The 121,896-nt window shown below is 35.1% G+C and overlaps 3 protein-coding genes and 1 long non-coding RNA gene across 5 annotated transcripts; 1 reads left to right on the top strand and 3 right to left on the bottom strand.

The window, feature by feature from the left end:
- Positions 1 to 3,215: 3,215 nt before the first annotated feature.
- LOC102806848 (uncharacterized) lies at positions 3,216 to 61,766 on the bottom strand. 2 transcript variants are annotated; one of them, XM_085494549.1, is made up of 29 exons: positions 61,253 to 61,766; positions 57,752 to 58,270; positions 54,458 to 54,634; positions 53,884 to 53,960; positions 52,006 to 52,103; positions 49,526 to 49,745; positions 46,533 to 46,655; positions 45,579 to 45,720; positions 44,036 to 44,164; positions 43,198 to 43,409; positions 40,686 to 40,764; positions 37,233 to 37,387; positions 35,971 to 36,111; positions 35,191 to 35,313; positions 34,477 to 34,663; positions 31,272 to 31,490; positions 27,951 to 28,209; positions 27,150 to 27,206; positions 25,832 to 25,951; positions 24,055 to 24,154; positions 23,192 to 23,356; positions 21,680 to 21,797; positions 21,415 to 21,568; positions 11,791 to 11,873; positions 10,680 to 10,819; positions 10,178 to 10,234; positions 9,877 to 9,993; positions 8,324 to 8,510; positions 3,216 to 7,818 (listed from the first exon to the last, which is right to left on the bottom strand). In XM_085494549.1, exons 2-29 carry the CDS (start codon positions 58,259 to 58,261, stop codon positions 7,585 to 7,587), a joined length of 4,383 nt encoding a protein of 1,460 aa, XP_085350675.1. In that variant the 5' UTR covers positions 58,262 to 58,270; positions 61,253 to 61,766; the 3' UTR covers positions 3,216 to 7,584. The 2 variants fall into 2 exon arrangements, with proteins under 2 accessions (XP_085350675.1, XP_085350676.1); XM_085494550.1 differs by having other exon boundaries at positions 21,680 to 21,794.
- A 1,302-nt stretch (positions 61,767 to 63,068) lies between these two features.
- On the top strand, positions 63,069 to 63,638 carry LOC102806734 (transmembrane protein 79-like). Its single transcript, XM_006824576.3, has one exon. The coding sequence runs from the start codon at positions 63,069 to 63,071 to the stop codon at positions 63,636 to 63,638; it is 570 nt and encodes a 189-aa protein (XP_006824639.1).
- Positions 63,639 to 73,166: 9,528 nt separating this feature from the next.
- On the bottom strand, positions 73,167 to 78,384 carry LOC102806511 (heme transporter HRG1-like). Its single transcript, XM_006824574.3, has 3 exons — positions 78,240 to 78,384; positions 76,362 to 76,529; positions 73,167 to 74,314 (listed from the first exon to the last, which is right to left on the bottom strand). Exons 1-3 carry the CDS (start codon positions 78,373 to 78,375, stop codon positions 74,163 to 74,165), a joined length of 456 nt encoding a protein of 151 aa, XP_006824637.2. The 5' UTR covers positions 78,376 to 78,384; the 3' UTR covers positions 73,167 to 74,162.
- A 26,415-nt stretch (positions 78,385 to 104,799) lies between these two features.
- On the bottom strand, positions 104,800 to 106,863 carry LOC146730156 (uncharacterized). Its single transcript, XR_014927766.1, has 5 exons — positions 106,793 to 106,863; positions 106,419 to 106,533; positions 105,863 to 105,931; positions 105,491 to 105,604; positions 104,800 to 104,866 (listed from the first exon to the last, which is right to left on the bottom strand). It is a non-coding gene; the product is annotated as an uncharacterized LOC146730156 (long non-coding RNA).
- Positions 106,864 to 121,896: the final 15,033 nt, after the last annotated feature.

Here is a 121,896-nt window from a genome sequence, read left to right as displayed (position 1 = left end):
AACAACAGTGGGAAAGCAGTTTACCGAATATCCTTGATAGATGTAAATATCTTACAAAAACATTGGTGCCTAATTTGTTTAATTATTTTAAGGGACATAATTTCCAGCTTTATTCAAAGTAATTCAGATTTTTTAGTATAAAAACAAATGCCGCATCTCAGAAAAGAAGTGCATTTAGATGTGAATAGATTCATAAAACATGCAAGATAACAGAAAATCTTAGCTGGCTTTTGCCCAAGTATTTTGTACAGTTGTCCGTCAAAAACTAATGATTCACTGAGACAAATATGAACTGCCTTATTATATTCATTATGTGACTACTGTATTATTTGAAAAGTTAAAAAAAAACATCATGTTGCAAGCTCTGCATTTGTAATGCAAATCAACTTAAATAGTTAGTTGGTGTCCAGCGGAGAGAGAAGTCAACAGTACTTTTGCCTCCTAAGGATCTACATCTTCAAACACTGCAATCTTTGTTTTTAAAGTGCGTTTTTAAATTATTATTATAAAAACTCTGTCATTCTGCGCTAATAGCTGAAACAAATTCCTGTGAATTTTCATTTGTAGAATGAACTGTTTGTCAAATACAGAATACCTGTTTTTGAGTACAATTTTCTTTTCAAAATGTGGATGCAACATTTTGCTTTTTATGTATTTTTTATGTTTTGTTTTTGATTTGATAACTTTTGACTAAACAGATTTTCTATTAGCTTCAGATCTTGATCAAAGTTTGGCACCCAGTTCATAGTAGTGCTTATATTGATTTTCTGACATCTAGTTTACAAATGTGTATCAGACTGTGCAAAAACTCTCTCCATGAGTTGGTTTTGAAACCCAGTATGGATACATTACCAAGGATATAATTACAAGATAAATGATTTGCTTCATTGAACACAGAATGTGTATCACCAGTGATCAGTCAAGTAGAAACAGTCAAAATATTTTATCAGATTTTCTCAATTTTTCCATGATACTTTCATACAGGACATCTGTTGTTCAAACTCAGGGAAGACTTTATACTGATGAATAAGGTGACCAAGTTTGATAAAATTTGGAATAGAATTAGTAAAGTTATTGTGCGCACAATAACAATTATTAACGATGACGATGGCGGCAACGCCTGACAGAAATCTTTCCCTTAATATACCTTTCCCTTCCATCTTTGATGTTACGGGCAAGGTAAAAACGCAGAGGCTCATGGGTAAATGCTTGTTTGTAAACAATGACATACTATGACCATCTGACGCATGCGCAGGTGACGACTCCCTCGCTTTAATATCACATGACCACATTGACAATTTAGGCAGAAATGCATGAGATTGTGTATTTATCATTGAATAACTAACTATTATAAATGTTGATGTTCTGTATACATGGCTGCACATCATCTGACCCCCTGTTCCAGTTCAAATGCTGGGGGTGACGAATGAAACTATGCATACTGCCGTTTTGTTCCGTCAATAATGACAACCATGAAAACAAAGTGGCCGCTAGATGTATTTTCTGTCAAGACACTGAAAATAGTGATAGGGAACAAGAATAATGACAACCATGGAAACAAAGATGGCCACTAGACGTATTTTCTGTCAAGACACTGAAAATAGCGATGGAGAACAAGATTAATGACAACCATCCTCCTCCAATCATCAAATGAGTATTCTTCAGTGACTTGTCCGCGAAGTCATAAATTTCTGTATTTTACATCACATTTTATTACGTGATTTTTTTTTCAAATGTATTATCCTTAATTTAGAATTTTGACTACACAAAATTTCGGTTATTTTCAAGTCTATTCAGGTTGACTGCAATTAGCGACAGTTATGGGTATTTTTATTTACGAGTATGATTCTATTTTAACAAAAAAAATAATCATTCCTTTTTGCAAACATTCGCCGAATATATAAATCAGCATTTTGTAAATAAAACTAACACTATGAAATTATTGGTTACGAATGTATCTACCGAAACATATATCCACACAATTTTGTATATTTTTCTATTTAAAAGACAATTCTATAAATAAACTGATTTCAATAAATTTGGCTGTGTTTTTATTAATTTGTTCGATACAGGTAGAGATCCAAAAGACCCAGCGATACCAAATTGGTGTTCATTCATACCCTCGGGCGGAGCTACATCACAGAACGTTCTATGTTGCCAAGATGTGCACCACTGTACCACGTATTTCTATGGGCTCTGTTCGAGCTGCCGTGAAACGCAGTCGAAGAGCTGGTGAAAACAGCTAAAGTTGAGAAAACTCAACTTTAAAGTAATTCTGAGCAACTAATGTATATATGTTGCACATGTAGGGGTGATCTTGTTACACTGTTCAGTAGAGTCTCAACAACTGTCTTAAAGTACAGTTTTCTGTGAGTTTTCGGTCTTTGTTTTCACTGTGATGGGTGCCAAACGGTGAAAATGCCTGGATGTCCGCCCCGTGGATACATTTTGTAAAAAACAACAGCAATACACCATACCAATGAATCACGCCCTCTATGACTTACATCTAAGTGACACGAAGACAATTCAAAGAATTGATATCGTTATTATCGATGGCTGCACATCAATAAAGATTGTGTAATTAGAGGTTTTACTGTATTCGGGATGACAAACGGAGTACAGTCACAGTCGTCGACACAAGCGTTGCATCGCTAAGGATGAAAGAATAAATGTAAACACTAAGCATCATAGCATATTACTACTTGTCTGCTACCAACTAGGTAACATCGTCTGCTAACAGACAAGTGACATCATCTAGCTGCTATCAGCGGCTAGGTCACATCGTCTGCTACGAGCAGCTAGGTCACATCACGACAAACAAAACACTTAGGCCAGACTTTTTTTATTCCTTGTTTCTAAAGTTTTTATAAGGCAATATTTTTGAGGGCGAAAAAAACATTTTATTCCATTTATAACCTTGTTTCTCATCTGCACCAGACTTCGGTACTTTGATCATGATACTCCCACGAAAATGCAACTTGGATTTGGTATGAGGCGGGCGGTAAAAAATATGAAGATAAAAATAAGTTTTTTTAGCAATTTTTTGCACTTACAAGTCGGCGGATGCGAGAAATTACGCTGAAATAAAATTTTATTTTTATTTCCTTTTCGGCTTCTGTTAATTCGGCGAGTTCGCGAAACAAGGGATAATAAAAGTCTGGCCTTAGCCAGCGTTATCATTTCTCAATCCTGAAGCAATATAATAACTACACACATTTACGAAATTTACAATTTTATTGATATATTGTGTATAGCCTCTGAATAGATGCATTTCATTCAAAATAATGTTCATTTAAATTTACATAAAAACATATTTACAACACATTTAAAAAAAACATTGGTCACACTTTGTTGAAAAGTGTTGACAAAATCTCCCCAAAATATTGTGTACATATTATCAGATTAATATATATAAATACCAGTAAGAAGGTACACACTGAAAAACAAACAAACTGGGTGTGATGCAGTGGTCAGTATATTTGCCTCATAATAATAAAAATAGTTATGACAGTCCACAGGTAAAGTTTTATGCTACTGAATGCCTTATAACAGAAAACAAAATGGCATACAGCTTTACTCTCTCATGGATATACAATCCCTTCTATTTATTTCCCTTCAAAAAACAAGATGGCTGCCAGTCGGCCATTTTGAATCAAATCGCTAAACCACTGCATGTGCATATATGTTCCACATAAAGTACTAGGCACATGCAAAGAATGAACGGAATCGGTCTATAGGATTCTCAAATATGACTCCGGACGCATGGACGAAGACCAAATTATAAGTCCCTGTTTTTGAACTTCATTAGAATTGGGACTAAAAAGCTGCCAGGTCTATGTGTAGTCTTGTCCCTATGCACAGTAAAGAACTAGATCAAAGCATTCTCTGAGTAAAGGCTTCCCATGGAATGATCAACTTTTTTCTCACCTCGGACCTGTCCAGATCTGTGAGTGGGCTTTGCCTGCACATTTGGGTAATGAATTAATAAATGTAGGTAAAATTTCTGAGCTACAGAAATTTTTGACTTTTAAACTTTATTTATTCATCTGCAATCTTTGAAGCAAAAAGCAATTTTTTTTATTGTTTTTCACATTCTTTAGGATTTTATTTAGCAAATTTCAGAAACAGCAGCAAAAATAGTGTACAAATGTAATTATAACCCAGCAAATAATTAATGAATTCATAGTACCTGTCCATTTTAGGCCCGGCCTTCTAAATTCATGACATTTGTTGCTACTATGTCAAAGATAGTATTCCATGCTTGCTATTAAAGCTAGTTGCACATTTTAAAGCGCGGTGGTCGTCGCGCAGCGCATGTTCAAATTTCATGTAAATAAACAATGTATTTTACACGCGTTGTATACGTCGCTATGAGTATCATATCGAACAGGACGCGGCACGACGACTGTCGCTCTTTAACATAATTATTGCTGACCTTTTGACAAAAATGGGGATGGAAACATTTGTGTTCTTATACAAGTACATACATGCATATTAAAATATACATAGAAAATATACAAACATTGTATAATTATATTCATTTCCATGGCAATAACAATTATCAAAGTATTGTTTACTTGTTACAAATTCTATTCACAGTATAAAATGGCAGGAAATTGTGGACAGCGCCCTCTATTGGAGAACAAAATCAAAGCTACATCATAGCTCTTCAAAATGTCCGAATTTTAGAAAAATATATTCAAGTACCAACAGACTGAATTTGTTCAAACATAAACCGAGGTATCAGTGTTATCCAAAGCTCTTGGCAACCCAGGTGCACCATTATGCTAATTTGAAAAGAAAACTCATGACATGAGGTACTTGATCATGGTGTGTACTTGAACCAGACCTTGGTAACCCAGGTGCACCATTATGCTAATTTGAAAAGAAAACTCATGAAATGAGATACTTGGTCACAGTGTGTACTTGAACCAGACCTTGGTAACCCAGGTGCACTATTATGCTAATTTGAAAAGAAAACTCATGAAATGAGGTACTTGATCATGATGTGTACTTGAACCAGACCTTGGTAACCCAGGTGCACCATTATGCTAATTTGAAAAGAAAACTCATGAAATGAGATACTTGATCATGGTGTGTACTTGAACCAGACCTTGGTAACCCAGGTGCACCATTATGCTAATTTGAAAAGAAAACTCATGAAATGAGATACTTGATCATGGTGTGTACTTGAACCAGACCTTGGTAACCCAGGTGCACCATTATGCTAATTTGAAAAGAAAACTCATGAAATGAGGTACTTGATCATGGTGTGTACTTGAACCAGACCTTGGTAACCCAGGTGCACCATTGTACTAATATGGTAATTTGGAACTCAAATACTGATATTGCACAAAACCAAATTACATCTAACCACTGAATTACGAGACAGATGAACTGTTATATAAATTATAAATGCCAGAAAAAATTACAATTTGGTCATGGAGGGGTTTAGTGAGGACGGAATTTATTACTTCTCAGTCACACCAACTAAATATTTTTCAAAAATCTCCCGCGAAATTCACCTGTAAGCCTCTCATAGAAACATGATGATGGTGTAAATATCACATTGATATGGGACGGAAGATACATCCCAATATTAGGAATGAACATTATTATTCTATACATATTAAAACAGTATGCAGAGAAATACAAATGTCATAATATACAAAGCTCATCACATTAGGCCAAAAAAAAAATTGTTTAGTTGCCCTCAGTGGCCGACCAAAAAATATGAAATATCGGGTCGAGTTTTTTTTTTAATAGGCCCAAATATTAAAAACTCACCATTTTAAGCAGTAAAAAAGTGTTTTCTTCTAAAAATTAACGATCCCGGACCGTTGTTTGATCCAAAGAGTGGCGACTTTGAACCTCTGGTTGATCGGTATTTCTTTGACATGTTCCGAATACTATGAAGTCCATATACCTTGGCTATTTATGATACTCTTAGTTTTCAAAAATTTAAAAAAAAAAAAAATCTGACCGACCGACCGACTCAATTTTTCGACTTGAGGGCAACATAAGTTGTTTTTTTTGGGCCTTATTAAGCTTTGAAGCTTTTTTTGAATCTCATGTGATGTCTTGAAACTACTGCAACACTATGACTTTAGTTTGTCATGTTTTAACACTTAATTTCAAGCATAAGCTGAAAATGTAAAGATGTAATTGCGAATTTCCAATTTCTGAAAAAATCTTGACTGTCGGTGAGTTAGGAAATATCGGTATATTTTTCTGTTATAATGTTATTTCTACAATTTTTAATTACTTCTTTTTGTATTTCTGACTTCTAAGGTCATGGAAAATGAGTTCCTGAGCTGAAAATTTTTTTAAGTAAATTCAAAGAAGGTGGACTGCATGCTACCAGTATTTCATTTCAGGTTTCAAGCATTTTAAAACTTTTTTCAATTCTATATTTTTGAAAATTTACTGTGAAAGAAAAAGCAACCCAACCATCAGTATTGTTAACAAAACAGACGTCTATATTGCAATACTGAGAATCGGGTTGCTTTTCCCTTCACAGTAAAAATTATTTTTGATAAAACATTCAGAAAAATCAATCTCTGTTGTCCAGGCGATAGACAGCATACATATTTACATTCTCTGCATAAAAAAAACATTTTTCAGTTCTTCTCAAGACTCTAAAAATGTTTAAAAAAAAATAAATACATTTTAAGACTTTTTTTCACCATAAGAACCCTGCATTTACGTAATTGATCTTGTTTGAATACTAATATACCTGGGTAAATAAATTTTAAACAAATAATGGAATTAAAAAAAATGTCAGAAAGTGCAGCAATATAATATTTTTGTAACTATATACTTTGCAGTTGTAGCTGTTCATTTACCGGGTAACTCCCATTGTTATTGTTAATGAATGAACCTACATTAGAATGTCGGTAGTATATAATCTGTGATATGTTCATTTGCTGAAATGGTCCATTATATTAACTCATAACTATGACAACGCTTATTTTGAATACACATCACTAAGAAGGGTAATAATGTCATATTGAATTACCATAAATTAGCATATGACTGGTACAGTTATGGGAGATTACACTTTGGTTTAACAATTATAGTTGGTCATGTGATAAAAAAAAAGCTATCACCTGATATTGCTTATAGGTAGAGCTGGTAACGTCATTATCAATGGCTCACGTTTAGTACATAGATAATAAAGCCTATGATGTCATATGCAGCTGAAGTCAGGTGGTAATAACGAAAATGCAATTAATAAGTCACTATAATGTGGCCGCCATCTTGAATCTGGCTAAAATCTAAACAAACGTGCAAGTGAGTTTTTCAGATTAATACAAAGCAGAGAAAAAATACCAAACTTTCACAGCCAAAGGATTTGTCATGATAACTTTAACACATCCAGAATGAAATTTGACATCCCTTGTTTACAAACATCTCATTACGCACTGAACCTTAAAACACTTTCCTGGGATATTTGAAAACAAAATCGTCATTAATGACCTAATAATTGAATATTAATTGCAGTAATGTTACTATGACTTGTATGCCAGCTGACAGTCACCCTACTCAGGAAGTGATATCAGATGATAATCTCATAGTACAACTCTACATCACAATACAGACTTTACTCTGTGGTGCTTGAGAACTGAGTTGTCTGTTTGGCACTGCACTATTGGCACGTTTTTCTCTAGCATTTTGTCTGAGTTGCTCAGACTGTAGCTTTACCAATTGTTCCTGTAATTGCATAACTATATGGTAATTGTCTTGAAGCTTGGAATTCTGGGATTTTAATTCTGATTTCAGGAAATCAATCTCAGCCTCAAGTTTCTTTTCCCTTTCCTGCAATAAACGCAAACACAGAATGACATGTAAAACTTAATCTGTCCACAGACAACCATGTAACACTCAAACCATACCGTATTATAAACCCTGGATATGAGTGTCACTGTTGTCTTTCCTGACTTTTTTTTTAAGTGCTATCACTGACACATAGTGCATTTTGCCACAGAACTCATATTCATGTTTGGGACTACATGACAGGGCTGTGTGGACATCTCTCTATCACATGGCAATTTTAATGCTCTATTCTGGCGTCAACCAGGCTTGGTCGAACACAAGCACCTGCTGACCTTAACCAAGGTTTTTCCAAAGTCGCATTCGTTAGTGAATGAATCTCAGCCAGTGGAATTGGCCTTCCCATTGAATCTGTGGCACACTCACCCAGGGTAGGGGTCGACTCTTTTTGATGTTCAGCTTAAGGTAGGATTTGAACTTGGGTCTACCGATCATGAGTCTGATGCGACAACCACTATACTACCAGTGACCGGTTATAAACTTTTCTCACCTTGGCTATCTTCTCAGCTTCTGCATGGATTTCTCTCTGTTGTAAACTTTGCTCTTGTTGAATTAATTTCAGACGTTCCTCTGCTCTCTGCTTTTCTTCCAGTAATCTCTGCATTTCTAATTTCAAATTATCATCCCTTGTCTTCGCTGGGCGTGGTTCTTTCAGAACACCGTCAATAGTCCAGGAGCTGCAAAGAAGTAAAGTTTGTCACTATATTGACGAAAATTGAGTTTTTTGGGCATGTTCCATGGTTGCCAGGTTACTGAGTGCACTTGTCACTAAAAGGGGGTTCATTTTATAACTGGTCATCCAGGCAGCTTGTTTTTTTCACAAGTTGAATAGACATGATTGGATGTGTTCCCCAAGGAATATCTCCCAAACGTATGTACAAATTAAACACCAAAATTTATGAATTTATTTATGAATGTACACACATTTTCTAAACTTTCAAAGGTAACTTTGGCTATTATATTAAAATGTTATGAGATTTTAGTAATAATAGAATGATGCAATCAATGAACGTGATACAGCATGTGAACTGAAGACAAAATTGCACAGACGATGAAATGATATTTTCAATCTAAACTGTGCTGCTTCACTGTAGTGAATTCTAAGAAAGTTCATTGCCTGAACAAACCCCTGGAGAAATTATTTCAACACAAATACGTCATCATTTTAGTTTTTTTTTACTCATCTGTTTAAAATCAAATGTCTTCAATCATACACTATAATGCTTAGTGATGTCATTTGAAAAGATAAAAAACTTAAGTAGAATACTTTATTTCTGCTTAGAATTTATTTTTGGTATTTTCGCTGAAGGGATGCTTCAGTGAAAATAAAATCCAGTGAATATTCTTTTTTTCCTATGTCTCACATTCAACTCAAAAATCAGTGAAAATAAATTGCATACAAAACACCCAAAAGCCTTTTTCAGCGAGATTTATTCCAGCTAAAATAAAGTATTCCACAGTATTCTCTTGTTAATATGGACTCATAGCGATGTACACAATGCATGTAAAGTTTGTTAACATGGAATTTGAACATGCAACGACCACCATTCTTTTGTCATCTTGTCACCTCAAAAAAATTAAGGTTGTCTCAACTTTCATCCAAAATTTTTACCAAGACCTGTAGCCAAAAGAAAATGATGCCCATTTTGTCCAAAATTATCAAAAATATCGGCTGAGATAGCTCCGCTGTTAGCAATGCACATTTCAATTAAAGAACAGAACATATCATTAGAAAATGAACAATATGTATAGTATCAAAAGAATCAGACTTGCTGTTTTCAACAAGAAGTCGAAAATATCACTTTTTACCAAAAATGACAAAAATATTCACCAAAATTAGAGAATTGAAGATATCATTACAAAATGAACAAGGTACATATACACCAAGTATCAAAGCATTCAGGCTTGTAGTTTTCAAGGAGAAGTTGAAAAAGTAAAACATTGACATGGATGACGACGGACAATCACTCATATGATAAGCTCCGCTGTTGACTTTTTTACTAAAACTACATTGAAATAATTTAATATTGCAAGCTTACAAACCTTGTTCTTGCTCTACCTCTGCCAGCCCTTAGTCTATTTAGTGGTCTCTGTCCAGCCACACCAGTCGGTGTTTTGCCTTTATAGGGGGATGGTGATGACAACCTTGGTCCAGTTGGTCTGAAAAAAGAAAATTGCTTGAATTATGATCGCTGTTTATTACAACTATTTACAGAAAATTCTCTTCCTGTTTATTGTTGTGGGACATTTCAGAATATTCAATCTCACAACATAAATGCAGTTGCATTCTGGGTAACATGTGAGAAATACAGGCGTGCATGATGGGTAAATGTTCGCTACTTACAAAGATGATGGAGACCCATACATTGCTTTCTTCCCTGATTTAGGACTTCGTTGGGAACTAGAAAATAAACAGTTTTAAAAAAATAAAACAACAAGCATGTTATAAGGAAATACATAATCAGGCCTGTGACTTTGATAAGATATGTATATATTCAGGTACCAGGGCCAGTGAATTGAAATTTAGAATTACTTTCATAATACTTACTCAGATGCTGGCATTGGTACATATCAGACATCTGACTGTATGTTACATACATACTCAGATGCCTGGGCCAGCGGTAAATATTTAGTAATAATCAGATGCCTGGGCCAACATTAAATATACTTTAATAATCAGATCTCAGACTAGTAATACATTATTACTAGTCTGAGATCAGATGCTAGGGGTTGTGTTATATACATACTCAGATGCCTGGGCCAGTGGTAGCATTTAATCAGATGCATGGGCCAGCAGTAAATATTTAATCAGATGCATGGGCCAGCAGTAACTATTTATTACTTACTCAGATGCCTGGGCCAGTGCCCTGAGATCATTGGAACTTGAATCTGTGGAATACTCAATAAAGTCTACTCCGCTCTCTGATGACACAGCTCTGGATCGTTGTCTTGACTTCACACTCCCTGCCTTCTCAGATTTGTCACCCTGAACAGAGATTTATATCAAAGTGTTATTAAAACATAAAAAATCAAATAAAGCCAAGTGTTGTGGGTAGGGCTGGATTTAGCTAAAGGCTAATTAACGCTGATAATTCGTTAGCACCAAAAATCTTGGCTTTTAACAGGATTCAAAATTTTTACATTGAGTTTTAAGCTCATCGAAATTCATGTTGCCTATATATTTTCTATAGTCTGTTAATGCAAATGAGTTTAAGTTGTTTGCAAATGATATTAAGTTGTTTGAATACCAATTGTACTTGTCCCTGGCTATAGGACTACCCTCAGCGTCAAGCCTTCAATACCCTTAATTTATCAAAATTTACCATCATCAAATGTGTATCAGGGGTTTTCTAGAAAAAATAAAAGAGAGCACACACAGGCGATCAACCTGGAAACGCCATATCGAAAGTTTTCTGCGCCGTTTTAACAGTGTGTCTATCGCCATTGATGTATTTAGTGTCCAGACGCACTGTCAGCTGGTGTTGGTGATAAGTTTTGCATGGAGAAAAATATATTTGAGAAAGATTTCATGTTGTACGGCAGCACAGAAGTGCGCAGCTCAAGAAATATATTTATGACTTGAAAGTTCAATCAGCAATTCGGTAAGAGGGTGCCAGCCGAGAGTATCAGGGCGCTGCGGCCCTGTTCGCCGATTTAGAAAAACCCCTGTGTATAGCACGTTATTAAGCATGGAAATACCACAAAATTACTTTAATTTGTGTTTGTTGAATCCCAAACGATTTTTTGACGCAAATACAACGCTATGACCTTTGTTTGTATTGTTTTTACATTTGATTTTGTAATAAATAATAAATAAAAACAACATTTATTATTGTTATTTGATAACGTGGGACCTGACAGTGAATGGTAAATGGTCTTTTGTGTGAAGGATAATAACATACAATTATTCAACTGTTTACAATCTATAATACGATACAAAGACTAAAACTACAGTACCTGTTTAGAAGCGCCGACTGGCTGGTTTCTATTTGCATTCTGTTTGCCGACTCCTTTGGAACCATCAATTTTAACTCTGCCAACTGTAAACAATGACAGTTACTAAGCAATGTACACACCGGAATGCTGGCTTGTAAAACTTAGAAAACACATTTATTGTTGCATATCTTTTACTGACCTTAACCAAAGTTTGCAAAAATATGGGTATATAAACAACACAGGTTTCCAATGATATGATTCTTGTGACTTTCAAAATAAAAAATTGTATTTCAAGTACCGCATTTGTAAAAATGCATAAACCAAAGAGTTCATTTATCGTACGTACTGTGGAATACTTTATTTTCACTGAAATTAATTTTCGCTGAAAAGGCTTTTAGGACATTTTTTATGGAATTTATTTTCACTGATTTTAAGATGAGTTTAATGTGAAACACAGAAAAAAAGGTATATTCACTGGATTTTATTTTCACGGAATCATCCTTTCAGCGAAAATAGCGAAAATAAATTCCAAACAAAAATAAAGTATTCTACAGTACAACATATTTTGATCTCTGCCATTTACAAATTAATTTAATGTTTTCTTGCAATTAATATTACACGCAGTTTATATTTAATGAAGTAGAAGGATTCATGTGTCTACAACCACAGAGTTCACACTACAAGAGTTCAATCATTGTCATGGTTATGTATGTATACCCTTATTTGTATCCGCCTTTGATCTTTAAATATTACCACAGTTAACAAATTCTGCATATTAACCCACATTAATACCATGATATTTCCAAATACCAAATAACTAGAAATAACACTGCAAACACTTATAATAATAATCCATTTATTCCCAACTGTTGTATTCACACAGATTTTGAAAGTTAATTAATAATTTGTGTGTAGGTTTGTTTGAAAGCCAGTGTTAGTGTGGGAACCGTAGAGGAAGCAAGGGCCTCCCATAAAATTAGTTTTTAGTTTTGTCTGTGCGTGGTCTCGAACCATCAATGACAGCACTAATTTTTCCAAATCAGAAATCAACTACATCCATTCTGACTTCCTCAGAAAAGAATGTGTGTGTGTTTTCCTTTGCTCTATTATTACTCAGGTTATTACTAGTCTTTGATGGCAGATGACCCCCTAAGCCTGACTTAAAAAGCAATGCACGCAAACAATATATATCACAGGGATAGGCTAATTGGTGCTGTGATCGATGGTTCAAAACTACCAAAAAACAAAAATAATGTGTGTCCTGAATGACAACACTGAAAACGTTTCTAAAAACTCAACACTGAGGGCTCTTTAAAATCAGAACTCAACACTGAGGGCTCTTTAACATCAGAACTCAAAACTGAGAGCTCTTTAACATCAGAACTCAATACAGAGAGCTCTTTAAAATCAGAACTCAACACAGAGGGCTCTTTCAAAACAGAACTCAACACAGATGACACTTACAAATTAGGACCCTGTCCTTCTTAAAAGTTACATGGAATTTATTTTTATTATTACCATAAAAAACAACAGTCTAAACTAAATAATTAATTGTGCAAAGCGCCCTCAGTGCTGGACAATGTAGTATATTGTTTGTTAATATTACCAGATTCAGTGCTACCATGGATGATAGCTGCTTTTCCTGATTCTTCTATTGTATGCATTGTGGGTAAAATGAATAATGCAGTCAGTTATGAGGTATATGCAGGTGAGGGGATTTCTAAATTGGGTATGGTTTAAATGAAATTAGTATACTTGAAAAAATTACCATATTTGCTATGAAGCTGTTCATATCATACACCAAAATTACCTTATTTGGTATGAAGCTGTTCATTTCATACACCAAAATTACCATATTTGGTATGAAGCTGTTCATTTCAAACACCAAAATTACCATATTTGGTATGAAGCTGTTCATTTCATACACCAAAATTACCATATTTGGTATGAAGCTGTTCATCTCATACACCAAAATTACCATATTTGGTATGAAGCTGTTCATTTCATACACCAAAATTACCATATTTGGGATGAAGCTGTTCATTTCATACACCAAAATTACCATATTTGGTATGAAGCTGTTCATTTCATACACCAAAATTACCTTATTTGGTATGAAGCTGTTCATTTCATACACCAAAATTACTTTATTTGGTATGAAGCTGTTCATTTCATACACCAAAATTACCATATTTGGTATGAAGCTGTTCATTTCATACACCAAAATTACCATATTTGGTACAAAGCTGTTCATTTCATACACCAAAATTACCATATTTGGTATGAAGCTGTTCATTTCATACACCAAAATTACCATATTTGGTACAAAGCTGTTCATTTCATACACCAAAATTACCATATTTGGTATGAAGCTGTTCATTTCATATACCAAAATTACCATATTTGGTATGAAGCTGTTCATTTCATACACCAAAATTACCATATTTGGTATGAAGCTGTTCATTTCATACACCAAAATTACCATATTTGGTATGAAGCTGTTCATTTCATACACCAAAATTTGCATATTTGGTATGAAGCTGTTCATTTCATACACCAAAATTACCATATTTGGTATGAAGCTGTTCATTTCATACACCAAAATTTGCATATTTGGTATGAAGCTGTTCATTTCATACACCAAAATTACCATATTTGGTACAAAGCTGTTCATTTCATACACCAAAATTACCATATTTGGTATGAAGCTGTTCATTTCATACACCAAAATTACCATATTTGGTACAAAGCTGTTCATTTCATACACCAAAATTACCATATTTGGTACAAAGCTGTTCATTTCATACATCAAAATTACCATATTTGGAATGAAGCTGTTCATTTCAAACACCAATATTACCATATTTGGTATGAAACTGTTCATTTCATACACCAAAATTTGCATATTTGGAATGAAAATGGTACAGGCGACCAATCACAATATAAAGAAAATTGTCATATAAGTGCTCTATGGTTAACTTTTTCACCGCCAGAGGTGAAAGGAACATTGAATAGAAACAATGTGCATGGAAGTAAAACTTTAATAATATACAGATATCATCGTATTCATTAAAAATTGACAAAATAGTATAATTGTTTATAGTCTGCACTTTCCTTCAGAAGATTGGGACAAAAATAGCCTAATTTTTGAGTAAAAACTGAAAAATGACTCAAATTTTGTCTGTTGACTCTAAAATTAGGGTTCACTTCCAGAAATATTAAAGAATATAAAAAAAAGAGCAGGAAAAATTTGGGTGAGAAAGTCTGGTGGTGAAAACAAAAATGATAAAATTTGCATAACAGACCTAGGTACATGGTAGAACTGACAAAAAAGGCAGCAATATGACATTTGATTTAAACTACCATGTACCGTGTTAGAAACGCATTTCTAATAGAAATGCACGAAACCCCAAAATGCATTTATTGTATGATTGATTATTAAAATAAGTCTCACTTCCACCACAGACATGGTATGTTCATGAAATAGCAAGGCACAGAAAAAAAATCTGCTTAAGGTAGAGATGCACTTTATTTGTGAATTTCAATCAAAAATAGTTTTTTTCGTTTTTTATATAGATTTTTATCTAAAGAACATTCTGTGAAAATTTGACCAATGAATTCTTATTGGAACACCGTTAAAATTGCTGTTTATTTTCTGGTTAAAAATAAAAAACACTCACACGTGGCAATGTTTATGTCCAATTGCCTAATTTGCATGAGTAACCAAATAACAAGACTTTTGATTGACAATATGCAAATCGAGATTGTATGGGTCATAGTTCATTCAATTCACGCGCATGTGCAATTATTCTCAAATCAGTTCTCGCTCGCTAGCAAACCAAACATTATATTTCCTCAGCGTTTTTTCTTAATTTTTATCATTACATTATGCGTGGTGTGAAAAGAAAGAGAGATAGAAAGAAGATTCAGATGATTTCTATGTCGGAAGATGCAAAAGCTACACTGAAGGCATCAGCCCACCGAACGAAAAACAAATCGATGTGAGCGTCCAAACATGACTTTCCCTGAAGGCATGAATCCGAGTTTCTGATTGACTGAGAGATTTTATTTTTAAATAATTGTTCTCAAAAAATAAACTGAGCATGTGAAGAATAATTTAACATTGTTTACAGTGATAACTGCTCATAGTCGAGACGAAGCTTACCCATTCACGCTAGTCACAATAAACATCATACTCTTGAATAGGCGTCAATGACTACGGTAAAACTTAGACTCTATTTTAGGCATTAGGTATGATTGAAATGACGCCAAAATACACCTTAAAAGTCCCATTTTATTTTTTTTTCTAAATCCCATCCCGAATTTACGGCAGAATCTGGTCCCTCAAATAAGGGACACGTGAGCTTTGGATTCTAACCGGATATATTGCACTGGGTCGGGGAGATACAAACTTTTGTGTATCTTTTGTCCAATGGGTACCTGTACTTTGATCATTCGCAAGTTTTGCTCGGTGATGCGAGACAGCTTTGTTTGCAACCGGACGAACTCCGCTTAATTCAATGAAGCAAACAACTGACAATGCTAAAATAAATTGCAGAGGTACGCTAAAATTAATTGAAAACAACCAAATAATTTCAATGAAAATTTAATCACAGAGAGAGGTAACTTGATACATTACGGTAACAACTCTTTTGACGCGCTGACCGCTTCTCCGCGTCTGATGTTTTGCTTTCCTTGTCATAATACTTACTGATTGATGATTTTGTTTTGATTTTTGAGTTTTTTAGCCTGCAACTCGGCCACGACCTTTGCTTTTTCCGTGGAAAATGGGGAAGTTTACGTAAATTTGACGGACATTCCATTTTTTTAAACTACCGAAGCACACTGTTTAGCACTCCTATTTTTTTCATTTGCCGATTTCTATTCAGAAAAATTCGACCGCTCGAAAATGCACCTTAATTTTGCACTCTTAAAACATGTCAGATTTCCAACACTAATTATTTAAAACCGGTCGAAATTTTAAAACTGTTACGTTAGGAGCTGGAGCTCTCTTCTTGCAGGCGACCGTCGCCGGTAGTACAACAGCATGTTTTGTACGTACATCCGTGCGCTGATTGTCTGCGACTGTCTTAGAAAATCCCCGAATAAGGCGTTGCCAAAATCGGAAAAATAAAAAAATGCCTCCTTAAAAAACGAACATAATTCAAATATTTCTTTTAACAAATATGTTGCAGTGGGAAAATGGGATTGGAAACGATGAACAAAACTTCTTTGCCTCGCGTTTCGATTCTAGGATTACGCGATTATTCATTATTGTGCGTTCGCTTCCTGGAGTTGGTTCTCAATACTACATAAAAATCATCAAGGATAAATAATTTAATATCCCACTTTGTACTCTTCACGGTAAACCATAGGCTCTGAAATACTCGTAGATTTTTTATTGAAAATACATCAAAGAGAAGCCATGATGTTTTGATCGTGATAAAAGGTCACCTTCCTAGGACCGCCCCCTGTTTAATAATTCATGAGATGACGTCATATTTACTGGGCATTGCCACATGTTTTTACCGACCCCATCAAAACACTGGTATGAATGACGTGTTTCTGATTTATATATTCAGGAGCAGTTGTTCTGGTCCAACGATTTTACATGAAATGTCTATGTCTATACGTCAACTTTCAATTTCAATAGTCTAGAAAGTATGACAAAGTATGACAAAGCAGTAAATCCCGGTTTAACGCGCAAATATGCAAATTAGCTTTTTTCTCGTCTTCTATTTTTGGTGAATTCTTGGGTTTTAAATTAAAATAGCTGATAGACGCTTTGGCCATTTGCCTCGAAATTTTCACACATTATTGACAAGGTGTTCCCCCTTCAAAATGCGTCCGGACAGTTTATTACGCCGAGTGGAACAAAAATAACAAGTCCGCAATTAACATGGATATATAAATTATGCAAAAATAGAAAAGAGTGAACTTTGAGGTCATGCTGTGCGACTTTGAAAGTCGTTAGAGAGATGAGTGGACGCATTTGAATTAGTAGTATACCAAGGTATCCAGTGATGTAATTTTACCCACAAATGGACTTGAAGTTTTTAAGCTAATTTTTTTTAAACCACTTTTGTCCAAAAAAGCATATTTTTGACCCAAAATCAAAAACACATTCTGGATATTTAAAATAAAGACAAGTTTTACAAAGTTTGTATAATAAGCTTTCAGAAAATATATAACATGTTGGATATATAATACCATCTTCATTGTCCAATTACTCAATTAAAAAGCAAGCCAAATAAACTGCATCTCTACCTTAATTAACAAAATTGATGCATATTTATTTTGTTCTTTATCATAATTTATTCCAAAATACAAGTTTTCATTTTCACACAATTTTTTTCTTCTAAAATTGGGCCAAATAGGCCGTGATGTGTGTATTTTGATGTACAAGACCAGAAATGCAAATATTTTTATTCTGAGCTTTAGTTATTGAAGAGAACAAACAAGTACTAATACCAATATTTGTTTGATTTTCAGAATAAGTCAATTACTATATCAATATACAGATCAATTTGCTTCTCATTGGTACATGGAAGTATTTACCGGTACATTAATTTTGTGCAGAAAATACTTGTTTGAACATTTTTTGTTGAAGAACTTTAATTTCCTGTTCAAATTAATGCATATTCTTCCATATACCAATAATATAGTCTTATTTTTAGAACATTTTGTCAGTCAGGTTACCATGGTTTCTCAGTGAAGTTTGAGAAATATTTTTTGTAATCTTTGAAATGCACTTCATTCAAGGAATTTTTTGAGTTGAAAACACAAATGCCTAACGAAAAATTCTGTCCGAACACAGACTATCAACCTGTATTAATATGAAAAAAGACTTTTTCTGAACACACACATTTACAGAAAGTTTATTTGGATGCTGTTTAATATTAGTGATAGCAGGTTAACAGGTTTCTCATTCCAGGTCACATGACTCTAATGATTATTCTAAGAATTGCACTACATATATAAATAATGATTATTGGGTTAGTTTTGATGGGTACGATTGGAAGCAATGTCAGCAATGGCACAGAGCAAATGTTAGACTGTGAGAATAATGACAGCAGGGATGTTGGATCGCCATGTTGTTCGTATCTTGAGGAGAACACTGTATACATTTATCACAATTCTAATCTGTTACACTTACAATGAATATAATTGTACACAATACGTCAACACAATACGTCACATGGAATTAGAAGTGAAGAATAGATCTTGTTTGAAAATGGCCGCCGAGTTCTCGCTACATTCTATACCGCCCTATCTCATTTACCTTTCCAAATACCATGGTTACATAGGTCAGAGGTGGACGCTATGGCAATAGAGAATCAAGCACTATTTGAGGAGCAAATGACTCTCTAAAATTTGTTTAAGGTAGAGATGCAGGTTGGGAGATTATATTTCTAATTGCCTCTAATTACTGTAATTACATAAGTAAAATATCCTTTTTACCAATCAAGTTATATATCATTTGAAAGAGTTTTATTTAAACTTTTGAGTTTTATGGTTTACAATAATGTACTATGATACCATATTAAGTGGTGTTGATTTTGGGTTAAAATCATGCATTTTAGGTGAAAGTGCACTTAAAACTATTTAACTTTTCAATGCATACCCTGATTTTAATTTAAGAACACTTATTTAAAACTTCTGTTTACTAGGAACATAATGGCTTATTTATTAGTGCTTCCATTGAAAAGTTTTTACACAGTGCTCTTTGAAACATTCACATTTTATAAATCGTCCACAGTTAACAGAGCCGCTAATTGGCAGCTCTATTGTTTCTGTTCCAGTAAAGACAGTGAAACCATACGAAGCCATTTACTTAGGATAGACCTGAATAATGACCCCTGAAAATTTCATCGAAAACAAATGAACCTTCTAGAAGTTAAATAGTTTTAAAGTTGAAATTTGGAGTAAAAAATGAAACTGAGATAATTGCCATTTTGTAAAAAAAAAGTTTTAAAACGAATCATTCACTTCATATGTGTAACAGAAACTCCTAGAAATACACCATACACCGTAATTTGTCGATGTTAAATCATCAGGTAAAAAAAATAAAATAAAAACATTTACAATTGGAGGGAAACGGACAAAAATCGTCCGCGAAGTCTCAACCTAGCGTGAAAACTGTCATGGCGTCGTGTTATCAATTCCACTGAGGGAGGGACACAATGGATTACGTAAAGCCGATGACTTATTCATACAGTTATATAAACATAGCGATCGCCATTGGGTGGGTTGAGTCTAAATTTACCTTCGCTCAAACCTTTAAAAAATACTTTGTATGACGCAGTTTCCGTGGACCGTGCAAAGTTAGACGACCAGGTTGAAAAGGGCCCTAATATTTTACTACACAACGACTATTCGCAAACGCCGGTGAAACAAATTCGAAATAAAGTCACATTGGAAAGGGAACTATTGTAAATCGATGCAGGTTTCATTCAACTACAGACGAGACAGGTCGATGCAAATTAAGCGAACTCTGATCTCTGGAAATACCTCATTCATAGAGTTCCGATCATGACCATACAACGTAGTTTGTGACATCGCTACCGGTGCATGCTAGCTGACAAGGGGGTTTCCGATTAAGGTAACCAAGATGGCATCGCAGAGTGCATGATTTTTCTGCGGTGTTTAAAAACAGCATCTCATTGCCGATTTTTCGGTAATTTCCAGGGTATTTTTTTTTATTTTTAATTAACCGAGCATTTTATGTTTGTGTATTTTGGCACTGAAAAGTTAGTTATCGATGACAGCAACAGCAGTGTTGTTTGTCAATTGCATCACAATTCTATCAGCACGATAATCATTACATCGAAACGAAAAATGTTTACTTCAGTTTTAAAATGCCGTTGGAGTAAAAATTTGTTTAAACATTTTTTAGTTTCGCCCACAATGCGAAAAAGCTTGAAATCTATGCACCAAGAAAACAAAACAAATTGTGGCCTTGTTTTGCGCGAAAATTAAATCGCCCTATCGACGCTACCTCCTACATGAAAATAAATGAAAAACCAATTTATTTAAGGGTGAAAAAGTTTACTTATCAGTTACAAGTGTATGTTTTGTTTCATTCCACTTGCATGCTGGAAGCGTCTACGTCTTGTCTGTTTTTGTAGTTTGCTAGTTGATCGCGCTTGAGGTAAGTAAACAGAGAGCCAGGACAGGAAGTCGCACACCGGCTGCTCCGTAACTGGGGCCAGCAATCATTTGCATATAACATCAATAGTGACTTGTCAATCAAAGAGCAACGCAAACAAACTTTCAGGACTTTTAATCACATACGCGTGCCTCGGTTTCCTATATTTTAAAATTGATTTTTGAGTATGTTCCAACAATGACAATGCTCCGAAATTTTAACACTATCTAGCCAAGACTGTCTGGGTGAGAAAAAGCAAAAAAAAAAAAATTCACGAAAAATGCCCACGAACCTGCATCTCTACCTTAAGTAATGATCAAAAAGTTTTAAAACTGAAAATTTAGTTTGCCATTGCCACAATAGTTCGATACCATACTAAGGTATTGGTTGAGAGAATATAGTCATCACCACTCCTAGTCTTGAATCAGTTCAACACTAGGTGGCGCTATTCAAACACTAGAGGGCGCTAGTAGCCTGTAATGGAGAATCCTGCATACCTTTCAGTATTATAGCTTGTGAAAATCCAGTGTGGATTTTAATATTACCGATATCATCATTACTAGGATCATCAGACGATGCATCGTCATCTTCATCATCACTATCGACAACATCTTCAGATTCTTTAAGTTCTTTCTTTATCCATGTGGGAATCTACAGAGAATAATTTTGATTATTTTATTTTTTCTGGCTTGATGCAGAATGGGGGATGTCTGGGCTCATTAGTACCCCCCAGCTTTGAAATGCACTGTCCCTTATACTTACTGTTCCCATGGTATCAAGCTCTGACGTCTCTGAACTTGTGTACTCATCTCCAGCGTCATGACTTGATGCAGAATGTGGGATTTCTAGACTGCTTGGTACTTGTAATAACCCACCACTTCTATAGTAATAAATATATATCAGAGTTGTTATCCTCTTATAAGTTAAGAACATACATAATGTTTAAGAATAAGTTCAAAGCTGAAAGCTACTGTGTTAACCTTTTCACCACCAGACTTTCTCACCCCAATTTTTTCTTCACTTTTTTCTTAATTTCTTCAATATTTCTGAAAATAAACCTTAATTGTGGAGCCAACAAACAAAATTTGTGTCAGTTCTATCATGTACCTGTTATGCAAATTTTATGCCATCATGTTTTTTATCACAACCAGACTTTCTCACCCAAATTTTTCAGTACTTTTCTTATATTCTTCAATATTTCTGAAAATGAACCCTTATTTTGGAGCCAAACAGACAAAATTTTTACTCAAAAAATTCGGCTATTTTTGTCCCAGTCTTCTGAAAGATAGTGCAGAATATTAACAGGACTATTTTGTGAATTTGTGATGAAAAGAGGGAGCTGGTGGTGAAAAGATTAATATCACTAATGTTCAGTTACGTATGACTTTAACTAGATTTGGAGTTAGTAATCATTGTCTTAAAATTAAAACAAACAGACGTAAACAGATTACAGTTAATTCTATCATACGTGACCAATGTACACAAAACAAAGTTGAAGATGAAAACACTTTGTTATGGATTGCGCAGCATACAAGGCACATAGACTGCATTTATTTAACAAAGCAGAAATTCATAAAAATGATTTTAGAACCAGTAGTGAGAGTGATAATTTATTTCCATTATGAGTAAGGGACAACATCAAAAGTTCAATGTAGGATAAAAAACTGAATTCCTTTAGTCCCCCCCCTGAAACTTAATTGATAAATATTGATCATGGCGTCAGACTACATTCACCATTAAATACAAGTTTATAATCGGACCAAACCATTTTCTCGTCTTAGATGTTGTTTTTTTCATTTTCTGTTATTTTTGTCCATGATTGGATAGAAAAAAACGAACTACTCCAAGATTTTGTTTGACTTCATTAAAAAATAAAATCAATTTTTTAGGATGGACACTTTTTGAGGTCAACCCCCCACCCCCACCCCCAAACTAAAGCAAATAAGTTTTTTATCTGACATTGATCTTTTGACGTCGTCCCTTATATGTTCTAGGATACACAGTAACCGTTCCAAGGCATCTTATCTATTGAGTTAAATTACAATCAAAATGAAACTGTATTACATTCATAGCTGTACCTATTATTTTAGCAGAAAAAATTGTGTGTGAAAACATACTCTCTGTCTAATGTTTCTAAAAATGAGCAAATCCTTCTGGCAAATACAGCCGTAATATCACTTCACATAATTCAGTTCATTAAAACCAGTTTTAATACCAGACAGTGACTGTGTTTTGAATAATTTGTCTGAGGCGTACAGTAATAAATCTACTTACACCCGTTTTAAAAGACTTCTTTTCTTCTTGCGTGATCTCCTACGTGGTGGAGGGGCTGTCGTCTCAACTTGTAAAAATAAATTTTCAACGTGGCAAATAACGTTATTTAGGGTGACAGGGAATAGTTCACAGTCTTCCATGCTTTGTGAACCTGTGGAGTCCATCCTACAAACAAAACCATAGTTAAATTAATTTTCGTTATTTTTGCTGAAGGAATGATTCAGTGAAAATAAAATCCAGCTAAGATACTTTTTTTCCTACATTTTACATTCAACTTGACAAAAATCAGTGAATTCCATACAAAACACCCAAAAAGTCTTTTCAGCGAAAATTAATTCCAGCTAAAATAAAGTAATTTATTTGATACTCAATTCCTATAAATCACACCCTCTAGTGACGGTACACTTCTGTGGCGTAAAATTGGCTTAAATGGTGAAGTAATGTTGTTAAAATCGGCCACTGTGTTCGATTGTGTTGTCATTCTTCATCCAAAATAGTTCAATCTCTCCCAAAAATGTTTTCATTGATAGAGGACTACAGATCAAAATGATATTGACGACTTGAAGGGACTTTGAATGGAATATTTACACGTACGGTAAATGTAACAGCCACACTTACAGTACGGTCCAAGCATGACTTAATATTTAGCTTTAAAACTAGCTTAGCTTGTTTTCATGTAAAAACACCAGATAAATATGTCTATATTATAGTAATATAGGTAATACTACAAAAAATAAGTTGAAATTTTTAATGAATTATAGCTATAGCTTAGATGTTAAGTTACACATGTAGTGATAGTCAGAATCTTGTACATACATGTACATGTTTATGTATCACTTGCGTCCATTAATTACTAGACTCACCTTAATATTGGAATTGGGTTCAGGATACTTTCAGGTTGTCTGTCACTGGTAAGACTATCAACACTGGCAGTACTAGCACTGTTAGGAATCTGTCTTTGACCTGTAAAAAAATAAACACTATCACTTAATATAAAATTGAGTCATAGTTGGTGTGTTCAGTTACTAGCATCCATGTTAATTCTATGTTTTGCTATTACACTCAAAAAAAAAATGGTTGTGGTGTATTTGTTTTTGTTTTTCTGAGAAATATTTTGTACGTATTAGAACTGATGACATGAGTTTTCGCTATGTCACCTTTATGGGATTTGTTTTCATTACACATTAAATTAAAAATACAGCAAACTTCATTGTTGCAGCTTGCAATGTATATATTATATTTTTTATTCATCAAATTTGATACATGATTTTAGTAGAAGTGGAACATCTACATTGTCCAATGTATGAATGCCACGCAAAAAAGCGAAGAGTGAAAATGAAATCTCAACACTGAACAAAAACATCAGCATTTTGCTGCCTCTTTGGATAATTCTCACTTTTAAAATTAATATTACAAAAAAAAGATTTCTAATATGTTGATTTGAACGCCTATCTGCCTTAGCTGTATTCTTCAAATTATAGTTATAATGAGTTCTCCCCAGAAAAATTACATACAGTATTGCATAATTTGCATAATAAATTGAATTAATGACTTCTATTGTGTTTATTGTTGTGCTAAATTTGATCTATTGTTTATTTAAAATTTATAAGTTGGGGACCTTCACTCTATGTTACCTGACAAGTTGGAGTGGGTGAATATCACTTCAGTAGTGAATATTTCAGGATGAAGACATAGAGTTCTCTACTCCATTGTGCGAGTTTACCAACCGAAAAATTACTCCGGTGAAGACAACTTTGGAACTTACTCTGGACTCTACATCGTGTGCAATTTACAGTACCGATGTGTCAAGTCAATCGAAAAACCGAAGACCAATATTTTTCAACACTTGTCATAACATCGTCAGACACGATCTCTGCTTTGAATAGCAATTTTTCCGTTTCCTTGGAAAGAGAAAACCACAGTGGAAGTTTGTGTAAAAAATGTTTTGACAACTTGCGCAGTACAGTCAGACTACGCAATAAGATGGAGAGTCTGGAGAATGAATGACCTGAGAACACGTGGCGTGATCGTGCTGTGTCGATCTTATCAAAGCAGCAGAAATCCCGTAATTTTCACATCGCCGAACTTGGTCTACCATCAGCGATATTAAAGGGGAAATAACCAATATTATCGAGCCAGAACTTTCAGAACAAATGTTGAATGCTTTTGGCACCAGCGAATAAATCAGTGATTTACAAAAGCCAGACGGTAGAATAATCAACGCATCTTCACCCCGATACAGTGACTCAATTCTGCGTTTCCGTTCGACTTCAACAGTTTGACAACAGCCTGTTTGATAGAGTTCATGATAACGACGAATAAAGTGAAGTGGCTGTTTGATTAAGTTGAAAAGTAAACTGGTAAACTGGTGTCCACGGCAATTTGAAATGTGCTGTCAGCAACATCACACATGCACATTACAACGAGTTGGTAAACAGTGGACAGGAAGACGATCAGATGTGATAAGTTATTGTCTCAACAATCGCAACGCTTTGTGAATGGTTAAATTATGACAGATCAACAGTTTCTAAAATTTGATTGGTGCCGACTTAACTATTCTGTCAGGCATGGGTGGGGTTCGCAGCAGTCCAGGGTGCCACCTACGCCAACCTGAGGGAGAACCCTGTAATGTACGCTTACCTTTAAGTTCATTGGACGGAGGTGATTTTAGTCTTTGTTCATTTGGTGATACAAACACATTATCACTGCCATTAGCACCAGATGCAGATGGTGGGGCACTCTTTGATGAACTTATAGAACCTAAACAAAAACATAATAACAAAGTTTTTATTATACCATAATGAAATTACAAATTCATTATTGGCTGAAAGTAAAAAAACAGAACATTAAAATAACATAATATTAGACAGTAAAAAATTAATGCAGTTTGTGTTTTTCAAAACACACTTTCAGATATCGTGATATATACAGGACAATGCATTAAAGGGCGGCAGTCGTCGTGCCGCATCCTGTTCGATATGGGACTCATAGCGACGTATACAATGCATGTAACATACATTGTTTATTTACATGCGCTGCACGACGACCACCATGCTTTGAACATTTGACGCAAAATATTTTTCTTGCAAATAATTCAGCATAAACTTTTACACATTCTACAAAATTTCCTTAAATTTCAACATATTTTTGAATCATGCAAGCAGTATGTGACAATGTCTTTCAGATTTCAATAAAAAGGTACGTCTATTTTTATTTGTTGTTTTTTTATCAACATTTCAACAGTGAGTTCTACTGATCTTCATCAACAGGACAAGAAACTAGTAAAAACGTTAGTTAACATTTTGAGTCGAGTTGCCAACACTTTTGTATCCCAGTAGTTGAATGAGGAAATGGGTTTTAAATGCTTGTGACATGGACATGGTTTGTAAAAAAAAAATCGGCACTGATCACACAAACTCTTTCAATGACAGATTTAATACATGAGGCAAAGATTCATTATTTGTTTTCAAAACTACGTTTAAAAGACAACAGAATTCTTTCTTTTTTTAAATGTTTTTGTACCAGGCGACAGTTGTAGACATTGAGTGTCACTGTTGTCTCTCCTTACTTTTTTTTTGTATGTGTAAATTGCAAGTGCTAGTGCTGACACATAGTGCATTTTTGCCACAGTAGTATTGGCCAAGGTTCTCCCAAAGTCGTATTCGTTAGTGAATGAATCTCAGCCAGTGGAATTGGCCTTCCCATTGAGTCTGTGGCACACTCACCCAGGGTAGGGGTCGACCCTTTGATGTTCAGCCTAAGGTAGGATTTGAACATGGGTCTACCGATCATGAGTCTGATGCGACAACCACTATGCTACCAGTGACTGGTTGACAACAGAATTCTTTGGGAGCCATCCAATATTACCCACAACTTAGCCAATACTACTGCTTACTGAAGAATTGAGATTGTTACAAACATTAATTAATAACTCTGTGAAGAATAAGTTGAACCTTACCTTCCCTCTTGCCCTGTTGATTATTTGGTGGTACACTTTTTACTGAACTTGACGATCCTATGAAAAGTATCAGAAAAGAGTATATACAGTGAATAGAGAGTACTTAGAGTGCACAATGGTATTGCTAGGGGGCCCTAAACAATATACATACATATTGCTAGAGGGCCCTAAACAATATACATACATATTGCTAGAGGGCCCTAAACAAAACGGTTTACCTACATATTGCTAGATGGCCCTAAACAAAACAGTTTACCTACATATTGCTAGAGGGCCCTAAACAAAACAGTTTACCTACACATTGCTAGAGGGCCCTAAACAAAACAGTTTACCTACATATTGCTAGAGGGCCATAAACAAAACAGTTTATTTACATATTGCTAGAAGGCCCTAAACAAAACAGTTTACCTACATATTGCTAGATGGCCCTAAACAAAACAGTTTATCTACATATTGATAGAGGGCCCTAAACAAAATAGTTTACCTACATATTGCTAGAGGGCCCTAAACAATTTACCTACATAATGCCAGAGGGTGCTATACAAGTCAAGTTAATTTGCATAAGAGACTACTTTCCCAGAAGTCGAAGATACAGAGTTTCACATGCGTGCTCATATCGTTTTGAGGTGTAACATAAAGTTGCACGCGTGATATTGTGATTTTAGGTGTACCAATCAATGCCACAAAAATAAAATTCCCTTCTATCGAGCAAAATATGTGAAAAAATTAAATGACAAATACCAAATAAGCAGACACACTTATTTCCATGGAAACCATGATTACTGATGTTCTGATATTTACCTACGCTTCCGTTGCGAGTACGCTCACTTGGGATCGGTTTATCATTAAACACGACCAAACTACTTGCAGAACCGATAGATGCATCACTGGGGTTACGTTGGTGACTCCGAGACCATCCAGCACTCTCCTTAGAATCATTACTAGTGTTTTTACTATTGTCTTCACTGGACGACTGAGATGGTTTGAATCCACGTCCCCACATATACAATGAGTTATCCTCAGTTCCAGCTACGGTAAATCGTTCACCACAAGCCAACATCTGAAATGAAAATATTTAGATGCTTCTTTTCAATATTTATTTACAAATCAATTATTTTGATTCAATAGGTTTAATATGTAGGCCCATGCATGTGTCACACCAACATTGGTGCTTTACTTTATGACAAGAAATATAATTACACATGTATTATATTTATAATATCAAAATTTATTAGAATCTTATATGATTGTATCATAGCATATCTAATTCAGATTCATTTTGGTGAAACTTGGTGCCATGTTAGCACATGAATGAAATTTGATAGATTTAATATGTAGGCCCCACGTACGTTAAAGATTCATAAATTGTTGACACAAAATAAAAAAACATGCCTCACGCTTTACTTTCAACAGATTAAAAGGAATACACAAGACTTATAACAAGAAATATGACTAAAAATGTATTATATTTATAATCGCAACATTTATTGGAATCTTATACGATTGTATCATAGCATCTAATTCAGATTCAGTTCGGTGAAACTTGGCACCTAGTTAGCACCTAAATCAAATTTGATCAGTGATTTATAAGAATTATTTGGATCTTATGACATATTTGAAATGTTTCATAGTTTGAATTCGACTTAAGTGTGTAAAAATTTTAAATTGTTTTTTAACATGTCTGAATTTGTCAATCACTTGATTGTGATTGAATTTCTTTGCTAGAGATTTTTAACGGAGCTCCAACATATGTGGATTTACAATGATTGGTTTCTGGCCTTATCGCATACATAACTTGCATATCACCACAGTGTGAAAAAAACAACACTTTTTTCATTGTATGCGTGGCCTGAATGATGTTTGGAGCTTCCAGGTTTGTATACGGGTTGTTAAAATATGGCAAGCTCATGTGTGTTTTTTTTAGAATTATTATTCAATCCCTCCAAAAATTCGGATGAAAAAAAAGGATCGCCAAACAGTGTCTGCATGAAATAGAACACCTTGGCGTCAACACAATTAGCACATGAGACACGTACAATGATACATTTGTATTCTGTATTATTTCAGCAATAGTTTGTCTGTCAACACTGTTGTTTCACTGTCACATACTGTAAGAATATACTTGTGATATATATATAATTCATAATATTTTCTCTAAGGTTGACATCAACATAAACTTGTGATTACCAACAGAGTAGATATAGAATTGTGTTGAAATCGTAATACTGGAAAGCCTTTAGCCAGTCACCTTTAGACAGACACTCATTTCATTTGACAAGCAAAATCTTTATAAAACTGTTCAATTACAAAATAACCATAAGTATTCAACAACAAATAGATTATAAGTCTATGGATTCAGACTAGCAACTTGCATGTTCAAGTGAAGAATGCATTTTAATAGTCACTTCATGTTTTGGTGGTGAACCTGTTCGTGCCTTTGAGGGATTATGTACAGAAAGTGTCATCTAGTATGTCAATTGTTTCATTTTCCTTCTTTTCTTGTCTGTGTAATTGTTATTTTGAAAAGAAATAAAATTAACTTAAATATAAAAAAAGTAAAAAAAAAAAATGCACTTAGTCTGCAGCTCGGATTGATACAAAACTGCCTGTAATCACTCATGTCTGCTGATGTCAACCTATTAGATTATATATCCTGGGCTTATATACTGTAAAAGGATTAATTATTCACTGGGTTTTAATTTTGCTTATTTCACTGAATGGAAAATGCGCAAAATTTAAACCCAGTGAATATGTAAAATTTAGCATAGAACACATTATCTAATTGAGAAAACTGTGAATTTAAAACCTACTGAATATGCCTGAAATGGTAAATCGGCGAAATTTTATTTCAGTGAAAATTAGTCATTTTACAGTATAAGAATTACTATGGGTCACATCTTCAATTATTTTCTTCTATCTCGTACAAATTTAGACTATCAAATGATCTCAGAGTGTACATTTCAAGACTAAATATAAACTCATATCAAGCTCATATGATCTTCACTGCATGGCATCCAACGAGTAAACCCTACTAAATACACCTTTGGTTGTGCTTATAAATAATAATAACTTTATTACACAACTGCACCATTGGTGGGTGCTGTATGGTAAATACAGATCAGAAAAAACAAACACAAATAAACAAAAAACAACAAAAGTTTCAAAATTACAAACAAAACAAAGGGTATATATAAAATATGTATTACAATTAGGTTTTATAAATTGTGTTTTTTAAGTATTTTGCAAGTGCAGTACTACTATTTATAATGCAGGTGAATATTAAATTTCGGTTAGCTGTATTACACATTTCTAATTTACAGTCTTTTAAGAGGGTATTTCTTTCTTGAGTGAAGAAGCAACAGTCAAGGATGTAATGTTTTTCATCTTCTACAGTACCTGTGTTGCATTTTTTACACAATCTGTAATTTGCCTCAATTCTTGGAAATTTCCTCCTGCCCAATTCTATTTCCAAATTATGGTCACTAAGTCTAAACTTGGTAACCATTCTTCTCAAATTGAAGTCCTGACTATACTGTTATACTGTTTGGTTGAAGCAATAGTTTGATGCAATGTACAACACACAGCCTATCAGAGGTACACTTACAATGTACCAACACACAGCCTATCAGAGGTACACTTACAATGTACCAACACACAGCCTATCAGAGGTACACTTACAATGTACCAACACACAGCCTATCAGAGGTACACTTACAATGTACCAACACACAGCCTATCAGAGGTACACTTACAATGTACCAACACACAGCCTATCAGAGGTACACTTACAATGTACCAACACACAGCCTATCAGAGGTACACTTACAATGTACCAACACACAGCCTATCAGAGGTACACTTACAATGTACCAACACACAGCCTATCAGAGGTACACTTACAATGTACCAACACACAGCCTATCAGAGGTACACTTACAATGTACCAACACACAGCCTATCAGAGGTACACTTACAATGTACCAACACACAGCCTATCAGAGGTACACTTACAATGTACCAACACACAGCCTATCAGAGGTACACTTACAATGTACCAACACACAGCCTATCAGAGGTACACTTACAATGTACCAACACACAGCCTATCAGAGGTACACTTACTGTAACAGTTTTATTTGACAGATCCTTGACCATAACCGGCACTTCTCTTGGTTTGATGTTACCCGCTCCAAGCTGACCCTCGGTATTCTTACCAAATGTATACACATGTCCTGGTTCCACAATCACTGCACTATGTGTTGGACCGAGTATCATGTCTAATACTTTAAATTTAGATAACGCCTTGATAACAGTCGGTACTTTTCTTCCTTCAACTTCAGTCTAGAAAAGAAATAACATTTAGCATAATCACCACTAGATGGCAATATCCATTTAATGGAGGGCAATATTCATTTACAGGAGGGCACTATTCATTTACAGGAGGACACTATTCATTTACAGGAGGACACTATTCATTTACAGGAGGGCACTATTCATCCACTAGAGGGCACTATTTATTTACAGGAGGGCACTACTCATTCACCGGAGAGCACTATTCATTCACTGGAGGGCAGTTAGCAGTAGCACTTTCAAGAAAACAAAATGTGATCACACCAACCACTAGAGGGCAATATTTATGCAAATGAGGGCAGTATATGCTCATTCTTTAACTTTTGCAATCAGACTGGGCATCATTTTTTTTTTAAATTTTGTACTAAGACAAAATGGCCACCAGTCGGCCAAACGTCATCAAAATGCAAACTAAAATCATGTGCCTCTGTATACCACTATGTCTTGTCTTTGTTTTACTTTCATTAAATAAAATTGTCTTGTAACACTAATACGTTAGTGCCATATAACAATTAATGTGAATTGAATACTGTAGAATACTTTATTTTCGCTTGGAATTTATTTTCGCTATTTTCGCTGAAGGGATGATTCTGTGAAAATAAAATCCAGTGAATATACTTTTTTTCCTATATTTCACAATAAATTCATGAAAAATCAGTGAAAATAAATTCCAGGCAAAACCCCCAAAAAGCCTTTTCAGCGAAAATTAATTCCAGCGAAAATAAAGTATTCCACAGTAATATGCACAGAAGATGCATGTCAAAATTACGGCTATTGTAGAACATTTTATAGAACAATATGCCTCAAGGTCTATGATATTCATTGTATAGATCAAGTCTGTATAGATCTTTTTTTTATATGTCAATATGTAATAGACAATCAGTCTACAATATCCAGAGCAGTGGCAATGACAAAATCTCAATGGTTTTCACTGTAACAAAAGACATATAAAAAAATTCCAAAAACACAGAAAAACAAGTCATTGTCAATGACACGTCCCCGTTCCGTTCATATTTGAGTGACATATACATTCAAAGCAGATCATGACCGAAATGCACCTGCATACATGTATGTACAACACATTGTACTAAATCTGAACAAAATCCATTCATGCATGACTGAGATCTGGTTCCGGAATTTTAATGCATTTTCGGTCTTAAAATGGCCATCATTCAGCTATTGTTAAGCGGATCATGAAACAAATGCACATATCTATTTGTGGCATGATGTACCATGTGTGTGTGAAGTTTGAACTTGATCAATCCAGACATGTCTTGGATACGGATCCAGAACTGAATTCTTTAAGAAAATGGCCGCCAGTCGGCCATTTCGAACTTGATCCGTAAAAAAAAAATGACGTGCATCAAGGTCCTATTATGTTTAATGTAAGTACAAATTTGAACGAAATCCGTCCATGCATAACTGAGATCCGGGTTCGGAATGGTGAAAATGTGCGATTTCAATGCATTTTTGGTCTTAAAGCAGCCGCCATTTGGCTATCGTTAATGGGATCATGAAACAAATGCACATACATATTTGTGACATGATGTACCTTGTGTGTGTGAAGTTTGAACTTGATCAATCCAGACATGTCTCGGATACGGATCCAGAACTGAATTCTTTAAAACAAAATGGCCGCCAGTCAGCCATTTCGAACTTGATCCGAAAAAAAAAATGACGTGCATCAAGGTCCTATTATGTTTAATGTATGTACCAAATTTGAACGAAATCCGTCCTTGCATAACTGAGATCCAGGTCCGGAATGTGAAAATGTGCCATTTTGATGCATTTTCGGCCTTAAAATGGCCGCTATTCGGCTATCGTTAATCGGATCATGAAAAAAATGCATGTGCATATGTCCCATATAATGTGTGATGTATGAGTGAAGTTTGAACTTAATCGGTCCATGCATGTTCGAGATACAGGTGATCACGGACGCACGCACGGACGCACACAGGGCAAAACATAAGTCCCCATTTTCGGACTACGTCCGAACAGGGACTAATGAGTGTCAACAATTAACAAAACAATCCACAAGAACAAAAGAACTGAAAAGTAGACTACACAACATAGTCAAGTCAGTAAAAGAAAGATATATATTAAACTCTATAGTTTACATGAAGTGATGTTAAATTTTTCACATCAATAGTTCATTTACTGTTCACAGGAAGACGCCATCAATATAAAAATAGAACAAACAAATATCATAGTGTCCCAGTGATGTCAAACTTTGTTGTAGGTAATTCCACACTTCATAACGTGCTATCCTCGGGGGCGGAGCTACTTCACAGACGTTCCACGTTGCTAAGACGCGCATCACTGTACCGTGCATTTCTATGGGCTCTGTGCACGCTGCTGTGGAACGCCGGTCGAGCCGGTGAAAATTCGAGAAAACAACACAAACTCAACTTTGAAGTAATCCCGAACAATCAAATTTATATATGTTACACACGTAGGGCTAATCTTGTTACACTGTTCAGGGGACTCTCAACAACCATCCCCAAGTACAGTTTTCTGCGAGTTTTTGGCCTTTGTTTTCACCGTGAGGGTTGCCAGGCGGTGAAAATGCCCGGATGTCCACCCCGAGGATATATATGAAAGATTGGTGTTACGACATTGAACTTTAAAAAGAAATCCAAATTCAAACTTAAATCATTCAATTTATGGGGCAGACAGTTGATCTGCATTTTTCGTGTATCACTCAGGATCTCACAGTAAGCAGAGAATCACCCACTGTAAAATACTTTATTTTCGCTGGGAATTAATTTTCACTATTTTTGCTGAAAGAATGATTCAGTGAAAATAAAACCAGCGAATATACCTTTTTTACTATATTTTACATTCAACTTGTCAAAAATCAGTGAAAATAAATTGCATCACAAAACACCCAAAAAAATTTTTCAGCAAAAATTAATTCCAGCTAAAATAAAATATTTTACAGTATTACAGATTAATGTAATTAATAAGTATATATTACCCTTGTAAATATATTCTTCATTGCCATAAGAAATCCTTGTCTATTATTAAGTCCAAGTTTATTGTCTTCATTATTACCACACGCCAACAGACATCCCATATCAGTTAGAAACATAGTACCGTCCATACCACACTTGACCTCACGAATAAATACTGGCTCACTGATGGATACTTCAACAGGCTCACAACTAACAGACAAAGAGACAAAAACAGGTATTAGGATTTACCCAATAAACCTCATCTAAATAGTGAGTTGTTGCATATGCGTAACTCTGAAAGGCACAACTCCTGGTGTCATTTCGGGGCTAATGTTGAGATACTAATTTTCATTATGTCAATTTCTGCCATGTTTGAATGTTTTTGAACTTCAGCGACAATTGTGACCTTCATATAATCACAAAATTAAACTTTAAGTTTAGACAAAACAGAGAATCATTGCTTACAAGTAACAGGTTTTTATCACAAATGATGAATATATTTTCTGTAATTCAATATTTATTTTAAAATCTGACATAGTTTACAGGATTTGATCAAAATCTAGAATATATTTTTTTCTGATTCTCTCTAAATTCTATATTTTTTTTGAAAAGGCAATACCAGCCATTCTTTAAAGGTGTTGATCAAACGTTTCGAATAAATTTCTGTCTCCTTCATTAGCCAATCAAAATCTGACCTTTAAATCAATATGCTAAATATATGCAAATCAGTGACTTACCAGTCTTCTTCATTACCCAATCCCAGTCTACCATCTTGACCTTTGCCCCAGGCAAACACTTCACCATCTGCCCCAACAGCTACAACATGATATGGCCCACAGGACAAAGATGTCACGTCAACACTGCAAATAACAAGAAATTATCAATTTTAAACCAGAATTTTTCAAGATTTTTTCCATCCTGAATTTTTTAGTTTTGAGCAACACGGCTTTGAAGTACCATATTTGCTATATCAGTAACACATGCAATTACGTAAGTGTCTATGGTCAAAATAAATCATATGTGTTTGATCGAGCATACAATGCAATTCTTGGTTCACAACAATTTTGATTACAGATGCACTCCTAATACAACAAATATGATATTACCAATATTTCTATCAGTATATTTAAAAAATATTTTCAAACAATGAAATTGTGATTGTATTTCTCAATTAGACTCTTATGGATCTCAGATTTCTAAATTTCACTTTCAGAATAAAAATGCAAAAAATACAGACTTTTCACCCAAAATCAAACCAACATATTATTGACTACCTTCTAGTAGTAACCTTCTTTGGGTATTTTTTGCATTGACTGTACTTTGAGTAGTCGCTATACACAAGTTTGACTTCTATTAAAATCGAGGTCCTTGTCTAATACTGAGAATCTGTGTCTAATGCCGAGGGTCTATCTCTAACACTAGGGGTCTGAGAAGCAGATTATGGGGTTAACAGAATTCCTAGTCACAGGGTCACAGTCTACACAATAATTCCGCTTTGCATTCAACAGCTGTATTACCTTAGCAGTGGTTCTATTAGTCTAGGTCTTGATGCACTCGACCAATCACCGTGTCCCAGGCATCCATTACTGCCATCACCACAGGTCATCACAATACCATTATCACTACCAAAAACACTGAACCCATCGCCACAACATACCCTGTATAATAATGAATATATGCAATAACTTAGGGGGACTTACTGAGTGATTGGTATGGCATGGAGACTAATGAACATCAACCTAAGGAGACTTACTGAGTGACTGTTCTGGATTAGAGAGGCTTAATGATTGTCTGGTACAGCTTAGGGAGGATTACTAATTAAACATCAACTTAAGGAAGCTTACTAATTAATCAAACATCAATTTAGGTAGGCTTACTATTGTTACAGCTCAGAAAGACTTACTAATGAACATTAATTTAGGTAGGCTTACTATTGTTACAGCTCAGAAAGACTTACTAATGAACATTAATTTAGGTAGGCTTACTATTGTTACAGCTCAGAAAGACTTACTAATGAACATTAATTTAGGTAGGCTTACTATTGTTACAGCTCAGAAAGACTTACTAATGAACATCAATTTAGGTCGGCTTACTATTGTTACAGCTCAGAAAGACTTACTAATGAACATTAATTTAGGTAGGCTTACTATTGTTACAGCTCAGAAAGACTTACTAATGAACATTAATTTAGGTAGGCTTACTATTGTTACAGCTCAGAAAGACTTACTAATGAACATCAATTTAGGTAGGCTTACTATTGTTACAGCTCAGAAAGACTTACTAATGAACATTAATTTAGGTAGGCTTACTATTGTTACAGCTTAGAAAGACTTACTAATGAACATTAATTTAGGTAGGCTTACTATTGTTACAGCTCAGAAAGACTTACTAATGAACATCAATTTAGGTAGGCTTACTATTGTTACAGCTCAGAAAGACTTACTAATGAACATTAATTTAGGTAGGCTTACTATTGTTACAGCTCAGAAAGACTTACTAATGAACATTAATTTAGGTCGGCTTACTATTGTTACAGCTCAGAAAGACTTACTAATGAACATCAATTTAGGTAGGCTTACTATTGTTACAGCTCAGAAAGACTTACTATTGAACATTAATTTAGGTAGGCTTACTATTGTTACAGCTCAGAAAGACTTACTAATGAACATTTAGGAACTTCAAGTGACTATCAATTGCACTGGAAGCCTTGCTAAATGAATGTTAATAGCTGACTCAGGTAGTTTCAAGCTGATCATCTCATTTATTAGTGACTACTTACTGAGTGATTGATTTTCCTTTCAAGGAATCCACAATTTCTGGTTTGTGTCTTGATTGAAGGTCACCGTGACCTAGTTGACCTTTATTGCCTTCACCCCATGTATATACAGTTCTTTCAAATGTCACCACAACCATGTGTTTGGTACTGACAGCAACCTGTATGGTGAGAATATAAATGTACAAACACTGGATGATACATGTATATAAACAGCTAAACTGGTCTGATGAACCAGTCTAATCCAGTGTACTAAATCAGAAACTAGTCTGAACCGATGTAACCCAGAATAAACTGAAACGTAATGCAATGTACTAAATCAGAAACTGGTCTGAACCGGCCTAACCCAGAATAAACCAGAAACGTGTAATGCAGTGTAAATCAGAAACTGGTCTGAATCGAGGTATGTGTGAGGCTCAAAATCGATACTCTGCGCTACCGGAATGCACCGGCGCATTTCCTAAAATAAGCATTGTGCGCCACCTAGTTGTGCCACCAATCTGCGCCATATTCTGCGCCACCAAGAGAATTCATACTGTGTCCCAGTTCAAGCTTTTTAAAAATGTAAAATCATAGACTCATAGACACCAATGATTTTCAAGCCTGTTTATCAACGCAATATGGATGCTTTGCATGAAATATTGTTATATAACATTTCTGGGAAATAAGTACGAAGCTATTGGAAACAAGTAAATTAAAGTAATCAGCTAGCTATAATTAGGCAAATTTCCAAAGGGGTAGTGCTTGGAACTAAACTGATAGCGTAACATATTGGACATATTGATAGGCGAATGAATAATCTGTGAAATAACGCCCGATAAGACGGGCTTTCAATGGTTAAATTCTAAGGTCACGAAACCATGAAAACAAACATTATATTTGGGAGTGGCTGAATTATTAGAACAAAAACAAAAATTATATTTTGAGAGGCCATTATCTTGGATATAATTTGGGTGGTTGAATCATAAAACCGAGAAAGAAACGCCAATTTTGTGACAAAAAGGTGCCGAAGGCCGTTACCTGCACCACACCAGCAACACACAGTGAGAGAGTTTATCGTAGTGTTTTATAAACAATGTCTCGGTTCATTCTCGCTGCCTCGAAAAAAATATACTCGCCCAATCATTCTGTCATGGTACGGTTTATCTTATTCAGGATTTGGTGTCCCTGGTACAATTTCGTATTTATTTCCCAATAGTATAAGCGTCGTCAAATTCGTGGTGCTAAAATGCGTGTTTGCAGATTACAGAACGTTTTTTCTTGCCGAAAAAGTATTTGGCCAAAAGAAAAATCATAATTCACGCATCGATGAGGTAATTAGCATATGACATTTTGACCCCAAAGACACACTTAGAGAATAATTTTTAGACATTACGAAAAACAACTTTCATAAATTAATTTGCCAAACTAAGACATGGCAACTTTCTTAAAAATAGCATAATTCAACAAAAAAAAAAATACGATAATTTCGTCTTTCTAGGCAAGCATTTAACCATTTGCGGTCTCGGGTGATTTTCAGACAGTTCGAAATTTTCGGAAAAACGTTTTTTTTTAAAGATATATGTCGAACTAAAACACTCCAACAATTTTTTAAATAGTATGATACAAGTAAAAATTCCGATAATTTGATCAACAGATGTTTTATTTTCTCGAAAACAGGCAAAACATATTCTCAAAGACAGCTACATCACGATCCCCAAACGTTGCCAGGACCAATCACAAACAAGAAAAAGGACAATGAATTTTCAGATTAACACTTCTGTTTTCCCCCCACGCTAACGAAAAAATCCTTTGTCTTCTACTGGCCCGTCTTTGAGAATGCTGGCGCAAAACAAGTCGGTGCAGTCATTTCCGGTCCCGGGTGATTTTCAGACAGTTCGTAAATTTCGGAACAACAACGTTTGAACACTGATTTGCCCAACTAACAAACATTAATGTTTGAAATTAGTATGATTTTAGTCATCATAAAGAATAATTCCCGTATATACATTAGTTGTCGTTTTCCAAACAGTACAGAAAAAAGTCTGATCTATCACAGTTACTAGTAACCGTGAATCTATACACTGTTTATTGTTCGAATTGTTCGCAGTCATTTAAACAAAAGAGATGCAAATATCAACATTGCTAGTGGTGGTGAATAAACATTGCATTGTCATTGAAACTTTTACGCACAAATTAAACTTGGTTTGTTTAATTTTGTAGGTACTAGTGAGGTTGCACTGCAAAATTAACCAACTTACATGAAATTCGATGTTATTTCGACTTCGGCATTTGAAAGTTAAGAGTACATTCCATAAATAAAGAAATAATTTTTTGAACGCAAATAATACACTCACTATGAAGTGAATGTAAGCATGGACGTCCATGACATATTAGCGGTAGTAGCTACGCCGACTTGAAGTCTGGATGCGTCAGGAATGTTTTTCAAAACAATGTTTATTGTAGCTTCACAAGCAAACCAACATCAATAACTGACAAAGCAATTACATTTACCATCTTGAGAATTTTAATTTTGCTCGTTTTGTTGGGTTGCACTTATCGCGTGGCTATGAAGCCGTGTGAATTACAGTTGTGTGTGTGAAGCTATCAGCACGTCTGTTTTTGTAAAATACTAGACAGTGCAATGACACGCAAGTGTGATAGAGTTGGATTTTGTTGGCATCGGAACTTCATAAAATCCCATGACGAAATACAAAAAACAAGTGGCCATGGAATGAGTACAGCGAAGTGAAACATTGTTTCAACTACGCAACGTTAGACTTAAATTGCGTCAAATAAAACATTACATTGATGGCCCAGAATGACAGCTCAACTAGTGGACTGTAAAATTAATAGATCAAGAATGGAAACATTGTTTAAACTTCGTTACAATTGACCTAGATTGCGTCCTTGAATACAAAAATAGTTTGTACGCAAATGATGAGAGCAGAATGATTTGTTAGTTTCCAATAATTTTGTACTTTTCGATGCCCCTACAAATGTTATAACAGTATTTCACATAAAACCATCCCGATTGCGTTGATAAACAGGATTGAAAATCAATCATTTTGAATCCAGAATGGGGCACAGTATGAATTTTCTCGATGGCGCAGAATGAGTGACGCAGAATGGTGGCACAACTAGGTGGGGCACAATGCTTATTTTGGGAAATGCACCGGCGCAGAGTACCAATTTCGAGCCTCACACATACCTCTTGAACCGGCCTAAACCAGAATAAACTAGAAACAGGTGTAATGCAGTGTAAATCAGTAACTGGTCTGAACCAGTCTAACCCAAAATAAACCAGAAACAGGTGTAATGCAGTGTAAATCAAAAACTGGTCTGAACTGGTCTAACCCTGTATAAACTGTATAAATCTGAGTAAACCAAACCTTGTGAAAAGAGTAAACCAATCAAAACCAGTCCAAACCTTTATTCACTGGAAGTGTAGTTCAATAAACAGATTGTAAGAATACATACCTGTCTAATCTTAATCCTACAAGGAAGATCAATTGGCTGCATTGACATATTCAGTGTCTCAAAATAATACAACACAGACCTAGATGAAAACATACAATTATTCAAATTAGTTAGTTGTGAATTGTAGATTACAGTATTAGTGAGTTAGGACTACTGTGGAATACTTTATTTTCGCTGGAATTAATTTTCGCTGAAAAGGCTTTGTGGGCGTTTTGTATGGAACTTATTTTCACTGATTTTTTATGAGTTTAATGTGAAATATAGGAAAAAAAAGTATATTCGCTGGATTTTATTTTCACGGAATCATCCTTTCAGCGAAAATAGCGAAAATAAACTCCAAGTGAAAATAAAGTATTCTACAGTATGTACATGTAGCCTGTAAAATATATAACAGTGCAAGTATATGAATGAATACATTGTATACAAATACAATATGTAGTGCTGTATTGGTTTTATTAGTAGAACATGACAGAGGTGTGTCTATGGTCAAAATAGATCTTAATATTATCTGAGAGTATTCACATCATAACAATAACAACTCGGACTATCGGAGATTTATATTCAAAGATGTAGAGAAGAAATAAATTTGAGTGAAGCCAATCAAAATAGGGGAACAAAACTGAGAACATACAAATTATTCAAAGTAAGTTATAATATGGAAAATTATTTGCAAAACATTTCAAATTTCAACCTCAGGAAAATGGTTTTAAAATTCTGTCTGAGTGACCACAACTTAGAAATAGAATTAGGTAGAAGAACTAAGCCCAAAATAGAATTAGAAAATAGACACTGTAAAAAATGTAACACTAAAGCATTAGGAGATGAAAAACATTTCCTGATATTTTGTACTGGCTTTATAGAACAAAGAAAAAAATGAGTGTGCAATAAATATTTACACAATGGATGTGAATTCCATATTTAAAAAAGATTATGGAGAATAATATAGCCTTAGCAAAATATTTGAAGAGCCCAATTTTTAAAACAACAGAAAGTAATTAATCTATTTTTTCTTATATTTTACTAACATTTATTTTATCTCTTTTGTATTGTTTGTTTTTTGTATTTCTTTGTATTTATGTTCCTTACCATACAAATACCCTCTGAAGGTTTTTAGTAGTGTAATAAATAAAGTAAAATAAAGTAAAAAAATAATAGCAAGGTCTTAGAGACTCATTATCAGCCAAACTAAGACTAAGCTACTGAAGTTGGAAGACATACACGTCTAAAAACACCAGATGATGAAAGAACTTGCAAAATATGTAAAACAACAGAAGACGAAATACATTTTATATTACACTGTCAAATATACAGAATAGAATAGAATAGAATAGAATAGAATAGAATAGAATAGAATAGAATAGAATAGAATAGAATAGTGCTTTATTAATACCGTAAAGAAGAGTTAACATTTTTTTTTAGGTTTTCAGATTAATAAAGTAAATAATAAATGAAAGAGAGAAACTTTATGAACAATTAAACAGAATGTACAATAACTTCCCAACACAGAATTACAAAGAGAAACACGACAGAGCCATCTCTGCTTAGACATGTTATCAGATACATAAACAATGTTTTTACTAAAGGACTAGAACTAATTTGTAGTTAAGTTAGTGTTTATTTACACCATATCAACATGACAAAGAAAAAATACTTTATTATTTACAAACCAAAAATGATTTGTAATTTCTTCATGGCTCTAATAAAAAGCTAATTATAATTATTAATGTAATAATCCAGAATATAATACTGTACTGCTTGGTCTAACACATGCAAATGTGAATCTTTACACTCAAAGTCACCTGCATTAATATGGTTCTTTCTCAGTCAGTGGCTTTGACCTACGTGATAGTTCCTTTGGCACACTCTCCCATGATAGTGGTGGGTCGACTTAGTTTAAGTGTTCTACTTTACCGTGTTTTTATCTCGCCAGTCATTCTAAAAAAACAAGGCCTATTATGGTTTGATTAAAGTCAGTTTTATGCTTTGTGAGCCAGTTCAAGATGGATTTGGTTTTTGCTTTTTAGATCTCCATCATCAATTGTTTTTTTCACTGACCACATCTTTGCATGTTCTGCAAGCATTATTAGTGGCGTTCACGTTAGAGAACACAGGACATCATATGTGTGTCATTTTCAGGTTTTTTTGGGTATAAATAACAGATTGATGAATGAGGGTGTGATTTCGGCACGAGCCGAGTCAGTCGTAAGTGGGTCCCGACTAACGTGATCAAAACTGCTGTAATCTCTCTGCAAACACAGAGGCTTAAAAATTTCTGCACGTGCCAAAATTCCATAATGTAAACGTAGCAATTGATATGAACAATAACTGTTTCAAAGGTGTTAATCATTTAATCAATCGAAACAAGCACTTTTCAAAGAAAATTTTAAGTCAGTGTGTTTCCAGAAAGGATTTAGTGCTACAGGATGATGTTATCATTTTCTCTGATTTGCATAATTTGCACATTTTACACAATTCTCTTCATGTCATAAAACATATTGATCAAAATTCATACCTTGTACGTTGTTTTCTTCCACTGTCAGCCGAGGTCATCATCTCGTCATCAACGTCCGTGCCTGGGTCTTCATATTTCATCATAAGGTCATGCAAGCGAGCATACATTAATTCGTTAGCCGACGGTCTGTATTCCGGCTCTCGTTGTAACATATCGCGTACTAACGCTTTGAACTCCACCGAATAGCTGCCTTTCACTGGAGTAAATTGACCCTAAAATAAAACAAGACAAATATTTTTCTAAGAATGTCTTCTCTTTACAATTGTCATATTTACATATTACACCCAGAATATGAACATTTTACAGTACAGTCCAAGCATAACTTGAGAGTGAAAACCAGTAAAATTGTGTTATTGATAATCCTCTCGATGTACAGAACAGAACAACTGATTACCAACGTGCTTACAAAATATTGTTGAATACCGATTTGATTAGCAACGCAGGTAACATACACTTCATTGACCACACCATATTCTTGACATTTGCATTGTAAACCATGAATCAAAATTATCATCAAATCTGTAATAGAAGTCACACCCATTCTTTTTGAATAACTGAGAAACAAAAATTCATCATTTCTCATATTGTGTTTTTTTTGTGTATGAATATTGACCATGGTTAATGTATTTCAAATTCATTAATTTGAGTCAAATAAAATATACTATACTATACTATGTGTAGATGCTCTATTAGAAGCCGCATCCCCTCTGTTGCATCGTACTATTTTAATAGAAGCTGTGGTTTCTAATACATATATTACAGTACATGAAAGTGAAGACATTCACTCATACTTAGTGATATTCCCATGTTGAGCTGATAATCACAGCCAGTCACTCACCTTCATAATTTTATTGACCAAGGCAGGTAGATTGGATCCTTCAAATGTTTTCTGTAAACATGCCATTTCATATAGAATACATCCTAGTGCCCAAATATCTGATTTCTCATTGTATGGTTTACCTTCACACTACAAACAAACAAACAAACAAACAAAATGTTATTACATGTAGTCTAAATACTGTAGAATGCTTTATTTTCGATTGGAATTTATTTTCGCTATTTTCGCTGAAGGGATGATTCCGTGAAAATAAAATCCAGCGAATATACATTTTTTTCTATATTTCACATTAAACTCATCAAAAATCAGTAAAAATAAATTCCATACAAAACGCCTGAAAAACCCTTTCAGTGAAAATTAATTCCGACGAAAATAAAGTATTCCACAGTATGCATTTCTTGTCAATTGCTTTCTAAAATATATGATTTTTCTTTAAACAGAATTTATCTTAATTAAATTTTTCTAAATTTTGGAAAAAAAAAAAAAAAAAAAAGGTGTGATACGCATGTTGTTTTTATTTCTTTTCACTCTTACATTACATGCATGTATGAACTGCTTTATGTGTTTCTGATTTTTTACCGCATACCGTGATCGAAGTGAGTATAAATCAAAACATTAAACTACACTCAAAACAAAACATCTCGCCCAGTAAATCCTGCTTTTTGCCTAAATATCAAGGGTAGCAGTCACAGCTTATTTTCGAAAGTATAGCCGTCTGTTATCGTTAAAAATCTATAATGGAGTGTTGTGGGCGGACCTTATGTATGTCTCATGCGTGATACGCATGTTGTTTTTATTTCTTTTTACTCTTACATTACATACATGTATGAACTGCTCCTTGTGTTTCTGATTTTTTACTGCATACCATGATCAAAGTGAGTATAAATCAAAACTAAACTCAAAACAAAACATCTCATCTAGTAAATCCTGCTTTCTGTCTAAATATCAAGAGTAGCCAATCACAGCTTATTTCTAGAGTATAATTGTCTATTATCGTTAAATATCTATGAATACCGGTAATAGTTGTGTTGTGGGCGGACCTTATGCATGTCTCAGTCTGTGCTGATAACGTACATGATAACGTACTGAATCACAGACAGCCAATCAGTAATGACACAGGATTCTCTGACGTCTACGTATTTACATAGCAATTCACCGGACTATTCTTGAGTGCACTAGGAAGGATATTTTGAATGGCTGGATTCCAGACTACTTATTTTCCACTATGGAATGAATGAATAAATGTGCTCAGTGAAATGGAGATTATCTCACCAAATCAAGAGACATAGACACGATCAGGAGGCAACATTTTTTGACAACCAAGGTGCAATTTATGTGGTCTGTGTGAATTTAAAACAGTCCTACATTTATTTTAAAGGTGAGTTAACAATGATCAAAAAAAAAAAAATTTTTACACACAGCAAAAAAAAATAAAAAAATATTCTGAATAAAAAATTTCTCAGCAACTCTAGAAAAAGAAAAGTTTTATAGTCAATTAACTAAAAAATATTAATTCTAGAAAATAGACATTATTAATACTTACAATTTCAGGGGAAATATAATATGGTGTTCCCAGTACAGTGTTGGCACCTTTGTTATTTGTTGTCATAATTTTAGAGATTCCGAAGTCTCCTATTTTGACAATTCCTTCCTTTGTAAGAAAAATATTGGCTGTCTTTAAATCCCTGTAAATAGATGAAAAGATTGTGAGAAAAATAAATCTAACCTTGCTTAGTAACATGTATAAAACCTAAAATCAACAATTACAATGAATGAGATGGCGAGAGCATAGTTTAACACTTTTTCACCATCAGTTCCCCTCTTTTCATCACAAAACAGTCCCGTTTATAGTCTGCACTCTCCATCAGAATATTGGGACAAAAATAGCCAAATTTTTTGAGTAAAAACGGAAAATTGATTAAAATTTTGTCTGTTGGCTCCAAAATTAGGGTTCATTTCCAGAAATTTTAAAGAATATAATCAAAAAGTGCAGAAAAATTTGGACAAGGAAGTCTGGTGGTGAAAAGGTTAAACTTTAGTTTAGCTTGATTTCAAAACCACCACATATCTAAATAGTGTAGAATACTTTATTTTCGCTTGGAATTTATTTTCGCTATTTTCGCTGAAAGGATGATTCAGTGAAAATAAAATCCAGCGAATATACTTTTTTCCCTATATTTCGCATTCAACTCGTCAAAAATCAGTGAAAATAAATTCCATACAAAACACTCAAAATGCCTTTTCAGCGAAAATTAATTCCAGCTAAAATAAAGTATTTCACAGTAGTACAGAGAAATCTGTCTGAATAAGTTTTATATTAGTAACATAGGTAAATACCACAAAGGATAAGTTGAAATTATTGATAACAATGATACTTTTTTATAAAAAGACAAAGCAAGCAAGCAGGCCAGCTTAGAAGTTAAGTTACACGACACTTGTAATTTTTCATTGTAGTAATAATTTACGAAGAAAATACAAAAATATTTGTTATATTTACCTGTGTAGTATGTTATGTTCATGTATATGTCTTATTGCCGCTATCATTTGTTGAAACATCGTAAGTATCTCCTTTTCCTCCAACTCTTTGCCTTGTTTACCTGCCAAGTACTGGTGTAATGTTCTGAATTCAGGTGAAAAAATATTATAATTAAACTTGCTTATTAAAAAAAAAAAGAAAATCATAAAGACAAAGTCACCTGCGCACCTGTGAGAATTGAGTCCCAAGCGACAATAATAACACACGCTAAAAACGCACAGGCTCATCGGTAGACGTTTGTTTGTAAACAATGACACGCTATGGCCATCTGATGCATGTGCAGATGACAACTCCCCTTGCTTTAAACGTTAACAGTTTATTGATAGCCAGCCAATCAAATCATGTCTGTGTATTACCCAAACCAATAGACTTCAAACCTGTGTATAGCAACCAACCAAAGGACTTTGAATCTGTGTATAGCGACCAACCAAAGGACTTTGAATCTGTGTATAGCGACCACTCCAGGAAACCACCACCACCACCAGCATGAAAGTAGTATTTATTTGAAGGTTTGAATCCTTTTTTATGGATCAAAATCTGGTTGACTTAAAAATTGTTTTAAAAACAAAATACTGATTACTATTTCAAATCTGCAAAAAGATTGCTAAAATGAGGGACACATTGGACAGGTGTTTTTTTTATAAAAACGTTGCTATCAAATGCCTTGGGACTGCCTAAAAGTTATCACTATAGACTTGTGGTCACTATACATAGGTTTGACTGTACTTACCCTCCATCAGCATATTCCATTTCTATAGAGGTGTGGTCACTATACATAGGTTTGACTGCACTTACCCTCCATCAGCATATTCCATTTCTATAGAGGTGTGGTCACTATACATAGGTTTGACTGCACTTACCCTCCATCAGCATATTCCATTTCTATAGAGGTGTGGTCACTATACATAGGTTTGACTGCACTTACCCTCCATCAGCATATTCCATTTCTATAGAGGTGTGGTCACTATACATAGGTTTGACTGCACTTACCCTCCATCAGCATATTCCATTTCTATAGAGGTGTGGTCACTATACATAGGTTTGACTGCACTTACCCTCCATCAGCATATTCCATTTCTATAGAGGTGTGGTCACTATACATAGGTTTGACTGCACTTACCCTCCATCAGCATATTCCATTTCTATAGAGGTGTGGTCACTATATACAGGTTTGACTGTACTTACCCTCCATCAGCATATTCCATTTCTATAGAGGTGTGGTCACTATACATAGGTTTGACTGCACTTACCCTCCATCAGCATATTCCATTTCTATAGAGGTGTGGTCACTAAACATAGGTTTGACTATATTTACCCTATGTCAGCATATTCCATTTCTATAGAGGTGTGGTCACTATACATAGGTTTGACTGCACTTACCCTCCATCAGCATATTCCATTTCTATGGAGGTATTGTCACTATATACAGGTTTGACTGTACTTACCCTCCATCAGCATATTCCATTTCTATAGAGGTGTGGTCACTATATACAGGTTTGGCTATACTTACCCTATGTCAGCATATTCCATTTCTATATAGGTGTGGTCACTATATACAGGTTTGGCTATACTTACCCTATGTCAGCATATTCCATTTCTATATAGGTGTGGTCACTATATACAGATTTGACTGTACTTACCAATTGTCAGCATATTCCATTTCTATAGAGGTGTGGTCACTATACACAGGTTTGGCTATACTTACCCTATGTCAGCATATTCCATTTCTATATAGGTGTGGTCACTATATACAGATTTGACTGTACTTACCAATTGTCAGCATATTCCATTTCTATAGAGGTGTGGTCACTATACATAGGTTTGACTGCACTTACCCTCCATCAGCATATTCCATTTCTATAGAGGTGTGGTCACTATACATAGGTTTGACTGCACTTACCCTCCATCAGCATATTCCATTTCTATAGAGGTGTGGTCACTATACATAGGTTTGACTGCACTTACCCTCCATCAGCATATTCCATTTCTATAGAGGTGTGGTCACTATACATAGGTTTGACTGTACTTACCCTCCATCAGCATATTCCATTTCTATAGAGGTGTGGTCACTATACATAGGTTTGACTGCACTTACCCTCCATCAGCATATTCCATTTCTATAGAGGTGTGGTCACTATACATAGGTTTGACTGCACTTACCCTCCATCAGCATATTCCATTTCTATAGAGGTGTGGTCACTATACATAGGTTTGACTGCACTTACCCTCCATCAGCATATTCCATTTCTATAGAGGTGTGGTCACTATACATAGGTTTGACTGCACTTACCCTCCATCAGCATATTCCATTTCTATGGAGGTATTGTCACTATATACAGGTTTGACTGTACTTACCCTCCATCAGCATATTCCATTTCTATAGAGGTGTGGTCACTATATACAGGTTTGGCTATACTTACCCTATGTCAGCATATTCCATTTCTATATAGGTGTGGTCACTATATACAGGTTTGGCTATACTTACCCTATGTCAGCATATTCCATTTCTATATAGGTGTGGTCACTATATACAGATTTGACTGTACTTACCAATTGTCAGCATATTCCATTTCTATAGAGGTGTGGTCACTATATACAGGTTTGACTGTACTTACCCTATGTCAGCATATTCCATTTCTATAGAGGTGTGGTCACTATACATAGGTTTGACTGTACTTACCCTCCATCAGCATATTCCATTTCTATAGAGGTGTGGTCACTATATACAGGTTTGACTGTACTTACCCTATGTCAGCATATTCCATTTCTATAGAGGTGTGGTCACTATACATAGGTTTGACTGTACTTACCCTCCATCAGCATATTCCATTTCTATAGAGGTGTGTTCACTATATACAGATTTGACTGCACTTACTCTCCATCAGCACATTCCATTTCTATAGAGGTGTAGTCACTAACAGTGATTTGACTGTATTCACCCTCCTTGTACTTACCCTCCATCAGCATATTCCATTTCTATCATCAAGGTACCATCTTCTTCAAAGCTGTCATAGTAACTGATAATATTTGGATGGTCTAACATTGCGAGTACATTTACTTCGTTTAGAGCCATTTGTCTCTCAGCCGCTGTCAAATCATGCATATTAATCTCTTTTAATATCACCAGAGAATCGTCATCTTTCTTTCTATACAGCACGGCTGCACCATACGCACCTAAAAATACAAGTCATTTCATGACATGACAGATCCTGCTGTATGATAACACTGCAAAGGTGTATTGTAAAACATTATATTTTTGCTACAATTATTTTCACTGAAAAAACGTTTTTTTTTTTATATATGGAATTTATTTTTACTGATTTATGAAGAGTTGAATGTAAAATACAGGAAAACAGGTATATTCACAGAATTTTATTTTCACTGAATCACTCCTGCAGCGAAAATAGCAAAAATTAATTTCAAGCGAAAATAAAGTATTCTACAGTATATTATATTTATCGGTTCTAACAGAATTATCCATTTTTTGAGTTGAATGTAAAATATAGAAATAAAGGTATATTTAGTGGATTTTATTTTCCCCTCTAGCGAAAATAGTAAAAATATTCTACAATACATAAATACATAAACAACTGTGGAATCTTGCTGACTGGCAAGTTCACAGACAAGCTTTAATATCAAAATGCAATTTTCCAAGTTCCAAGTCCAAGTTCAGCAAACTCAATTACATCAACAAATTACAAAATTCTGATGTGCCATCATTGATAACACAGCAACTGAAATGAAGCCTGCAGATTAGATACTTTTCACCACCAGTTCACTCTTTTCATCAAAAATTCACAAAATAGTCCCATTTATTGCCTGCACTTTCCTTCAGAAAATTAGGACAAAAATAGTCAAATTTTATGAGTAAAAACGGAAAATTATAAGAAAAATATTAAGGTAGAGATGCAGTTTACCTGACAGGTATTTTAATTAGTTAATTAGGAAACCAAGATGACCTCCCTTGTCCACAAAACTATATATTTTCGGAAAGCTTATTGTATGAATTTAAAAAAAAAATTAGTATTTTTTTTTTATGGACACTGTAGTTTGAAATATGCACAAAAATGTGCTTTTTTGGTCAAAAGTGATTTAAAAAAAATAGCTTCTAAACCATGCTTCTGTTTCCTGTCAAAATTGGTTTATGGGTACATCTCAAATGATCTGTTTACTATGAAGAAATCGCCGTCTTGAAAACTGTCTACCAGTTGTCAATTTTGCAGGGCAGCAAGCTCAAATTTCACTACTTCATGTTTATGCATAAATTAAAAAACAGGCTATTTGTATGTACGATTGTTGTAACACTGTTCATTCAAAAACAATGCCCCGACAGCGTTTTGAAGATAAACACATTGTCAATCATTTGTGAAAATTTCAAAACAAAAGGTCAAAGCGTCTAGGAGCTATTTTTTGTTAAAGTTCTGGGATGTGCACTAAAAAGAAGCTGAGATAATTGCTAATTTGCATGACAATTCACTCAGTAAGAAGTTTGCTAATGCTCATAATTAAAATGGCTGTAACAGTTCCAAATTTAAATGTATTATCGTTTTGTTAAAAGTTAAATATAGTGCATAATATGGAGATCTCGTCATTTCTTTTTTTCACCATGTTTCTTTTTTATTATTTATGTACAGCCTTGCTACATCTTGCTAAGCATTCAAAAGAGAGAATGTTTGCATCTGTTATCTATATTTTAAAATCGTTTTTTGAGTATGTTCCACTATTCACAATTCTACAAAATTTTAACAGTCTATAGCCAAGACTGTTTGGATAATAAAAAGCCAAAAAAAAAAAATTCACTCCCAAGTGCCCACAAACATGCATCTCTACCTTAAGTGCAGAAAAATGTGGTCGAGAAAGTCTGATGATGAAAAGGTTATTATAAACAAACTCATCCAGGAGGTCAACATCAATGTCAGCAGATGTTTCCAATCTCTAAACGCCAGATATTGAAAGCAAAATTCTACTGAAAGGTGTAGACAAATAAATAGAAATAAATATCAATAAATAATTGTCAATAAATAGAATAAATATCTACTTGCAACGAAATATGTGCTAGGCTATGTTGCATCACTAAATCTTTGAGGTCAAAAGTCAATTTTAGTCACCATTCATAACATAAAATGTTATATTTTTCACAGATTTTTTTCAAAAATTTTGATGTAGTCCAATAGTTAATAAAGAACAAAATCCCATTTGGTCCAAAATGGTTAAACAAAAAATACTTAAAGGGTGGTGGTCGTGTTTGAATTTCATGTAACAAAACAATGTATTTTACACATATTGTGTACGTCGCTATGGATCAAACAGGACGTGGCATGACAACTGCCGCTCTTTAAAAATAGGCAAAATGTTGCACGAAAATTTTGGTTGAAAAAATTACGGTGCTCAAAGGATTAAATCTCTATAAAATAAATAATTGCAATTTTGTTACCTTTTCCTACCGTCCTTATTTTCTCAAATCCTGCAAGTGACTGTGGCTGTGTCTTCCACTTCTCCAACTTTTCAGATTTAAAATACAACTCACCAACACTGTAAAGTAAATACACAAACCTTAAGATTGTGATCTTTTTTAATGCCATAGATTAAACTTAATGGCGATTCAAAAAACATCTTGGTCACCATTTAGCGAAGAAGCTTTCTGTATCATAAACAACCTGTCACCTCTTAGTGGCGAACTTCTACCCACAATTCAACACTTATTCACAATATTCAATTATTGTTACGGAATGAGGTAGAAATGAGATTGAAAGTGAATGTCATTCAGTTGAATGAATCGGGTGATGATGATACAAGCGACATTGCATCTGGTGGTAAAAATGAAACACAGCCTGCTGGGTGGTGAGAGTCTGCTGTCGAATACAAGCCAAGAAGGTCACAACATACCAAGCAAAATATCGATGGGAATTTGTTTGAAGTGCATTAGTCAAAGATGTTTTCATGTGTAAAATATAATTGCATACTTTGTATCACACATCAAAATAAAGCTAGCAAGACTGATTTAGCTACAGGATAACTGAATGGCCAAACAGTCTGTAATTATACCAATTGTATCATACATACTTGAATTTATTATCTGAATCTCCACATAATTTGTAAAAATATTAATTATGCAACAAATAATTTTATACATGGCTACTAAATTTTCCAATTTAATTTAAACTTGGTTGCCAAATGCCACTAAGAACAAATTCAACATTGACGGCTGTATGTACATATAATGTAATGACTTGCAATTCAGTAGCATATTCCCACCAGCCATTTTTAAAGCGCGATAGTCGTCGCGCATGTGCGACATTTGTATTGATAAACAATGATTTTCCCACAATCCAATGTGCTCTTCAAATGGAAATCATGAAATGAAATGAAATGAAAAGTATGAGGTTTGACAGGCGGGTGACTCCTTTGATACCTTCCAATCACCAAAAAAATGCCTAAGCTTGGGAACGTGTCAGTTTGTACTCATTGATCTGCGCAACAGTCAAAGTCGCCCTCTTTGTTTATATGAGACCCATATATCTCGCGCATCCATGGCGACTACGGTGACTACTGCCCTTTAAAGGACAATTATGATTTACTGTGGAATACTTTATTTTCACTGGAATTAATTTCACTGAAAAAGCTTTTTGGGGTGTTTTGTATGGAATTTATTTTCATTGATTTTTGATGGGTTTAATGTGAAAGATAGGAAAAAAAGTATATTCGCTGGATTTTATTTTCACGGAATCATCCCTTCAGCGAAAAATAGCAAAAATAAATTCCAAGCGAAAATAAAGTATTCTACAGTATATAAAAAAAGTTTTCATTTGACCTGTACATGAATCTTTTCTGGGCCCTGCTGACTTGGATGGGCAATGCATTCTGGGTAAATTCACATCATTTCACCCATCATCTTGACTTGAATATGCAATGCATTCTGGGTAAATTAACATCATTTTACCCATCATCTTGACTTGAATATGCAATGCATTCTGGGTAAATTCACATTTTACCCATCATCTTGACTTGAATATGCAATGCATTCTGGGTAAATTAACATCATTTTACCCATCATCTTGACTTGAATATGCAATGCATTCTGGGTAAATTAACATCATTTTACCCATCATCTTGACTTGAATATGCAATGCATTCTGGGTAAATTAACATCATTTTACCCATCATCTTGACTTGAATATGCAATGCATTCTGGGTAAATTAACATCATTTTACCCATCATCTTGACTTGAATATGCAATGCATTCTGGGTAAATTCATATCATTTTACCCATCATCTTGACTTGAATATGCAATGCATTCTGGGTAAACTCACCTGATTTTACCACCATCTCCTGTCCTATTGATTTGAATATCAGACCCTAGGATTTCTTTGGAGATACCAACAGACACCTGAGAAAATAATGTTAGGTCGGATCGGGTCAGGTGATCTTAGATATGACTAGGTCAGGTCAGTTCAAGGTGTGAAACTGAAAAGAATACGTTAGACGTACTGTCTCTACTGCAAGACTGTGTTTCTTTACTCAGATCATTCTAAATCATAGTTTTTTTACGTTTCATTATTGTTCATACATCAGCCTATTAAAGCATTGGCGCATCACTTGCGCACGTGTCAGATGATCTTAGCGTGTCGCTGTTCACAAATAAGCATCTACCCCTGAGTCTTTGCTCTTCAACAATTTCAGGGCAAGTAAAACTACTCTTACCCCAGTAAGACTTTCCAGTTGTTCTGACGAAGTCATCACTTGCGCATGTGGAAGACGACTATACATGTCATGAGTGTTGACCTAGACCTTTGTGTGTGTATGCAGGACAACAGGTAATTTTTCATTTGTACCAAGAGAATTAAACCTCTTCAACAATTTCAAGGCAAGTAAAACTACTTTTACCCCAGTGAGACTTTCCAGTTGTTCTGCAATGACAGCACCATCTGTATTCTGTGTCGCGTTGCAAGCCAAAAGGTCAATCCTAGCCGACACATCGTCTTTATCAAGATGACTCTTCACCAGTGTACAGAAGAATTCCCTGATGCTGGATTGGTCAGACAGCGATGACAGTGTTACCACCTAAACAGACAAATTATATCACATATCAACAACTAATTGTCCACTGGGTTTTAAATTTGCTATGTTCATTAATAAGTGAAATCTCCCATGAAAATGTAGAGCTTGTTGTTTCACTGGAAATTTGTTAATTTTAATAGCTAATTAAAACAAACTGAATATGATAAAATATTTGAATAGCTTCACATTTTGGAGACAAAAAGTTCACGTAATATTATAACAATCTGGTTACTGGTAGCACAGAGGTTGTCGCATCAGACTCGTGATCGGTAGACCCAAGTTCAAATCCTACCTTAGGATGAACATCAAAAGGTCTTCCCCTACCCTGGGTGAGTGTGCCATAGACTCAATGGGAAGGCCAGTTCCACTGGCCGAGATTCATTCACTAACGAATGCGACTTTGGGGGAATCTTGGTTGCTTGTGTTCAGCCGAGCCTGGTTGACGTCAGGATAGCACATTAAGTTGCCATTTGATAGGGAGACACACAGCCCTGTCATGTAATCCCAAACATGAATATGACTTCTGTCGCAAAAATGCACTATATGTGTCGAAAAAACATCAGGAGAGACAACAGTGACATTGAATGTCCAGAACTGTCGCCTAGCACAAAAAACATATAAAAAAACCCGAAAAACAAACATATATGTGGGCACGGTTACTAAAAAAGACGGTTAGGAAATGAACCATGTTCTTTTCATTGGATGCGTGTCGCAGGCAAACATTTGAAACAAAAGACGTACTAATCTGTGATAAATCATTAACATAAAATGTAGACAGGAAATCACGCAAATATTTCCCAGAGTTCATTGCACTCAACAACTGCACGCCATTTTATTGTGTCTCTGTCGATACTTTCAGTAATACTAAAGTGTAAGTTGTTCCAGTGAATCCTGACAAAACCTGTCGCTCGGTTTAAACTCAATACAAATTTGCCTGTCTTGTATGGCATTTTCGTTTCTAAAGAACAAGGTCGGCCACAATCGGCAGAAAACTTAAATAAAAAACCAACAAAACATGATCAGAAAAAAAGACGTCAAAGAAACCATACAAGTGTTTATATTTCAGCCATGCGAAAGTTTTAATGCGGAGCCATGATACCACATACATTTTGTTGCAAATAAACAAAATACTCGATAAGATAACTGAAATAACCTGCCCATGCTCTACAAAATGCATGTAAGTAGACCAAATATGCAACAACAGGCAGTTCCAATGAAATTAACAACGGTTAAAAAGGGTTCGAAAAATTGATTTGGCGAAGAGACTGCTAGAAAGTTGTACCGACAGTTCAATGTGTTCAAAAATTGTAGTGTGGACTAAAACCATATTTAATGGCACGATGAATATTGCAACGTGAAAAATTTACCAAAAAAATGAAACAAGGACAGAAAAGAACAATTAAACAGGCATTTTATGAAACTGGCGGAAAATGTTGAATACATTTTCAACGATTTCTACGGCGTCTACAAAAAAAGTGTTACGACTTTAAACAAAATGGCTGATACAGTGACGCGAAAGCAAAACGATAAAATTTACTCTAATAAGCCCCCAAATCGCACACAACCTTCATAAGTACGCACAGTAGTATACTAAAAATTCATTTGGTAGTATTTTTTATAATATAATGTATTTTAAAATAGTGACTTATGGGTTAGAATTTTCGTTACTTTTTCTTTCGGGACCCAATCTTACTTTCATGACAACAGTGAAAACGATAAATGACGATTCTCAATTCTGAATGTTATCACAGTCACAAAGAGTACTCATCCGAAATGTACGTGTAGTTTTTCGTAGAGCTTGTGCACTACACGTGGATATTCTATCGAAAACGAGCTTAAAATTTCAAATTCGCGGAACATCAAGTGATCGACACAAAAATGAAAAAAAAATGGTGGGCCTTGAAATCTCAAGCAATAGAGGGCGTACACAGCACGACACGCATCCTTGAGGGATTAGGCAGTTTCACACCTTTTAACAATAGCGTTTCCTAACCGTCTTTTTTAGTAACCGTGATGTGGGGTCAAATGTCAGGGTCTAAATGCTATGTGCATACTAACAGCATCTAGAAATGCTACTGTCACACAGTATGATTAGACTGGCCCAGTTGTGTCAATTTTATATGGTAATTCCATTCAGGAAAGAGTTTGTAGAATTTTTTGCCTAGATGCTAAATTTCTACGACTAGTCTGTTCTCCTTCTATAGCTATCACCATGTTTTTGAGATTATATATATGCTAATGAGTAGAATTAATTGTAAGCTGATAATATGTTCTACATAATATAACATGTGTGACTTGACGTGTCGAATCTTTCGCACAACCGCACACACCGAAGTGTTCCAATCCCAGGTTTCAAAATGGCACTGCATAGTTTGAATAAATAGCAATAAATAAATAAATACGATAAACCTGTCGTGGTAATTTCGCAACAGACTAGATTAAAAAAAAGAATTATAAAATTGTCACAGCTGGGCCAGTCTAGGTCACTTCACAATTAGGTATCTTTAACCCTCATCTGATCAAGTCAATTTAAAAAGTACCGGTACATTAGATAAGGGTTAAGCTGGCTAACAAGCTTGCGTACAATACGGCCTGAGTGTAACTTAACATTTAGCTGGCTTGAAGATAGCTTGGATTGCTTTTTACATACAAAATTGCCACATCCCTAAATTGCAAATGTAATCTGCCTATTAAAATATGTATAAAATTACTGTACTAACATAGGGAAAAGAGGCACTATGATAAATAAGTAAACATTTTATTTACGCGACGCCAAAAAATAGGACACGCAGATCCCTACAATGTCCTAAAATATATGTACGTTCAGAAATATGTATTATGCTAGTTGTCCAATGTTACAGCAATTTATGCTTTTCAATCTGTCCAGTCTACTTGCGAAAACAAAGCACCACACTGAACTTAAATATTCTTGCATAAATTTGCATATAGCTTGAGGCTCTGTGAAAGACAAAGTTGATCCTTACCAAGGATCAACCAAGCTGGAAACTGTTAATTTGATTTTGATCACCTCCCTATAAAGCTAAACCCTAAACTGAATACTGATAACTTTCCCAGGCTCTTTGGTGTTCAGTTAAGATAGGTTTCACTGTATATACTTACTTCTTTACTGTCGCCATTACTACATATCGTAACAGATCCTGGTTGTGAATGAAGTATGCAAGCAATACTCTGCACCGTCTGTTTGTCTAAAGTCTGTGATATCTGATGTAATAATGATTCCAACGTCACGTTATCATATTTATATTGCACTAAAATCACATTTGGCAAAACAGCATTAGCGATCTGTGAGTAATTCCGTATTTTTGTCGACAGCAAGACAAGTCGTTTTTGATCGTCACTGTTATTTCCTTTTTTCCCTCTTGCACCATCGTCTTGCACATTTTGCGAAACTTCCTTGAATTCATCCGAATCAATCAGTTTCCTTTTGTCATTTAGTTTTCGAATCGGTTCTTCCGTTTCAGCAGCTCGAAGATCTGATAATGATTTGCTTTCTTTTCGTTCAAGATGAGGACGGCAATGATTTCTACCGGTGCTTGGTCGTTGACGATCTGTTGGTTTTTCTAGTTTTTTACCATTTTCTGTACTCTTCTCATTCTTGTAGTTAGACATTCTTCATGTCTGCAAAAAAGAATAAGTATTTTTTTTCATATATTATAGCATTTTATTATTGCTGAATCCAGCTCAGAATTAAAAATTTCATCACACGCACCAAGTATTAAATATCATTTTTACTAAAAATGCCAAAAATGTTCATTAAAAATAGAGAATTGAAGATGTTGTCACAAATTGGACAAATCAGATAAAGGTCAACCCAAGGAACCTACATACTAAGTACCCAAAATTTCATCAAAAATTAATTCCAGCTGAAATAAAGTATTTTAATTAATCCTGGCAACAACATGGTTTTGAATCCTGCTTTGAAACATGCTCAACACAACTAGCCTAGAAAATATAAAATGTTCCATGTTTGCTTGGGCGACAACGAATGCTACGAAATTCCATATACATGTAATATGTATAAATTTAGAAAGATAGGGTAAAGACTTGGTTCTTGTGTATTTTCAATAATAAGATAATGAGGTCGCATTAGAGAGACGTTAGTTTCCTGTGCAATTTGGTGGACTTGTTGATACCCTAAGCTGCTGAAAATTGGATCACAACCAAATGTACATGTACATATTTGTGCTGTTTACTACAACTTCTCACCTAGATATCTTGTGAATAAAGTAATTGTTGCATAATTAGTATACAACACATTTTACTTCATGCACCAAATACTACAATATCAGATAATATAGCTCTAAAAATTCACATGAATGAGATTATTAAGCTGAAAATAAATACATACAAGAACCATGACAAACAAAAAAATTGATAGTAACTATGTAATCAATAATACCGGTAATCAATATAAACAATTGCTACGTTTACACGACAGCATACTATAGGAGCCGAACCACTGCTCCTCCCACCGATTAACAGGAAATTATCTCCAATGCATTTACACAGTTGGGCCGACAAGAGCCGAGACCCACTCGAGTTCAATCCAGTTAGTTCAGAACCGAATTACTTATTATGAAAACAACATGGCTGAAAACAATTTTGGTGTTGTGCTTGGGTTGTTGCCAATGCAGAATATACCGGTACTCTCCTTATGAAACAGGTATGATCAAAGAAGACAAGCAAGGATGCAGTGAAGGATTATTAACGACCCCATCGAACAGCTCTTATTTTTTGGTCATGGATGCTACCATTCGTTAAGTGTCCACACAGTTTTGCAACGTACGTGTATAAGTCATTGGTGGGACGAGATAGCAATATGATTTCAGCTTGATGCGTTTAAACAGCCCAAAGCAATGTCGGGCCGAATCCTATCAGAGCTGAACCCCAAGGATTTATAGAGCCGAACTTAGCTCAAGTGGAACATCGTCATGTATACATGGTAATTTTTGCTGGCTCGAGCAACCATATTTATATATATTGCACATGTAGGGGTAATCTTGCTGCACTGTTCAGGGGAGTCTCAACAACTAGCCCAATATTTTTTTAGAGTTTTTGACCGTTGTTTTTTGAAGTTGAGGTCGTCTGGCAGTGAAAATGCCTGGATGTTTTCTTCAGGGAATACTGTTTAATTTTTAGCTGGGTTTACTTATTTAGCTGATTTAAAACTAAACATGCACGTTGCCAAATATAACACAGTGCGACAATCGAGGTGCTCTCCTCAACCCTCAATTTATAATGATCCGTCCCTGGACCAACGGGAAGAACCCATGAAAGATCATATTTCTTTCTTTGTAGTTTATGAAAGATGAACCATTTTTGTTTGTTCCAACAAACATAGTGCAAAAATAGGAACATTAGGAATTATCGCAGTCCTTTTATCTATCTAACAGATAGAGGAACTGTGGAATTATTCTGCAAAAAAAATTTTGTTTGTTGGTTTGACATTTTTTTTTTGGGGGGGGGGGGGGTCCTACAATATGAGGTGTCTACGACTTTCTCAAAATTTTGTACATATAAGAGTACAATCCTCAAATCGTAAAAATCATTTGTAACTAAAATTAAACAGTTAAAGGGGAACCTGCCCAACCCAGGGATTGCACCAAGGAATCATGGGACACTATTGTTTATGTTGTTTACAATGTTAAATCTATCTTTTGTTATCCATTGTAATTTTAAACCAGAAAGCAAATTTGTTGTGAGACGAGGTCTATGATTCGTGACCGTTCTGGTTCATACCCAGTCCTGTGATTGGTGCATATAACAAATTCTATGCCCCCAACTGTAAAACTGTGCTAAGAATTCGTAAATGGGGGTCAATCTGTTTAGTTTTTTTGATGTAAAGGTAAAGCGATATTCTAAAGAGCAACTAATACTGTAAAATGATTAATTTTCACTGGGTTTATATTTCGCTGAAGTGATTTAGCATTTAAGGCATGTTCAGCGGGTTTTAAATTCACGGTTTTATCATTAACATAATGTGTTCTATGCTAAATTTTACATATTCACTGGGTTTTAGTTTAGTGCATTTGCCAGTCTGTGAAATAAGCAAAATTAAAACCCAGTGAATAATTCACCCTTTTACAGTATTCTCCAAATTGGTATTTTTTATAAATTTAATTTGACATTACTTTTGTCTGATTTTCTAGTTTAAAAAATGCTGAATTGAAGCCTTCATCCCTTGTCTATTTTTATACACTAATTACCAGTCACCCCCCTCCACACACACCCCCCCCCCCCCATACAGCCTTGGCGTACAGTTAATTATAGTGACTGGGCTCGCCGTTATTGAATTCACATTCCAAGGGCTTATTGACAGTTCATTTCAGATGTAAACAAACTCGGTCACGTGTCAATGAAAGACGACGAAAAACGCCGAACGTCGCCAGAAAAAAACGTTGATCACGGCGATGAAGGAGTGGAACAAATTGACAGAAACTGTTAATGTATTCAAAATTATCATCGACTTGTGTAATTTCTTGAGCAGTTTTTAGAAATTCACGGCATTCACGTCACGATGCATGTCACCGTGACCCCAAAAACCAGTTGGTCCGGCACTCGCTAAAACATACATTTACAGATTCCCAGTAAAATACGCACCTTCAAAATAAAATGTATTGCTACTGTATACTTCTCTGCACCAGTTACATGATTGATACCTTTTTAAATGTATTGGCGTCGATCCGCCACTCGTTGCTACACCGCCATTTTTGATTTCCGCCAAACTGCTTCCGGTTTCGAAATCCCAGAAAAAAACTCTTAAAATCTCGTTAGGATAGCCGTCATATAATTTCCAACAGCGCTGATTGTCTTTGCATACGATTCCGCTCGTTTTATGTTGCTTAACGACCGATGACAACCATCCTGTATGTCAAAATTATCGATAATTTAAAAAGTAAACATGTTGGCTTCTGCGCCCACTGTGTAGACTTCTTAATTGGCTCATTACGTATGCATGACGTGAAGTCCCAGAATCCTTTGCTCATGTCTCCATACTCCCGACGTTGTTAATTGGTTAGTTGGTTGAGTTGTTTTTAACGATTGATCGTTGTCAGATGTTCATGTATACCGGCTATCCTTTGATAAACAAATGCCGATTTTTATGTTTCTTTGGTTCATATGCGATTCTTTTCAAAATAAAAAAAAATATGACTGAATATGTAAATATATTTTGCTATAAAAGGCAGAATGGAATGCTACATAGAAGTAAAAATATTGTCATTTTCTTCATTTTCACATATTGGATATTTCATGTCACGAAGATGAACAAAATGGAATAAAAGTATCTGGGTCACCGTAATCAGTTCGGAGAAAATCGATGTACAAAATGTAGTGATAATAGCATGTTTTGTCTGTTTACCATTGTTTTCTATGAGGGTCGGCAAGGGGTATTTTCGTAAGCTGTAATCAATTATTTTTATTTTCGTAATAATGTAATTTAAAAAAATGGAAAACGTAAATTCGTAGACATGACCAAGATGTAAAATGTAATCAGTTATTTTATTCTTCCATAATTTGTACAAAGATCTTATTTTTTTGTAAGCATTTCCCACACTAAATGTCGTAATTCTTACGCAATTCAAATTTCGATTCTTAAACACAAATTATCAAGTATTTGTAAAATGTAATTAGGAATTTGCTTCATCTGTAAAGTGTAAAACCCGATTTTTTAATGTAAATGGGACTTTCCATTTTATTTCCCGTAAAAACATATGGCTTTTTTTAGTTCCTGTTCAATGGGAACGAATATATATTGAGATATCTAAAAATCTCAAAATTTTGCTGCGTAATACATGGTGAAAAAAAGATATATAATGTCTTACAAGGCACGTTTCGATGTATCATTGTAAGTATTGGAACACTGACAATGGTTTTAGTAGGTTTTTTATAGCGGAAATCGCGAGTAGCATCTACCTCAAACCTCAGTCAGTTTAGTGGTCTGTGGTTAAACAGCCTGAGGTAACCTAGGTGATACAAATAAAATTCAATGTACGTATGTCCGGGACGTATGTATGGCGGCTGTTGAACGGAGTTGCACGTACACATACGTGGGTGGTGAACACTGAAATAATTGATGTATTCTTGGCGTGGAATACATATTTGTTCATAAAATTGTCACATGTACGGCAACCGAGGTGGCTCACAAGATGGCATTTTATAAAACCATTTTTACAATTCATTTTTATTTTATAATCCCTTTCTGTTCAGAACAGCTAGTCCAATGCGCAGTTTAATTTTTTAGTTTTCGACCGTTCTTTTAACCGGTTGTGGTTGCTAGGCGGTGAAAATGCCCGGATGATCGCTCCCGAGAATAAATTTACAACACCAACACCTTGTTCACACCTAAGTGGTAGCTGAGCTAAGACATGCGCAGAAAGTGTGCAGGGTCAAAGGTTAACTGATAGTAACAACAAAAATGGCGTCTCGTTCCGAAGATCGACTGGAAGTGGTTAGAAATACTGTTGCTGGCGGGTTAGTTGTCGGCGGAACAATCGCGATTGGATACTTCATCATACCGATACCAATGCCGTCATTGCCCACGGTCACCGATCGCCTTATATTCGCACTGAGATGTCAGATTTTCAACGCTGTATTATTGTACGCAGGAATACAGGTTATCTCTTTGAAAAGATTGTTTACCCAAGCAATGGACCCTGTATCAGGTCGCGGTCAACACCATGTCGAAGTTCATTGTCGTTATGCACAAAACACTCTGGAAAGTCTGGTACTAAGTACGTTTGCAAACCTCGTCATAAGTACGTACATTGAGGAAACCAGCATGAAAATAATACCAATTCTTGTGTTTCTCTTCGTTGTTGGAAGGATTACTTTCTGGATGGGGTATTTGCAGCACCCCATTGGGAGGGCGTTCGGGATGGGCGTGACAATGTTTGGTACTTGGTTATCGCTATATTATGCGGTGTTTTGCGTTGTGTGGAGCGGACTGGGGTTCAGATTACCGATCGATGGTCAAATCGTCGAATGAATCAATGGATACAACCTGAAAACTGGTAAATGAAGCGTGCCATATGGACGATGAACAATGCATGTCAACACACGCATGGAGTGTGAATCGATTTTGTAGTCGCGAACCGAGCAGTGCCGCCAACGGTATAAACGCCACCGTGTCATACCATAAAATGACTGCGATCTGCACGTCTGACAATATGAAGTCGCCGAGTAAAATCAGGAATGATATAAATGAAAAATTTGCTATAGTGTGGAAAACGTTCTTTCTGTTCTAGCACAGTATGCCGATGCCACAGCGGACTGTAAACGGAGCACTAAACGAATACACGTGTGTAGAGACACCGTCCCTCCACGGTGGTACTAGTGGTAGAGAGTTGTCAAATCAATGCAATAGGTGTGGACCTAGAAACTCTGGGCGGGGCAATGACAGGAAAACTGCAAAATATTTGTTCCCTTTACTTAGTTTTATGCTTTTATATTTCCTTCATGGATTTACTGAAATGTTCTGTTTTCACTCTGTGCAATATGTTAGAAATCAATGTCCGGAATTTTTTTCTGTTATTTATTCCTGCGGGATTTTTTTCTATGATTTTTTCTTCCTCAATTTTGTTCTCCATTCTGCCACACTCCAGAATTTCTACTGGCCAACCACTTGCATAAAATTGAAAGCAAAAACTTGTTTTCCAACTATAATTTAATGAAAAGGTACCATTCTAATTCCCGAATTACCGCCAGATGCATTGTAATTCTATTTGCGCATGCGTAACCTATCAGTACCTAGCAACGGCCGAGGGTAGGACAAAAATATAAAAAGTCAAAAGAGCACCGATAGACATTTTTATTTTAAACTGTTTTTCAAAAACAGCAGAGTAAGTGTGTGTGCGTGTACAAGCAAGGGCAGCTAGAAGAACTTTTTAAGATAGCTGGGAAATGAGGATTTCCAGTTGAAAAAGATGATTTTTTAAAGAAAATGGACTAAAATAGAGATGGAATGTGAGTGTTTTACAAAGTAAAATATGACCGTGACATAGTATTTCAAAATACCTGCAGAAAATATGAAAATATTACGCTATAGCCAAAGATAATTTGCATGCGCATCATTCCTGCTTAGGCAGAATAGTGTGCAAATTTTCAGAGGCTGGTACGAGTTGAAAGATGATGGCAGTTTTATTTCAGAGGAATTTTTACGTTGCTAGTTGGAATCTGTAATGTTCGGTGCACTACGACTCACTGCGCATTCGGAACCTTCAAAATCTGCTCTACCTTCCAGTTTGTTGACCCCAGGTCACAAGATATGCGCAAGCGCACAAATGATGAATGTGCAAATGCTATCAATTTGGAAACCTCCAATTCTAATCAATTATATTAGCATATTTTTAGTGTACATTGATTAACAGATAACTGGTATAACCTTCCACATTGTTTTGTATAATTGCAATTGTTTGTTTGCATATTCATATACCTTTTCACCACCAGACTTTCTTACCCATTTGTCTGCACTTTTTTCTCATATTCTATCAATATTTCTGGAAATGAACCCTAATTTTGAAGCCGACTGATTAAATTTAAGTCAATTTGCATTTTTTTACTAAAAAAATTTGTCTATTTTTGTTTCAGTCTTTTGAAGGAAAGTGCAGACTATAAACGGGACTATTTTCTGAATTTGTGATGAAAAGAAGGAACTGGTGGTGAAAAAGTTATTGCTGTATTTTCAGTTGAATAATCGCTTGAGGGGGCAGATGTAATCTGCCTAAATATGTCTCATATTTAGTAACGACGAATAAAATGAAATTATAAATGACAATTAAAGCTAGGTAAATGTTAAGTTACGCTTGGAGCGTAGTGTTTCTATTGTAATCCTTTGAGGCCAATGTTAACTTTTTTTACAATTCACAAAATAAATTTACATATTTTTTTTCTATATTTTTACAAAATTTGTAACCGATAGAAAATTATGTCCATTTTGGGACAAAATTAACAGAAATTGTAGAAAATAAAATAAATTTGTCAACATTTGGCGAGAAAATTATGGCGATTAAAGGATTACACGGCAGCGAGCAATCTTACAATTGTGTCTGCATTTTCTATAAATTTTGTAACTTGCTAAGTTTACATTAAAGAAAAAAGCCTGTGGTTACTGGTTAATTTGCTGGATTCTGATCAAAAACGTGTCTCAAAAAACACTTTTACTCAAATTTTTCGATTATTTTTTCAGCTCGTACTGATAGAATTAGTTAATATGGAACTACCGTGTTGGCTACCATGAAGCATTTTGGCATTTTTTTATAGAAAAGATGAGTTTTTCATATTTATTTATGCAAATTAGATAATTTTTTCAGCCAATCGTGTTATTCAACTCACCCCTGGTAATTTTTGGAACGATTAGAACACAATTCAAGTAGTCAATGTTGATATTGAGTTCACATCGCTTCCAGATCAAAACTTGCATTTATGCTTGATATTGGGAGAGCGCATTGGATTGTGGGAAAATCACTGTTTTATCAATACATATCTTGCAATTACTGTGAATGATTCAGTTTACTTAGTTTTAACAGGTTTTTAATTTGGTTTTTACATTCATCTTATGGAGAGAATAACATTGTAACATTGTAATTTTTTTATTTATATTTGTGAATTTTGTATTGTATAATTTTCTGAGCAGCAAGTAAATATGTGAACTTTCTAAGTAAATATGTCTTGTAATTTTTACAAGGGTAATTATGTAGTTTGAGTACGTTCACTGCCAAAATATCTTTTCTCAGATCACTGGTCACCATGTGCATAGTGGTTGTAGCAACAGACATGTGATCAGTAGACCTGAGTTCAAATCTTACTTGGGGTTGAATACTAAGAAGGCTACACGCCCTCCCTCACTACCCTGGGCAAGTGTTCTACAAACTCAATGGAAAGGCTAAATCCACCAGACGAGTTTCATTCACTAACAAATGCAACATTGGGGGAACCTTAGTCTGCAAGTGCTTGTGTTTCAACTGGTTCTATTTGATGTGAGGATAGTGCATTAAATTGCCATAATACCATTATGATAGGAAGATGGACACAGCCCTGTCACATAGGCCCAAACATGGAATATGGTTTCTGTGGTTAAATGCACTGTGTGTATGTATTAAATTACCATAATACCATTATGATAGGAAGATGGTCACACAGTCCTGTCACATAGGCCCAAACATGGAATATGCTTTCTGTGGTAAAATGCACTGTATGTATGCATTAAATTGCCATAATGACATTATGATAGGAAGATGGTCACACAGCCCTGTCACATAGGCCCAAACATGGAATATGCTTTCTGTGGTAAAATGCACTGTATGTATGCATTAAATTGCCATAATGACATTATGATAGGAAGATGGACACACAGCCCTGTCACATAGGCCCAAACATGGAATATGGTTTCTGTGGTTAAATGCACTGTGTGTATGTATTAAATTACCATAATACCATTATGATAGGAAGATGGTCACACAGTCCTGTCACATAGGCCCAAACATGGAATATGCTTTCTGTGGTAAAATGCACTGTATGTATGCATTAAATTGCCATAATGACATTATGATAGGAAGATGGACACACAGCCCTGTCACATAGGCCCAAACATGGAATATGCTTTCTGTGGTAAAATGCACTGTATGTATGCATTAAATTGCCATAATGACATTATGATAGGAAGATGGACACACAGCCCTGTCACATAGTCACATCCCTGTCATGTAGTCCCAAACTGGAATACCAACTCTTTGGCAAAATTGTTAAACTGCACATACAAAAATACAGTGACATTCAATTTCCAAAACTGTCACTGGGTATGAAATTATTTAAAACAAAAATCTGTTCTCAGATATTTGTCAAGGTTACACTGTTATTAATGACAGACTGAATATATCCCAGGGTATCCAACCTAATTATAATTATAATCTTGAACATTCATGTATACTAGTATTCTAATCTCCTCATACTGTAAACAGCTTTCATTTCGAGAAAGACAAGTTTCACAAGTCAATGAAAATTTCTCTGGTGTACTATGACACAAAGTGTCTTTTACAAAATTGTGTCATTACAAATGCTATAGAATTTTGAAATCGCAAAAAATTCTATCAGTGAAAACTAAACGGTCTATGGAGAGCAAAAAAAAAAAAATGGCTGCTATAATGCTATATTAAGAATGATATACTCCTGTCACATGTACATGTAGCTGGTCTTCTAAGTCGTATTTCTTATGACGTAAATTATCATTCAGCAAAACAGTTTGTAGTAAAGTTCCATTTTCTTGCATTTTGTCATAGTTATATGATTGTATTTGGACATCGCTATGGCAACAAAAGTCATTATTTATACACAATGTTTCATTTTAAATTTTTTCAGCGTCTACCATTTTTATCCTGATTAGGAGCAGAACAAACTTCCTTAAAGTGACCTGATGTGTCAATCCATCACCATGGAGATTGTGGGATTGAGTGACTATGGCACCTGGCACACTGAGCAGTGAAAAAAAACATTCTGTAGGTCAGGTTAACAGCTTTTATATTTAAGAGAATACCGGTAGTGTTCTTTCAGAGGGGATGTAAAACTGTTGGTCACATGAACTGTTCCTATTCTCTCTGCATGTACAAGATCCAGTTGTTCTTGTCACTAATACTGTGGAATACTTTATTTTCGCTGGAATTAATTTTCGCTGAAACGGTTTTTTGGGCGTTTTGTATGGAATTTATTTTCACTGATTTTTGATGAGTTTAATGTGAAATATAGGAAAAAAAAGTATATTCGCTGGATTTTATTTTCACGGAATCATCCCTTCAGCGAAAATGGTGAAAATAAATTCCAAGCGAAAATAAAGTATTCTATAGTAGTAGCAGTTTCCCTGTAAACGCACATACATGTTTGTATTGTGCATTTTCCTGTCTGTAACTGGCCCAAGCACGTTGATAAGAAATGATAGTATGGGTGGGTAATATGAATTCTAATCTGAAAAATACTTGGCTAAATAAATAAAAATACTCTGAATGTGACATTGACACAAAAAATCCTAAAATTGCGAAAATTTCTTGCTGTAACAGTAGTCTTTTATGCGAATGGCAAGTAGGAATGGCTTGGTACGCCATGACACTTGAGGTGGGAACCAGCCAATAGTCTTTTATTCGCTGGTTCCCGGCATTCTTGCGAATGGCAAGTAGGAATGGCTTGGTACGCCATGACACTTGAGGCGGGAACCAGCCAATAGTCTTCTACAGTGTCGGTGTTCATGTTTGAATGTTTGTTATAGTCCTCAACTGAATTACCTGCCATCTTTTTTCTCGCCAACATTTTGTGGCAACATTCTGCTTTTGTATTTTACTACAATTTCATTGTTAATTTTAGACCAAATAGACATAATTTTTGGTTTCCCACAAGTTTTGGTCAAAATGAAAACATGAAAAAAATACATTTTGTTTAGTTTGTGTTTCGTGACAAAAGTGAACTTTGACACTCAAGTGATTATACCGATCCTCACAATAATATTATCTTTATGAATTTTATATGTTGTCCAAAATGGTGTCTATTTTGTCAGAAACACAAGATTTATGAAACTGATACTAGTGGTGTCACATAATTGTCACTACCCCCTCTATAGCTGAAAATCTGTTAATATTACCAACAAGTTCAGCTCCTAACCGTTTAAAGCGAGAGGGTCGTCACCTGCACGAGAAAATAACGGGAATTGAGTCCCAAGTGACGATAACAACACACGCTAAAAACACAAAGGCACATGAGTAGATGCTTGTTTGTAAACAACGACACGCTATGGCTATCTGATGCATGCACAGGTGGAGACTCCCTCGCTTAAAATTTTTTTTTCACATTTGTTTTCTATTCTTTGTTTATTTTGGACAATGAAAAATGCGTGAAAAATTATTTAATTTTGGCCTGCATTGATCTTGTGTTAATTGAACTCCCATGGTGCATCATTGTCAAATGCACTTCCTGTTTTGAAGTATAGTCTAATATTATTTGTTGCACTTTTACATCAAAAATAATCTAAATAATAATATTATCACATACTTATGATATGCATCATAGGAGTACCTCAATGCACCATGGGAGTATCACACTGTACCATGGGAGTACCACAATGCATCATGGGAATACAACAATAGACCTAGGTTACACTTAAAGCCCCATGTCATGTGATCCCGTCGCAAGATAATCCTTGTCTATTGGTGGCATGTTTTCGGTTTGTGTATTTTGACGTTTCAAAAAATTAAAATTTATGAAAATTGTTTCATAAAATCACTGCTGTAATACTCATCCGTAGGCAATTTGGATCGATGTAATCTTAAAAACGACGAAAAACAATTTGACCAAAGCTTAATGGAAGCTGTTTACATTCTTTTGAAAAATTGAGAACCAAAAATTCACCATTTCTCATATGTGTAGATGCTCTAATAGAAACCACATCCCCTCTGTTGCATTCCATTTTAATAGAAGCCGCGGTTTTTAATACAGCGGTTGTCTGAAAAAATTAAGAAATTAAGTTTTTTTATCCTACATCAGTCTTTTTACATTGTTCCTAATCAGGTGAATGATGGTACTGTAAAACCATTTATTTTCACTGGCGTTTAATTTCACAATTTTTATGTTTTGAACAATTTCACTGAATTTTAAGTTCACAAACGTGTCTGAGAAACAATGAGTTTATTGTTATTCTACATGTTCAAGTAGATTTAATTTAGCAAATTTTACTTAACAGCAAAAATAGCAAAATTTCAAATTAGTGAATAATGCCAGATAATAGTGGCCCATGACCTTTTTAGCATAAAAAACAACAACATTCATTTAATTGTTTTATTTCCGTTACTCTTGTTTGCTTGTCTTTGTCGTTTTGTATTATGTAATTAATGTTTACTGTAATGTATGTAATAAAATGAAATAAAATTGTGTAAAGAGAAAAAAACAAACAAAAAAACATTCATTTAATTATGTAACTACCGTAAAATAATGTAAAATTATTTTTGCTGGAATTCATTTTTGCTGAAAAGACTTTTCGGATGTTTTATATTGAGTTTATTTTCACTGATTCTTGATTAGTTAAGTGTAAAATCAAGTATAAAATGTATATTGACTGGATTTTATTTTCTTTGAATCATACCTTCAGCAAAATAAATTCCAAGCGAAAATAAAGTATTTTACAGTAAAAGAAAATTATGTGCATTTGGTTTAAAATTATAAAAAAAAAAATAGAAAAATATATATAAACCAACAAAATGTTGCATCCAAATTCTTTTAGGAAAATTACGGTGTTCAAACACCTAACACTCACACAGTCACACACAAACAGGAGAATACATAATTAACAAAATACAAATTTTATTCATCTTAGAAGCATATTCACGTTGATTTTGATACATTCTATTAATAAACTGGTATGTTTACAAATGAGGTAACCATAGAAACACCAAACAGTATGTGGTACAGGTTATAATTGGACGACAAGAGTACCCTTATTTACATAATTATGTCAACAACATTTACTTTGTGACTGTTACCTGTTAAAGGGCGGTAGTCGTCGCGCCATGCATGCGCAAGATATATGGGTCAGCTTTAATTAGGTGATTGGTCACCGGCAGTATTCAGTGCAAGTCACACCAGGGTCAAACCTCATACCTCATTTGAAGAGTGCATTGGATTGTGGGAAAATCAATGTTTATCAACACAAATGTCGCACATGCTCAGCGCGATGCAATGACCACCGCTCTCTTAAATTAACTTCCACCAAGCCAACCCAACTTGATTTTGGAGATTACACTTTGACTCCAGATCACAACAAAATCAGTCTTGTTAGTGTTCACTGGTAAGGTTACGGGAACACAGAATTCATTTAATTTAATGTTACATGAAGATTTGGCTCACATTTATTTATTGTTTACAAAACTTAATTTAAAAGATCCGTCTAAATTAATAATCTGCAGTTAATTTCCCATTACCCATCCCCAATGTCAACATTTGATGATGTATTTTTTTAAAAGTTGATGGTACCTCACCGATTTGCAAAGTGTTAATGCAACTTTCATATACCGGTAAATGTGTGTGAATCTGACATTTTTCATTCCTTCTCCCTGTTTGCTAAACATGTTGATAATTAGGATAAGAAAAAATATTGTAGAATAGAAACCACAGCCATTTATCCTTCATGGAAGCCCTGACGGCACGAGTGAATGTGAATCTAAATTCAAAGGTAATTCTCTCCAAGGAATTCTGCATTTAAAAAGCAAAAGAATACCCTCACAGTAACGCAGGATTTTTCATTTTCTTTCCTAGATATTTCAATTGCGTTTGGTCATGGAATTTACTGTTTCTAAATATCACCTCATAAAATTTTTCCAAAGTTTGTGTTTTGTTGTTTTCGTATGTCCAGTATTTCAGAAGTTCTGTGACGTCAAACGGAATTGGAATTGCATTATGGTCATTTAAATGGACGTTTGCATTGAATCAGTAAATGCGGTTCTGTGACGTCAAACGGAATTGGAATTGCATTATGGTAATTTAAATGGACGTTTGCATTGAATCAGTAAATGTGGTTCTGTGACGTCAAACGGAATTGGAATTGCATTATGGTAATTTAAATGGACGTTTGCATTGAATCAGTAAATGCGGTTCTGTGACGTCAAACGGAATGGGAATTGCATTATGGTCATTTAAATGGACGTTTGCATTGAATCAGTAAATGCGGTTCTGTGACGTCAAACGGAATTGGAATTGCATTATGGTAATTTAAATGGACGTTTGCATTGAATCAGTAAATGCGGTTCTGTGACGTCAAACGGAATTGGAATTGCATTATGGTAATTTAAATGAACGTTTGCATTGAATCAGTAAATGCGGTTCTGTGACGTCAAACGGAATTGGAATTGCATTATGGTAATTTAAATGAACGTTTGCATTGAATCAGTAAATGCGGTTCTGTGACGTCAAACGGAATTGGAATTGCATTATGGTAATTTAAATGAACGTTTGCATTGAATCAGTAAATGCGGTTCTGTGACGTCAAACGGAATTGGAATTGCATTATGGTAATTTAAATGAACGTTTGCATTGAATCAGTAAATGCGGTTCTGTGACGTCAAACGGAATTGGAATTGCATTATGGTAATTTAAATGAACGTTTGCATTGAATCAGTAAATGCGGTTCTGTGACGTCAAACGGAATTGGAATTGCATTATGGTAATTTAAATGGACGTTTGCATTGAATCAGTAAATGCGGTTCTGTGACGTCAAACGGAATTGGAATTGCATTATGGTAATTTAAATGGACGTTTGCATTGAATCAGTAAATGCGGTTCTGTGACGTCAAACGAAATTGGAATTGCATTATGGTAATTTAAATGGACGTTTGCATTGAATCAGTAAATGTGGTTCTGTGACGTCAAACGAAATTGGAATTGCATTATGGTAATTTAAATGGACGTTTGCATTGAATCAGTAAATGTGGTTCTGTGACGTCAAACGAAATTGGAATTGCATTATGGTAATTTAAATGGACGTTTGCATTGAATCAGTAAATGTGGTTCTGTGACGTCAAACGAAATTGGAATTGCATTATGGTAATTTAAATGGACGTTTGCATTGAATCAGTAAATGCGGTTCTGTGACGTCAAACGAAATTGGAATTGCATTATGGTAATTTAAATGGACGTTTGCATTGAATCAGTAAATGTGGTTCTGTGACGTCAAACGGAATTGGAATTGCATTATGGTAATTTAAATGGACGTTTGCATTGAATCAGTAAATGCGGTTCTGTGACGTCAAACGGAATTGGAATTGCATTATGGTAATTTAAATGGACGTTTGCATTGAATCAGTAAATGCGGTTCTGTGACGTCAAACGGAATTGGAATTGCATTATGGTAATTTAAATGGACGTTTGCATTGAATCAGTAAATGCGGTTCTGTGACGTCAAACGGAATTGGAATTGCATTATGGTAATTTAAATGGACGTTTGCATTGAATCAGTAAATGCGGTTCTGTGACGTCAAACGGAATTGGAATTGCATTATGGTAATTTAAATGGACGTTTGCATTGAATCAGTAAATGCGGTTCTGTGACGTCAAACGGAATTGGAATTGCATTATGGTAATTTAAATGGACGTTTGCATTGAATCAGTAAATGCGGTTCTGTGACGTCAAACGGAATTGGAATTGCATTATGGTAATTTAAATGGACGTTTGCATTGAATCAGTAAATGCGGTTCTGTGACGTCAAACGGAATTGGAATTGCATTATGGTAATTTAAATGGACGTTTGCATTGAATCAGTAAATGCGGTTCTGTGACGTCAAACGGAATTGGAATTGCATTATGGTAATTTAAATGGACGTTTGCATTGAATCAGTAAATGCGGTTCTGTGACGTCAAACGGAATTGGAATTGCATTATGGTAATTTAAATGGACGTTTGCATTGAATCAGCAAATACCAGTAAAGCTTTCTTTGTATGTGATTACAGTTGACGAGCGTTTCACACTACTTATGATTGAGGGCGCTGTTAATCCACAAATGGTGGCAGCACATATTCCTCATTGTATAGTCTTCTATAACTTCTAGCAAACACAAACAACAGTAAGGACCATTTCCACGTCATGAACACCCATACCAGAGTGACATAATATTCTGATGACTTTTCTATCGGGGTAATATCTGGAAAAATAAAATTAATATTCTGTAAAATACATGAATATGTAGTTTGGTAAGAAAATGTTTTAGGATATCATAATTCATGCTTAAGACAATTTCATTATAACTTTTGAATGAAAATATTCATACTGTAAGATACTTTAGCTGGAATTAATTTTCATTGAAAAGACTTTTGGGTGTTTTTTTTAATTTTATTATCCTCATATGTCCTAAGAAATATAAACATAAGATTTTCTCAAAAACATGCCCAGTGACCCCGATAAAATAATCTTCGAGTGTACCAAAAATGAGAAAATTCAAAGACATCAGTCAACGTGAATCACACTAAACTTTGTCTTCATACAAAAAATGTTGTTTATGTCGCTGCTACCACGCCATGCATTACCATATTGCTTCACTGCATAATTTGTGAAAGTAATAATTTAATGAAAAATAACATCTCCAAATTGTAATGAAAAACATTTCACGATGTGTGAACAAGTGCGTTCGGGGATGGGATTCTGTTTCCATCATGCGCTTCTACGTCTAAAGTAACCAGTGTTCCAATGTAACGTAAACATGATCCACAATAGTGGATATTCTGCTCACTGCGAGATCTCGCGAGATACCCGGACAATGGTTGTCAGCCCTGTGACACAGGTCAAGCTTTGGTTCAAAATGGCGTCCTTGCATAACGCTGTGCGTTGCTTGTTGACATTATTTCCACGCTTGCGATCCGTTTGTTTTATCGTTCTTTTTTCATTTATATGATGGATGATGTCAACAAACACACAGTGCCACGGCTCAAGAGCCTTTTACGTAAATTTGGTGTTTCAACATCTAATTCTACATTCCTTGCAGATGCTGGATGTGACGACGTTGGAACATTGCCTCTGATAAAGTACATGCTCGGCTAAGTGCCCATCCCCTTCAAAATGCTTTTAATTTGACTGTCTAATCACAAAACTTGGTAAATGCTTTTATATAATACAGCGTGGATATCCACCACCGTAAATATGTTGTAAACGCGTTGACCACAGTAACCGTGCATAAACTACACTTCGACAATGACCTGTTAATAAAAGTGGAATGCGGCAAATACTTCATGCCATATTCAGTTTACCTATCAAAAATTGCTAGTTACTAGTTTTTAGAAAAATCATGCCGTTTATTCGCTGAAATCTATTCCAACAGATCGTACTTGATACACTGATAATTCACTTCCGCACTACGTTACCAGAAATCTTGGGAAATTTCCAAAGAATTACAGCATTCTGATTGATTAATACATGTAACAGACTTGACCCATTAGGTCAAATCGTGCAAAAACATATGTCATGGTGAAAAGTGCTGTTCATCTTGAGTTTGTGTACGATCCAAAACATTTGACAATGAAGATAATGAAGAAAATCTTGACTTTGAATGTGTTCCAACAGACTCTAATATTTTAACCTTGTAATTAATATCCTAATAAAATGTGACCATTTCTGTTTTTTCATTCAATGACAACGCAATTAATTTTGTAATTTTATTTCCCTCAAAGACGTGATATCTCCCCCAATCTGTCCCATAGTCAATTAAAATCGTCATGCGCACTCTTTTCCGAGGGGGTGCTAGTGTATGCACCCACTACTAAATAATTACGATTTTCTGAGTGAGGACACTGGGCGCTAATGTGGTCGAGTACTGTAAGTGTCTTGCGTGATCAAGTGTCTTTCAAAGTCATCGGCACGAGAACAGGCATTTCCCAGGTTGTGTTTTTGGTTTTAGATGAAATAGAGAATCGCTCTTGCATTCACCATAAGAGCGTTTTTGTACAGTCGATATTGTTATGTGAACAGAATACGGCAGAGTAAACAATGGCGCTAGCACCGTCTCTAGGAAAAAGCTTGACCTGTGTCACATTATCAAAACTGGTTGCTAAGGACGTAAAGCTTGACCACGCGAGATCCCGCAGTGAACAGAATATGGCTTATTACCAAATAAAGAAAACATTATAATTCGTCCATAACACTTTCGAACACGCTCGTATGGCGTTTTATGGACGGGTAAATATCTTATTGATACTTACGTTGATGTTGTATAATGCCGTAACTCATATACACACCGAATGCTGGCAAGCATCCTAACATGACAATAAACCCCAGCAGTTCTAAATAAGATAACCAATGATAGAAATAGCGCCACCACTCTTTGATATGTTGTATATGTAGAAAAAATACTATTGCTGAAAACACACCTACAAATAAACAATAATTGCAAATTAAATAGCGCCACCACTCTTTGATTTGTTGTATATGTAAAAAAAATACTATTGCTATTTCAAATTACAGATTACAATAAATTATAATATCACATCCTCGGGGGCGGAGCTACGTCACAAGACGTTCTACGTTGCTAAGACGCGCACCACTGTACCACATATTTGTATGGGCTCTGTGCACTGCTGTGGAACGCCGGTCGAGCCGGTGAAAATTTGAGAAAACAACACAAACTCAACTTTGAAGTAATCCTGAACAACCAAATTTATATATGTTACACACGCAGGGGTAATCTTGTTACATTGTTCAGAGGAGTCTCAACAACCATCTCAAAGTACTCCTTTCTGAGAGTTTTCGGCCTTTGTTTTCACGGCGATGGTTGCCATGCGGTGAAAATGTCCGCCCCTGAGAATACATCATAGTTTTTTTAAAAGAACAGTTTTATTGTAAAGCTTTGTCAGGGGAAAATCATTCGAAATCAAGTAAGTGGGTGAAAAATTTAAAAAATAAAATTCCAAGCTAGACACCGAGAAAAAAAAAATTGCATGTCAGGCGATACAGGAAAAAATGTTGGAAAAAAAAAAACTGCACTGTCTTCTTCCAGCCACTCTCCATAATTTCAAATGTTTGACCTCTTTTGCCCCTTTCGTTTTTTTATGAATAAATTTGCGTGTTTCCATTCACTGTGAGATTTAGTACAATGTGTGAAAGATGCAGACCGTTATTATGGCAAAAAAAAATCAAATGATTTTCTTTGATTTAAAGCTCAAAGTTGAAGTGTTGATTTTTCAGAGAGGAATATTTCGCCAAAATATCCTTACTTTATCAAAATATACCATCATCAAATATGCATAGCACATTATCAGACGTGGAATGGAAATTTGTCAAATCCAATGCGTTACTACGTCGTAATGTTTAAGAAAAACTGCAGTTTTTGACACTTTTTGAAATAATTCAGGACAACAAAAAGTATCCATTTTTCAATACATCATTTTTTTTCTATGTAAACAGCCTACAACTTGAGATATGACATAATATTTTAGATATCAGAACCTATGGTTGAAGCATTATAATACAATCATTATTTTCTCAGAAATTAGATCCCTAAGCCCTGGAGTACAATTTATTGGAAAATGAATAAATTCTTTATATTTGCATTTATGAGTAAGCTTTTACCTTAATTACCAGTACTTGAGACGATGTGTAAAAAGGTACATAGACATGCAAAGAATTTGATGAGGTGACAGGTGAGTTGTTTGTTTGTGTTGGGTGCCCCCCCCCCCCCCAGCCTCATTTGAAAAACCTGCCCTCAAAATCGTATCTTCCCATCATATCTATGATAGAGGGACTGTGACTGTGAAAAACCGACATTTATTTCATCGAACGAGTGACGTAGTCATGCAGCCTTCAATGTTTGAGGAATTTGTTTAATGAAATGGTTATTCGCCCGCAGCTAAGCGAATCCGTGCCTATTTCCATTATTCGCCCAGAAAATTGGCCAATAGAATCGTAACCTTCAAGTAGTAACACAACGCGATGTCGCGTGCGTTGTATGATGCATGTTTGGCATGTTTTCGGCTTGTTGTTAAAATTGTAATTATTTACCAGGAGCGAAGTTGAAACTGATATGTCATTCACCCGTTATGCCGAGTGTACAACAACGTCAGACTAAATAACATGGTACTCACTACTGATCCCTCCCCAAGACGCTGCATGGTAACTTCCATATACTATAGCGAACACAAACAGCGCTATAATTCCTAGAAGTATACCAATTATTGAATACGTCAGTCGAAAACACATTGAGCACCGGGACGGCGCCATTTTGTTTCACCTTTGACACAGGGGGTCAATCTCCCCAGGCAGAGTTCTATTACGAGTATATATTTTTGGTGATCTAACCGCAAGGAACTCTGGGAAGGAGAATGACAAGGGGTGTGTGTCGTCACTGGACGCGCTGTTCCAACAAAGATCAAGAGGAACGGACAATAACTGTTTAGTCGGAGATTTTAAATAAACACATTTAGAGCCTCAAAGGCTCAAATATAAACAAAAATAGGTCTTACAAAATGGAAAATAATAGATCAAAACAAATGTTTAAACTTTCTCACCTGTAATTCAGTAATGAGAAACGCAACGATTTGCATGTATCATTTTGTATGAATGCCTTTATAGTTTGGTAATTGTTGATATACCCTGTTCCAAAGGCTGAAAAAATATTCATTAATACTAGTATTCATAAAGTGGACTTCTCCGAAGCATGGAAACTCTAGAAGCTTCGGAAAGTTGCGGCTGCCCATAGCGACAATCGTCGATACGTACAAGGAAATCCTTGTGGGCTTTCGCAATTACCAAAACTTAAAAAACAAATACAAGCAAATAAATTGAAAACAAAATAATAAAATCTGTGAAAAAAAATATGAATGATATTATATTAACAAAAAACAACGAAAAAAGCCCAAACTAGGATCTTATCAGATTGATTACAATTGTGTTATCATGATGTATGTAGTCTATTTATTGCTGCTCTTTCAGCAGAATTCGTGTTTTGTGTGAGTTTATTGGTAGTAATTTCGGATATCTCAACTTTGTTTTCTTCAATGTTGTTTTCGAGGCTATAGTTATGTGAGTCTTGTAGGTTCCACATTGATTTCATTTTTAAAGGGTGTTGTTGAGATGTTGTTCGCATTAAAGCGGGAGGGTTGTCACCTGCGCACGCGCGGGAATTGAGTGCCAAGCGACGATAACAACACACGCTAAAAACGCAAAGGCTCATGGGTAGACGCTTGTTTGTAAACAATGACACGCTATGGCCAACTGACGCATGCGCAGGTGACGACTCCCCCGCTTTAAATATTTGATACACATTCTCCCTGAAGTTTGAGTCTTTTGCCAAGGGAAATGACCTCTATTGGGATTAGAAGTTTATTCGAAAAAGTCCGAATAAAATTAGAAATCAACTCAGCTTGATCGACCAACCGTTTATTTCTAGATTTGCATTGCATTTTTTCTATTCGTTCGCATCTTGCAAACTGTTTCTTACGTGAAAAGTGTATATTGCGCTTTCAAGTTGTGTTATTGAGTGTCTGGACCGAGTCTATAGTAATAACGGTAGTTCTCTTTTGGGGTGTGTGGTGGCCCCGAAAAGGGCCGTTTGGTTTGTGTGCCGAAGCACTGGTCTATTTTAGGCTAGAAGTGTGTTACCTGCCTTTTCTGGGGTCCTGCACTCTCGTCCTTGTTTGTTTAAGGAACTGTCAGACATTCCTCCTCGGCCAAACGCTTGTTACCAGCAAACAGTTATTGCTCCTCATTTACCAGAATGGTGTGGGAATTTTTTAGAGGCGTCAGCAAATACATATCAAGTAATTTCATATAGTGTTTTGAATCCTGGTTTGATGTAAGCCTTTAAACTAGGAATTATGTTCTTTACGCGTCTGGTGAACGTATCTGAGCTGGCCGCGTTAGAGCGGAATCTTCAGGAGGTGGCTGGCTGTCAATCGTCAAATCAAACATTGGGGTAACAAGAGCTACGTCGATATTTTCGACGACGCTGATATCACCGTTCATTGGAATAGATCAACCACTAACTCACCGGTCTAGAAAGTTGAGCAAACTAATTTTGACTAAAGAGGGACATATCTTCCCCGCGGAAAAAAATCCGTAACTGACTCCCCTACAGATTTATTTGATTGTTTTGCCCACTCTCACATCATTTTTCCAGTTTTCCCCTGTCCTGAAAAACATTCCTGTGAATTACTCCTCTACCAGGAAATTCTTTGAACAGTTTTTCGCTCTCTTCAATGGATGTATTTTCTGACAGTTTTACACGCTGAGCAGTTACAAATAGGTTTCATAAACTGACGTTACAAATTTGAAATGATTCGGAGTTGACAGCGCCCTCTTCCGGCTAATGCTCTACACAAAAACACATTTTCACACTCCTAACGAATAGCAATAATTCTACACCCCCAAATTTTATTGCACAACGCTTAAATAAAAAAATGCATGCCCTAGAGCTGTAGTGTCTGCAGTAGAACGCTACACAAAAATAAGAATATGTTTTTATATATTTGATCTATCATATTTTAAGCAAAATAAAAAATGAATTAATAAAAGATTTGTGGTCACCGTTCGGAGAAAATCTATGGTATATACCATTGCCTCACAATTTGACACGGGGACTTATGTGGTAAAAAAACGATACAATGTCTTACATGGAACTTTTTGATGTCTGGAAATATTATTAAACATTTACAATATTTTTACTGGATTTTAGCAATGAAATGTTTTCACTGTGGTCAAAACAAATAAACGTGTATTTGTGTCCTAATTTTACTTTTCGTTGTGCCAACAACAAAATCGGTCTGAGACATGACATGGACCAACGGTTGGACACGTGTATGAGCAGTACATGTATGTGGTTATTTTGACCGGTTACCTGCTTTTTTTTTCTACATGTAGAGGAACACAAGAGAAGGCCAACTCGAATCACCGTCACTCAAACGGGGGACGGTGTTCGAATGCACCAACACAGAACACAACACAGATTAAACACTTTATTTTTTTCAAAATGGAATTATTTTGTCCATGTTTATTTCATTTATGCACGAAATGTGTGATAATGTAGTATTGTGATGATAATATAGCAGGAAAACCTATGCATACCCCACGATAATACGTTTTCCTACTATATTATTATCATTTTGAAAAAATAAAGTGCTATTACAGAGTTTTACAACTGCCACATAATTTCGTTGTCTTTCCGTATACTGTACTCAGGTTTTTGTTTCTTCGTCACTCAAGTTTTTGCAAAAGAACACAGTTTCGGATACACCAGGGCAGTAAATATAACTATTATGTAGAATTTCCATTTGAAAGGTCGGTACAGCGGGGGGGGGGGTAGACCGAGGCATACACACAAACTTTGTTAGCCAGCTAAGGGTCTGGACCAGATTTTAAAAAAGGGACAGATGTAGCATACAAAATAGCTTTTCTTGGGCCGTACTAAGCGTTCCCGTTTATTTTCTTAGCACGAACTAAAAACTATGACCTCTTGGTCTGTGCTAAAAAGTTGTGAATATTTATTTTTCATTTATTGCACTTCTGCACATTTTCTTCGAATTAAATTCGGTAGAAATAAAGGTGTTTTGAAGGAAATCTTCATGAATGCAATGAAGTAGGGGATGAGAAACATTAGATTTTATATTGTAATAATTGTCAAATCAAAGAACAAAGATCTAGATTCCTTGCAGCTTTATACATCTATGCCCTTAAGTTGAAAGATTTTAGCATGAATGAATTATTTCTTAATAATGTTTCAAGTAATGATTCTTTCACTCTTAGCATTTTGCAAATTTTTTTTTTTATATTTTTGATATGTTTTATTACTGTAAGTGTTATTGTCCTTAGTTGTTGTTGTTGTTGTTCACTCAAGTTTTTTTTCAGATCTGAAATCCATCTTATCGTTATTACAGTACACATATTACTGGCACATCACATAACACATATTAGTGACACGTCACACTACACATATTATTGACACATCACACTACACATATTATTGACACGTCACACTACACATATTATTGACACGTCACACTACACATATTACTGGAACGTCACATTACATATGTTACTGACGTCACAGACTTCAAACACTTTTTTGTCGGCTATACAACTTCGAATGAGAAGTTCCGATTGATGCAATGTCATGCAACATTATTATTTTAACCACTGGTAAAGAATCGCTGACGCATTTTTTTTAAATTTTGCCCCCCCCCCCACGCCTAACGTAAATGTAAATTTATACTTTATTTATTGTTATTTGAGTAAAGTTTAAGGCTGATGCAGCTTCACTGACAATGAGTCTGGCGTAAACACAAACAACAATGCCATAATTGACGCTATTTTATTGTTGCGGCACGCGTTCTTCATATTCATCCAGACTTCCTTTTCCCGTTTTCCATAGACGTTTTTGTCTCTCCACGCACAGGTAATATATAAATAAAATATAACTTAGCAAAACATGACGAGACTTTATAGGCGAGTGTACACTATGGAGCGCAGGTTTTTTCTAGAATAAAAAATAAGAGGGAGCTTATCTTGGTTAACATTGGTAACACTCTATATAACTGATCATAATCTACTTACTGTTCCAGGTTCTGTAAGAGGGGAAAGCCCGGGGTATGAAGGCGCTGTGCCCTGTTCCCCTGCCTTGAAGAAGACCTGGTAGCGTCATTAAAGCGAACATTAGGACTTGCATTTCGAAGTAAGGACGTTAGATTCTTAAGTTAAGAGTTTGGAATATGTATTTAGTATGTACTAGCTTATGTCAAATAAAACGGACGTGCATAATATTTCAATTTTTTGAACTCTAATTATTCATGACAAAGATATTGGTGTATCATCTTGTACATTTTTCACGAACATTTTTTTTAGAAAATGTTCCATAATCTCACAAACATATTTTAGTGATTTGATATCTAAGTGTACAAGTTATACCTTGCTTAATTTTTGGTTTATTTTGCAAGTTCGCATGTGGTTTAGGCTATGTCCTTCAATGTTTTTTTTCAAGATGAGTCCCGAAAAACATTATTTGAATATACCAAAAAAAAAAAAAAAAAACATAATTCATTGAGTCTTTACTAAAAAATATAAATGTTTCATAAAAATCCCGTGATAGTTCATTCAGTTTAATGTCTCACGCTGGGTTATAAACGCCCTCTATAGTTTACTTATATATAGACACACGCCCTCTCTCGATCATTAACCGTTGTATGACAGACTGATGAGCGTAGACGGCTGTTATAACAGTATCGATAAATCACACTCATGATTTGAATAAATAAATAAATTCATCTTTGAACGAGGTTGCAAGCTGTTCATGTAACCGATAAGTATATCACGTGACCAAGAATCCGCAAATAAATATTTCGATATGTATCTGCTCTAGTACTTTCTTTGATGTAGAACATAAGAACGTTTAGACCCTTTTCCAGGAAGTAGCCAAACTGGGGTACAAAAATACTCCTGCTTTGTCACGGCGGAAAATACAAACATGCCAGTTTGCTGATAGTCGATAGAAAAGAATTTTATTTTTGTGACGTCAATTGGTATACCCAGAAACATAATAACACGCGTGCAAATTCACGTTACACCCCAAAACGGCATGCGCGCGCATGCGAAACGCCGTATCTTCGACTTCCGGGAAAGTCGTTTATTGCCACGCCACGTAATGCAATCGTGTAGGCATATGTCGCAAATCTGGTTTGTGCGCATGACAAACGTGAGATATCGATTTTTAATCTCATCACAACTAATCAATCATTTTAATTGAGATATCTAGTACGTACTGTCACATTTGACACGAAGATATTACATGAGATTACATGAGTGTGAAGTGGGTGTGTTGTTCAGCTTTACTTAAACTTTCCGACACGGCTGTAAATTACGGGGGATACCTATTTCGAGTGAAGCGGCTAGCCATTCCATGTCAATGTAGGCATGCGAAAACAATGATGAAATAAGATAAGATAGAGTTTGAATGCAACCGTATAAACAAGTTGACATTTCTAGTTAGATTTTTAAGTTGATTTTGAAAGATATAAGAACAAATCATTTTGATCATCATAAACTTCAGAATATGTTTTGAACATGATTTTGTTTATTTACATGTTTTCATATAAACACTAAAGTAATTATGATTTGGTGTGTTTCGATTAAGTATTATTTTGAATTGTTCTTGCTTCCCTGTTTCTTTGAAATCCGAGTTTTTATCCTCGATGACGTTTTATTCTGACACCTGGCAAATTAAGAAAGCAATGGAAATGGTAAATTCAGTAATAATCATTATAGTATTTATGAATGAGTGTACGGTGAAAAGGGCGGAAGGATACGCTGGTCCGTATGGTTGTCAGGCGCTATTCTTCACTCGTTTTAGAACGTTATATTGATACGTATATTGTAAATAGGCTGAATGGTCTGCTCAACAATATAGTGGTCGTCGCACCCACGCATGCGCGAGATTTGTCAGAAACCACTAAAAACAATATATGGTGGAATGAGAGGTTTGGTTGGACACAATGAACACATTGAGTTCATGGTAGTTACGAACTGATCCTGTAACTCACTTAGATAAACTACATTTCTTGTGATGCTCTGATCGGCGAATCTCTTCTGTGATGTAAACTAGTGTTTTGTTGTGCAGTCATTAGCTAAATTAGCTAAAATAATATGCTTAGCTAAAAACACATGTTTTACAGAATTTTGCAAATTTAGCATATGGTTTAGACTTTGTCCTTCAATGTTATATTTTCAGGATGCAGTCTCGAATAAAATTATTGAATATACCAAAAAACCCATAATTCATTGAGCCTTTACTAAAGAATATATGTGTTCTATAAGATCCCGTGGTAGTTCATTCAGTTTAATATCTCACCCTGGGTTATAAACGCCCTCTATAGTTTACTTATATATAATATGATAGACACACGCCCTCTCTTGATCATTAACCGTTGTATGACAGACTGATAAGCGTAGACGGCTGTTATAACAGTATCGATAAATCACTTTCATGATTTGAATAAATAAATACATTATTTCATCTTTGAACGTGGCTGCAAGCTGCTCATGTAACCGATAAGTATATCACGTGATCAAGAGTCCGCAAATAAATATTTCGATATGTATCTGCTCTAGTACTTTCTTTGATGTAGAACTTAGGAAAGTTTAGACCCTTTTCCCGGAAGTAGCCAAACTGGGGTACAAAAATACTACTGCTTTGTCACGGCGGAAAATACAAACATGCCAGTTTGCTGATAGTCGATAGAAAAGAATTTTTATTGTTATGACGTCAATTGGTATACACAGAAACATAATAACACGCGTGCAAGTTCACGTTACACCCCAAAACGGCATGCGCGCGCATGTGAAACGCCGTATCTTCAACTTCCGGGAAAGTCGTCTATTGCCACGCCACGTAATGCAATCGTGCAGGCATGTGATGCAAATCTGGTTTGTGCGCATGACAAAACTCAGATATCGATTTCATCCCATCACAACTAATCTATCATTTTAATTGAGATATCTGGTACGTACTGTCACATTTGACACGAAGATATTACATGAGATAACATGGGTGTGAGGTGGGTGTGTTGTTCAGCTTTACTTAAAATTTCCGACACGGCTGTAAATTACGGGGGATACCTATCTCGAATGAGGCGGCTAGACATTTCATGTCAATGTGCGCATGCGATGGCAATGATGAAATAAGATAAGACAGAGTTTTATTGCAACTGTATAAACAAGTTGACATTTCTAGTTAGATTTTTAAGTTGATTTTGAAAGATATTAGAACAAATCATTTTGATCATCATAAACTTATGTTTTGAACATGATTTTGTTTATTTACATGTTTTCAGATAAACACTAAAGTAATTATGATTTGGTGTGTTTCGATTAAGTATTATATTGAATTGTTCTTGCTTCCCTGTTTCTTCGAAATCCGAGTTGTTATCCTCGATGACGATTTATTCTGACACCTGGCAAATTAACTTGAAGAAAGCAATGGAAATGATAAATTCAGTAATAATCAAAACAGTATTTTCATTTACGGTGAAACGAGCGGAAGGATACGCTGGTCTGTATAGTTGTCAGGCGCTATTCTTCACTCGTTTTAGAACGTTATTATTATTACGTACACTGTAAATGGTCTGCTCAGCAATATCGTGGCCATTGCGCCACGCATGCGCGAGATTTGCCAGAAACCACTAAAAACTTAATAAATGAGGAGTACAATTTATTGGAAAATGAATAAATTCTTTATATTTGCATTTATGAGTAAGCTTTTACCTTAATTACCAGTACTTGAAATTTTGAACACAAGACGATGTGTGTAAAGGTATAACATGCAAAGAATTTGATGAGGTGACAGGTGAGTTGTTTGTTTGTGTTGGGTGCCCCCCCCAGCCTCATTTGAAAAACCTGCCCTCAAAATCGTATCTTCCCATCATATCTATGATAGAGGGACTGTGACTGTGAAAAACCGACATTTATTTCATCGAACGAGTGACGTAGTCATGCAGCCTTCAATGTTTGAGGAATTTGTTTAATGAAATGGTTATTCGCCCGCAGCTAAGCGAATCCGTGCCTATTTCCATTATTCGCCCAGAAAATCGGCCAATAGAATCGTAACCTTCAAGTAGTAACACAACGCGATGTCGCGTGCGTTGTATGATGCATTTTTGGCATGTTTTCGGCTTGTTGTTAAAATTGTAATTATTTACCAGGAGCGAAGTTGAAACTGATATGTCATTCACCCGTTATGCCGAGTGTACAACAACGTCAGACTAAATAACATGGTACTCACTACTGATCCCTCCCCAAGACGCTGCATGGTAACTTCCATATACTATAGCGAACACAAACAGCGCTATAATTCCTAGAAGTATACCAATTATTGAATACGTCAACCGAAAACACATTGAGCACCGGGACGGCGCCATTTTGTTTCACCTTTGACACAGGGGGTCAATCTCCCCAGGCAGAGTTCTATTACGAATATATACTTTCGGTGATCTAACCGCAAGGAACTCTGGGAAGGAGAATGACAAGGGGTGTGTGTCGTCACTGGACGCGCTGTTCCAACAAAGATCAAGAGGAACAGACAATAACTGTTTAGTCGGAGATTTTAAATAAACACATTTAGAGCCTCAAATATAAACAAAAATAGGTCTTACAAAATGGAAAATAATAGATCAAAACAAATGTTTATTTTTTCTCACCTGTCCATGGAAATTCTGAAATGAGAAGCTAATTTGAATTAATTTCAAATTCAATTTTCTCGTCAGTGATGCTTTATGAGCAATCAATAAGGATTTGGGAAATAATACATCAAAAGAAATCCGACACTTTCTCACCCACTTATGGAAATTTAGAAACGAGAAACTGAATGATTTACATGTATGAATTAATGCTTCTTATGGATTGTTTTTCTTTTCTTTTTCTTGTTGTTGTTGACTTGTATGTTGCTTTTTACGCCGTTTCAAAGGCTAATAAAATATTATTATTATTATTATTATTATTATTATTATTATTATTATTATTATTATTATTATTATTATTATTAGTATTATTAGTATTATTATTATTAGTATTATTATTATAAACGGAACGATTTACATGTATAAATGCTTTTATAGTTTGGTTGTTGTTGACTTACCCTGTTCCAAAGGCTAACAAAATATTCATTAATATTCATAAAGTGGACTTCTCGGAAGCATCGTTCGGTGACAGTCAACCTAAATAAATTTGCCATGGAAATTAAAAATGGATTTGAGATAAAACTAATCGAAGTTAAATCGGAATTCAGATCGGACAGTGACAGGCTAAACAATAGCCACCGCCGAACTCAAAAGAACAAAACGAAAGAACACGAATCCCATGAGAACACGAAGAACACGAATCCCATGAAAACGTCGACGTCGTACATGGTCACGAAGACGATGAGACCACAACAACAACTCCAACAGCCAACCTTGTCAATTCAGAGCATACTCCTGACCACTATCCACCCAAAGTCAAGGTTCGGATGCGAGAGAGCGACCGAAGGATTCGCGAGAAGGAAGTAAGGGACGGACCATTTGATATCCTGGGGGGCAGGAAGATTGAATAATAATAATAATAATAATAATGTTTATTCAACCTTTGTATCGGCACCATGAAAACAGTAATACGTATATTTAAATTACATTCATAATTTCTTTTCTATATTGCCATAAATCAGTTACATATTTCCTAATTAAAGCTGATGAGGTATTTCCCACATTCTCATTTATGTTCCATAGTGTATCACCAAAAAGGAAATTGAACCTATAATTCAACCCCCCTGAAAGAAAACTATTCATTAGTGATGAAGATTCAACATTGTTTCTCTGTGAGGTTTCTAATGCTAAATAAAATTCCTTTCTTATATGATTGGATGACCTACAGAGATAAAGAAAGTGGTAAATGTCTTCTGCCTACTTTTTTCCCCCTATCTAATATGGAATTTTTTTTTCAGCAGACCTTGTCTCTAATCTTTTTTTTTTTTGCACTCAACAGTTGTTTTTATTTTTTTTCTCAGTATTTTAAGTAAAGTACATGACTTGTATAATATCCCCCTTTAACATCATGACAGGGTTTTGCTATCAGTCCACCTCCGTGATGTCTTCTCTCTTCCAAACCACGATCTTCCAAACCAGGCTTCTAAACAGTACACTAAACTACTTGACATTTACCCACCTGAAAAAATTCCAGACCATTCTGGTAAAGGAGGAGAAGAAAGCGTTTGCAGATATCAAAAGCCTGGCTGGAGAAGAACATCAGGCTCTGGCTGTTGAAAACTAAGGCAATTCCTCAAACAATCGGGGAAAAGAGTGCAGGACACCCGAAATGGCAGGAAACGCACTACTAGCCTTAAATAAACCAGTGCTTCAACACACAAATCAAATGGCCCTTTTTCAGGGCCACCACATCCTCCCAAAAGAGAACTACCATCATTACTATGGACTCTGTCCATACAATCTATAACACAAAACGCAAACGAATAAAGAAATACAATGCAAAACTGGCTAAAAATAAACGGTTGGCTGATCAAGCTCAGTTGGTCTCAAATTTTATTTATCACACTTTGCTCAGAGACATGTCTATGCTATCTAGGAGAATGCGTATCAAATATTTAATGCGCAATAAACAATCTCAACAACATCCTTTCAAAATGAAATCAACATGGAACCCACCAGACTCACATAACAGTAGCCTCGAAAATTACATTGAGGCAACCAAAGTTGAGATATCCAAAATTACTACCAATAAACCCAAACAAAACATGAATTCTGCCGAATGAGCAGCAATAAATAGACTACATTATGATAACACAATTGTAATAAAACCATTTGACAAAGGTCGTGGCATTGCAATCATGAATACAACTGACTATATATATGAAAGCCTTCATCAACTAAACAATACTATAGCAATACTATACTAAAATTAGTGGTAACGATACCATAGTTACAACTAATTTAGTCCATGAGCTCGTTACCAGAGGGCAGTATATTCGTCAGTGGACCAATAATCAGTTGGTGGTTGCTCTGGTCCAACAGAGAAAATATCAGAATTGATTGACCACTTTTTAATTCCAATTGTTAAAAGGCAACATACATACTGCAAATGTTTTATGGAGTTATATACACGACTGAAAAGTAAATATACTTACTTACTTAGGATCCTTAGCGCCCTGGCCGGCACATGGGGCTGTTGCTAGGGTCCTCCAGGAGTTCTGGTCTGCTGCCTTCTATCTTGCAGTCGCCCAGGTGAGGCCTAGGTCTCGAAGCTCCTTTTCTGTTGAACGTCTCCAGGTCTCCTTGGGTCGTCCTCGTCTCCTCTTTCCTTGGGGCTTCCAGGTTAGGGCCATTCTGGGAATGGCATCCGGGGGCATTCTTAGCACATGTCCTAACCAGCAGATTGGAAGGTGTCCAATTTCTTGGAGATCCTCTGGGTCATCTTCCAAGACTCACACCCATAAAGCAACACACTCAGGACATTGCTTCCACTGGTTGGTTGCTGACGGTGAGTGGCTGGGTGTTTTTTGGATTTAGCTTCATGAGTTTCGTCTTTGGGATGTTGATGCAGAGTCCCAACTTTCCTGCAATTGATGTGAGCCTGTTTGACTTCTCCTGCTGGTTGATGTGTCGGCAAGCGAAAAGTCACACATCATCGGTGAAGTCAAGGTCCTCTAGCGTCGATGTCAGCGTCCATTGGATTCCAGTTCCCTGCCCATCTGTTGTTGCCTTCATTAGCCAATCCATTGCCAGTATAAACAGGGATGGTGACAGGATGCAGCCTTGCTTGACACCAGTTTCCACAGGGAGATCGTCTGTTAGTTGGTTTCCACAGATCACCCGACACTTGAAACCTTCGTACATGATCTTGATGATCATATTCCATATCCTCTTAGAATTTTTCACAATGCTACTCTGTGTATGCTGTCAAAGGCTTTTTTCAAAGTCAATGAACAGTATGTAGTGGCTTGCATTCCATTTTATGGTCTGTTCAAGGATCTGCCTCAGTACGAATATCTGGTCAGTGCAAGACTTGCCTTTTCTGAAACCTGCCTGTTCCTTTCTGACCTTGTCCTCCATTACTGCAGCTATGCTGTTCAGTACGATTTTACAGAACACTTTGTAGGTTATATGTAGCAGGGTAATGCCTCTCTAGGTCCCACACATCCCTAGGTCATCCTTGGGTAAGGCCCGTTTTCCACTCCTCTGGTTGCTCTTCTCAATCCCAGATACTTTAGAGGATACGGCAAAGGTGTCTAGGTGTGTCCCGCTCATCGGCTTTCAGCATTTCTGCACTCTCTTCATTCTGTCCAGGAGCTTTTCCATTGTCGAGCTTCTTTATGGCTCCTCTAACCTCTTCGACTGTGATGGGGTTGGATTTGATTTGATGGATTTTCTATGGCTTCTGGGATGTCTACCGCTTCTACAGGTGCTGGTCTATTCAGGGTCTCTTGGAAGTGTTCCTTCCATCTCTCCATCTTCTCCTTCTCGCCCAAGATGATGGTCCCATCTTTGGCTTTTTCTGCTGGCTCTTGACTACTGCCAAAGTTACCTCTCATCTTCTTTGCTACCTTATACAAGGTCCTCAAGTTGTTCCTCTGGGCTGCTATCTCAGCTTTGCTGGCAAGGTCATCAAAATAGTGACACTTGTCATTTCAGCAGCTTCTCTTGACCTCCCTGTCTTTTAATGAGTATTCTCCCATGGAGGCGGTCCTTGAGTCGGGCTGACCTTGCATTTAGGAGTTTCCCTTTTAATGTCTTCCTTTCTTCTATCAACCTCCATGTTCCTTGTTGTATCCATTCTTCCTTCTTGGCTTTTTTGTAACCGAGGATCTCTTTTCCAGTGTCCTGCATGGCCTTGTTGAAATCCAAGATTGACATTTCCTCTTCACTTTGTAGCAGACTGAATCTGTTGCGGAGGGTAATGGTGAACCTCTTCTTTACCCCAGGGTCATTCAACTTGTCAAGGTCAAAATGTTTCTTCCTGCAGGCTAGGTTCCTGGTCTTCCTCAGTTTCAGCTTCAGTTTGACAACTATGAGGTGATGATCTTCCATTCTGTTCACTTTTACGCTTGCTCTCCCAACCCATGTTGTTGTCCCCAACTTGAGCATTGAAGTCCCCCAATACAAGAAGTACATCATGTTTGGGTATCCTATCTATGGTAGTTTGGAGGCTGTCGTAGAAGTCATCTTTGCTGGTTTCTTCTGCAATTTCTGTGGTGCATAGCAAACAACGATGGATAGATTCACATACTTGGAGTTTAAGCGTGCATAGATCAGTTGGTTGCTAACTGGTTTCCACTCCATAAGGGTATGTGAGGTCTCCTTGTCCAATATAAGAGCTGTTCCTCCTTGATGTATGTCATCTTGTCTTCCAGACCAGAGTATTGTGTCACCCAAATCCAATTTACTTTTCCCAGAGCCTGTCCACCGGGCTTCCTGTATTGCTAGAACCTGTATTCCATATGTGTGTATCTCCTTCACTGTCTGAGCAAGCTTCCCTGGAACAATGTTCGGACATTCCAGCATCCTACTTTCGTTGTTAGTTTTGGCGTTAGAAGATCAGATGTCGGAATGAAGGCTTCTGTAAGGCTTTCACCTCCATCCGTTATATCACCAGTTTTCTGGCTGTCTTCTCTCCTAACCCCGTTGTTGTTGTAGATTTTCCTAGCTTCAGTTTCTGTAGCAATTTTGTGTTTTACAGGGTGAGATTGCTGGCCTCACGCCCAACCCCCGAGCCTGGAGGACCAGGAGTTTGTTTTTTGTCTGGTTTCTCACCTCCTGCCTGTCTGGCATGGTTGGACCTGCTGGAAGTTTGCACTCCCGCCAGCATAGCCATTCAGGTCATCGAAGCACACAAGCTGTTACACCATGACAAGGTTGAAGACTCAACAGTAACAGGAAAGGTAAATATGCTGGTCAAGTTTTGACCGACAGTTGTGAATATTGTACGTGTAAGACCCTTGTTTCGCTGAATACAGATTTCCAATTATTTGTAATTAGCGTAACGAACCATTTACTAATTGAAATCCCGTTATTTTCGGCAAATGTTTTATGAAGTTATATACACGACTGAAAGGTGAATATACTGGCCAAGTTTTGTACGACAATTGTGAATACTGTACGTGTGGGACACTTGTTTCGCTGATTACAGATTTCTGATTATCTGTAATTAGCGAAACGAGCCATTTACTAATTAACATATTGTTATTTTCGGCAAATGTTTCATGAAGTTATATACACGACTGAAAGGTGAATATACTGGCCAAGTTTTGTACGAAAATTGTGAATACTGTACGTGTGGGACACTTGTTTCACTGATTACAGATTTCTGATTATCTGTAATTAGCGAAACGAGCCATTTACTAATTAAAATATTGTTATTTTCGGCAAATGTTTCATGAAGTTATATACACGACTGAAAGGTGAATATACTGAAGTCTATATGTACTCAAGATGGTATTCATATTAATAATAAAGGAACTGCTAAATTGAGTCAGAATATTAAAAAAGATATACGACGTATTAATGCGCCACAACATGGAACAAACCTATCGCACATACAGCATTTCAAAAAAAATAACGAAGAGCGTCGTCCACAACAATACAAGTCGCGAAAAAGTTATCACCCTACTCTTTATTTAAAGCGAACCTAAATGCGGTCTTAATTTATAGTTGTGTATATTCTAAACTGTATTCGAAATAATATTGCAGTGGTTTAATTTTGTTTTAATTATAACTGTAGCTTGGATAAGCATTTGAAGTGCTTGCCATGGAGGCCATTCATGGAGGGGAATAATTAACGAACGAACATATTTAACATCCGGGTACTTTTCAAAGCTATGACGTTTTAGTATCTGATCGCATTCGTATACGCCATTGTACATAGCCGTTCACGCTGCCAAGCATTGTGTACTATTAGTATAAACTCAACTTTTATATGCACAATGTGCTTTTTAAAACTTGGGTTAGAGCCTTATGCGTTTGAACCACAGTATTCTGAGAGTGAAAGCCCAACTGCGTTAAAGTACCGTACTTCCCCGATCGTAAGCCCCTCCCGAGTATGAAGCCCATCCCTATGTTTTTACTTGGTATTTATCGAGTTGAGGGCATTCACGATTATAAGCCCAGAGTGTTTTTACTGGGCGTCGACGATATTCTTTAAAATATGCGTGTAAAAGGTGTGTTTCATTTCATAATAATCGTGATTGGCATGTTAGTTTGGTTCATGCTTTTAGTTTTATGAGAAAACTCGCATTAATTTCAAGTTCAGAGTGCATGGCGAACATACACAACGTGATTCGCATCGTTTCTATTCTGTCATTTACTCAGGATGAACATCGATGTTGCAATTCTGGAGTAATCCTTATTTCTTTGAGTAGTAGCCTTCGAAAAGCCAAAAATGTGATCGTCAAGGCGTGTACCTGGATATTGGGCATGGTTTACTTTGAGACTATCATGAAAGGCCTAGGGTTTGAACGATGAGACATGTTGGCGACCGAGAAAGGTGTTTAAATTCTTCCTCCACACTCAGTTTACCCACGGTTACTATTAACCGTCGTTTATATTTCGGAAATTGCGAATCGCCAGTTTTTAGGGGAAAAAAATCATCGTTTTTTCGTTGCAATCAGTGCTACAGATCGCATTTTAACATTGCGGTAATTCACTTCCGCATTGCGCTAAAAAAATCATCGTCAATAATCGGAAAATTTCATCATTACGACACATCATTTTGATTGGTTAATGAAAGACATGACCTGTTATGTCAAAGGAAGTTGTTCCAGGTCAAATCGTGCTGAAAAACCTCATGGTGGAAAATTGTTTTGCGTCGAGAGTTTGCGTACGATCGAAAACATACCAAAACGAAGATAATGATAAACGCCTTCGTCCACCGTTTCCTCACAGACCCACCCATTATTTCACCGTAAATTCAGACGGTATGTAAATCGTATTGTAATAAAATGTGTGTGTTTTTTATGAACATGTTTGTTTCTTCATTGTAAGTATCGTTCAAATCAATGACGCATTTTTTTTTTCAAAAATAAGTATTATTTTCCCGAGCCCGGCGTGGTGAACGAATATTTTTTTTGGATAATTTTTCGTTGTTTGCAAGATGGTTACAGTGTTTAACCCCAAAACAAAATCATTTTTTCTGAGTTGGTCCTCGAGTACAAGCTCATCCCTTACTTTTCCTTTACGTGTTCATGCCTCCGGGCTTATGATCAGGGAAGTACGGTATACTGTGACGATTCAGATCAGTCCAGTGTGAGTGATGAGAGTATATCGTCGACGATGCCCCTTGTTCGGATGAAAGTTTTATTTCAAATTACACGGAAGTCTGTGAACAATCTGCTTGGTGTTCCTGTGACACTTGTCCCATGATTTGCCAGTGCAGCCCCGTGAATACATGGACGAAAATGTTTCCACCACCACCCTACGAACTCAAGATAGCAAACTCCAGCATCCAGACTTTGAATAATTTGCACGCCGGACAGTGCAGTACTGGAAACAGCATTTATTAGATAGACAAAAATCAAAACAAAATGCCTGTCTCGATCAATGGCACATCCATAATGTTTGTATGTTGATACGCTTGTAAATAACATTAACGTAAAAGTCGAAACAACCTAAACTAGAAGTCAATTCATCAGTCCAGCCAGCTATGGCTCCCTAAGTTGCTTATATTTAATCAGATACTATTTCGTCATCATGCTTTGTTACCTTACCTGTTTATTCCTCATGAGGGCGTTTTTTTATGGCAAGATGGCGCAAACGGAAGTCCTTCGCAGGTTTATGGTTTCTCATATTTAAATCATCATAACTCTGAAGATAATCATTTTTTTTAAATTTTTTTTTCAAATTTATTATCAATATACATAACTTGATAAATACAAACACCAAAATAGACTCTATTTAGTTCCCCTTTAAAGAAGTGCACCCCAATGGTCATTTCAGAAGACAAATCCACGTGATGAAAATTCGACAGCAAGGCAACCCCACATACATTCACAAAATTTATGAAATTCACTCACTTTATGGCCAACATGTAAGCTTTTAAGATAAAGTAATGATTTATCACAATTAATTTAAATATTTTAATATATTTAAAATTGATAAAATATCAATACTATTATGAATCGTATATTCATCATTGTATCCAAAGTTACCAAGCACAATATGAAAATAGAAATCCACATTTTTACAACTGCTATTTAAATATATATATATTTATTATTTTTTCTATATTTATATATATAATCATTATTTTTTTCAGCAATTTGTATTTTGTATTTTTATTTTTTTCCCTCTTATTGTTTCATTGAAAAGGGTAGTCATTGTTAATTTAAATATGAAAGCACAATTTACAAAACTGTCATATTCCAGTCCCATTACTTCTGTTAAAATGGGTAGCTGTAATGTTAATGGTTTAGGTACCAAATTATCAGAGGATAATTTTGCAAGCTTCATTTTATCACTTGACTTCATTTGCTTGCAAGACACTTGGCTACACAATAGCAGTAGTAGTAGTATTCCTAGTAGATAAAATGTGTGTTTTTAAAGAAAGATAGAAATTTGGGAAATAATTCTAAACGTCAAAGAGGTGGTGTAGCTGTCTTACAGCCAATACAGACATCACATTACAATAGCAAATGGTAATACAGACCATGAAAAATTAACAAACCATTATTTTCAATTGGATGTATTTACCTCCCACCAGAAAATTGTTAAATTTATAAAAATAATGATTTGGATTTATTTCATATTCTGGAAATGAATATCATTTAAATTTTCATCAGCTGGGGATGCAATTGTTTTAGGTGACATTAATTCCAGAATTGGCAACCTCAATGACACAGTCAATATAGATAACAATCATCATCTCCCACTCCATTCTAACTATATTAATGATAATTTTAGACAAAGATGCAATATGGATGTTGATTCTGAATACTCTATCAAGAAATTTGGGAGGAATTTAACTCGCTTATGTTTATTCATTCTCAACGGCCGTACATTTGGGACTCTACGGGAAAACTTACCTTACGCACCAAATGGCAGTAGTGCAGTTGATTTTGGAGTTGTATCTAAAAAAATCATACAACTTGATTCAGTATTTCAGAGTACATAACTTATTTCCGACCACTGTCCATATCTGTAAATGCTACTGTAAGTGATCAACCAAGTGCTGGAAACTTAGATGACTTAGAACCATTGCCAGCAATGATTTTATATCAAAAAATCTCCTCTCATCTTTAGCCAATAAATGTGTGAAAATTTCACACCAAAATTAAAAAAAAAATAATAAAGCTAAAAATAAAATTCATGGTTTGACCGAGACTGTTGACAATTAAGAATTTAGAAGTTTTTCAAACTTGCTACAGAAATTCCCTCAGGGAAATTCTTTAAAGTGAAAAAGTTTGAGTAAAAAAAGAGAGAGGAGAAAAATTACAGTTAAATAATCTAGAAAACTCAAAAGGTGATGCATTCATTCATGTTTTGGAGAATCTTAAAAGAATTGAATGGGGATATAAACAAATTAATGAGACTACCACACCAAATGAATGTTTGAAATATTATAATAAATTGCTGAATCATATCAATACCGATCAAATCGATAGTGACTCTCATAATTCCAAGGTATCAGATATCATGAGATATCAGTATGAGATATCAGAACTGGATAAAAAAGAAAAAAAGTATGTGTCCTAATAAGACTGATAAAGCATCGGCAGTGGATGAAATGTGCAACAAAATGTTCAAATATGGCCAATACTATCTAATATTCATATTCATTAACATTTTAATATTGTATACAATTCAAACATTTTCCCGGAATCTTGGAGTTCAAGTATTTAATAGTCCTAATATGTAAGTCTGGTTTTAAAAGTAGCCCATCAAATTATAGAGGAATTGCGATATCAAGCCATTTCGGGAAACTTTTCTCCAGCATTCTTAACACGAGATTAACAAACTTTCTAGACCAAAATAATATTTTATCAATTTGGCTTTCGGAAAAACGGTCGCACAACTGACAGCATTTTTATTTTAAAAACAATCATCAACAAATATTTGAATAGCAGCACAGATCAACAGACTGTAAAAAACGTCTATATGCCTGCTTTTCAGATCTAAAAACAGGTATTTGATAGTGTCTGGCATAATGGCGTATATTTAAAATTAATAAGATTCGGTGTTTCAGGCAGAATACACAGGATAATCAAGGACATGTACAGTAAGGTAAAGTACAAGGTTAAAACAAAAATTGGCTACTGAAAATGACCTATTCCTCTTTGAAGGAAATGAAATTGACATTGTCAGGAACTTTAATTATCTTGGAATTCTCCTTAGCTTGAAATGGAAAGTTGATGATGGTGCATTACTATCTGTTTATTTGTCAGACGTGTATTTTGCTGGAAGGGTTAATACATGATGCATTATTTTGTGTTAATTTTTTTTGCCTATATTTGGCTGATTGGGTCTTCATGTGATGCATTATATTTTGTCTATTTGACGAGGTAATATTTGCATAATTTGGGTTGTATGTATATGATTCATTTATTGTGTTTGTCATATTAAGCTGATTGGGTTGATATGCAATGTATGGCTTTGTGTTCATTTGTCAGGGTTATATTTAGCTGGTTGGGTTGATAAGTGGGGCATTATTATGTGTTTATTTGTCAGAGTTATACTTGGCTGGTTGTGTTGATACATGATTCAATATTTTATGTTTATTTGTTATGGTCATTTTTGGTTGGTTGGGTTGATACATGGCGCATTATCATGTGTTTTTTCATCCGGGTCAACACACACAATGGGTGCCAGAGTGATGTGGTGTATAGGCCTTCAAGCATTTCGTGGAACTCGCACAATGGATGACAGAGTTACAAAGGCATGTACAGAATCCATGTGGTCCCATGGAACTCACATAATGGAAGACAGAGTGATGTTGGTGTATGGGCGTCCAAGCAGTCTGTGGAACTCACACAATGGGTGACAGGGTGATGGGTGTATGGGCGTCCAAGCGGTATGTGTAGCTCCCACAATGGGTGACAGAGTGATGGGGTGTATGGGCATCCAGGCGGTCTGTGGAACTCACACAATGGATGACAGAGTGATGTGGGTGTATGGGCGTCCAAGCGGTCTATGGAACTCACACAATGGATGACAGAGTGATGGGGTGTATGGGCGTCCAAGCGGTCTGTGAAACTCACACAATGTATGACAGAGTGATGGGCTGTATTTGTGTCCAAGCAGTCCATGGAACTCACACAATGGGTGACAGAGTGATGGATGTATGGGCGTCCAAGCGGTCTATGGAACTCTGCACAAACAATTATCTTCCTTTCTTAACAAATTTAATATTATCAATAAGCACCAATATGGATTTCGCAGAAAATACAGTACCAAGCTTGCGTTAATAGATCTTTTCTATGAATTAATTAATAAAATTGATGATGGTAATATCGTGATGGGGGTATTCCTGGATTTTACTAAGGCCTTCGACACGATAAATCACAACATTCTTCTTTCCAAATTAAGTTCCTATGGTATTCGTGGAAAACCTTTAAAGTGGCTTGAAAACTATCTATTGAATCGAAAACAGTTTGTTCAAGCTGATGGCCATACCTCCTCCACTCTCCCAATTAATTATGGTGTGCCACAAGGTTCCATCCTTGGACCGTTACTTTTTCTAATTTATATAAACGATATTCCTGCATCATCAACTTACTTCCAAATTAAATTATTTGCTGATGACTCAAATCTTTTTCATTCATTTTCCAGTAACAATATACCCAGCGCTGAAGTTGATTTACATTTAGATATGGTGAACACATGGTGCAACACTAATAAACTTACAATTAATACCAACAAAACTAATTACACGCTGTTTTCCACCTCTAAGAAACAGCTGGTAAACAAACAAAACATACATTTAAACAATGCAGTTCTCCAGGAAGTCGATACTACTACTTATCTTGGTGTGGTGATAGATAAACATCTCACATGGAAGCCGCATATTAATAGAGTTTTAGCAAAGATAACTCCTTTAATTGGCTTAATTGCTAAGCTCAGACATACACTTCCCAAATACGTTCTTATCCTTCTGTATAATTCTCTAATTCTTCCTCATATCTCCTATGGTTTAGAAGTATGGGGTAGTACGTATCGCACATTTCTGGACCCTATATATAAACAACAAAAAAAGCTTGTTCATATCATGCTATTTAAAGACTACTGTGCACATAGTAAACCTCTTTTTCAGTCACTACGTATTCTCAATATATATGACCAATTTAAGTATCAGCTATGTACATTTATACATGACCTACAATTTCACAGATTGCCACGTGACCTTAATTACTATTTCAATTTCCATACTCACCATTATCACACTAGGTCAAGGGATAATTCAAACTTTCTTCTACCAATGAAAAAGACAAATTTGGGGCAGTTTTCAGTCGATTACCAGGGAACTAAAATTTGGAACAGCTTACCCCTGGATATCCAATTGATTCGTATTCGAGCAAATTTTAAAAAAGAAGTGAAAGACTATTTAATCCACTGTAATCATCCATAGTTATATTCCAATATGTATATATAGAGGCATACAAACATGTATCGGTGTGTAAGCAAACCATTGTAAATAAGTTTTTTCTGTCTACTTGATTGCCCTTTTTAATAAATAGCTATTTACAAATATATGTTGATGGGAAATAGACTAGACTAGCTCTGCATGAGCTAATTTCTGTTTCCCAGCCATAGATTAATATTATTATTATTTATCAATATTTATTAGTTATTATTTATTGCTGTATTGTTATTTTTTATGTAATCTATGGCAAATAAACATTATTAAACATTATTATTAACTCACACAATGGATTACAGAGTGAAGGGGTGTATGGGCATCCAAGCAGTCTGTGGAACTTACACAATGGATGACAGAGTGATGGGGTGTGTGGGCATCCAAGCAGTCTGAGGAACTCACACAATGGGTGCGAGAGTTATGGGCTGTATTGGTGTCTAAGCAGTCCATGGAACTCACACAATGGGTAACAGAGTGATGTGCGTGTATGGGCGTCCAAGCGGTCTGTGGAACTCACACAATGGATGACAAAGTGATGAGATGTATGGGCGTCCAAGCGGTCTGTGGAACTCACACAATGGATGACAGAGTGATGGGGTGTATGGGCATCCAAGCGGTCTGTGGAACTCACACAATGGGTGACAGAGTGATGGGGTGTATGGGCATCCAAGCGGTCTGTAGAAGTCACACAATGGATAACAGTGTGATGGGGTGTATGGGCGTCCAAGCGGTCTGTGGAACTCACACAATGGATGACAAAGTGATGAGGTGTATGGGCGTCCAAGCGGTCTGTGGAACTCACACAATGGATGACAGAGTGATGGGGTGTATGGGCATCCAAGCGGTCTATGGAACTCACACAATGGATGACAGAGTGATGGGGTGTATGGGCATCCAAGCGGTCTGTGGAACTCACACAATGAATAACAGAGTGATGGGGTGTATGGGCGTCCAAGCGGTCTGTGGAACTCACACAATGGATGACAGAGTGATGGGGTGTATGGGCGTCCAAGCGGTCTGTGGAACTCACACAATGGATGACAGAGTGATGGGGTGTATGGGCATCCAAGCGGTCTGTGGAACTCACACAATGGATGACAAGAGTGATGGGGTGTATGGGCGTCCAAGCGGTCTGTGGAACTCACACAATGGATGACAGAGTGATGGGGTGTATGGGCATCCAAGCGGTCTGTGGAACTCACACAATGGGTGACAGAGTGATGGGGTGTATGGGCATCCAAGCGGTCTGTGGAATGCACACAATGGGTGACATAGTGATGGGGGTGTATGGGCGTCCAAGTGCTATATGGAATATATGGAATTGTATATTTATCATACAATTTACTAAAGTAATTTACTGAAACCAAACATAACTTGATATTTATGAAAACACGCCATGATTTGAAATACTTTTTGAATTAAGGTATTATTTTGACAGTCAATATGTATACCATATTTTTCATACAATTGACTAAATAATGTACTGAAACCAAACATAACTTGATATTTGTGAAAACACGCCATGGTTTGAAATACATATTGAATTAAGGTATTATTTTGATAGTCAATATGCATACTATATTTATTATACAATTGACTAAATAATGTACTGAAACCAAACATAACAGGATATTTATGAAAACATGCCATGATTTGAAATACATTTTGAATTAAGATATTATTTTGACAGTCAATACACATACCATATTTATCATACAATTGACTAAATAATGTACTGAAACCAAACATAACAGGATATTTATGAAAACATGCCATGATTTGAAATACATTTTGAATTAAGATATTATTTTGACAGTCAATACACATACCATATTTATCATACAATTGACTAAATAATGTACTGAAACCAAATATAACTGGATATTTATGAAAACACGAAATCATTTGAAATACATTTTGAACTAAGGTATTGTTTTGACAGTCAATATGCATACTATATTTATTATACAATTGACTAAAGTAATCTACTGAAACCAAATATAACTGGATATTTATGAAAACACGAAATCATTTGAAATACATTTTGAACTAAGGTATTGTTTTGACAGTCAATATGCATACTATATTTATTATACAATTGACTAAATAATGTACTGAAACCAAATATAACTGGATATTTATGAAAACACGAAATCATTTGAAATACATTTTGAACTAAGGTATTGTTTTGACAGTCAATATGCATACTATATTTATTATACAATTGACTAAATAATGTACTGAAACCAAATATAACTGGATATTTATGAAAACACGAAATCATTTGAAATACATTTTGAACTAAGGTATTGTTTTTACAGTCAATATGCATACTATATTTATCATACAATTGACTAAATAATGTACTGAAACCAAATATAACTGGATATTTATGAAAACACGAAATCATTTGAAATACATTTTGAACTAAGGTATTGTTTTGATAGTCAATACACATATCATATTTATCATACAATTGACTAAAGTAATATACTGAAACCAAACATAACTGGATATTTATGAAAACATGCCATGATTTGAATTACATTTTGAATTAAGATATTATTCTGGCAGTCAATATGCATACCATATTTATCATACAATTGACTAAAGTAATGTACTGAAAATAAATATAACTGGATATTTATGAAAACATGCCATGATTTGAAATACATTTTGAATTACGGTATTATTCTGGCAGTCAATATGCATACCATATTTATCATACAATTGACTAAATAATGTACTGAAACCAAATATAACTGGATATTTATGAAAACATGCCATGATTTGAAATACATTTTGAACTAAGGTATTGTTTTGTCAGTCAATACACATATCATGTTTATCATACAATTGACTAAAGTAATGTACTGAAACCAAACATAACTGGATATTTATGAAAACATGCCATGATTTGAAATACATTTTGAATTAAAGTATTATTCTGGCAGTCAATATGCATACCATATTTATCATACAATTGACTAAAGTAATGTACTGAAACCAAATATAACTGGATATTTATGAAAACATGCCATGATTTGAAATACATTTTGAATTAAGGTATTATTCTGGCAGTCAATATGCATACCATATTTATCATACAATTGACTAAATAATGTACTGAAACCAAATATAACTGGATATTTATGAAAACATGCCATGATTTGAAATACATTTTGAACTAAGGTATTGTTTTGTCAGTCAATACACATATCATATTTATCATACAATTGACTAAAGTAATGTACTGAAACCAAACATAACTGGATATTTATGAAAACATGCCATGATTTGAAATACATTTTGAATTAAAGTATTATTCTGGCAGTCAATATGCATACCATATTTATCATACAATTGACTAAAGTAATGTACTGAAACCAAATATAACTGGATATTTATGAAAACATGCCATGATTTGAAATACATTTTGAATTAAGGTATTATTCTGGCAGTCAATATGCATACCATATTTATCATACAATTGACTAAATAATGTACTGAAACCAAATATAACTGGATATTTATGAAAACATGCCATGATTTGAAATACATTTTGAACTAAGGTATTGTTTTGTCAGTCAATACACATATCATATTTATCATACAATTGACTAAAGTAATGTACTGAAACCAAACATAACTGGATATTTATGAAAACATGCCATGATTTGAAATACATTTTGAATTAAAGTATTATTCTGGCAGTCAATATGCATACCATATTTATCATACAATTGACTAAATAATGTACTGAAACCAAATATAACTGGATATTTATGAAAACATGCCATGATTTGAAATACATTTTGAACTAAGGTATTGTTTTGTCAGTCAATACACATATCATATTTATCATACAATTGACTAAAGTAATGTACTGAAACCAAACATAACTGGATATTTATGAAAACATGCCATGATTTGAAATACATTTTGAATTAAAGTATTATTCTGGCAGTCAATATGCATACCATATTTATCATACAATTGACTAAAGTAATGTACTGAAACCAAATATAACTGGATATTTATGAAAACATGCCATGATTTGAAATACATTTTGAACTAAGGTATTATTTTGACAGTCAATACACATACCATATTTATCATACAATTGACTAAATTAATATACTGAGACCAAGCAAAACTCGACAAATCAAACAGATTCAGTGACTACAGCGGAAATTATTGATTTGTTATATTCTACTAGTAATTATTTTGCCTAGAATAAAAAAATAAAACAATTATTTTATGTTATTGCTTTTGAGTCCGACATTTAAAATTATTTCCTTCCTTGCTACAGGTAACTGGATCTGGTGAAATAAAACATACTTGATTAGAGAAAAGTGCACTGTTTCTTGAAAATCTAACTGCTCAAATATTGGAAATTTTAAACTAGATTGCACAACAAATGTATTATCGTGATTAAATAGCAATAATTGAACAAATGAATGCACACAGAAATCTTTTAACATGTTACTATGAACTATTTGGGCTTGATATATATATAATGACAAGATTACACACAATAAAAGTGGAATAAACATACCAGCTACTTCCTGTTTCAGAGACTGGTCTTCATTACATTTTCTTTTGCGCTTTGCTGTGAGTAGTACACCTAGTATTGAAAGATATTCAAATCAATTGTAAACAGGCTTAACGTCATTATACCAACAAATTGAACACAATACAATGTCACTAATTACAAAATATTCTAGTAAAGCTATGTTCAAAAGAGAAAATGTAACTACCACCATAACACAGATGAAGTAAAATAAAATAAATGTTTATGTCACATTGACTGAAACAATGGAATGATATTACACACAGCTTGAACCAAGTATTTGACAACAAATTTATATTTGGTAAAATGAAAGATGGCAGAAAAACTATACAAAATATTTTTTTTTCTTCACATAAACTTGTGCTATTTTTTAATGATAATTCACTGCATTTTTTATTGTGTCTGTGTGTAATGTTTTATCCAAAGAAATAGGAGTGTAGAAATTTGGTTCTATTATTGATCCCTGTAGGACTTTATTTCCATGATTTTGTTTAATTCTGCCATTCCAGAGTTTCTAATGGCCTGCCCTTAATAAGATAAAATAAAACTTTAATTAAAGTCACTACTATATGTGACAACAATTCTGATTAGTTTTGCTAACATCCCAGCATATATTCCATACACTGTTACACTGTATTACGGATTGGCGTGCAAATGACATATTTGAAAATTTCTTACCAGTTTCCATTGTGTCTGGTACTTTGCTCTTTGTCGCAGCTGTCTTCTTTGTTACAGTTGTAGTCTTTGCTTTCCTTCTTGTCCCATTTTTTTCACTTGTCATGATACAGGTAACTGGATTTATTAAAATAAGAAAAACGTGCTTAGAGAAAAGTGCACTGTTTCTTGTAAATCTATCTGCACAAATTTTGTAAAATTTAAACTACATGGCATAAAAATGCATTATGGTTACTAAATAGCAATAATTAATCTGTAGACAGTGAATATTTTGGATAATTAAACAAATGAATGTACACATGTTACTATGAACTATTTGGGCTTGATATCTATATAATGACAAGATTACACACAATAAAAGTGGAATAAATATACCAGCTACTTCCTGTTCCAGAGAATGGTCTTCATTACATTTCCTTTTGCGCTTTGTTGTGAGTAGTGCATCTAGTATTGAAAGATATTCAAATCAATTGTAAAAAGGTTTAACGTCATTATACCAAATTGAACACAATACAATGTCACTAATTAGAACATATTCTAGTAAAGCTATGTTCACAAGATAAAATGTAACTACCACCATAACACAGATGAAGTAAAATAAAGAAATGTTTATGTCACATTGACTGAAACAGTGGAATGATATTATACACAGCTTGAACTAAGTAGTTGAAAACAATTTATATTTGGTAAATGAATGATGGCAGTAAAACTGTAAAAAAAAATGTTTTCCTTCACCAATTTCTTTTGTGTCTGCACAATTTATTACAAGTGTAGTTTTTTCTTTTCTTCCTGTACCGTTTTCACTTTTTAATGTCACCACTATATGTGGCAACAATTCTGATTAGTTTTGCTAACATCCCAGCATATACTCCATACACTGTTACACTGTATTAGGACTTGGCGAGGAAATGACATATTTGATTTTTTTTACCAGTTTCCTTTGTGTCTGGTACTTTGCTCTTTGTCACAGCTGTCTTCTTTGTTACAGTTGTAGTCTTTGCTTTCCCTCCTGTGCCATTTTTTTTTACTTGTCATGCTACGGGTAACTGGATTTATTAAAATAAGAAAAACTTTGCTGAGAGAAAAGTGCACTGTTTCTTGTAAATCTATCTGCACAAATTTAGAAAATTTTAAACTAGATGGCACCAAAATGCATTATGGTTACTAAATAGCAATAATTAATCTGTAGACAGTGAATATTTTGGATAATTAAACAAATGAATGTACACATGTTACTATGAACTATTTGGGCTTGATATCTATATAATGACAAGATTACACACAATAAAAGTGGAATAAACATACCAGCTACTTCCTGTTCCAGAGAATGGTCTTCATTACATTTTCTTTTGCGATTTGCTGTGAGTAGTGCACCTAGTATTGAAAGATACTCAAATCAATTGTAAACAGGTTTAACGTCATTATACCAACAAATTGAACACAATACAATGTCACTAATTAAAAAATATTCTAGTAAAGCTATGTTCAAAAGAGAAAATGTAACTACCACCAGAACACAGATGAAGTAAAATAAAGAAATATTTATGTCTAAGTTATATAGTTATATAGTCATATTCAGAAATATTGCTCTGCATTAAATAAAACAAAATAGCCACTGGTTGGCCATTTTGAATCAGATTGTCATATCAATACATCTGTATATCTATGACATGATGTATAATGAATATATAAAATATAAAATAAGTCAAAGCAAGTCAAATATATGGCACTAGAACCGCATTCATTAAAACAAAATGGCTGCCAGTCGGTCATTTTTAATCCGACAAACAAAATGACGCGCATCAAGAACCAATAATGTCTGATTTATGTACCAAGTTCCGGAATGCCAGAAATGCGTGATTTTTCAGCACAAAAGTGGCAACCATTCGGCCCTTATGACATGATGTATAATGAATATATAACATTTGAACATTATCAGTCAAAGCATGTCAGAGATATGGCACTAGAACCATATTCATTAAACATAATGACCGCTATTTGTCAATTTTGAATCTTATCTGAAAAACAAAGGTCCCATAATGTTCAATGTATATACTTACAAAATACATCTGTAAACAGCCAAGAAATGCTTGATTTTGATGATTTTCAGTACAAAGATAGCTGCCATTCGGCATAATATTACGTATGATGTATGTGTGCAGTTTGAATGTAATTGGTCCAGTTATGTCAAAGATACACGTCCAGACGTACACACGCACGGATGCATGGACACACGGACGCACGTGGACTAAAATGTTCGCGAACATTCTATGCACAACAAACATTAAATCAATTGGGCTGGTAGTTTTCAGGGAGATTAAACGATTTGTGCCAAAAATAGAAAAATATTTGTGAGAATAAAGAATCAATGACGTTAACTAAAATGATCGCTACTCCATGATAACAAACCAACTAAACAAGCATTTCTCAACATGTATTCTTATTTGCAGTGCTTATGGGTTATATTAATTAAGTTTGCCTCTGAATCAATTAGAAAAGTGTTTCAAACATCAGATATTATGATAGTACATTGAATTCGTTTCCCACGCGCATAGCATTTAACACTTTTCAAGATGCTGTATTGCCCTTTTAACGTACCATATAGATGGAAATCGATTTTAGATATCAGGATACCTTTTCCAATTTTTGTTAAAATCTCTTCCAAATAGCTAGTATTCGTGTAGCTGATGATTCTCTGATGATACAGATCTTTAAAGACATCATATGCGGTTTCAAGCTTCTCCATGCGTGATTCTGGTATATTCGGATTGCAGTATTGTTTTAATGACTTTAATGGTTCTGTAATATACACATAAAATAATCCTGAATTATATGTGGAATTTTTAGAAAATCTAAATGATAGTTGTAAGAACCATCAATACAACTTAGTACAAATTAATAAATAGTGATGATTACTGAATTTCAAAACTGTTTCATGTTCTGAAAGTTATCCATATATACTAGATACTAAGTTTGTATAAAATAGAACTTTTCGCGTTATTACAACACACATACTATATCTTAAATGATCACAATTGTGAAAAATATAGCATATCACTTCCTGTTTCACTTAAATCCAAGATGACTGCATAGCACAAGATCAATTGTGGTGTGTTTTTAAAGGTACATGTCACACATAAGTCATATAACAGATCAATGTATTTGATTCCAGAGAAATAGGGAATTGATTTTTGAGTATTTTATATATATAGTATTTTATTTTGAGTTTTTTTAATCCAATATTGCTGCCAAAATATGTCACCAATCCAAATAATTTCAAACGCAAACCACATCTGTGAATTTAATGATACTCAAGAAAAAAAGGAAGTTGATTAGTTTGGATGTTTTAGCCTTGTATTCTTAAGTCCCGTCAAAATGTAATAATTTCCATAAAAATTAGTTAAAACATCTCATAGAGATGTGTCTGGAACTAATTCATTTATTTTTACAACATGTCAATCAGCCGACTAATTCAAATCCAATCAACTCCCATTATGCTCAATGTATGTACCAAGTTCGACCAAAAACTGTGCATATTGAAATCCGACCATTAAATAAACATGGACAAACCAGACGTCAGACAAATAAAGATCTATGTTTTGGGACTGCATTCAGACGAAGATTAATATGACAGAAGCCCATACCCTACCCATGGCTTTCGTTGCGTATGGAAGTTATTTTCACGAGTGATGCGGTGTATCCTGCGGCCGTACTTTCACGAGCGAAGCGAGCAAAGCGAGTGAAAGTACAGCAGAATACACCGCATCTCGAGGGTGTAGGGTTCTGTTATTATTACATATGTTCCATATTTGATTATTTCATATTAAAGAAAGAACGTGCAACAAACCGGTATGAGACATAGGTGGGGAACCCCATTGCTCATTAATATGTTCCAAGATAGTGTTACGCCCTAGCAACGCGTGTCAGTGTAGAACGCATCTGTGTGAAAATAAAGTAATCAGACGTCTAATCTGAATCACTGTCCGAATAAATAACTCGTGGACGTTTAGTTGGGGCCACGACAGAACCAGAACTTGAACTGGACGACTATGATACACAGTTTATGTTAAAGTTAAAAGTTCCTTCACAGATCTGTGCATTGGCAAACATGCCGTGCAGCTGCGGTACTCAACTGACGGGATGACTTTCTTCGACAGTGGTCGTCGCTGAGCTGGACGCTACAACTTCGTTTGTGATGTTGCTTTGTGGTCGTGGATTGAATGAGTCTTGGTTGCCAGTTAAAATGTTGCTCATTTGGCTTTAATAATCTTTATTTGGAACTGAGTAACGCCGCCAGCACAAACCTCCTGGTATCTCGATGTTGATGGTTGCGGCGCCATAGTAATCGCTGATTTTACTGCGGTTGGTTCTTCTGAGAGCCCTTCAAGGCAGGTTCAAGGTTCATAAAACTCAGTTTCCAGGTGGTCAACATACATTAAGTTCTCCCAATCGTAGTATTCCATGTCATGTACACCTAGTATGCCAAAAACGATTTGAATCGGATAAAAATAGCAGACGAAACGGTGTTTACAAAATAAAAATAGTTCGGTAGCCAATGGAAATACCATGTTCATTTGCATATCGACCGTGAAAATACCGAAGACATTATTGCATGGGTGATATGCAAATTAGTTTTAGTCAAAATAAGTGACTGCCTTAAAGTACCATTACAGTTGTTCAAATTTCATTTCACTCGGCGAGTATATTCATGTACCCCAAGCGAAAAATATTGTTTATTTCTGCTATGTTTCGAAAAACGGTACTCCTGAAGGGAGTACTTTGTTCGCTCTCAGACCTCATTTGCATATGGGGTGTGGAAATACCGATTTTGATTTCAGGGACGAATCAAAATAAACAGCAGTACATATGTAATAATACATTGTATTTTGTATTATATGAATCAGACTAGTTTTTGTAAAAAAAAAAAGGTCAGAATAATTTATTTTGATGTCTGGCTGGCAATAGCTACCCATCATGCAGATGTCAGTATCCTTGATTGGAACATGAGGCATTTAATTCTTGGGAGAGTCTAATTTCTCAGTGTGTAGAATGATTAGGGATATGTTACTCACCCTTGCCTATATGCTGACTCAACTCAACAAACAATTTATTGAACATATCCTCATCAACTATAGAAAGATTACAACATACTAAATAAATAAATAAATACAAACATCAAAGTACTACCTGGTACATCGAATATATAATGATGTTAACATAACAACAATAGTAAATCTGTCACTGTGATATCATTGATTAACAATTAATTCTATATGCTATATAGTGCATGTAAATCTGTCACTGTGATATCATGAATTAACAATTAATTCTATATGCTATATAGTGTATGTGAATCTGTCACTGTGATATCATTGATTAACAAGCAATTCTATATTTGCTATATAGTGCATGTGAACGCTTGAAAGCTAACACATTATTTAACATGTACATGCTCATTCAGCAATCATATTTTGATATCATTTAACTTAAAAATAAACATTATAAATAGATTATATATTCAATGTGATAACATATACATTCAATTCTCATTATTACTATGTTTACCTTTGTTCTGTATTTTCTCTGCTAGTTCTTCATTTCCCCCCTCTCTGATAATCCCTGCTACCTGTTGGGTTTTCTGTAGTGAACTACCTGGTAGTATTTCCACCATGTCCAACAAAACATTAGCTGTGTCTTGTGAAGGTATATTATGCACTACTCCTAATTCATTTTCTACTTTCTTTAATGCATCATCATCAGCAACTTTTTGCATGGTTTCACAAACGCCTCTTTATTGGATTTCTATAAATTTAAAAACACAATCTTATGAAAATGACGTTATTATCACACCTACAGCTTACATTCAGCACATGTGCTGTTACACAATATGTGTAGCATTATTCATTTGTATACAATATTTAACTCAGAATATCTTTGTATACTAGTACTGCTACTTATTAGGATAACACAGAAGGAATGGATAGAGGACAACAAGCTAGTCTGTTCAGGAGTTTAGGAGTGCAAGCCGCTAACAATACATGCACACTCTCATCTGTTTTTGTTTTTGCTGCTCTTGGATTGTTTGTTTGTTCGTCTTTCATATGTATGGGTGCCTGTCAAAATAATAACTGAACACGTTATAGACCAATACTCAGGATATGGATTGTTCTTGACAGAAGTAATAATTTGTTTGAGACACAGCTGAATCCAGTTGCCATAGAAACTGTAATGTATGAACGATTCTGTATTCAATAATCAAATGTTAAGAACGAATTGTTATGAAGTATCGCCCTTGACACACGCCCTTAATCAATATATTACATTAAGGTGATGTTGCCATGCAAATAGCAATAATGAAAATAATAACTAATTATGGACGAATAATTATAGACGATATTTTATTACGAGGAGCTGTCCTACAAAGCCTAAGCGATGAGAATTTGGGAAAATGTATTAAACTAATCCACTCAACAAACACGCACAAGTCAAAGAAAGTTTAGTTTAAATTAATCACGTCTGTGGATTACCCAAGAGCATCTATGAACCAAATTTCAATGAAACGTGATAATTATGCATATTATGCAAATTGGCCAATTAGTATGCTCGAAAAATAATTAGGTCTTTAGCATTAAATATTGTTCCCAGACACTTGTGTACCAAAGCATATTGAAATGAGTAGTCTTTGAGATATAGGTAGGGAATTTGATAATCATTATGCATAGATATAGCTGCCAGGCGACCATCTTTGATCCGATTGTGAAACAAATCTTTGCGAACATGAATCTCAAAGTGTATAATGTATGTACCAAATTTGACACAAACAGATGTCCAAAATACCACTTTTAAAAAAAACAAGATGGCTGCCAGTCGGCCAACTTATTATCTTATTATGAAAAAAAAACTGAAATGGGCATGGATCCAAAAATGAATGATGCATGTGCTAATTATGAATGAAAATGGTCCATAAATATATAGTATATTGTAGTATGGCCGAAAAACAGAATGGCCACCGATTGTAAAACAAATACTCATGGAAATGTATCTTAACAAGTATAATGTATGTACCGAATGCGAACAAAAACTGACAAAGCATTCCAAGAAACCACATTTTCAATTTACTTAGCCACTGCATGTGCACACGTCATATAAAGTACTAAGCAAATGCAAAGAACAAACAGAATTGCTCCAGAGGTTTTCTGAAATATGACTCCGACCGAATGAAGACCGAATTATACGTTCCCGTGTTTGAACTTCGTTTTAGAGGTCAGTAGCTAGATATAAAATATCAAAACTTTTGGAATAGTTTTTTTTCAAGAATAAACAAATAAGTTATAAATCCACTCAAAATCATATACAACAAATATTACCACGACAAGATCACACAGTGTCAGTGGATAATAATAATAATAATAATAATAATAATAATAATAATAATAATAATAATAATAATAATAATAATAATAATAATAATAATAATAATAATAATAATAATAATAGACTTTATTTAAAGAGGATACAAACAATAAGTACTATATACAGAAATTAGTAATACATTTTTAAATAAAGAAGTACAGAAATATAACATAACAACTACATTTTTGACATGAACCATTTAAAATAGGTACTTTTAAAAGCTCCAATTGAGTCACTATAACGAATTGGTAGAGGTATTTTATTCCAAAATTCAGCAGCCGAGAATTAGAAGCTATCTGAATATACTTTAAGAATTTTACCTGGAGCCAAGTATAACTTGGAACTGTCTGAATTTCTGGTAGTCCTAGTGCTGACTTCTCTGGTCAATTTAAACATTTGTCTCATATAAATTGGAGCAAAATTATTTAATGATTCATAGACCATAACAGAGCGCCGGTAATCAACCCTATCCATCACAGTCATCCATCTCAATTTTTTGAAATAGAGGTTTAGTAGGAGTTCGCGAAGGAAGATCAAAAATCATTCTAGCCGATCTTTTCTGTAGTTTATATAGTCTGTTTAACTGGGCTTATCCCCAGACTTTGATACAGTAGTCCAAATGGGGAAAGATAAAAACATGACAAAATTTGATACGGATAGCTGTGAGAAGATACGGTTTTATACGCCTGAATCGGGCGAGAAGCATACTCACTACTCTATAAACTTTATTAATATGATCTTTCCATGACAGATTTTGATCTACCATGACACCGAGTAGTTTTTCTGACTTTACATGCTCTAATTTTGAATCATTTACTGAAATGTTAAGTTCCTCAACAGGTAACTTTTGATATTTTTGGGAAGTTGTAACTAACATTGTTTGACTTTTCTCACTATTCATGATCATCTTATTAGTTTTACACCACGCTTCTACATTAGCAGAGTCCGAGAAAACTCGTGAAAACTAAGGGTATCGTAAATAGCCGAGGTATTTGGACTTCATAGTATTCGGAACATGTCAGATTAATACAGATCAACACGAGGTTCAAAGTCGCCACTTATCCCCCCGGGGACCCTGTGGATCAAACAACGGTCCGGGATCGTTAATATTTAGAGGAAACACTTTTTTACTGCTCAAAATGGTGCGTTTTTAATATTTAGGCCTATTAAAAAAAAACGCGACCCGATATTTTCATATTTTTCGTTCGGCCGCTGAGGGCAACAAAACAATTTTTTTACCTTATAAACAGCAGTGGGCCTAGTATTGAGCCTTGTGGCACACCCATGGTGATTGGAAGAGATTCAGATGTAGGATACTTTAAGACTGAAAAACGAGCGTCTATACTAAACAGTTGTCTAGTTATATATGACTCACCTCTATAAACACTTCGTTTGAAATATAAAAATCAATAGACGCTCCCCCTATCTGCTCCACTGATACATCACAAGAAAATTTCTTTATGAGCTCATCCCGTACACATACATATGTCACATAATCTGTTGTTGTGTCGAAAATGGTTTCACAGTCAATCTCCATTTCCTAAAAAATGGTATTTACACAAGAAAAATTTAATGTTCTAAATGCTGCCCGATTTGCTTGACGATTTAAGTTTTGTCTGAAAGATATTTAAATTTTAAGACATATGGTATTTTTTTAAAGCATATAGTTTACCTTCCTATTAGTCATTTCTTGTAAAATGACCCATTCATTATGAGTTTTATTCATTATTTTCAGCTTAGTATTAGCATCACTGTTAAATGACAATGATTTTGAACATTCAGCGAGTTTTCCTCCAAGTTTGTTTTCTTCGTGTTCAGGATGCTGTTATTAAAAATGAAACTGATTATTAGGTTAGCTAGAAATCATTTGCCTCAAAGCATTACACAAATAGAAAAAAATGGAAATTAGTATCTGCAAACTAATATCAAGGCCTGAACCACAACTGTATGCTAGCAGATGATCCCAAGAACAACATGAAAATCAAGAAGTGCAAAAATTAGCAAATCCTGATTGTTAAAAAATAGTGAATTACACCATAAGTGGTGTAGTGTAGTGTAGTGTAGTGTAGTGTAGTGTAGTGTAGTGTAGTGTAGTGTAGTGCAGTGCAGTGCAGTGCAGTGCAGTGTACGTAGTGCAGTGTAGTGTAGTTTAGTTTAGTGCAGTGCAGTGTAGTATAATTACATCAACTACTACAACAAAAACAACAATGACGACGACAACAATGCTACGTACATAATTGTTATAACACATTCCTTTCACATTACAGGCAAAAACAAATATATTCCATGTATGGGACGCCCACCTCTAACAATGATTCTTTAGTCACATTAGCAATACAAGACATTTACTTACCCAACCCATATCTGGATGTATACAATGGACTCTTAACTTCATTTCATCCACACATTTTTGAATATATGGATAGACCTTTATGTACTTCTTTTTTGGTGTCGACTGTTTTTTAATCGCCTTTTTCCCCGTAACCCCAAACCCAGTGAAATGATTAATGAGCAGCGTGATGGTATCACTAGAGATTACCTTCTGTACATCGATGTATTTTTCCCAGGCCGTATTTTTATCAATGTCAGTGGGCGTAAATAGAATGTTAAAGTCACCGACATTGTCAATTGATTTTGCTTGGTGTGGTAGTGTTAAATATACGTATGTCTGAAATTTCAGAACATTTGGACCACAGAATACAGTTGGTGTTAGGGCAACTTCATTTGTTTTCAGAGGAACCTGGTATTGCTTCTCGTCAGTCACGCAAATAAAAACAGGTTGCTTGATTCCTTTCTTTATGGCACCTTTTGGTATGTAGAGTTTCACTCCTGTATCTGGTAAAATCAAGCTACCTCCATTGATATCAAACATTCCTGCGACATATCTCCTGTCGAAGGATGGTTTGAAGTCTGGCAAGTCAGATACATCAGATCTATCAATGACATAAGGATATTTTGTAGCAGGAGTTTCTGTAGAAAAAAAACACACAAATACACACACACATTAAACATTCAGGTAATGTCAATGAACAGCCAAACTATTCTTTTCATATTATATTGGGTTGTTCAAATTTGAAAACGTGGACCTTTGCATTTGAACTTACAAAAATTATAAAAGTTTTCATCCGATGTTTTACCCATTATGTTAAAGGTCATAGGCAATATCGGTTTTGATGACATTGTTTGACTCATTCGATGTCATAAGATTGTATATAACCGGTAATTGAAACTAGTGTTAACCCCAGTGATCTGATTGGTTCTTAACTATGAGCTGTTGTTTCATACAAATAATTATTTGAAAAGTAGAGTGCAGTTATGTAATATCATAATAACGAGTCCACAGGTTATTTAGAACGACAAACCCAGGGGTGATATTATTAGCTTTTAACAGAAGATTTGTTATACCGGTTAAATTTTTAAATAAATGAGTTATTAACTATGCGATTTGGTGAAGATAATCTTGGAGGGAGGTACTTTGTGCCAGTGGTCTGATTTCAATAAATTTCAACACAAATAAGTTGGCGAAAAACTATCCAAAAATATTTTTTTTATTCACATCATTTTTTTAAAATACTGTGTGTAATGTTTTCCCTGAGAGATATGAGTGCAGAAATTTCGTTCTGTTAGTGATACCTGTAGGATTTTATTTCCATGATTTTTTTAATTCTGCCATTCCAGAGTTTAATAAGATAAAATAAAACTTTAATTAATGTCACCGCTATATGGGCAACAATTGTGATTACTTTTGACAACAGCACATCATGTTTCATACACTGTATTAGGGCTTGGCGTGCAAATGGCATATTTGAATATTTCTTACCAGTTTCCATTGTGTCTGGTACTTTGCTCTTTGTCACAGCTGTCTTTTTTGTTACAGTTGTAGTCTTTGCTTTCCCTCCTGTCCCATTTTTTTCACTTGTCATGCTACGGGTAACTGGATTTATCAAAATAAAAAAAAAATATTGGAGAAAAGTGCACTGTTTCTCGTAAATATATCTACACAAATTTTGTAAAATTATAACTACTGTACGTGGCCCAAAAATGCATTATGGTTACTAAATAGCAATAATTAATCTGTAGACACAGTGAATATTTTGGATTATAAAACAAATGAATGTACACAGAATTCTTTTAACATATTACTATGAACTATCTGGGCTTGATATCTATATAATGACAAGATTACACACAATAAAAGTGGAATAAACATACCAGCTACTTCCTGTTCCAGAGACTGGTCTTCATTACATTTCCTTTTGCGCTTTGCTGTGAGTAGTGCACCTAGTATTGAAAGATATTCAAATCAATTGTAAACGTGTATAATATTATACCAACAAATTGAACACAATACAATGTCACTAATTAAAAATATATTCTAGTAAAGCTATGTTTAAAAAAGAAAATGTAACTACCACCAGAACACAAATGAAGTAAAATAAAAGAAATGTTTATGTCGCATTGACTGATATTGGAATGATATTATACACAGCTTCAACAAGACATGAATGTCACAGTCCCCTTTATTTAATTATAAGATACTCGTGTTAAAATGATACATGGAACATTGCAAACAATTTAATTAATATGTACTCTATGTGGGTACAACTCATCATAAAGTGATTTCCCTTAATCAGATAACTGAAAATTTTCATTGATCCGGTCCAAAATCTCAGAGTACACAAGTGCAACCAAACTATGTCTCATACATGCTCAAGAAACTGCATTCATAAATCTGAGTAAACCTTGATGTACCTTTAATAACAACTTGACTTCTTTGTTAATTCAGATCTTTGTATATTACCAGGACCTGGGTTTGTTTCAGTATCACCACTATAATTCCCATCAAAATGTAGCCCTGACACCCCTCTACATTTTCCACTGAAATTGGTAATGGTACGACCCATCTGTCATTGATTCAGATCAAGGTCATGACCAGGTCATGACATCCCTAAAAACCCTAGCATTACAATCTAAGGTAATTATTTATTCTGACCATGCTCAGTTGCTCTGTCAGTGCAGCAGGGAGTGGTAATTTTGGATGAAAATCATGAAAAAGACCCACATAGGATTTTAAGATCTGTAAAAAAAATTACGTGCATATTCGGCAGAGACTTGTTCATCAACCTGCTGCAGCATTTCTGAGAAAATGTTAGAGACGTCACAGACAGAAAATTGAAATAAGAATTGATGGTCCGTCTTTCAGGCTGCGCCTGAAACAGGGACTAACTAAGTAGTTGTAAACACTTTTATATTTTGTAAATGAGAGATGGCAGAAAATCTATACAAAATATTTTTTTTTCTTCAAATAAAATTGTGCTATTTTTTTATTGATAATTCACTACATGTTTTATTGTGTCTGTGTGTAATGTTTTATCCAAAGAAATAGGAGTGCAGAAATTTGGTTCTATTATTGATCCCTGTAGGACTTTATTTCCAGGATTTTGTTTAATTCTGCCATTCCAGAGTTTCTAATGGCCTGCCCTTAATAAGATAAAATAAAACTTTAATTAATGTCACTACTATATGTGACAACAATTCTGATTAGTTTTGCTAACATCCCAGCATATATTCTATACACTGTTACACTGTATTACGGATTGGCGTGCAAGTGACATATTTGAAAATTTCTTACCAGTTTCCATTGTGTCTGGTACTTTGCTCTTTGTCGCAGCTGTCTTCTTTGTTACAGTTGTAGTCTTTGCTTTCCTTCTTGTCCCATTTTTTTCACTTGTCATGATACAGGTAACTGGATTTATTAAAATAAGAAAAACGTGCTTAGAGAAAAGTGCACTGTTTCTTGTAAATCTATCTGCACAAATTTTGTAAAATTTAAACTACATGGCACAAAAATGCATTATGGTTACTAAATAGCAATAATTAATCTGTAGACAGTGAATATTTTGGATAATTAAACAAATGAATGTACACATGTTACTATGAACTATTTGGGCTTGATATCTATATAATGACAAGATTACACACAATAAAAGTGGAATAAACATACCAGCTACTTCCTGTTCCAGAGAATGGTCTTCATTACATTTCCTTTTGCGCTTTGCTGTGAGTAGTGCACCTAGTATTGAAAGATATTCAAATCAATTGTAAAGTGTATAATATTATACCAACAAATTGAACACAATACAATGTTACTAATTAAAAAAATATTCTAGTAAAGCTATGTTCAAAAGAGAAAATATAACTACCACCAGAACACAGATGAAGTAAAATAAAATAAATGTTTATGTCACATTGACTGAAACAATGGAATGATATTACACACAGCTTGAACCAAGTATTTGACAACAAATTTATATTTGGTAAAATGAAAGATGGCAGAAAAACTATACAACATATTTTTTTATTGATAATTCACTGCATGTTTTATTGTGCCTGTGGTAAAGTTTTATCCAGAGAAATAGGAGTGCAAAATACGGTTCTGTTATTGATCCCTAATTTTTTTTTAAATTCTGCCACTCCAGAGTTTGTTAATGGTCTAACTCTAAATAAGATAAAAAATAAAACTTTAATTAATGTCACTACTATATGTGGCAACAATTCTGATTAGTTTTGCTAACATCCCAGCATATACTCCATACACTGTTACACTGTATTAGGGCTTGGCATGCAAATAACATATTTGAAAATTTCTTACCAGATTCTATTGTGTCTGGTACTTTGCTCTTTGTAGCAGCTGTCTTCTTTGTTGCAGTTGTAGTCTTTGCTTTCCCTCCTGTCCCATTTTTTCTAATTGCCATGCTATGTGTAACTGGATTTATCAAAATAAAAACAGAACTTGATTAGAGAAAAATACAAAATCCTTTTTTTTCTTCAAATAAATGTGTGCTATTTTTTTATTGATAATTCACTGCATGTTTTATTGTGTCTGTGTGTAATGGTTTCCCTGAGAAATAGGAGTCCGGAAATTTGGTTGTGTTATTGATACCTGTAGGATTTTATTTCCATGATTTTTTAATTCAGCCATTCCAGAGTTTTTAAATGGTCTAACCCTAAATAAGACAAAAATTAAACTTTAATTAAGGTCAACGCTATATGGGTATCATGAGGTGTTTGAATCATACCAGAAACTGTATTATTAAATAGACACACTTGTTATTATGCGTTATACACGCAAGATGTAATTTTGTATTTATTAATTCATTGTTATAGTATAAATTGATAACAGCCCAGAGATAGGTTTTATAGCCGCATTTGACACTACACGTACAGAAAGTACCTGTTATGTGACCTCGAAGTCGCACCTGTACACTGCTGGACGAGTATCTGTGTGATGAACAGGTGTCGAAGACCAATTAGTGATTGACACAATTAGCCACATGATGGCATGGTATTTAAAGACTGAGACAGCGTGGTGCTGGGTTGTTGCTGCTGCTGGAGATCGTGATAAACGATCCACGCTTTGTACGACCCTGGAAGCGGCGAACAGGGCCACCACATACTACCATAATCGAACCCGGCGTTGAACATCAGTCTGAAGTCTAACTGGGAAGGAAGCCTTGGCGCTGTGGATGAGAAGGTAGAGTTCAAGTCGCTAACTACTGTTGCTGGCTTCTTATAATTCACCGGGCGACGCCGCCGACTGACACTGTTCACACATTCCTACACACACACTAGTTAATGTTGGGCTTTGAGTTATTATATTATCTTGTTAATTTCTAGAATTGTTATTTTCCTGGCCAGTTTATTTTAATATGTAACATTTCAGGAGTGCATGGCACTGATATACGTGACTAGTAGGGTACGCCGTTCCTCCCCTATTCGTAAGGTCGTTACCGACTTTGCTGTAGTGTCTACAGTGCGAAATTTCGTAACCCTCTCCTCTTACCAATAATATAGTTGCGTTGGTGCGTGGTGAGGGCCGCGTGTTGTGCTGAACCTCTGCAGGGGCGGACGATACCGACGGAGAGAACTGTAGCAAGCATATGTTTTGTGTGTCAAATAAACTATGGTTTCACGTACTCATGTGTAGTGTTGTATCTGTAAGATTGGCTGGTGTGCATTATTGCTGCTTATATGTGCATATAGTTATATTGAACTCTACTGGAGCCCATCAGTCTAAATTATACCTGTGTTGCACGAATTGTGTAATTTTATATTGGTTAAGAACCCGCACACGAGGTGGTAAAACTATTGTATACTATTTGATATTTTGGGGTAATATTTGATCCCGTGACCTCGTGACAATGGGCAACAATTGTGATTACTTTTGACAACAGCACAGCATATTTCATACACTGTATTAGGGCTTGGCGTGCAAATGGCATATTTGAATATTTCTTACCAGTTGCCATTGTGTCTGGTACTTTGCTTTTTATCATCAAACAATATGGTCGCGTTTATTGCATCCGATTTCGCGGAAACATGTCTACAATGTATGTGAAACTTCTGAACGACATTCCCCCAGTCTCGCCGATGACGTCGTCGTCAATGAGAACAAACCCTGCTGACATTGATCAAGTAAATATAAACAACACGCAACTAGACTAGTCACTTTGCCGTTTCTGTGACATTGAGTCCAGTGTGTTATGATATTATTACTACTAACAATCATGAACAGAATAAACAATATTCTACTACTCATCTGCGCAGAGAAGGTAACAAATTTATTGCCAAGTTACATTGGAAGAGTGATCATGCTCAACTACCTACTAATTAACGCCTGAACTTATTCAAATGAACGATCGCTTAATTAGAAAACACTTACAATAAATTGAAATAGAGATTGAAGATGATACCGAATCAGGACATTATTCATCCCATCATCCAGTAAAAAAGAACTCCGAAACAACACCAACACCAACACCAACACCAATACGTGACGTATAGTATATGACGGTAGTTGCAAAGCTAATGACAATCCAATTTTGAAGGTCCACCGCTACTTGATTTACAGTGAAGCAGTAATATTCATATTCAATCTAACTGTATGGCACCTACTACGCAATGATTTATATGTTGACGTCTCCGGGTCAACCACT

Source organism: Saccoglossus kowalevskii, chromosome 20, assembly GCF_978046115.1.
Source record: "Saccoglossus kowalevskii chromosome 20, keSacKowa6.1, whole genome shotgun sequence".
Lineage (NCBI taxonomy): Eukaryota > Metazoa > Hemichordata > Enteropneusta > Harrimaniidae > Saccoglossus > Saccoglossus kowalevskii.
The sequence above is the reverse complement of the archived record's forward strand: the minus strand, read 5'-3'. Positions and strand labels throughout refer to the sequence as shown.

Coding starts and splice junctions, on each gene's coding strand:
- LOC102806848 (XM_085494549.1), bottom strand. CDS start 58,261: ATGTCTAACTACAAGAATGAGAAGAGTACAGAAAATGGTAAAAAACTA. Junction 21,569..21,679: donor AGCTTGATACCATGGGAACA/GTAAGTATAAGG, acceptor TATTCTCTGTAG/ATTCCCACATGGATAAAGAA. Junction 9,994..10,177: donor TATGGGTCTCCATCATCTTT/GTAAGTAGCGAA, acceptor TTCTTTTTTCAG/ACCAACTGGACCAAGGTTGT.
- LOC102806511 (XM_006824574.3), bottom strand. CDS start 78,375: ATGGCGCCGTCCCGGTGCTCAATGTGTTTTCGACTGACGTATTCAATA. Junction 76,530..78,239: donor GTCTTGGGGAGGGATCAGTA/GTGAGTACCATG, acceptor GTTTATTTGTAG/GTGTGTTTTCAGCAATAGTA. Junction 74,315..76,361: donor CGGCATTATACAACATCAAC/GTAAGTATCAAT, acceptor TTATTTTTCCAG/ATATTACCCCGATAGAAAAG.
- LOC102806734 (XM_006824576.3), top strand. CDS start 63,069: ATGGCGTCTCGTTCCGAAGATCGACTGGAAGTGGTTAGAAATACTGTT.